The sequence below is a fragment of the Erithacus rubecula genome, assembly GCF_903797595.1.
Source record: "Erithacus rubecula genome assembly, chromosome: 11".
Classification (NCBI taxonomy): Eukaryota; Metazoa; Chordata; class Aves; order Passeriformes; family Muscicapidae; genus Erithacus; species Erithacus rubecula.
The window spans coordinates 760,119-876,562 of record NC_136663.1 but is presented as its reverse complement, the minus strand read 5'-3'; the positions used below and the strand labels follow the sequence as shown (position 1 = coordinate 876,562).

At 48.8% G+C, this 116,444-nt stretch overlaps 3 protein-coding genes across 6 annotated transcripts; 2 read left to right on the top strand and 1 right to left on the bottom strand.

Annotated features, from left to right (window-relative positions):
- Window positions 1–590: 590 nt before the first annotated feature.
- On the top strand, window positions 591–6,256 carry LOC306806684 (protein C3orf33). The gene is made up of 5 exons (XM_079315653.1): window positions 591–720; window positions 810–869; window positions 3,548–3,701; window positions 4,377–4,537; window positions 5,143–6,256. The coding sequence occupies exons 1-5, from the start codon at window positions 625–627 to the stop codon at window positions 5,413–5,415; spliced, it is 744 nt and encodes a 247-aa protein (XP_079171779.1). The 5' UTR covers window positions 591–624; the 3' UTR covers window positions 5,416–6,256.
- Window positions 6,257–8,830: 2,574 nt separating this feature from the next.
- Window positions 8,831–61,831, top strand: PLCH1 (phospholipase C eta 1). Of its 3 annotated transcripts, XM_079315101.1 has the most exons (24): window positions 8,831–8,930; window positions 18,935–19,052; window positions 36,947–37,093; window positions 37,431–37,674; window positions 38,846–38,975; window positions 40,452–40,622; window positions 42,451–42,544; window positions 44,256–44,459; window positions 45,860–45,980; window positions 46,786–46,957; window positions 48,460–48,567; window positions 49,122–49,283; window positions 50,347–50,418; window positions 52,890–52,981; window positions 53,628–53,725; window positions 54,364–54,543; window positions 54,636–54,743; window positions 55,232–55,356; window positions 55,768–55,852; window positions 56,328–56,474; window positions 56,858–56,937; window positions 58,123–58,182; window positions 58,646–59,006; window positions 59,776–61,831. In XM_079315101.1, exons 2-24 carry the CDS (start codon window positions 18,974–18,976, stop codon window positions 61,827–61,829), a joined length of 5,094 nt encoding a protein of 1,697 aa, XP_079171227.1. In that variant the 5' UTR covers window positions 8,831–8,930; window positions 18,935–18,973; the 3' UTR covers window positions 61,830–61,831. The 3 variants fall into 3 exon arrangements, with proteins under 3 accessions (XP_079171227.1, XP_079171226.1, XP_079171225.1); XM_079315100.1 differs by lacking the exon at window positions 58,123–58,182; XM_079315099.1 differs by lacking the exon at window positions 58,123–58,182 and having other exon boundaries at window positions 53,625–53,725.
- A 24,010-nt stretch (window positions 61,832–85,841) lies between these two features.
- MME (membrane metalloendopeptidase) lies at window positions 85,842–116,028 on the bottom strand. Of its 2 annotated transcripts, none has more exons than XM_079314746.1 (23): window positions 116,005–116,028; window positions 110,537–110,706; window positions 108,742–108,777; window positions 105,637–105,798; window positions 104,647–104,727; window positions 103,904–103,999; window positions 103,692–103,810; window positions 102,982–103,047; window positions 100,459–100,593; window positions 99,146–99,247; window positions 97,600–97,736; window positions 97,407–97,500; window positions 96,795–96,923; window positions 96,101–96,199; window positions 95,524–95,604; window positions 95,177–95,280; window positions 94,945–95,003; window positions 93,175–93,294; window positions 92,817–92,950; window positions 91,948–92,013; window positions 89,884–89,979; window positions 89,474–89,550; window positions 85,842–87,122 (listed from the first exon to the last, which is right to left on the bottom strand). In XM_079314746.1, the coding sequence occupies exons 2-23, from the start codon at window positions 110,694–110,696 to the stop codon at window positions 87,023–87,025; spliced, it is 2,253 nt and encodes a 750-aa protein (XP_079170872.1). In that variant the 5' UTR covers window positions 110,697–110,706; window positions 116,005–116,028; the 3' UTR covers window positions 85,842–87,022. The 2 variants fall into 2 exon arrangements, with proteins under 2 accessions (XP_079170872.1, XP_079170873.1); XM_079314747.1 differs by lacking the exon at window positions 116,005–116,028 and adding an exon at window positions 114,143–114,377.
- Between the last annotated feature and the right edge of the window lie 416 nt (window positions 116,029–116,444).

Genomic DNA, 116,444 nt, shown 5'->3' with positions numbered 1-116,444 from the left:
ATGTTGCTGCTGTGCCAACCCCTTAGCAGCCTGCCTGAGAGCACCCATATAATTTCGATCTTGTTTCAAACTCTGTTTGAAACTGATTTTTCTTTTTAACATTGAAAATAAAAACAACAAGAATACCAAACCAAAATTAAAGTATCAAGAAGAAAGGAGCATCCTGAGGATCGGAGGACGTGTGTTAGAGGTTTGAGGAGCTCGATGCAGAGCTGAGCCTGGGGAGGGGGAAGCTGCAGGGAGAGCTCAGAGCCTGGAGAGGGACTGGGACAAGGCACGGAGGGGCGGGACACAGGGAATGGCGAGAGGGCAGCGCTGCCTGGGACAGGGGCAGGAATTGTTCCCTGCGAGGGTGGGCTGGCCCCGGATCCCTGGATCCCTGGCACTGTCCCGGGGGGGCTGCTCGGGCTGGGAGATCAGACTGGGGCCCCGGGCTGTCTCCCGTCGCTCCCGGTGCTCCCGTCGTTTCCCATCGTTTCCCGGTGCTCCCGTTGTCTCCCGTCGTTTCCCATCGTTTCCCGGTGCTCCCGTTGTTTCCCGGTGCTCCCGTCGTTTCCCGTCGTTTCCCATCGTTTCCCGGTGCTCCCGGTGCTCCCGGCCCCGCGGGGGCGCTCGGGCGCGGCCATGCCGGAGCGGGGCGATGGCGGCGGCTCGGAGCGCGCCGCGCTGGCGCTGGCCCGGCTCTCCGAGTGGGCGGACGCGCACCTGGGGCTGCTGCGGGTACCGGGGCCGGGCGGGCAGCGGGGCCGGGCGGGCAGCGGGCCGGGAGGGCCCGGCCGGGCCCGGCTGAGCCCCGTTCTCCTCCGCAGGGCCTGATCGCCGGCACGGCCGTGGCCGGGGTGCTGCTGCTGGCGCGGAGCCTCCGCGTGGTGAGTGCGGGCCGGGCCCGGGATGCGGGGAGCCCGGCACGGAGCGGGGGAACCGGCGACAGCCCGGCACGGCTCTTCGGAACCGGGGAGAGCCCGGTACAGGCCTAGGGAATGCGGAGAGAGCGCGGCACGGGCGCTCAGGACCGGGGAGAGCCCGACACGGCCCCTCAGAACCGGGATCAGCCCGACACGGCCCCTCAGAACCGGGATCAGCCCGGCACGGCCCCTCAGAGCCGGGAGAGCCCGATACGGCCCCTCAGAACCGGGAGAACCCGGCACGGCCCCTCAGAGCCGGGAGAGCCCGATACGGCCCCTCAGAACCGGGAGAACCCGGCACGGCCCCTCAGAACCGGGATCAGCCCGGCACGGCCCCTCAGAACCAGGGAGAACCCGGCACGGCCCCTCAGAGCCGGGATCAGCCCGGCACGGCCCCTCAGAACCAGGGAGAACCCGGCACGGCCCCTCAGAACCGGGATCAGCCCGGCACGGCCCCTCAGAACCAGGGAGAACCCGGCACGGCCCCTCAGAGCCGGGATCAGCCCGACACGGCCCCTCAGAGCCGGGATCAGCCCGGCACGGCCCCTCAGAACCGGGAGAGCCCGACACAGCCCCTCAGAACCAGGGAGAACCCGGCACGACCCCTCAGAGCCGGGATCAGCCCGGCACGACCCCTCAGAGCCGGGATCAGCCCGACACGGCCCCTCAGAACTGGGATCAGCCCGGCACGGCCCCTCAGAACCGGGAGAGCCCGACACGGCCCCTCAGAGCCGGGATCAGCCCGGCACGGCCCCTCAGAACCGGGATCAGCCCGGCACGGTCCCTCAGAGCCGGGAGAGCCCGACACGGCCCCTCACAACCGGGATCAGCTCGGCACGGTCCCTCAGAACCGGGATCAGCCCTGCCCTGCTTTCCCTCACAGCCCGCGGTGGTCAGTGAGTTCAGTGGTCAGTGGGTCAGTGGTAAATGGTCAGTCAATCAGTGGTCAATGGTCAGTGGTCAGTGGGTTCGGTGGTCAGTGGTCAGTCGATCAGTGGTCAGTGGTCCCACTGCTGGAATCGCCTTTCCCCAGGGGCTCAGCCCGGCTGCCTCCGCTCCTGGTGGCTCCAGACAGCCCATTCATCTTGGCATTGTCTTCCCTTTGCCTTAAAACTAAAGATTAGCCAGGCGTGCAAGGTTCACAATGCGATTGCTTAATCATAACGGTCCTGCTGCAGCTACTGATTAACAAGTGAAAAAAACCAGCCAAGTTTGATCCAGGTCTTGAGGGGCCGGGTGTCACTGTCCTGAGGCATTTCCACGGATCCCTTGTTCTCACCTGTTCCCGTTCCCCTGGGAGGGGCAATGGTCCCTCTGCCTGTCCCACCTGCAGCTCGACCACCCTCCCTTGTACAAACACAGCTGAAACAGCCTCTTGCCTCGAGAGTTCTCTCTCCTTCCACACACACAACTGCTCCTGAATGCTTTTAGCATCACCCAAATCTTCCCTCGCTCCCAGGATGGTCAGGTCACGCTGGACTGACACCTCACTGCTCACTGTGCTCCCACAGGGTTCCAGCTGCTTCAAAAACCACAGTCACCTTCATCTTCCCCCTGCACAATTCCAAATGATACAAGAGAACATCTGCGTGGAGTTTTTACTTAAAAATCCTAACAGAAAACTGGAACTACAAATTCTTTTTCTCAGTTTTTTGTTTGGTTGGTTTCGACCCAAGGGTCTGTGCATGCATTATCCTGGCTGGTGGAGCTTGCAGAGCAAATGGATCAGCTTTGAACAACTTCTGTTCCTAAAAACCTCCAGGCTTCCTGCCTGGTCCCAAATTCCCGTGTTCCCAGTGGGAAGCCCTATGGACCGAGGGGAGGTTTGCTGAGTAAATAACACACAGGACACACATCTAGCTGTGATGTTTTGGGGGGTTTATTTACTGTACCTCAGTGCTCAGTGGGTTTCAGAGCTCTGGAGAAGGAGGTCAGTGCTCTGCTATGGCCTCTTACAGTGAGACCCCAGTGTATTAAATTTTGGGGCTCTTAATTCATTGGAGTCTCACGTGTCCTTCTCCCTCACCCCAAACCTATGGCTGCTCCATTCCTGTACCACAGCCCAAGTTTTTGCTGCTGCTCAGCTTGGCTTTCCTGTGTGATCACATAACCATTCCCCTTGGATCCTCCCAGGCTGTAGTATCAAATTTAATCTTCTTGTGATCTCCTCAAAGCTGTTCACCTGCCTTTGTCCCTCTCCTGGTTTTCTCTGGCATCAAAGGCGGGGTTGTTTCTGCTCTCCCTGCTCTGCCTTTGTTTTCAGCCTGTCTCTCCTCTTCCTTTCACCCCCATCCCTGCCCCATTCAGGCTGCTTCTGAAACACTCTTTTCTCGGGGAATCAAGTGAACTTCAATAGGCATTGCTGGGAAAATGGCAGTTTCTGTTCTTTCTCTAAACGTGGTTTTTATGTCCGCACTGACATTGCAAGTCCTGTAAACCAGGGGAAATGATAAATGTGGAGAGGCTGGCACAGCCTCTGCAGCTGATCACTATTAAATATATGTCTATTTTTACTTGCCCATGGTGTTTAATAATAGAGGTGTAATTTCCCAAACTGTTTTAAGAAGTTGGATTTAGTGCAGCTGTAACTGCTCTGTATTTTTTTTCTTAAAATTTTGTCTTTTTCTTCCTTCTATCAATAGACAACAAAGTTTGTAAGTCCTTTGGAAATACCTGTGGAGTTCATAGAAAAGAATGTGAAACTGAGAGGGAAATTACATCACATCACAGAGGAGGGCCTGGAAGTTGAGCACATTCCCATCAGCATTCCTTTCTTCACAGCCATCCAGAGAAAATGTGAGTAATGAGGAAAAGGGTGTGAAGAGCAAGGGCAGAAATGAAATGTGCTGCAAGCTTGAGAGGAAGGGCTGAGGCACATCTCCAGCTCTGCCTTTTGTTCTTTCTGTGCTTTGCAGGTGGGAAACTGGGCAATAAAAGCCATGAGGAGACCCGTGCAGAGTTTGTCAGTGCAGTGTTTGTGTTCATCCTTACAGTTATTGTGATATTTTCCAGCAGCAGAAGTGAGCACTCATTCAGTGCTTCTGCTTGCACAGCTCATTCCTGGCAAAAAGCCTCTGTTGGGATTGTGCTTTTATTTGCAGACACCCATTTTTGAGGACAGTTTTGCTGTCAGGAACAAACTGTCCATCAGGCCTGTGACTCTCACAGTGGCTGTGCAGATACCAGCAGGTGCTGAAGCTCCTGCCCCTTTGCATGGAGGACAGGGACTGAGAGTGGGAGCAGATCTTTTTCTTTGCGTGCAAAATAAACCAAAACTCATTCTGAATTAGGCAATCTAGATTTTGTAGGTTTGTTTTTTTTTTTTCCCTGAAGAAGAGATGAGACCAAATTCCTTTTTGCTTTGAGGAACTAAAAGGAATTTTTAGTCCACAGGAACCAATTCATTACAGCTGAGGGTCTGTGCAAAGCCTGAGCTTCCCCCCAGCAGCAGATTTGTCCCTTTCTTTGCAGGGCAGCCCGAGGGGCTCCTGCTGATCCGCCTGGCCGGGGTGGAGCTGGCTCCAGGTGCCACAGCCTGGCTGCAGAGGGAGCTGCTCCCCAAACAGCCCCTGTGGTTCCAGCTCCTGGCGAGGGACAGCTCGGCCCTGGACTGCCTGGTTCTGCTCCATAAGGTACCACACAAACCTGGCTCTGATCTGCAGTTTTACATGTGGCTCTAGTCACACAGTTATCTCAGTACGTTTAACAAATGTTATTGTTTATGATTTATCCTCCCTGGTGTGAATTTTAAATGTTGCATTTGCAAGTCTGATGGCAGGAGCAGTTTTTCAGAGTGATTCATGGCAGGAATGTGTTTCTCCACCAGTGCCAAAAAGACATGCTGTAGTTCTGATTAGCCTGATGTTTGTTATCCAGTGTTCCCTCACAAATGCCTTGGATCATAGAATCACAGCCTGGTTTGGGTTGGAAGGGACTTAGAGCATCCAGTCCCAGCCCATGGGCAGGGACAGTTTCCACTGTCCCAGGCTGCTCCAAGCCCTGTCCAGCCTGGCCTTGGACACTTCAGGGATCCAGGGACAGCCACAGCTTCCCTGTGCCAGGGCCTCCCCACCCTCACACTGGTTTTGGCTTTTAAATCACCTGGATTCCTCTTCATTCTAACTTCTGCCAAAGTGTAGATACAGCAGTGAGTAAAGCTCACACCTCTGGGGAGCTCACACCAAACCCAATCAGCCCAGTTTCAATGGTGAATATCTGTTTATTGTGCTTTTTACAGGGTGGGTTACTCAGCACGTGCTTGAACGAAGAGCTGTTGAGGCAAGGGCTGGCCAGAGCAGCCCAGATTGAGGGGCTTCCCCACCACTCCCCCCTCTACTGGAAGCTGCACAAAAGGTTCCTCCGGGCTGAGCTGAAGGCTGTGAAGCAGCACAGAGGGATATGGAAGGAGCAGAGCTGCTCTGAAACGCTCCCGGAGCGCAGAGGCAGCAACCAGTTCCTGCAGAGGCTGAAGGAGCTGGTGAGCTCGGTTAGAAGCTCTGCTGAGAGGTGAAGAGCTGGGGAGGGCAGTTCCCTAAGTTGTGTTGTGGTGTCGAGGGTCCCTGTCTCCAACACAGAGCCCACAGTTCATGGGTTACACAGAGTACAAACCCCCAGTTCGTGGTTATTTAGAATATATCCCTTATCACAACCCATGTGGGATTGAAGTTCAGTAGCAGCGTGCAGGCCACCAGTGAAAATGTTCTGGTGCCAGACTTCCCCACAGTGGTGTCCCAAATGAATTTTCCAGTTTCCCACCTGCTGAACTCCCCCCAGCTGTGCTCCAGTGCAGGATTGAGGGGCAGAGCCCTTCACACCTCTGCAATGTGCCATTGCTGCCAAGCCCACACTGGACAGAAACCCCCTGTCAGGCCTTTACAGGGCTCCTGGGATGGGTTTAAACACACCCTTTTTGTTTGAATCCTGTTCTTAGACTACTTCTTGGTGTAATTTGTGGTTTAAAACTCATTCATCTTGAATAATGGGTTGCATTGTTAGTGATATAAAAGGTGATTTGTTATGGCTGATCTTAAAAAGCTGATAAGGTTGTAATAAGTAAAGTTCCTCAGGGGAAGAAAACATCATTTGGTGTATCAAAGAATACAATGCCAGGATTCAAAAAGTTTCAAAGACAACTTCCATCTGAAGAGGAAAAACCTGTGTTGTTTCTTTCTGATGGTTCTGTAAGTGCCTAAAATTAGATGAATATAAAACTTCAACATGAAATTTGACAAAGAAGATCAGACTGTGCTAAGAACTTAAATTCTTGCTTTATTTTTGATACACATCTGAAGTATGTGAATGTATTACTGTTTATGTTGTAAATATTCTCAGAATAAAGATTGAATTTTTTACATTCGTTGTTACATGTTTTGTATATCAAGCCCTTGACCCTTGTTCAACCTCCCACAGTCCCAATATTTATTTAAAGTGCAGTGTTTCACAGATTTTCTTTTCTTTGTGATTGCTTTCCAGTGAAACACTGGGGAGAAGAGTGTGGTACAAAAAAACCTTAATTGAGCACTACTTGTCTGGCAATTAGTTGCTACATCAGCGTTTTCTCTACTGACTTCAGGGCAAAGTTGTGACTCTTAAGATCCTTTAAAAATCCCAGTTTCCTTGGATGAGAATGGATGTTAGTGGTTCTTTTGTTGCTGGTTCTCCCAGGGCGAGGCTGGTGCTGGGGAGCAGTGAGCCGTGGAATACCTGCCGTGTTTTGGAAGCCAGCGTGGGGAGAGGAGGCAGCTCTGGGGCAGCACGGCAGGGCTCTGTGCCTGCTGGAAAACGAGAATCGGAAAGATTCTGGGTTTATACCTAGGACAGCCAAGGGCTGAGCCAGCACCGTGGGTCTGGGACAGTCGGGGTTAGGCTTGGCTGCGGCACCTCCAGAGCAAAACTCAAAGCTGAGTTTTAACCCCAAAGTTCCATTCAAAAATCCACTTCTCGTGGGGGTTTAGAGGTGTTCCTGTTCCTAGGTCTGGGGAGTAGGAGCAGCTTTTCTAAGCTGGGCATCGTTGTACACTTCTGATTTGTTTTCTGTAATAATTAAATATAATTCTGGACTTCGCACTTCTGTTCTGTAGATGAGTCACAGGAGGATTTATCACAAAAATCCACGGTAAGGCTGAGAGAAAAGTCTCAGGAAGCCAAATGCTGCATTTCTAGCAAGCAGAGGTGAGGTGTGGGCGAATGTGAGCCGAGTGTGTTGTTCTCTCACATGGATTTGGGTTGCAGTGACAATTGATTTCTTGAGGGTCAGGTCCTGTAATTGTTTGTTAATGCTGTTTTCCTTATCACGCAGGGCTTATCTTTAAAAAAAAAACCAACCCACCAGCACACCCTCCCCCCTCAGAAGAGCCCAGTTCAGTTCAAAGCTGTGCTTTCCATCTGTGCAGGGCTTGAGAGGCTGCAGATCCTGTCTCTGTGGGAGGCCTGGCTATTGGAAAAGCAGGAGTAGGAGCAGAGACAAAATCCTGCAGCTGGGCTGGGGGAGAAGCAGCATTTCCCCGTTCTATAAAACCCCCATGGCTGTTCTCGGGAGCTCCATACCGCCCTTCACCCGCAGCAGATTTCCAACAGAAAAGGCAGTTCTGTGATTGGGAATAATAAACTTCAGCACTTGTGCCTTTGCCCCTGCAACTTCAGTGTGCCGGGAGCGGTGCAACATCTTCAAAGGACCACAGGGAGGGAGAGTCCCGGCTTCCAAATGGCCCAAGAAAATACCTCCGACCCTGCACAGAGGTTTTACTGCCGGTGTGGCGTGTCGGGCAAACGGCAATAAACACCCCGGGCCTCGGAGCGACCGGCAGCGTGGGCAAGGGGCTCGGTCCCGGCGGGGCTGAAGGGAACCGGGCCGGGGGCTCATTGCTGAGGGGAGCCGGGCCGGGGGCTCAGTCCCGGGGCTCAATCTGAGGGGAGCGGGGCCGGGGGCTCAGTCCCGGAGCTCCGTGCTGAGGGGAGCGGGGCCGGGGCTCAGTCCCGGAGCTCCGTGCTGAGGGGAGCGGGGCCGGGGCTCAGTCCCGGGGCTCCGTGCTGAGGGGAGCGGGGCCGGGGGCTCAGTCCCGGGGCTCCGTGCTGAGGGGAGCGGGGCCGGGGCTCAGTCCCGGAGCTCCGTGCTGAGGGGAGCGGGCAGCGCCGCCCCGCCGCTCACAGCACACACAATGGAGCAATGGAGCAGGTTGAACGGGCGCGGGGCCGCGGCAAGACCAGGGCTGGATCTCGGCTCGGGCCGCCGCAGCCACTCCCGGGCGGACGGGGCGCTGCACTCCGCTCCGGGGGATCCGCTCCGGATTTGAGCAGGGCCCGCGGCGGGGGCGGGCCGCGCCGGGCGGGGCGGGCGGCAGCGCTGGCGTTTGAACGGAGCGGGTTGTGCTCCGCACCGGGCCGGGCCGTGCTGTGTGTGCGGCGGTGCGGTTTGAACGGAGCGGGTTGTGCTCCGGGCTGTGTGTGCGGCGGTGCGGTTTGTTCGGAGCGGGTTGTGCTCCGGGCTGTGTGTCCGGCGGTGCGGTTCGAACGGAGCGGGTTGTGCTCCGCTCTGTGTGTGCGGCGGTGCGGTTTGTTCGGAGCGGGCTGTGCTCCGGGCTGTGTGTCCGGCGGTGCGGTTTGTTCGCAGCGGGTTGTGCTCCGGGCTGTGTGTGCGGCGGTGCGGTTTGAACGGAGCGGGTTGTGCTCCGGGCTGTGTGTGCGGCGGTGCGGTTTGAACGGAGCGGGTTGTGCTCCGGGCTGTGCGTGCGGCGGTGCGGTTTGAACGGAGCAGGTTGTGTTCCGCACCGGGCCGGGCTGTGTGTCCGGCGGTGCGGTTTGTTCGCAGCGGGTTGTGCTCCGGGCTGTGTGTGCGGCGGTGCGGTTCGAACGGAGCGGGCTGTGCTCCGGGCTGTGTGTGCGGCGGTGCGGTTCGAACGGAGCGGGTTGTGCTCCGGGCTGTGTGTGCGGCGGTGCGGTTCGAACAGCAGCGGGCTGTACGGTGGCACCGGCGAGGGACAGCGCTATACCGGAGCGGAGCGGACCGAGCCCAGCCCGGCGGCCCCGGTGAGTGAGAGCGGACGGGACCCCCGTGCGCGGGTGGGACCGTGTCCCCCGAGCTTTCCCGTGCTAGTTTCTCCCGGGGTTTGGAGGTGTGACTTGTTTCGAGCCGGTTCCACAGACGGCTCCTGGCTGTGCGCTCCGGTGCCGCCGCCGTGCCCGTGCTGGACTGAGTCCTCCCTAAAAATACCTTCTTTTTAATTGCCTACTCCATAAACCATTTTTAAAAAAAAATGGAAATACAACGAATTAATCTCCATGCGCTTTTTGTTGTTATTAAGTTACTCTGTGCAATTCTGGGAACTTCAACTCCACCTGACCGAAAAGTGTTTTAGAAGAAGTGTTATTAAATTCCAGGGAGAAAGATATAAGCCTTATCTGATGGAGCAGTCATAGGCTCTTTGTTTAAAGTGTGCTTTAACTCCTGAGTTATAAAACACAATGTTTGCCTGTTTTCAGGGGGCCCTCCTGACTTACTTGTCCTTGGGACTTCTGGCCCACATGTTGCAAAACTTAGGAAAGGAAAGAAAAGTTACGGTATTTGTTCTGAAATGTGCAAGAGTAATTGCAGGCGACAGTGCTGAAGAGAGAGGCAGGGCTCAACCCCGCAGTGAGGCACCTGAGTTAGATAATGTGGGATATGGAAAGAAAATCCAGGTTTTTTGGGAGGTGAGAGGCAGCAGTTAAAAAGTCTTCCCGGTTCTTTGAGCAAGCATCAGCTCCCTAGAATAAGTTTGAAAGTGCTGCTTTTATAAAACCTGTTTTTAACTCTGAATGATGCTCTTTCCCTCCATTTAAAAATGCCCATAGGCTGTTACAGAAAGAAACGTTAAGTTTTATCAGCTGAGTGAGAAATGATCAGTTCACGGGTGCTTGCTGCTTCTGTGCTACCCATTGTCTATAAAAATGGGGATCAGCTGGTGGGTTGGGATCAAGTGGTGCACAACTCATTATTTGAACAATAGGGGCTCGGCTTGGGAGGTTGCCTAGGGAATTGATTTAATGCTGCTGTCCTTTCAGCCGTTGAGGCGGGTGTCCCGCCATCACTTTGATCAAAATCACCGGTATTTGAGAAGAAGAATAAAATTTTCACTCCATAAAAGCAAAGAAGAGGCCATTCGCTGTTAACAGCTCCCAGTTTTGCATGAGCTGATCTGTAATTTAAAACACTGACAAGAAATACCCGCGGCAGTAAAACGGTTTCATGAGCATCAAAATACAGAATGAAAATTAGTCTGTTCACGATTTGGCTTCCTTATTACTGGGAAAGACTTTAAGCTCGGTGTTTCTACTGGCTCTACAAAGTAACCTTTCTATAAATGGAGCAGTTTTCCTTTAATGAAATCTGAACAAGCTGAGTTTTTTTCTAAGGTGTCACCCAAGATCCCATTCAATTTAAATTGATAACGTTGATGGCACAGCCAAGTGGGATAGCGGGTGGTGTGGAGATTTGTTTTGTTTGTCTGCTCTGGGCTTGTTAATAAGTTTAAACGATCCCAATTGTTGAAAAACCAAAAACTCTGAATCAGGAGCACAGGTCTGTTTGCGGGTTTGCTGGGACCGGCTGTGCTGTGTGCAAGGAGGTGAAGCACTCGTGCCTGATTTCCTCGGAGGCTCTTTGGGAAGCTCCTGATGGGTGCTTTAGATGTGCTGGGCTGTGTTGGAGTGAGGGTGCTGCAGAAGCAGATTTGGGGCACGGTGGGAGGCACAGCACGCCCGGAGCAGCCCCGGCTGTGGTTTTGGGCTCCCCGGCTGTGGTTTTGGGCTCCCCGGCTGTGGTTTTGGGCTCCCTGGGCAGGGATTCATTGCTTTGAACCGTGGGTCGCGGCCGTGCCAGGGACAGTCTGGCTCTGCTGCCCAGCCTACAAGCAGAAGGTGCTTCTGGTGGTGCCAGAGAGAGCTGTGTGTTCCTGTGTACTCCTTTGGTTTGTTTTCCTCCTTTCTTGTTTATTTTAGGAAACTGGGATTGTTTGTTAACAAAGGTGTTTCTTGTTCCAGTCCCCATGGTCACGGAGGGCACCGTTGGTACTGCAGAGATCTCAGCTTGCCCTCTGCTCCTTTTTCTGCTCATCTGACACTACAGAGCCATCCTGGGTGGCTGAGAGTGATGTGGGGCACAGCTCTGAGGGCTGGGGGATGCACAATGTGAGGAAGTACCTGGCAGTGCAGGTGGGGGCTCCCAGGGGTCCCCAGGGCAGTGAGGTGGGCAGTGTGGAGCAGGGTAGCAGAAGCCAGGCACAGGGTGCTGAGGATGCCACCTGCCCTGGCGGGGGCTCAAGTCACACTGAAGGATGTAAAACCTCTCCAAGGGCGTTTGGCTGTGTGTGCTACAAGTCTTGGCATGAGGTGCCCATGTGAGTCTCTTCAGGCTGAAGTAACTCAAGGTGACTCCAGGTGGAGGCAGGCTTGGTGCAGTGGTGTGTGCTCTGTTCCAGATGGGATTTATTGCAGCTGACCTGGAGTTCCTGTTGCTCTGCACCCTGAGCATGACCCAGCGTGTGTCTGGGATGCTTTGGGTCACGCCAGGCTGTGCTGAGCCTCAACGAGCTTCTCCTTCTTTGCTTGGTTGTTGTTCCACTCACAGGTGAGGGGAAAAAAAAAAAAAAAAAAAAAAGGAATATTAGCAATTCCCAGCTATGTTAGTTGATGTCCAGCACAGGGAACCTTATGGTGTGAAATGCCCAGTCCCTGGGGGAACCACACACACTGAGCAGTGGCCAGGTACACAAGGTGCAGGTGTCTTGGGCATGGACAATGCCTTGGGCATCCTGCATTGGCACAAGTCCTTTCCAGGTGTCCTGTTTTTATCTCCACAGTTTATCACGTTGTGAGTTGTCTCTGTGCATTTTAGATTTTCATTTACAGGAAGACTCCTGCATTGATTTGCAGTTTGAAATCCTCTGTGCAGCAATCCCAGAGCTGATCTGGATTGGTGAATGGGTGTCCACAGCTGGCAGAGGCAGCAGAAAGGGTGTGCAGGTCTGTGTCAGGAAAACATGGATGGACTGTCAGATTTACCCATCCCCTGTCTGGTGGGGTGAGTGTCACCTGAACAGGGTGTGCAAGGAGCTGCCAGCTGAAGCTGTGCCTACTGAACCTCAGAGGCAGCAGCACGCTGCCCTCCTGCAAATAATTCCTTAAAGAGGAGAAAAATTCCATTTAGGCTTCTGGAGGAAAGGGGAGCAAATGCTAATTCCCTTTCAGGGTCCGTTGCCATGGGGAGTCAGTTCAAATCCTTTCTAATGCCTTCCTCAGCAGCAAGTTGTGCTGACACATGCTTTTCATGCTCCCAGGAGTGGGGAAAGCTGGGAACAAAAGCTGCAGGGGAATGCACGGCCCCAGGAGGAGCAGGGGTGCTCTGGGCTGGCACAGGTACAGGTGTGCCACACCCTGGGGTGGTGCTGTGCAGGGAGCCCAGCCTGCTCCTCCTGCTCCTGAACAGCAAATCCTGGCAACTGCTCCTCTAGCAGGACCCAAACTGATGCAGTCAGGGTTGGACTGAGCCTCTGCTTCATTTAGTGAGTGATGCAAGGTGTGTTTAGTGGAGGAATAGCCAAAATACCAGATTAAACCTGGTAAAAAATTTTAAAAATCTACATTTTCTACAAGTCCTCTATCTAAGAGCCTGAAGTGTGGTATCTGCATCCCAAACTCTGTGACCTTCCCCCTTTGATCAGAGATTTCTGAATTCTGAGTTTGCAGTAGCTCTCAGGGAAATCCACAGGATTCTTTGCTTCTGTCCTGGCTTGTCCCTTCTGACACCTTTGCTGCCAGCATGGTACCAGCACAGCTGTTCTGGCCTCATGGCACATTTGATTAGGGAACTCATCTGTCAGAAAAATAAACCAAGCAAAAATCTCTTTTATTCCTCCAGACCAGTTCCCAGAGAAATAAGAAAAGGATCCCCTACTGGATAGTTCTGTTTTCTGTTGCCAAGCACTGTTGATGTTTTTTCCATGCTGGTAATATTTTTGGTTCAATATTTGCTGTTCAAAAGGGAGTGTAACTTTGAGGGTATTTTTAAAGCTTTTTGTTTTATACAAGATGCTTTAACTCTGCAAAATAGCCATACATTAATGAAGTAGTTAATACCATAAGCAGGTAAAACTTTGTTTTGTAAGTATGAAAATGATATCGATTTGTTGGAAAAATGTATTTTTGTGTCAGCAGTATGGAACTTCCATCTTATGTCCCTTGCCTATTCTGCCTGGCTCCCATATGTGTAACTTTAGCAATGTTTATGCAAGTTATTTTGAGTGAATGTTGATATTTGATGCTGATTAAAGTGGAGATTTGCACAGATGATGTGTGGAACTCTTAGAGCCTGGCTTGTGTGACAATTAAATCTAAATCTGCATGAATTTAGACCAGCTTAAATGCTTAGCAATATTTGGGTGACTGTTAGTGGCTTAGTGGAATAAGAAGCCCAAGACTGCAGATGGGTGAATGCCCCATGGAATATTGTCATATTAAGGTTTCATAATCCCTTCAGATTTGTTTTTTAGGTCTAGCTATGGCTAAGCTTTTCATCCAAGAACTTCTTTGGTTTGTGGATACTGTTTTCAAAAAATCCCGCCCGTGTTGCTCAGACCTGGTCTCAGGAGTTGTTCCACCAGAGTTGTCACTTTGGTTAGAAAGTAGAAACATGGATTGGGAAGTTCCTGTTTGTGGCTACTGATTAACTAGGAGAGAACCTGCAGCGTATTTTGATATGGTCCAGGGAAGGAAGCTGGTGAGGGCAGTGAATTTCCTGGTTGCAGGTTGTGATGTGAACAGAAATGCAAGTGACTCCTCTGCCTCTGGTCAGTGCCTGTTGTTTCTAATCTCGGTGTAACAAAGGGCTGGGCTCATGTCCTGGAGAAGTGTCTGTGCTCTGCAGTGTTTGCCAAGCTGCTGAGTGCTGATGGGAAATGATGTGGAGCAATTCTTTATTGAGCTAAGAAAGTGCAGAGGAACCCTGGGCAGCCCTTGCTCTGCTCCTGAGGAGAGCAAGTGAATCTCGTGTTTATTGTCAAAGTGGAGATAAGGCACTTCACTCCCTCCCTTCTAATGACACTGGAGGTTTGTTGTCAAGCTGAATTGCTTAGTTTTCAATAGCACCTCAGGATTCTCCAGGGGAAGTTCCAAGTGGTATTTATCCTTTGGTGTTTATTTTCTGTTTGCAGTGACTGGGAGGTAGCTGCCCACAGGAGATGGTGTCATCAGAGATGCTGCATGCCCCCACCACAATCCCAGCTGCCACACTAAAGCCCAGCCTTTCTCTCTGGACTCTGTCCCTGCTGCTTAGTGCCAGCCAGATGGTCTGTCCTCCCTCCCATACTGAGATCTCTCAAGCTCATAGAGGACTCTGGCCATACTGGGGCCAATGCAGCATCATTTCCATCACAGCATTACTTCACCACACACCTGGGATGCCCTTTGTGTGACTCTGGGTCGCTCTTCTCGTTTCTTACCTTTTCAAAAATTTATATTATTATTTTGTTACACTTTTCCTTTATGCCAATTGTAGACCCCAGGATATCTGAACTATTTTTCATGCTGAGATTTGTCATTAACAAGCACAAGCTTCCAAAATCAGTAGCCTGCTCAATATTCAGTGTTTTCTGGACTCTCCTTTTATTACCAGGAATATGAACATCATACACCATTTGGAGCTAAGGAAAGGAATCAGTTTTTGATAAGTCATACTTCCCACGTGTGTTCACTGGGTAGATACAAGCTCTGAAACTGCTGAAAGTGGAGCTGTGGTTTTGGCTGAGGGCAGTGCCAGTGTCCTGCAGATTTCCTTTAGGAAGGATCCCTCTCCTGGGACTGTGGTTTTGGCTGAGGGCAGTGCCAGTGTCCTGCAGATTTCCTTTAGGAAGGATCCCTCTCCTGGAGCTGTGGTTTTGGCTGAGGGCAGTGCCAGTGTCCTGCAGATGTCCTTTAGGAAGGATCCCTCTCCTGGGGCTGTGGTTTTGGCTGAGGGCAGTGCCAGTGCCCTGCAGATCTTTAGGAAGGATCCCTCTCCTGGAGCTGTGGTTTTGGCTGAGGGCAGTGCCAGTGTCCTGCAGATCTCCTTTAGGAAGGATCCCTCTCCTGGGGCTGTGGTTTTGGCTGAGGGCAGTGCCAGTGCCCTGCAGATCTTTAGGAAGGATCCCTCTCCTGGAGCTGTGGTTTTGGCTGAGGGCAGTGCCAGTGTCCTGCAGATCTCCTTTAGGAAGGATCCCTCTCCTGGGGCTGTGGTTTTGGCTGAGGGCAGTGCCAGTGCCCTGCAGATCTTTAGGAAGGATCCCTCTCCTGGAGCTGTGGTTTTGGCTGAGGGCAGTGCCAGTGTCCTGCAGATCTCCTTTAGGAAGGATTCCTCTCCTGGGGCTGTGGTTTTGGCTGAGGGCAGTGCCAGTGCCCTGCAGATCTTTAGGAAGGATCCCTCTCCTGGAGCTGTGGTTTTGGCTGAGGGCAGTGCCAGTGTCCTGCAGATCTCCTTTAGGAAGATCCCTGGTGTCTGGTGGAGTCCCTGCTGGTTCCTATGGAGGTGCTGGGGGCACCTGCAGGGCAGGGGCAGGTGAGAAGGGGCAGGATCAGCAGTCTCAGCCCCTGAACTGTGCTGCTCTGAGCTGTCAGCAGGCTCAAACACCTTCCTGGCCCTGTGCTTGTTCCCTCTTCATGCTGGGACCTGCTCAGTGTCCAGGTTAAGCACTGTAGGTAAATATTTGGGTTGTGCTGCTGCTTTCCAGGACAGTTCCATGCTGAGCCTTTCCAGCAGCCCAAGCTGAGGATGTTTCTCTAAGTGTGGCTCAGCCTGTAGCTGCTGGTAGCAGTGCTGTGATTCCCTGGAATGAGGGAATTCCCTGCACAGGGCTTTTCTGTGTGAGAGGGGAATCTGCAGAATGCAGTGAGACATGGGGGGTCAGATGTTCTCCTTGGTGCTGAGCCTCTTGCTGTGAGAAGCATCTCCCAGCCTGGGCAGGGCATCCAGAATGCCTTGCACATTCATTTCCACAGCTTCTAGGGTCAAATCACTTCATAAAGCATGTACAGAATGAAACTTTCCCTGTGAGGAGTTTACCCACTTTGTGATAACAAAGAGGTATTTGTTCATCTCTGTCTGTATCTGCATTGTTCATTCATGCATGGACACGTGAATATGTAAGTTAACTTATTCCTTGCATCAAACTCTGAGCAATATCTGCTTACTTCTATTAATAACAAGCAATACCACTTTACTTCCATTAATAACTTGAGCAGTATCAGTTCTCTTCCATTAATAACTCTCTTGTAAAGTATAACTCTATACAGCTAATCAAAGCTCTTTGGAAAAGTGTCTCTTATGGAACACAGTGCTCAGAGCACTAAAATAAGGCAGCTGACTGGTTTAATGGAAAATAATCAGCAAAACAGCAGATACAGTTCTGTCAAGGTGCTGTGTTTCTGCATAATGGACTCCTTGCTCAACTTCCAGGTTAATACACCTTATCCAGATACAAAGCAGGTGGATTCCTGATGCTGCAGTAGCATCTCAGCTCTCAGGTGGTGAAGCACTGATTGTTTTACCTCTTGGGATGAACGTGGCAGGCTCAGGGCTGAACCTGCAGGAATTTTTGTGAGAATTGTGAAAATGATACCCCAAGCTAAGAAACCTGCAGAGTGAAAAAGTGAGGAGTGTTTTCAACTCTCTCTGAACTGGCTGCTTTATCAAGCTGGTTTTGAACTCAGATTTGCATCTGGTCAGGATTTTGGTAGCTTTTTGCCAAAATAATTTTGTTGTTACAGTCCCAATTAAAGCTAATTATATGCTTATGGGCACTTTTTACTCTAATAGTTTATTCTTGGTGTTTAAAATAAGTGATCCAGGTACAGCCCACATTTCAGTCGTTGGCATAGGCAGAATGTTCTTTTTCTCCTCTATTGAAATGATGCAAATTTGTGTACAGTTAAGTTCCTAAGTGCGTGCTCCTTTGAAATGATGGTATTTGGCCCAAGTGTGGTGTTGGTTGGGATTTTGTTTGCTTTATTTTTTGTATTCTAGGGTAAGGCATGATCTTGGCTGGGCTCTCCTGGAGCCCTGTTAAGCAAATAACTTTGAGGAGTAGCCGAAAAACTGCTGGAGTTTCTTGGGAAGGTTTTCTTGTGGGATGTTTGTGTCAGCTGATGCAACCTTGGGGATCTGCCTTCATCCTGACCGGGATAACCCGGGAGAACCTTTGTTCCTTGGGGCCACCGTGGTGTGGGAGAAGCCTTTGTGCGAGAACAAAGGGGGATTGTATCAGCCGGGCAGGGGCTGGGGGCTCTCTCAGAGGCACTGCAGGGATGGATCCACAGCCACATTGCCCTGGAAATCTCCCTGGGCTCTGTGAGGGAGATAAGATCTGCGTTTATTGTGTGCAAATTCTCGGCGGTGAATATTTGATATGGTTTCCTTAATTAAACCACCACGCCTCTTGTGCTGCTGTAGCCTAAAGGGAAAAGCCTGGCACTAGGCTGGACTGTGGTGTTACTCCTGTGCTTTTAAACAGCTTGTGCCTCACTAATTAATGCTGGGAGAGTGGCCTTAGGGCCACTATAGGGAAAGCTCGTGGGTGGCCAGGGTGACAGTGCAGGAAATGTAGAAGATGGAGGCTGGCAGAGATAGTGGGTGTTGCTGCTTGGCTTCCAAATTTTGGCAAAACACACCTTCAGTGTAAACAACACACGGGCCATGCCCAAAGCACCCCCGGGGAGCCTGGGGATGGTTTAGGATGGAGCAAAGCACCAACACCTGCAGCAGAGCATCCAGACCAGCCCTGCTCCCCTCAGACTGAGGGTGTGACTGGGACCAGCCCGTGGCTCTGAGGCTTGGAACTCAACACAAACACTGACACCATGGCACGAGTTACTGGGAAAGGGGAAAAGTTCTCCGTGTTCTTCTGTTCCCTGGTTAGCTGAGTGCCGTGGCTGCACCCCAGGAAATGATTGTAGCTAAATTGGTCATTAAACATCAGAGGAGTCCCGTTGGCTGGGATTTCAGATTATTTATTGTCCTTTTTGTTTTGAATGAAATGGATCTGTGTCTCTCAGCAGAGCTGCAGGCCAAGCACTCCATGTGCTGCAGTGCTTCATTCGGGGGTGGGTTTGTTACTAAGGCCCCTGGCAGTGGTTTTGTGAGGAGATTTGGGTGGCAGTGTCCTTACATCCTGCTAGAATTGCTCGGATAAAGACAGTCGGAGTTGTTGGTGCCAAGTGTGGGCGAGCAAGCAGCTGGGTTGACCAGAGTGAAGGTGGGAGGGAGATAAAATGGGAGACCAAAGTGGGCTTGAAACAGGAAGGGGTGTCTGGATTGCTGAAACCAGAACCTGAACTCCATAAAATTGCAAAGGGAGAAGGAGGATCCAGTGAAAGGATTTGGTGTCAGGACAGGAGATTAAGAATTCCATGGCTTCAAAGAAGTATGGAATGCTGTGTGTCTGCCTGTCGCCATCAGTGTTAATTTTGGGTGGCTGATGTAACTCTGCTCAGGCTGGAGCTGCCTGTCCATGGGTGATTTCACCCCAGTGCCACGGGCAGTGTCTGCCCAGGGCAAGGGCACAGCGACCCTGCGTCCTCAGAGCTCTGCCCTGGAAACCAGGGGTGATTGCCTTCGAGTCACCTTTCTAATCACCATAACCTTCGCTTGGGCAGGATTTACGGTTTTGTGGTGCTGTCAGACGTGTCTGTAGCCTGTTAAATGTGGGACAGCATCACGGAATGGATGCGATTGATCGTCTCTGCAGGCCCGCGGTGGCTGGGGGGTGACGGTGGCAGAGGTGACACGGGTGTCAATCGCTCCCTGCGGCACCCTGGCAGTCGCTGGCCGGTGCCACCAGTGCAGCTCTGGCTCCGTCCAGGCGGTGTGCCCGGGGAGATGGGCACGTCGGGAGAACCAAGAACTACCTTTGTTGTCACCTTTGTTTGAAATGGGCTGTCTTGCATAAAGGGCTCAAATAACTACAGCGCTTGCAGCAGTTGGGGGCACTTTTTGTAAATTAATTCCCAGTTACCCATTTGCCTTGCAGGGTCCGAGCCGTTGATGGTGAGCGGGCAGCTGCCTCACCATGAGTTACTGGAGTCTGGATAAGAAGAGCTGCCTGCAGTACTGCCGGCACTTCCTAGCGGACAACGGCGCGTTCCACGGTGAGTTGGACTTCATTCTGCATTTGCGCCTCTTGTGTTTCCTGCTCCGGTGACCGCTGACGCTCTGGACCCGCTGCTGCGGGGCCGGGACCCCCGGGAGTGCGGCGGGGGGGAGCTCGGCGGGACCCCCGGGAGTGCGGGGGGAGCTCGGCGGGACCCCCGGGAGTGGGGGGGGGGGGGGGGGCTCGGCGGGACCCCCGGGAGTGCGGGGGGGGGCTCGGCGGGACCCCCGGGAGTGCGGCGGGACTCAGCGGGATGTGTGGGACCCCCGGGAGTGCGGGGGGGTCGGCGCGGCTGCAGCGGTGCCACGATGGGGCGCCAGGGGGCGCTCCGGGACCGCCGCCCCCCGGTACCGGGTCCGACTGATTCTCCAATCCGATCCCCCCCTGGTACCGGGTCCGACCGATCCAACCTGATCCCCACCGGTACCGGCTCCGGCTGATTCTCTGATCACCCCCAGTCCTGTTTCCCACCGATCCTCCCCGGTACTGGGTCTGATTGATTCCCCGATCCGATCCGGTACCACCGATCTGCCCTGGTCCTGTGTCCCGCTGATCCCCTCCTGTTCTGGGTCTGACCGATTCCCCTGGTATTGGGTCCGACTGATCCCCCCCGGTGCTGGGTGTGCCTGATTCCCCGATCCCCTCCTATTCTGGGTGTGCCCGATTCCCGGTCCCCCCCGATCCCCCCGGTGCTGGGTGTGCCCGATTCCCCCGGTATCGGGTCCCCCGATCCCCCCGGTGCTGGGTGTGCCCGATCCCCCCGGTGCTGGGTGTGCCCGATCCCCCCGGTGCTGGGTCCCCCCGGTATCGGGTCCCCCCGATCCCCCCGGTGCTGGGTGTGCCCGATCCCCCCGGTGCTGGGTGTGCCCGATCCCCCCGGTGCCGGGTGTGCCCGATCCCCCCGGTATCGGTCCCCCCGATCCCCCCGGTGCTGGGTGTGCCCGATCCCCCCGGTATCGGGTCCCCCGATCCCCCCGGTGCCGGGTGTGCCCGATCCCCCCGGTGCTGGGTGTGCCCGATCCCCCCGGTATCGGTCCCCCCGATCCCCCCGGTGCTGGGTGTGCCCGATCCCCCCGGTGCTGGGTGTGCCCGATTGCCCCGGTATCGGTCCCCCCATCCCCCCGGTGCTGGCCCCGGGGCAGGCAGAGCTGCTGGGCTGGCTGGAGCCCGAACCCGCAGAGCTGCCCGGGTCACTGCTCCGTGTGCTCCGTGTTCCACGGGCTCGGCTGCAGCAGGTCTCCTCAGCACTGCTGACCCGGCTGTCTGCTGAGGGAGTGGCTTCCTAATGCTGCTCTGAGAGGCCCAGATCTTGTATGCATTATTCCCTCTGAGGTCAGTAATTCAGTAATTAAAACCCGTCACTTTAGGGCAGATTTATGGCACTATTAATAACAGCAGCATGGGATGGCTATGAACTAAAGATAGAAATACTCATCTCATTCAAAGCAAAGGTATTTTTTCCCCTAGTGAACATACAGCTCAATTTTTAGTGTGTTTGTCAGGACTGGAGAGGTTTGTAAAACAAATTGTATCTGTATTTTTTGTCACTGTGCTTATGTCATCATCAATGAAGCTAATGGCTTAGTGAGAGAATTAATCATTTGTCAGTCTGTGAATCTTCCTAATGAAAACCAGTTCACAGACAGCCCTGTTTTTCCCAGTACTGCTTTTTTCCTTGCCCATGAGCACTTCTAGTTCTATTTGGGACACCAGAAGAATGTTAATAACTTTCTGTAAGTAAGTCTGTCAGTGGTGTTGTCACATTAATTCATGTGTATGCTGTACTGGGACTTGTGTCAGAGGGAAGGTGCTGTCATCTCCAGGCAGAACCATTCTGTTCTCAATGAAATGGATTAATTCCTCAGATTGATCAGGACACTCGTGTGGTCCCAGCAGTTCTGGTGGGATCATGTTCCTTCAGAGTTCCCTCTGACCTGGTGGAAGGGATGTGTTCACCTGGGTGCCCCTGAGCACTGTGGCAGTGTTTTGGGAGATGCTGTTCACCCCTGTTCTCCTCAGGCTCTCCTGCCCCAGTGTGGGACTGGAACAGCTACAGGGATGTGTGTTTGCAGCTCTGCTATTCCAGAATAGGGAAAGAAGAATCAGGTCCATGCTCTGTGACCTGAGTGGTGGTTCAACACAGAGCAGCACCACATCTTTATCCTGCTAATGGTGCAAAGGCTGGATAATGATCCATCAGCACAGATCCCAGGAATCCATGAACAGCTATTGAGGGATGAGTCTGTAAAGTGATAATCACCTACAGCCCGAGGCATGATTAGCAGGAATCCTAGACCAGAAAGATTTCATGGCCTAATTTATTTCTCTTTGATTGATGACCAGATAAGATTAATCATTTTTCCCTGACAGAATCCATCAGGGCTTCCCATTTGTCTCCTTCAAGCTAAGCACCACCCTGCAGTGACCCTTCCTTTCCCTCTGGGTGCATGGGGGGCTGTGGCAGAGGTGACAGTCCCACAGCATGCTGTAAGGATGTGTACCTGTCCCAGGTGTTGGTGTGGTGTTCTGGTGCTCCAGAGAGGCTTGTTTAGCTTGGGAGGTCAAAGATTGAGAGGGGATGTGACTGCTGGCTCTGAGTGCATTGCAGAGGGAAGCTCAGGCAGGAAAAGGCTTGTTTGAACTGATGGGGGAAGTTGGCACAAGAGCAAGTTGAAAATTGTCAGTGAGTATATAAAACAGGCCCAGGAAAAACTAAGGGATTGTGAGTGGGAGATTGCTGGAAAAATTTCTCCAAAATTTGTCATTGTATTTGTGCCCTTGCTCTGAAGCTGTAAATGTGATTGGCAGGAATGTTTCACTAATGGGAATAAGGCTGGAGAGCTGTCTGTGTTCCATGCCCAGTGCACTCCAGGTACAAACAGCAGCTCTCCCATTCCTCTCAGGCTCCTCTGCTGGGTTTGGATGGTGCTGAGACACTTGCATGTTGGTGGACAAGAATTACTGATACACAACTGTGGGGCTTTCCACGGGCTCTGATGGGTTGTCTTTAAATAATGACTGAGATTTGTGTGTGTAATGAAGTACTGTGTGCATCCACATTGCCTGAGGCTCTCTCATCATTTCATAATTTTATTAGGAAAAGCTGCTAATGGCTGCATTTGCAGGATATTAAAATTCTTATCTGTTTATGTCTGGAATCTTTGGTTACAGAAGTGGAAGTTGCTGCTGTGCCTTGTACTCTGGGGAGTCTTATCTGCCCAGAAGCAAAAATGTCAGTTTTCTTCAGCAGTAGCAGTGAGATACAGCAGAGTGTGTGCACACAGAGAATAACAGACCAGAGACAGGGGCTGGGGTGAGCTGCTTTAGCAGTTTCTGCAGAACAGAGAAGACAAGCAATTAAAATGTTTGCAATAGCCTTGAGGATTTGATGAACCCACTTTCCTTCCTCTTGCAAGCAGCTCCAAAATACAAAGTACAGTATCCCTCGAGGCTTGGAAGAAGAGATTTTTTTTTTCCAGGGTTTTTAAGCTGTAAATGTGCATCATGTTTTGTTTGTTTGCTGGCAGTAACAATGTAGGAATGGCTGTGCTGTCAGAGCAAACATCCATTTAACTTTACTAGATGGTTGGGGCTGAAAGTACAAGGGAAAAAACCCTAAAGTGTACAGAGCAGCCCTTCCTGTGGCTCCCAGTGCCTCCCAGCCAGCAAGGCAAGTACTTCCCCAGCCAAAACTGCATCTAGGTAATTGCTATTTCTGTTACTGCATCTGATGGTTTTATTTTTTTCCCTGAGATTTTTGGAATTCATTTGTGCTTATGACCATCTGTGGGAATCAACCCCAAAATTGTGGTGGTTGGTGTGACCCCTCGTTGGAGGGAAGCAGGAATTCAGACTCAGGGATGGGGCAGGTTGTGCTGCCCTGTTGTCTCACCTTGGGAGGGAATTGTCTGGAAGGTGTGGGTGGGTCTGAGCCTGGCAGGTGACACGACAGGTTCTCAAGTCATGTTGGCACATCCTGGTGGCTTTGGCTGTCCAGCATCCTCTGGGGAAACCACAGAGAACCTCACTTGCTTCAGTGACCTTGGACTTCCATGCCCAATGAGAACATAACATGCTTTCTGCTCTCAATTTTTCCACAGTCAAATGCACTGTTTTGGTTATTGGAGCACAAGAGTTTTGGGGGAGCCCTCAGAGCTTTGGCAGATTGCTCAAACCCTTCAGGCTGATGTGTGCTGTGCAATGAGCACTGCTGGAGCCTGGTGCAGGGCTGGGGGCACAGCCACAGATGCCAGCTGTGGGCTGCAGGCTTCAGCTGGAATTTCAGAATGATGCTGGGAAAGCAGTGAGTTAGTAGTGCAGGAATTCGTGTTTGGGTTCATATGCTGATTTATGTGGTGAAATAACCACAATTAATTCCTTGAGACAAACAGATGTCAATGGAAATGTGTTTGCAAGAAGAGCATTAAGAATTTGATGTATTAAAGTCCACTTAGATTCAAAAAGAGTTTGAAGGGCCTGAAGAAATTCTTTTTGCTTTGTTCAAGGACTGTGTCTGTCTCTGGATCTGTTCATGAAAGGAGGAGTCTCATGTGGGATCTGTCTCCAGACAAGGTTTCACCTGGTTGTGTTCTCATACCAAGTATTTTTCCCCTTTCATTTTTGTTTTTCTCAGCTTCCCATAGAACCATGTCTTCATTAACAATAAATGAGTTGATAAAAGCTGTAATCTGAAAAAAAAAAAAAAAAGTTTTCCATGCAGCTGTACAAAGTTTTATTCATTGCTGGCTGACTTTTCACAAGGAGATTGTCTCACAGTTCAGATCTAAGATTACACTTGGATGATGATTATGAAGATGTTGTTATCTCCTTATTTCATTATCTGTTCCCTGTAAGAGGTGTTAGTTCTCTAATCAGCTTTTCTTGCTCTTTAGCAGAATTAGGCTTTGTACTGGTTTCCAGCTATTTTGACAGTGATAAAGGAAAACCCAATGAGCTAGAAAATGAACCTTCCTCTGATGCTGTAATTTCCAAAGTGTTAGTTAAATCATATTCTCATTTATTGGAAAATGGATATTTTGCAGCAGAACTTGTCTGTGTCCAGTAATCTGAGCCTTTGAGGTGTGTGCAGGAAACCCAGGTGGGAAGGACAGAGGTTACCTCTCCTGCCAGACCTCAGCCCAGGACTGCAATTCCCTGCAGTGGTGGCTGGAAAGGTCTTGTCTTATGGTGATCATTGATGTCAGTCAACTGCAGATAAAGGAAAGGTTTTTGTGGGGAAGGTTTGTTTGTCAACATCACCTCTGGGACTGTGTGAGCTGTGGCTGTGCAGAGCATTCCCAGCAGGAGCCTGTGACCCCTGGGACAGAGGGAAAAGCCAAGCAAACTGACAGGGCTTGGGATTAAATGCAAAATATGCAAAACTTGGCTTGACACTGAGGAGTTGTCATGGGGATTGATTCTTTTTTTTTAAAGTTGAATAAACCTACAGGTCTTCTTATACCATTTGGCATATGTCAGCTGAATTACATAACATCTTCATTTGTTTGCTATAATGTTCTTCTAACCTATAGAACATGCTTGAATTTCTAAAGGCATGTAGCATTTAAGCACGTCTGGTTTTGAAAGGAAGTTTATTTTGGAGACAAAATAATGAAGAATGTATTGGTGATTGTGTAAGGTTTCTTACAGAGCAGCTGTGGTGTTGAAGGTGCTTTTGTATAGCTCATCTTATAATTAACAGAACAGTAGGGGTGTGAGTAATTTGCATTTACCACATTATCAAGTGCAATCTGATATATCAATAATTAAACTGTACAGCGCTGACAGTTTATTTTTTGCAGTTGAACTGCACATCATTGTAATGTGCACGCACTGCCTAGAGAGGATTCAGAGTGAGATTGCAGCCATGGCCGTGGTGAGCTGAGCTGGGAGCCAGAGCTGCCCCGTGTCCCTTGCTGGTGTGGCAGTGGGTGACACTGCTCAGAGTGGGGCTGGTGCCACCTCCTGCCACCCGAGCCAGCAGAGAGCAGCCAGGGGAGCCTGCTTGGCTCTGGTTTCACATCCCAGGGTGCTGGGCACAGTGCGTGGATGCTCTGCAGTGCTGAGCTCTGTCCTGGGGGCTGTGCAAAGGCTCCTGTTAGCAACAGCTAAGAAATAAAGATTTCTTGGGGTAAAACACGTCAGCTCCACTTGGATCTTGTCTCCCATCCCACTGAAGTTCTGCAGGCATGAGGATCTGTGAGGGGTGGTTCTTTTGAGTTGCTTTTTTTGTTGTTGCTATTTTTTGTTTTCCTCCTCTGTCACGCTGTCTCTCGTGTAACTTTTTCCTGTGCTAGAGAAACTCTGTCTTTCATTGCTGTCACAATGTTTGGGAATACAGCTGGGAATTCCTTTGGCGTGCTAATGTAAATATCACAGTGGAAGAGCCAGCTGAAGAGGGAAAGAATTAGAAAATGCAATAAGTGAAAGGCGTGAAGCATTGTACGTGGAGCTGCCTTCATTCTCGCTGTTCTTTCCAGCCCTTGGGCTCCGTTGTAAGGCAGTGCAGTTTGTCCAAGTCCAGTGTTCCACGGTGCCCATCATTTCGGAGCACGGGATGCATTAAAGGAGCGCAGGGATGCTGCAGCTCCCGGGGACTCGCGGCGCCGCTGGGGATGCACAGCCCGAGCCCAGCTGCGGCTGGGCTGTCCCCGGGGCTGGGGACAGCGGCAGGAGGAGCGGCACCGAGCGGGGACAGGCTGCAGATGCCGGGCTTACTCCGGAGCGGGGCTGGTTTCCCCTCCCGCACCCAGCCTGCGTCACTCGCCGCTCCCGGGCCGAGCTAATCGAGTGTGGTAATCCCTGCCCGTCCGGCCGCTGCTGCCCGCGGGATTTCCCTCTGCTGGAGCTGAGCGCGGGCTCGGAGCTGAGCGCTGAGTGCGGGCTTGGAATTGAGCTCTGAGTGCGGGCTCGGAGCTGAGTGTGGGCACAGGAGCCGAGTGCGGGCTTGGAATTGAGCTCTGAGTGCGGGCTCGGAGCTGAGCGCGGGCTTGGAATTGAGCTCTGAGTGCGGGCTCGGAGCTGAGCGCGGGCTTGGAATTGAGCTCTGAGTGCGGGCTCGGAGCTGAGCGCGGGCTTGGAATTGAGCTCTGAGTGCGGGCTCGGAGCTGAGTGCGGGCTCGGAGCTGAGTGCGGGCTTGGAGCTGAGTGCGGGCTTGGAATTGAGCTCTGAGTGCGGGCTCGGAGCTGAGTGTGGGCACAGGAGCCGAGTGCGGGCTTGGAATTGAGCTCTGAGTGCGGGCTCGGAGCTGAGTGCGGGCTCAGAGCTGGGCGCTGAGTTTGGGCTCGGAGCTGAGTGACGGCTCGGAACTGAGTGCAGAGTGCGGGCACAGGAGCCAAGTGCGGGCTCGGAGCTGAGCTCTGAGTGCGGGCTCAGCTCCGAGTGCAGGTTCAGGGCTCAGCTCCGAGTGCAGGTTCAGGGCTCAGCTCCGAGTGCAGGTTCAGAGCTCAGCCCTGGGCTCGTGCTCATCTCCGAGTGCATGTTTGGAGCTCATCTCTGAGTGCAGGTTCAGAGCTCGGGCTCATCTCTGAGTGCAGGTTCAGAGCTCAGCCCTGAGCTCAGGCTCAGCTCCGAGTGCAGGTTCAGAGCTCGGGCTCATCTCTGAGTGCAGGTTCAGAGCTCAGCCCTGGGCTCGGGAGCGGCGCTGCAGCCACAGCTCAGCTCAGTTCAGCACGGCGCTGCCGCCGCTCCCGCAGCCCCTGGGCAGGGACAGAATTCCTTCTCTCCCCTCTCGTGTGCCGTGGCTCGGCCCCTGGGCAGGGACAGAATTCCTTCTCTCCCCTCTCGTGTGCCGTGGCTCGGCCCCTGGGCAGGGACAGAATTCCTTCTCTCCCCTCTCGTGTGGCTCCCGGGGCTCTGCTCGTCCTGCCCCGCTCTGCTGCCCGGGATTGCTTTCCCAACGTGCTGCGTCTGAAGGCACGGACATCAACGGAGGATTTCCTTCTGCTCCACAATAATGCCTGACTTACGAATTTAATGGCAGACCTTGAAGTATATAAAAATTTAAGTCCAGAAAAAGGTAAGGATGTTTGAGTTTGGGATTGCCATGGGATGAGCTCGTAGTGTGTCTGGAAATGCTTATAGAAAAATCAGGTAACTTAACCCTGGGATGGGTAAGTTGCAGTGTTTGTGTGCATGTTGGTGGTTTAACAACTGTGTGTCTATTCCTGAATGTTTAGTAAGAAAACTTGCTGGGTTTGTATGGACTTGACTTTCAAGTAATTTTCTCTATGAAAACATGTAATTTATATTTGAGATACTCCTCTTTTAATGAAGACAAACCGCACTTCTGTGTTAGCCTAAATTATTACAAATGTGTTTGCCTTGAATAAAAACATTCTTGACCTTTTCATCTGTTGATAATTTTGCTGTGGCTTTCAGCACAGAAGAGTTTGATTTTTTTTTTTTTTTTTTTTTAGTAGCACTTACAAACAGTATAACACATTTGCAAGTGGTATGTAAAATTTGAATGAAAGCACTGGATAAAAGATGTCTTTCCAAGAATTGCAGGAGATGGTACAAAAAAGGAAGACATCTTGAATAACTTTCTTCAGTATCTTCTAGTTTATAACATCTAATTTTGTTCAATTTGAGTCAGTGCTCAATGGAAAGTGGCAATTAGCTTAAGCCTCTAAGTGGATAGATAGTAAATGCTATAGATAGAAGGAGAAATCATGGTGGATTAAAGTTAATTTTTGTATTTTGCTCATCCTTAAGGATGTTGGATTATGTTCTTTTAAAGAAAACACTTAGAAAATACATTTAGCAGAAGAGCTTTCTTGCCAGAATTGTAGAGCTCAGAAGAAATTTTTGTGACAAGATTATCTGTAATTTAAAATCAAACAAGCTAATCTAAAATAAAGCCACCAAAAGCCATGGATCATACTTTGAAATATCATCTTACCCATTATAAGATGTTAGAAAATTTCCGGGCAGTGTTGGGGGTTGATGTGCTTATTTTTTTTTCTTTATATCTGTCATGGTTGATTTTAGTGGATATTTTTTATCTAGTGGAAGTCATTAGGAATAGACACAGCTATTGTATAAAAGCCAGAGCCTGTTTTAGGCAGAAGTGAGTTATTTGGGATGCCCTGCAGGGAGGGCTGCCTGAGCTTGGTGCCAAATGCTGCTGCTCCCCTCCAGGTGCTGGGCACCCTGAGCTCCCCACGGAGCTTTGGTGGCAGAGGGAGGGCAGGTGTCACCCCACCTGCCTTGCAGGTGCAGCAGGTAATGGATATGGCCCCACTGAATAATTCACAGCCCTCCTGGAGGGGCTGGCAGCAGGCCTGCAAGGAAAGCAGCAGGTTCAGGTTCTGAACCTCGTGGGGTCGTGGCCAGGCTCCCCTCTGCAGCAGGGACTGTGGCAGTGCCCTGTTAAATGTCCTTATTGAGCTGCTGGGGGCTCCTGTGCCTGCACATGGCCAGGCACAGAGTAGGCTCTGGAATACTGGTATGTAAAGAATTAACCTGAAACAGCAAACTGCTCTGAGTGGGTATGGATGGCATCAATCTCCTGGGAAGAATTTGGTCATCCACAGGTTTCATTCCAACAGCTGAAATCCCTCTCGGTGTTAAATGCTCTCACAAGAGGTTAGCACATGTCAGCTGTGGCAGTGGGGAGCCTGGAGCTGCTTTGGCACCTCCTGAGGAGGCTGCCCAGTGCCAGACACTGCCCAGTGTCACAGTGGGGCACCAGCAGTGTCACAGTGGGGCACCAGCAGTGTCCTGCCATGCCCTGCTGAGGCTGGGGCTGGGTGCTGGTGGCTCCAGGGGCAGTGTCTGATCCCTCCTGCAGAGGATGTGGCTGGCCAGGTGCTCACTAGGTTATGTGCTTGCTAACTACTCAGTGTTCCTGGGTTTGGTGCTTATGAGTGAAATCTTCTCTTTTTTTTTTCAGTAAATCTACAGAACACTGTCATGGTGATAGGGGGAATGTTGTTGCTGTTTGCTGAAGAACTGTTGTCTTTCCAAAACTCTGGGGTGTAGAATTGTTGAGGTAATTCCTTCAGTGCTTTGCTGGAGATTGAGCTGTCCCAGTGCCACCCTGGGGTCAGTGCTGGCACTTGGGGACACCAGGGGCTGGTGAGCAGAAGGTGCTGACAGAAACCTTCCCAGCTCTGTCCAGCACTGAGCCTGCTGCAAGGGCTGTGTGTGCTGGCTTTTCCTCTTCCTGCTGCTCCCTGTCTCCTTGCATGACTGAAGTGGGAGCTGTGAGGAGCCCCAGGCTGGTTTGCTTTCCCTGGGAGTGCCAGCAAAGCTGGCTGTAGGGCAGGGAGCTGCAGCCTGGGCTGTGGCAGGTTATCAACACCAGCACAGCAGAGAACGGGCTCAGAGGTGTTCCCACGTTACCAACAGAAACATTGATCAGCCTGAAACTCAGAGGCACGAAACAGCATCATTTTCAGTCGTAAAATCACTTCAGTGTTTGAGACTGTCAATTCACTCTTTGCCCACAGGTGACTCACTGTCGGTGACTTGCACCGAGGTAATTTAAAATAGAATAGATAAACATGTTTCTTTAGCAAAATGACTTTTTTTGAGGAGGGTGAATAAATTGGTTCATATCATCTGTTGCACTGCAGTCTCCATTCATTACTTTTAAAGGTTAATTAACTTCACCTTCCATTCTGTTGTGCTTTTTTCCTGTTCTTCAAGTCTGCAGCAGAGCCCCAGGTTGGCTTTGTGAGGCAGCCTGGAGGGGAGCAGTGCTCCCTGCAGACAGTGACAGTGCTGTCACTGGGGCTGTGTGTTTGCTGCCCTGTGCCCTCCCTGCTCCCCTCCCCAGTTTGGTTTGGTGCAGGGCACAGTGCTGTCACTGGGGCTGTGTGTTTGCTGCTCTGTGCCCTCCCTGCTCCCCTCCCCAGTTTGGTTTGGTGCAGGGCACAGTGCTGTCACTGGGGCTGTGTGTTTGCTGCTCTGTGCCCTCCCTGCTCCCCTCCCCTGTTTGGTGCTGGGCAGGGCACAGTGCTGTCACTGGGGCTGTGTGTTTGCTGCTCTGTGCCCTCCCTGCTCCCCTCCCCAGTTTGGTTTGGTGCAGGGCACAGTGCTGTCACTGGGGCTGTGTGTTTGCTGCCCTGTGCCCTCCCTGCTCCCCTCCCCAGTTTGGTTTGGTGCAGGGCACAGTGCTGTCACTGGGGCTGTGTGTTTGCTGCTCTGTGAGCTGACTGACTGGGGCTGGGCACTTCATCCTCCCCACATCTCTGTGTGGGCACAGCAGCAAGATTCAGGAAGGGCCTTTTGGTGGTGGAGATTTTTCTCCTATTTTTTTTGTTGAATTGGTGAAGTTAAGTGGGAGGTGTGACATATAAAGGGCAGTGTGGTGAATGAGAGGCTCTGCCCTAGCTCAGTGAGCTGTGGTGGGAATTGTATCTGCTGTATCATACAACACAGGCAGGCTGAGAACAAGGTCTGGCTCCCTGCTGTATGATGCTTATTTATGTCCTTATTGATTGTTTTAGAGGGCAGATGTGGGATTCTGGCAGAGAGCTCATGGTTTGCTGTTCTCCACCTCTGCAGGGCTCCTGGGTGCTGAGGCAGGAGCAGCCCCTGCCTTGGCCCTGCAGAGAGGGGGGATTGCCCCCCTGAGCTGGGCTCTCCTGGGATTTCCTCTGGGGTTGTGGGCACAGCCCCTGCCCACGGTGCCTGGCCACACAGGGGAGGGGGCTGCTTGTCCTGGGAGCCACCCTGGTCTGGCACAGTGACACCACACCCCTGTGTGCTCATCCTCCCCTCCTCCTTTTCTTCCCACCTCCTGCTTTTCCCACAGCTCTGTAGTGTCATAATCAACTGCTCTGCCCTCCCTGCTGAGGGATCCTCGAGGAAGAAAGAGGATTAGGATGTGCAAACTCGACTGTGTTTGCTTAATAAATCTGTGCTCCTTGTTCACCCCATTGATGTGACAAAGTGCTTTGGCACTTGGCCATGGCTGTGCTGAACCGATTGTGCTTTTCAGTGTTGACAAAGGACTAATTCCATAGTCCTGATGGAAAACTTACAGTCCTCAGCAGCTGTGCTGCAGTGGCACCAGGGCTCTCACAGTGGACAGCTCCAGTGGATCCTTCCTGAAGAAAGGATCAAACCTGGGCTAATTGCTTGGAGATAATGAGTGGAACTTTGCTGAGCTGGCAGAAGGAGGGGTCCTGGGCTAGGGGTGGAGAACATCAATTATTCATGGTGTCCAGCTGGGCCACTGGCCTGGCTGGAGGTTTCTGCACTGCACAGTGCTCTGGGCAGCCTCAGAGAGGGAACAAAGCTTGTCATTAAGGATCCTTCAGGCTCCTTTCAGGTTAGACTGTAGTGCCAAGCTTTTGTTTGGATGCTTCTGGTTCCTTTCTGATCTCTAAGAGCAAAAGAGGAGGGGCCTCAGTCTGGGAAGGAGCTCTGGGTTCTGCAAGAATAAATAAGGGTTGTCAGGGATCAGCTTGAGAAGGTGGAGAGCAGAAACCTTTGACTTGCAATGTGAAAATCAGATGAGCTGTTGGTCATCCTGGCAGCATTGAGCCCACGGTGTCAATAGGGGAGGCTGAAGGAGCAGGTATTGTGAAATACATGTTGCTCAGACATGACTTCTGGGAGCTGCTGCTCCCAAGTTTTTCCATTTGTTTTGGTTTTTTTAATTGAAAGAAAAAAAGACACTGCCAGAGAGCTCTCAGACTTACAAAAAGCTGAAACATGCTGATGGATTTTGGTTGTGCTTGGGGTTCCTCCATTCTGGGTAGTGAATGATTTTGTTCTTAAGCTTCACCCCTTTTTTGTTTGCATATTATTTAGTGTCTTTACAAGCATGAGCTGCTTCCCAGAGTTAGGGATTTCCTTTGATTAGACACCATTCACAGTAGTTAGAGTAGTCTCAACTTGTGTTTGGTTACTTGTTTTGATGCTCTGCATCTCCAGGCTGAGAGGAATTGCCCATGGTGCCCTTTTCAGCCTCTGGTGTCTCTGCTGGTGCTGTGTGGCTTCCTCGAGGGTTTCTTGGGAAGTGCAGAAGTGTGAGAGATCGATTGTCCATCTCATGTCCATGGACTTCCCAGAGATCACCATTAAATGCACTGTAAGAAGCTTAGTGTGAAATTCCCTGAGGCTGGAAGAGCTGCTGCCAGGCAAATTAAACTCTGGCATAAACTCTGAGCTGTGGCATTTAAACCAAGCCCCAATCCTGCCTGGGGCTGTGGAGGGTCCCAGGCTGCACCTGCCCTCTCTGCCCCCCTGGCTGTTATGTAACCCCAGCATCAGCACCCTGATGGCATTAGTGCTGTTCTGTGGGATTTGCATCAGAAGTGCTCTCTGGGGCAGGAAATGGTGTTTAATGGCATTGCTGGAAGGGCAGAGCAGAGCTCAGGGGGAGTGAATGATGCAGGACAGGGCATGAGCAGGGTGCAGGCAGCTGAGAACTTTGGGTGCTGGGTTTGCTTTGGGGTTCTCACAGCTGGGACAGGGGCAGTTCATTGTGTGCTGGGCTCGAGTGCAGTGGGGCTTTTTTGGAAAGGATCTTTCAGATCATGAAGTCCAGGCATCAGTGTCCACCACTGAGCTGGCTGCTCAACAGTCACATCCACTCATTTTTGAAATGTTTCCAGGGACAGTGACCCCATCATGGGGCCCCACAGCCCTTCACAAAGTAAACCCCAAAACACTGACTGCAGGGGAGAAGGGCTGCTGCAGGTATAAAAGTAACTCCTGAATTTTATGGGTTCCTTTTATCTCTTCAAGCTTAATGTTGGCTTAATGCAGTTGATGCCTATAATTTAGAAACCCAGTTTATATCCTCTTTCATAATTATACTTCTCAGTGTTTGGTAATGCTCTTTATACCTTATTTAATCTTTTTGTTTTGTCAGATGGCTGTAACAGTAAGTCCATAAAAGCAAGATGAGACCAGACCTTTTGTCATTTGGTTGCATTTTGAAATATTAATTTCTTAACATATAGGAAAATTAAAAAAAAAACCTGCTTGTGGACAGCAATAAGAAATTTGTTTGGATTTTGATTTAAAAGTATAATGATGGTGTATAATGGTGTAACCTTTTGCTGTAGATTGTTGGCAGTAAAGTTTTGCTGCTAATGCAAAGGTAACAGTGTTTTCTTGAATAACTAAAACTCAAAATAAAGTAGCAAGAATTGGCCAGGATATTTATTTAACCTTAGAGAACACGTTTTATGGGAGAAGATGTTTATTTCACTGCAGAGATGTGCCTGAAAATGATGCTCAGTGTAATGTCTTAATTCCCTAAATAATTTCCTGCTGGTCTGGGCTGCAGGGTCCTGGAGTGCTTGTGGTGAGGCACGGGAGCAGGCAGATGTGCACTCACACTGTGACTTAGTGCTGGCAATTAGATTAAATGAAAGCAGAGGAATCCCAGCTCGGGCTGGTGCTGAGCCATTCCCTGGTTATTAAAGGGGATGGATTAGAGAGGGGATGGATTAGCACTGCTGGGGCTGCTGCAGCCTCACAGGGCAGCTGGGACCCACAGCTCTGCCTCAGACACCCTGGGACACCTGAGGGCTGCAGGACACCCCAGGGCTCCCCAGGACTCCCCAGGACACCCCAGGGCTCCATGGCTCTCCTCCTGGCCTCAGAGGTTTCCCACGTGCTGGGCAGCGTGGCCACCCCAGAGAAGGTGGAGCTGGCACAGATGGGTTTGTATCTGCTTTACTCCCTCTAGGCAGAGGTTTGTGTTAGGACTGGTTCTCATGGCTGAACTAAATCAAAAAATGCTGTTTCAAGTCAGGTCTGTATTGCTTTAAAGGGTTGTTTTGAGTGATAAAAAAGTAGACTGGTCTTTCATTATTAAATCCCATTAAACTCCAGGATGTCTGTTGGGATGATTTTAGACTGTCAAGTTTGCATCTGGAAACAGAAGAGAGTTTAATTTTCAGGGGTTTTTAATTTTAAATTAAGGCTTCAAATGTCATAGAATCATGGAAGGGTTTGGGTTGGAAGGGACCTTAAACACCACCCAGTTCCAATCCCTGCCATGGGCAGGGACACCTTCCTTATACATTGCATAAGAATAATTGTTATTTAAACTTCCCGATTAATTTTCTTTGATCTTGTAACATAAACTACATGGTGCTCTAGTTGAACTTCATTCATTTTCAGACTTGGAGCAAAAATGCACAGCTAGTCCTTGTGTTAGAAGAATGACTTTTAATGGGAGTCTTGCTTCCTCAAAATTTAATCTATGTCTGCATTGAGGAGCTGCTTTCATTTACTCTGTATTCCTGGTTTATCTATAGCATTAGATGTTTTTCTGGAAGCAGCTTCCCAATTCCTTAGTGAAATCTTCCTGAGCTGCTCTTCTGGAGCTTTGTTCTACCCTGCCTGCTCAATACCTTCCCTGATTCAGATGCTAATGTGTGGTGTCTGGCAAGGGACTGGCATTAGCATACTGAGAATAGATTTGAAAAAGACCTTTTTTATTTGCATGCTTATATTTTATAAATAGCCTGGATGGGAGGATGGGGTGTTCTGTAAATGGTTTGCAGAGCTGAAATCCAGTGTGCCCGTGATTGCTGTGGCATTTCCATTACCCCTTCCCTTCTTGAAAGTGGAGCCTTTGTTATTAACACCTACACAGCAGGAATGATGCCATGAACTCTCTTACACCTTTACTGTTCTTTAAATGTTTGGATTCTCATGGTATTTCCTTGGAATTGGGAAAGTGCAAGCAGCAAAGGTGGTGCTCCCTGGGGTATGGACGTGCTGCAGGTGGGGTTTGGGAGGTGGAGGCTGTTGAGATACTGGGCAGGAACTGGGTTTCTTCCACTCTGTGAAAGAATGACTTTTCAAATTTATTCCCTATAACTGAAGTCTGCCTGAAGCATGAATGTGACTGCACCTATAACAATTCCAAATGTGATGTAGAAATGTTTAGGCAATTGAAATGGTGAAGAAGGAGCTGGATTGCCTTTCATGGTTTTTATTTCCCCCACAGTTTTGTTGGCTGCAGTTACCTGACTGTGGCCCATTCTCTGCTTTTCTTATATTGAATAAATGTATTCTTCTCCCTTCTGCCTTTTGCTGGCTGTCCTCAACAGCATCTTAGTGAAACTGGGCTGGGATTTTTTCAATGACAACTGAGCTGGTGCTAATAGAGAGACTTATTTGAGCATTAGTTCTTTTTGTAAGACTTTCACCAGTCACTGCCAGCCTTAGGTGCAAAGAAGCAGATTTTCTGTGTTGAGTAGCTTGTTGCTAAACCTCTTACTGAGCTAAAGCCCTGCTGGAAGTGATCTCTATTAGTGAAATCAAAAGGTGCTTGTGGTGTGTGTGCCAGGCTGATGGAGCAGGGCACCTTTGTGCATCCACACTCACAGGTAGAACCTCATTTCTGTGCTGGGAAAAGTCGTGTTTGTCTTGGTAGGGTTCCTAAAACTCAGTTCCACAGGAAAAGGCTGGGTTTGCTAGGGAAAGGCATTCCTGTGTGGATGTACACAGGGAGTTTTAGAGACTACTTTTGCTTCAATCCATCTTTCTTTCAGCTCTGAGTTTTCCATCCCTTTGCTGTAAATGTTTGTCTTCCTGGTGCTTTGTGCATCTTCAGGTAGATCCATGGTAATGCTGCCCCAGCCAGCATGTGGATATGGTCTGACATCTCCTTCTGGCTTGATTTATGGCACATTTGTGATTTATCTTAAAGCCCCTCCAAACTCACCTTCATTCAGTGTATGTGCTGATCCAGGGGCTGCTGTTATTTAGGGACATAGTAAAGGAACATTTATTGCACTCAGGTGATGCTTTCAGAAGAGTTTGGTTCTGTTCAGCTCAACCTCAGTCCCCTCATTCCTCCAAGAAAGAGAAGTGAGGAAAAAGCCTCCTTCTGATGGGGTTTATTCCATGTGGGGTTGCCTTGCCAGCTCCTGGTGAGTGAAGGAACCAGAGGAGGTTATTCCAGTGCCAAGGGCTGCTCATCCCTGCTTTGCCCAATGTTTAGATGCTGCTCTGACTGCCTGTGAGTGTGTCAGGGCTGTTGGGAGCAGGGAGAATAAATAAATGCCAGCTCTGGCAGAGCAGTGTGAGCGTGGGTTAGTCTTTGCTGTGACACTGAAGAGCACTGGAGAGGGAAGTGCTGGAGAGAGGAAGGGTGATAAGAAATAAAGACAGACCCAGAGAGTTTATTTGGGAGCCAGCCAGAGTGTAAACAAATCACCCAGGGAGATGAATTTGGAGTGATACCAAGTGAGGAGAGCCTGTGAATGGATAAAACCAGAAGGTAATTTGAGAACATGATATATACTGAGATCAAGAGGAAATGTTATCTTGATCCTTGTCTTTGGAAGGCTGCAGGGGGGAGGATGTGAGATGAAATGGAAGAAATGGGTTTATTTTAGTCAAAACACAGAGGAGGAAAAAAAGCCTTATCATCCAGATGGGATGGGTGGATAAAAGGAAATCATCCCAATGTGTGTTCAAAGGTTGGTGGCAGCATGGGGAGGGTGTGAATGTGTCTGTGTCATTCTGTGAGCAGCTCTGCCAGTGCCACAGCACAAGGGACAAACTCCAGGGCTACTGAGCCCAGAGGACTGCAGGGTTTGAATGAGGATCTCACCAGTCCAAACACATGAAGTGCTGGGGTTTAAAATTACAGCCCTGTGTGTAGTAATAGAAAAAAAATGTAAATAAGATGAGCATGAAACAGCTATAAAATGTTTCCCTTCAACACAGATGAAAGTTTTCATTGCCTTTGTGGTGAGGGTGTTCAGCCAGATGAGCTGCTCCATTTTCCTGTGTGGAGGTGGCAGTGAAGGAGGGACAGTCTCCCAGCACTGCCCACTTGCTGTCCTTGGAGGCTCAGCTCAGAGCTGGTGTGTGCCTGGCAGTGCTGGGGGGCCATCACTCGTGTCATTAGTGCAGGAGGGGGCCTTCAGCTGAACTGATTGTGCTCTGCCTCACAGTTGAAAGATGCATGAGTGTGATGCAGTCTGGGACTCAGATGGTGAAGCTGAAGAGTGGAAGCAAAGGGCTGGTCCGGCTCTTCTACCTGGACGAGCACAGGAGCTGCATCCGCTGGAGGCCCTCCCGGAAGAGCGAGAAGGCAAAAAGTAAACTCCTCATCTTTCTGCTAATTTCTGGGCAGTTCAGTATTGGGATGTGAATTGCAGAGCTCCAAGGGCTCCTGGGCTGATGGGAGACAGTTGGTGTCTGTCTCCTCCCTTTGTGTGGCCTCAGCCCTGTGATGTTCTGGGGAGCACTCGGAGCCGCCAGGGCAGCTGGCACAGCCATGGCAAGGGAAGCTTCAGTGCAACAGGGCTTTGGGATGTGAAGGTGTAGCATTAATAAAGTTTAACTCCTCTGGGCCTGAGTAACTGAGAAGTGTGAGAAGCTGGAGGAGGCTGGCTGGCTGTCCCAGCGTGCCCTTTGGCTTCCCTTTGCCCCCAGTTGTCATCGACTCCATTTACAAAGTCAGCGAGGGCCGGCAGTCGGAGATCTTCCACCGGCACGCCGAGGGCAGCTTTGACCCCAGCTGCTGCTTCACCATTTACCATGGCAGCCACCTGGAGAGCCTGGACCTGATCACCTCCAACCCCGAGGAGGCTCGCACCTGGGTGACGGGGCTGAAGTACCTGCTGGCCGGGATCAGCGACGAGGACTCGCTGGCCAAGCGCCAGAGGACGCACGAGCAGTATCCTTTGGGGAGCCAGCCTTCCTCCTGCTTCACTCCCTGCCTGGGGCTCACCCACTTCAGCACAGGGTGTCCTTTCCCCTCCTTTGAAGGGACCAAACCCTTCCACTGCTGCAGGGGAAACCTGAGCAATGGGTTTGACACGGACACTTATGTGTGCACAAACCACGGGACTGGATCAAACTGCATGGCACTCAGGGGATAGGCTTGCATTTTGTTAATGAGTTCCTTTTTTAAGGGGCAGACCAGTTCTCTCAATAGCTCAGTAACTCCTGGCTATCTCTGTTGCTCTTGTGTAAGTCAGATGTCTGTGTCCTTCCCAGCCTCCATTGTTTGTCAGGGGCACAAATCCTTAAAGCTCCTTAAGCATTTGTTGTAGCCCAGTTGCCAAAGTGAACCTCATGTCCCCTGAATATTTTCTTCATGTGCCTTCTCACAGCAGTGATGACTAGAATTTTATATACAAAGAGCACTCCTTCCCCAGAAACCAAACCCCAAGGCCATCTTAATTAAAGTTGTAAGCTGTCTGTTCTCCTGCCTCATGGAAATCTCCAGTGGTACTTCTGGAGCACAGACATATTTCAGGTATTTTTAATTTATATCTCCCGTGTTTGATCCTGATCCACAGCAGGCACGGGTCCATTGGGGCTGTATTGCATGCTCTGTTGCACCTGTCTTCAGCTTGCCATATTTAACCATGATTTTTCTGAGCTGCTCTTGTCTGCTGTACCTTCTCTCCTGGTGAAACATCACTGCAAGTCCTGTTTGTTTTATCCAGTGTGGCAGCTGGGAGACTGCACATAGAATGGCCCTGTCCCACTCCCAGCTACTGCCAGAACTTAGCAGGAGGTGCTGAGGGATATTTGTGCAAGGAGAGGGGGAAAGGTGCTGGTTGGGAAGGGAAGTTCAGGTGGAATGAAGGGACAGATGGAAGAACATCCCAGAGTAAGCCCAGCAGTATTTGAAAACTTTAGGGCACGTTCTCAGAGGGGGAACCAGCACCAGAAACAGAGTGCAGAGGGGCTGGGGTTGTGCACTGGGCTGTGAATAATTGCCATAAACCAGTTCTGCTTCTAAGCATTTGACTGAGCTGCAGAAAGGGCAGGGGTGAACAGGATCCTTTGGGATGCCCTCGAGGAGGTGCCTGTGGCTGTCCTTGACACGCTGGCAGCTGGGTGAAGCAGACCTTCCAGGAGGCTGACAAGAACGGGGACGGGCTGCTGAGCATCGAGGAGATCCAGCAGCTGCTGCACAAGCTGAACGTCAGCCTGCCCCGCAGGAAGGTCCGCCAGATGTTCCAGGTGTGTGCTGGGCACTCAGGGCAGGGACTGAGACCCGGAGCCTCGCAGCCTTGTCAAAGTCTCACCCTCTGTAGCCAAAGAGGAACATTGTTTAAATGCGAGATGTTACCAGTGTTACTCTTTGTGCTGGTTTCGCTCTGTGAGCTGAGCTGTTCAGTGAATTCAATTGTGAACTGAATTGTTCAATGCTGCCGTTGATGGACAATGAAGTTACTCTGTTGCTACTGAAATATTTTTTTCATTTCCTTCATGGAAAATTATTGAATAGAAACTGGCTTTATGCAAGTAATTAGGTTTTCTTTAACAGCTTCCTCAATATTTAGCCACTCGGATTTGATTGATTTAGAACCAATTTTTTACTCCTGTTGTCTGAAAACAGTTCAAATTTTCTACCAGTCCTTGTGTTTACTGTAGGAAAGGAAAGATAAGCCAAGGACATAATGGAGAGCAAAAAAAGTCATCTTCACTTTTCTAAACCAGTACCAGCTCAAAGCTGGTTTGCTGTAAAACATGGGAAAGCTGAAGAATCTTCTATGGTCAAAAGTGCTTTGTTTGTCTGGCATAAAATCCCCACTGGAGATCATCTTTGGAGTCTGGAGTTACTCCCAAAGACCTGGAAACTGGTGGGGTGGTGCTGCAGAGACTAATTTGGCTTGTACTTGTTCCCACAGGTTATAAATATCATTTAAGGTATGTAATAGATATAACATGATTTAAAATCCCATGCAACACCATTTAGCTGAGAATTCTTCTCCTCTCAGCTGCCTTGCTGTGATAGTAGCTTGCAGTTGTTTTTTGCATGGAGACCCACACAGTGCCTGCCAGCATTCTCCAGAATATATTCTTTGTTTTGAAAATCCAAAGCAATCCTCTTAGGCAGATGTTCACAGGAAAAAGCTTGTATTAGTGTGTGCTAAGTACTGCTTTCTTCTCTTCCTACCTCTGAGGAGAAACAGCAAATCAAGACTGGAGATGCTGGTGGATGTTTTGGTGAGGAGTCTCAGTGCTGCTGCAGAGCTGTCCCTTCTGCAGAGTGCTGCAGATTAAAAAATGTGCATTGAAGACTCTGATGCTGTCCTGAATGTTTTAAGATATCAGACTGTTGTTGAGGAAGCCTTGGGTAATACTGTTATGCCTCTTGCTGTGTTTTGATCCAGGATAACTGCAGGGCATACAGGAGGGCAAGAGATCAGAATAAAACCAGGGTGAGACTCTTTCTGGGGGAGATAAATTTGAAATTAAAGAAGGAAATTCGAGTTTCATAGAGAATCTCTGGCTTTAGTTTTGTAACTGTTTTCACCAAAACCCCCAGAAATGATGATATCATTTTGCAGTTATTTTAGCTGTTAGAATTTGTGTCTGAACACTGTTGCAGACTAGAATTTACTGTTTCTGTTGGTACACGAGTCCTGCTCTGTTTTATTCCCTGCTTTCTCCTGTGCTGAGCCTGTTTAGCTGAGTGCTGTTACCCCTCAGGAGGCAGACACAGATGAGAACCAAGGAACCCTGAACTTTGAAGAATTCTCAGTGTTTTACAAGATGATGTCCTTGCGTCGGGATCTCTACCTGCTGCTCCTGAGCTACAGTGACAAGAAGGATCATCTCACAGTTGAGGAGCTGGCCCAGTTTCTGAGGGTGGAGCAGAAGGTATGGCAATATCTGCAGCATGGCCATGTACTTGCATTCAAGTGTAGGAAAGGATTTTACAGAAAATATCAGCTTGGGATGGAGGGCAAAGACAGATGTGACAGATACTGCTTTTTGAAATGCTTCTAGAAAGAGTTTGAGCTGCTTGGGATGATTTTTGAAGTGATTTTTGAGGGATAGTGGTGTGAGAAGGTGCTCAGGGACCTGGAGCAGGGAGAGGAACGTGGCAGAGGTGGGGGAGCTGCCTTTGGGTGTGCACAGGGACATTATGGAGCTGCTGATCAGCAGGAACCTGGAGCTGACTGTCAGCTCTGGCATTCTGCATCCTCCTTGTGCTCTGTGTGCCCTCCTGAGAGCACTGTGTGGGCAGAGCTGGCTGGGGAGCTGCTCCATCATAAACCAGGAAAAGAGTGGAACAGGAGCTCCTGGAGGTGAGCATGGGCAGCTTGGAGGCACCTTGCCCTCCTGTGCCCCTTCCCAGTGTTGGGAGGTCAGGGAGATCCCTCTGAATGTTCCCAGTGCCCCATCCTTGGGCAGGGCAGCACTGCCCCAAAAGCTGATCCTGCTCCCAGCCAGGAGGCAGATTCCCAGTGCCCTCACCCAAACAGCATTTTGCTTTTGCTGTTGTCTGGATGCTTGGAAATCTGTGGACAGTCTGTTCTGCTCCATCTGCTACTCATTTGGCAAGATGTGAAATATTCTGCAGCCTGAGGACAGAACAAAAGAGGGTTGGGGTTTTTGTTAGCTTGTTAAACTGGCTTGTTTTCTGGGAGAACTCTCTGTTTAGGAGAACACCCCATATTATTTTTAGTGAAGTACTTTAAAGTACAACAAAAAAATTAGTGGCCAAAGTCATCACTTCTCAAGCTACAATTAAAAAACCAGAAATGAATGGACTTTTCCCGAGCAGATGCAGCTTTGGACTAGATCAGATATTTCCATTCCTAGAGCACATGAGAACCCCACACTGGGCCAGCAAGGAGCCATGGGGGATAATGGAAAAGTTAATCTGAGCCAGCCTGTACCAGAACAGGGCATGCTCTGAGCAGTGTTTGCAATCAAACACCAATCTGAGCAGGGATAATCAGTTGTTTTTCTCTACTGAATTGTTCTTTTTTCTATTACCCTGTGTAATTCCTGCATCTAGGCTGGTGGTTTAGCTGGGACAGTACAAACAGTGAGCAGGATGATGGCACAAGTGAGGTGCCAGAGGTCTGAGTGTCACTTCTGTCTTCCTGTGGTGCTGCTAGTGGAGAAATGAATTGTAGAGAAGTAAAAGGATAACAAGGACTGGGTGGATTTCAAGGCAGTGAGGAAAGATGAGATGAGTGATGGGAGCTACTTCTTTCCTTTAGTTGTGCAGGAAATATGTGTCTGCTTGTAAGTGCCCCACAAATCAGTTAGAACCTCAGCTATGGGCTAGCTGAAGCTCTTGACAAAATTCCTATTTGTTTCAGAAAAGCTGCTGTTTTTCATTTCAGAATTTAATTATTTCTCTCCTAGCCTGTGTATTATAGTGAACTCCCTTGGAAGTAATGAAATCATAGGAGTGGAAAAGGCATGAAAATGAAATCCAAGCCTGCCAAATCTTTTTGCATGTCTAAGAAGATTATATTAAAGAATATAATGTCATAGTTCTCATTTCAGCAGTATTGCCCAGTACAACTATTAAAGCTGCTAAACAGCTAATTTTAATTTTGAGACTAAAATGACATAGGTTTTAATTGATGGCTACCTCTCTCTCCTATTTGTCTCCTCCAAGTTAGGTAGATTTTCACACGCTGGTGACATTTAAATTAAATGTACCTCCACTGTTGTTTTTGTGCAGATGAATAATGTGACACCAGAATATTGCCTGGACATCATACAGAAGTTTGAAGTGTCAGAAGAAAACAAGAAGCAAAATGTTCTTGGTATAGAAGGTAAAAGTTTTGATTTCAGATAGAGTTTTGTCTTGCTGTGATGGTGTTTTGGTGAGGCTTTTGCCCTGGATCAGCAGTGGGGAGCGTGGGTGTGTTTGTGAGCCAGGGGGGAGATGTAGATGTGAGTAGGTGTGCTGAGCCATCCCATGCATGCCTGGGGCTGTGGGCATTTATTGCCCACTCTGTGTTTGCAAGATAAACACAAACTGTCCTGTCCCAGGCAGTTTATCTGGAGCCTGCTCCCCGTGGGGTAGTGAAAGTCAAGTGTTGGTTGTGCCTTGGCTCTGGAGATCTGGGATCCTGCACAATCCTTTCATTTATACCTCTGTGAAATAAAGTGTGGGTAGCTGCATTGTCCTTGGGTTTTAATACCTGATTCCCCTTGTTTGTGAAAGCAGTTGTAAATTGTATGTTTGTTCAGAATCCAACCTGGTATCAAATCAGCCCCAGAGCAGGGATGGAATAGATTAAATGCCATGGTGTGTTCCTCTGCCCAGAAGGAGCTTCCTTGGAGCAGTATAATGTTGATTTTGGGGAGGAGGGAAATAGGAATCCTCCTCCACGTGGTATTTAAATCCTCCTGAAGGGCATGGCCTCCCTTCAACAAGCTTCTGCTGTGACCCAGGGCTCTGCACTCAAACCAAAACAAGGGAAGTAAAACAAACAAGCTGTGACACTTCAACAGCATTTCTGCTCCCCTTAACCTGCTGCTGCAGCTGCTTTTATCTCTGAGCTGCTTTCAGGGCTGCACTGTCCTTTGCAAATATTTAACATGTTTCATCCTTAAAGGAGATATTTTAAAAACTTTCTCTGTTCAGTGCTGCTCTCATTTAGAGGGTTATAAATCAAGTGCCATCTTCTTGAATAAACTTAGAGACAAAAGCAAACTGAGGATGGCTGGGTCAGTGACTTGGCTGTGATCCCCAGCTCTGCTTTGGGTGGCTGCTGCCTGCTCTGCCCCATCCCTGCTCAGGGCTCTGCATTCCATTTTAAAATTTTAAACCTGCCTTGCTTTTACTCCTAATCCTGTCTCACAGCAACAGCAACAAAACAATTCAAATTAACAAATCTAAACTGTTACACTAATTAGTGTTTCTGCTCAGTTTCAAACTAAAACAAAAATATCATTTAATAAAAAATATAAACAATTAATAAAAGTAGTGAGATAGGATCCATTAAAAGGAGTAAAAACAAGGCTTGTATAAATTTAAAATAGATTTAAAATAAATTTCAAATTAAATAATAGCAAAAAGTTTATATTATAATCATAGTAAAATATCTAGAAATAATTAATGAAATTAGTGTAAAATTTTGCTTTTCTGTTCTAATATAGTAAAATAAGAATTGTAATAAAATTTAATAAATTCGTATAATAATATATAAACATACAATTTATTTAATAATAGTAATTATTATATTATTATACTTTTTATTATGATTATTATTATTTTAGGGCAAAAAGTAAATTGTACTAGTTTTACATTCATTAGCATTAAAAAAAAAAAAGAAAGAAAAAAAAAAAAAAAGGAAAAACCAATAAAACCATCCACAGGAGTTTTCTCCTTAAGGAGTTCCAGCAAGGAGCTCTGTTCAAAAAAGACATTTGGTTCTGAGCTGGAGTCCATGGCCACTGTCAGTGCTTAGGTTTGGGAGGTGCTCAGGGCCTCTCCTGGCTGTGCATGTCCCCAACATGTCCCCGATGTGTCCCCAGGCTTCACCAGCTTCATGCGCAGCCCTGCCTGCGAGGTGTCCAACCCCCTGCACCGCCACGTGCACCAGGACATGCAGCAGCCGCTGTGCCACTATTTCATCGCCTCGTCCCACAACACGTACCTGAGCGGGGACCAGCTGCTCTCGCAGTCCCGCGCAGACATGTACGCACGCGTGCTGCAGGCCGGCTGCCGCTGCGTGGAGGGTGCGTCAGGGATGGGGGGATGTCAGGGGCTGGGGGGATGTGAGGGGCTGGGGGGGACTGCACTGGTCTGGGGGGGCTGGGGGGGGGCCTAGGGGGGACTGCACTGGGCTGTGAGGGGCCATGAGGGGGGCTGTGCGGGGCCATGAGGGGCTGGGGGGGGCCTAGGGGGAGCTGCACTGGGCTGTGAGGGGTTGTTGGGAGGGGCCGTGAGGGGCTGTGGGTGGCTGCACAGAGCTGCACTGGAGCTGCACTGGGCTGTGAGGGGCTGTGAGGAGTTGTTGGGGGTTGTGAGGGGCCATGAGGGGCTCTGGGTGGCTGCATGGAGCTGCACTGGGCTGTGAGGGGCCATGAGGGGCTGCATGGGGCTGTGAGGGGCTGGGGGGGCTGTGAGGGGCTGGGGGGCCTGTGAGGAGCTGTGAGGTGCTGCACTGGGCTGTGAGGGTCTGGGGGGCCTGTGAGGGGCTGTGAGGTGCTGCACTGGGCTGTGAGGGGCTGTGAGGTGCTGCACTGGGCTGTGAGGGTCTGGGGGGCCTGTGAGGGGCTGTGAGGGGCTGCACGGGGCTGGGGGGGCTGTGAGGGGCCATGAGGGGCTGTGAGGGGCCATGAGGGGCTGGGGGGGCTGTGAGGGGCTGGGGGGCCTGTGAGGGGCTGTGAGGGGCTGCACGGGGCTGTGAGGGGCTGCACTGGGGCTGCACTGGAGCTGCACGGGGCTGCAGCAGTGTAAGCTGCCTGGGGAGGCTCCAAGGAGGCTCAGTGCTCCAGTGCAGCAGCTGCAGCCCTCCCAGAGAGAGGGTCCCACACGGGGCTGCCCTCTAAGGCAGCTCTCACCACTGCATGAACCTCAGCAAGCTGACCACAAAACCAAACCTCAGGGCAGCTGACCAGAATAAGGAGAGATGTGCCAACCTAAGGAGCATCTTTGCAGGAGGGTTGAGATCAGCAAATCACCTCCCATTCAAGGGACATCCCTGCAGGGCAGGCCCCTCACACACTGGAGCTGCACAAGGGCAGGAACACTCTCCCAGCAGCCATGCTGGGCTGGCTCAGGCACTGCAGCACTTTGTGACCACCCCAAAGTGGATTTTTGTGTTGGGAATGATCCCCTCGAGGCATCAGAGAATCACAGAAAGGCTGGGGTTGGAATGGGTTCTAAATATCATCCAATTAATACAAGGGAAGGAAAGAGTGGTAGGATGCAGAATTGTCATCTGACCTAGGAAAAGTCTGTCCTGTTAGTGTGAGCTCAGCTGGCAGGTGGGAGCAGATGCAGTGAGAGGTGCCAGAGGGGAGTGAGCCCTGTTGGCCCCTGCAGGGCTGAGCAGTGAGCTCTGCTGGCAGCAGGAGCACAGGGATGATGAGACTGGGGGCATCTCAATGTGGGGCTTCTCTGCTCTTCACAGTGGACTGCTGGGATGGCCCAGATGGGGAGCCAGTGGTGCACCATGGCTACACCCTGACCTCCAAAATCCTCTTCCGGGATGTGGCAGAAACCATCAATAAATATGCCTTCATCAAAAACGAGTGAGTGTGGAGCCAGCTTTGAAAAACTCCTGTTTTCTGTGGTTAACCCCACACTGCAAAACCATCAAGCCCAGGAAGTGCAGAGATTCCTTCAAACTCATCAGGGTTGATTCTGTTCCCCTGTTTATTGCCCTTGTTGTGTTCATTGTTCAGCAGCACCAGCTTTTGCCATCAGCTGAGGGACAGAGTTCTGCCTAAGTTGAACCTTCTGTGTTCTTAAACTCAGTAAGGCTTTGGGCAGTCTGACACTGCTGATTGTCTTCAACAGAACTTCCCACTCACATCCACAGGGAAATTCTCCTGAAAAATCAATACTGTGATGTTCTCTTACTGCTGAAAATACTTTATTTCAGCAGAAAAATTGAAAAGCTGTCATGTGTAGAGTGAGGAAATACTGAGGTGTGGGATAGTGTTCTGAATCTGTTTCATTTGCCATGGTGCTTCATAACAGTTTATTATGAAAACTGTGGACTTTACCATATATATATTTGCAAAGAACAGTCTCAAATGATGAGTGGGTGTAGAGATTTTTGAGTAGTTTAAGGAAAATAAAAGGAAAATGCTTCCTTTTCTTTATTTAAAAAGAAAAAGCACCCAAGAATAGATGTGTAGGAAAAAAACCAACCAAGCCCAAAAGTTTGGTGTTATTGATGAGAAATTTCAAGGTAATACTTTCAAAACTAAAGAAGCTGGTTTTCAAGAGTTTAGAAAACAGTGGGGCAAATTTGTGGAAGAACTCAGCTGTTCCTTTGATGGGTGGGGTGGTAAGAGTGCAGCTGTGACAGTGTCTGGGCTTTGTTTCCAGGTTTCCAGTGATCCTGTCCATTGAAAACCACTGCAGCATTCAACAGCAAAAGAAGATTGCCCAGTACCTGAAGGAGATATTTGGTGACAAACTGGACTTGTCATCTGTGAACATTGAAGATCCCAGACAGCTTCCCAGCCCTCAGGATCTAAAAGGGAAAATCCTAGTGAAGGTAACTTGCTGCTGGGCATGTTCAGAATGCAACAAAAGTCAGCCTGTGATATTTATTGTAGATTTTCTTTGAAGGACCAGTTCATATCCCTTCAGCATCTAAACATTTTCTGACAGCCCTTCCTTGCACCAAGTACTTTGGAGTGATAGAAAAGTGAGGATTCCCTGCCTTTCCCCTCACCCAGCTCACAGGATGGAACTCTGTTCATGGTTCATCTGTGTTTATGGGAGAAGAGCAGCTCAGGAGCAGCTGGAGGAGGCCCTGGGGTTGGTGCTCTGTGCAGGATTAATTGTGTGAGCCTCTCACTCCAAACAGATTTGCTGTGAAAGGAATTCCAAAGGCCAGCATGGATAGAACAGGCAGGAAGCACAAGGCAGGCCTTTGGGAGGATGATTAATGGAGTTCTGCCCTGTTGGATTGTCTAATTTACCTGGACACGGGGGGGGCAATTATTTCTGTGTGGAGTCTCAGGATACTCTGGCTTTCCCTCTGTCCTTGGTATCAGGCTGGCTGCAGGGGTTCCCAGTTTGTCTGATGTTAGTTTGAACATGCTGCAGTGCACAGTGCAGAGCTGACCCTCAATTAGGAGCCCTTGGAGTGCTCAGCTGTGATTTTGCATTTCACTGCATCAGTTTTCTGGGGTGGCTGCTGGTTAATGAGCTGTGCAAACAGAACCTGGGGCTGGTGTTTGAGGGATCCACAGGAAATCATGTGGAACCTCTCTCCTGGGAGAATCCCATGGCCCTGCACTACAGGCAGCAGGGGCTGGCTGCTCTGGGTTCTTACCTGGGTTCTGAGCTGGCTTTTCAGCACATCTGAGGTTGTAATTTCAGTGTGATCCTCCAGCTCTCACTGCTGCAGCCCTGTGGGTGCAGACTGCTGTGGAGCTGAGCTGTTTGCAGAATGAGAAATTCTATCTTGAGCATCACAGGATCCCTGCACAAAGCCCTGTCTCCCATCTCCTGCTCAGTTTAGGCAGCTCTATTGGAAAAGATAAAATCAGATTTAAGAATCAGTCCCTTGTTGAGAAGCAAGCCAGACTCTCATCTTCTTGCTATTGTTTTGTGCTCTTTTTTTTTTATTTATTTTATTTTATTTTATTTTTTTTTGAAAGGCAGTATTGATTCACTAGCCAAACCATTTCAGATAATGGCATAATTTTCATCCTGTAGTGTATCTAAAGAGTCATTCTAATAACACTCAGGGATTTAAGTCAGTGTAAAGGTACCAGCATGGAGTGAATTTGACCCAGCCATGAGCAGCAGCATTATTATTTTCAAAATATAGCTAAAAACCAATCCTCTGCATTTCTGCAGAAATGTGAGTGTCATTCCTGTCTGCCACTGATGAAGCAGGTAGGCTGAGAACATTTCTGTGCACAGAAGCCATATCACAGAGGTTTAGGAGGGGATTCATTTAGGAGCAGATGGTAAAGCAAGAGGAGCAGACTGGGTACACTAACACTGACCACATTTATTGAGGCTGTTTTTTCCTCATTTTAGGGCAAGAAGTTGCCCTACAGCCTTGGAGAAGATGCTGAGGAAGGAGAAGTTTCAGAAGAGGACAGTGCTGATGAAATTGAGGATGACTGCAAGTTAAAGCCCTGCTTTGTATGTGCACACAGTCAGTTCCCAGAGTGTGACAGCTCTGCATTTCTTACATGCACACTCCATGTCCTACTTACAGTTGTTAGCAGAGTTTTCCATTCCTAAGTTTTTAATTCCTGTGTCAGGTTCATGCTGTTCTATAGGGTTCATTTTTATTTTAAGTGCCTTATGTAAGAGATTGGTTTGAGTGTATAGTCTGGATGACTGTTAACAGGAATTGCTTCCTTTTTTAACTGTTTGGAGCAGGAATCTAATGCTTAGGGTGTCTGTAAGTGCATTAGCTGGGGATTCATGCTCTTCTGAAAGAGAAGGTGGGGCTTGTGACAGCTGTGAGGCAGAGAGAGCCCATGGGCAGCTCCTGGGGGATCTGTGGGGGGACTGTGAGCTGAGCTGGGAGGACTGGGGGGAAAAGGAGAAGGGAAATGGCAGTGAAAGCCACGGGCAGAAAGGCAGGATTATGCAAGGAGCCTTTTTCTGCAGAGGGAAGGAAATGGGAGCACTGTGTGAGGGGGGATGGACATGAGCACTACTTGAACTGGGTGTCCTGGGTCTTTCAGAGCAATGGTGCAACACAGCACCAGGTGGAATCTTTCATTCGAACAAAACTGGAATCTCTGCTGAAAGAATCCCAAATCAGGGACAAAGAGGATCCTGACAGCTTCACTGTGAGAGCCCTGCTGAAGGCAACCCACCAGAGCTTCAGTGTGAACCTCAGGCAGGTATGTGGGCTCTCCCTTCCCTGCCCAGTGCACTGTGTCTCACTCTGAATCACATGAGAGAGCCAAGAACTGAGGAGCTGGATGCAAATTCCAGGGACATTAAAAACAGAGTGAATTTTGTGGTGCCAGTGTCACAGAGCTCTTTTCTGGGAGTTACTGTGTAATTGATGGACCAGAAAGGGATCAGTTGGGGTGTTTTCCTGTTTTTTTTACTGGTAATTTATTTTCCTTCATTGCTGATCTGCCTTTGATTTTTCCCAAATAATTACTATTAAAAGGAGTAAAAATCTGCTAAAAATTCTTTCTACATGTTGCAGAGACTTCCAGCCTGAGCTCTGAGCAAATCTCTGAACACAGCTTATTGATTTTGCTGGGCCCCCAGTGCCCTCATCATCATGAAAGCCCAAAGTGACTCCAGCTCAGCACTGAGCAGGGAATAGCTGGAGTTCACTGAAATACTCACCCAGCTGAAATGCTGGGGGAATATTCTTCAGTTTTGTTTTGCTCTTCAGAAGATGAAGGGCTGTGTGTTCCTGACAGAAGGAGCGAGATGCTGCCAGCAGTTATCCAGCTGATGTCTGGGGGCATGGCTGGGAATGAGGAACTCAGCCTGCAGGCTGCCTATGAAAAGTGCACATTTATTTGCTGGGAGATTCTTTTTCCTCTCCCCTTTTCCTTTGTGGCTGCTTTCAAGAACACTCAGATGTCTTGGTTTGTTGTTTCTTGCCTGGTTTTGCTAGACTGCTTTTTCTGCATGGTTTGTTGTTGTCTTGAGTGCTAATGTTAATATTTTTCTTTACAGTTAGAGGATTCTAAACTATCAAGTGTACAAAGAAATTAGAAAAGTCCTGTAATGAGATTTTGGATTTCAATTTGTTCACAGATCAGACTTTAACTCACATTGTCTCAGTTGCAATAATTTTACTTTCCTAATAAAGAATCAGGGTGGCATACAAGGACTTCTATGAGGTTGAAATGCTGCCTTTTGGAGACTCTAGCAGACTCTTTAAAGACATTTCTGAAGGGATTCAGTTACACTTTTTATTGCACTTTTTCTGCACAGAACCTGGACACAAAAGAAGGTGGAAAAAAGTCTCACGGTCGATCATTAATGGGCAACTTTGGCAAACACAAGGTGAGTGAAATAAATGAGAGCTGAGGTTGCTGTTGTAGGACTGGCAATGTTTTACTGCTCCAGACAAGTGTGGTGGGCATGGGGACAGTGAGGAGGGAGCCTGTGTGATTGCACTTGGTGTCTTAATTCTGTTTAGAAGACTGAGAACCTTTGAGATGAACAAAACCTTCTCATGTGGCTAAAATATCATTTTTACTCATCCTGAGGAATTGCTGATTTTCTGATCAAACTTGCAGCAGCAGAAGAGCAGCATAAATAAATGTCTGGGCATATCTTGTTTGCCACAGAGCTGACAGTGCCTGGTTCATTCAGGGCCCAGTTTTGTCTCACTCTGTGCAGGGCTGTGCTGGGACTGTCCCTGCTCCCAGGGGCTGAATCTGGGCTCCTGCTCTGTGCAGATCTGCTCTTCCTCATCTCCTCCTGCTTTTCATGTCCTGGTTGTGTTTGTGCAGCTGCTGGGTTGGATTCTCTGCTCTGCTGCTCCTCAGTGGTGTCTCCACTGGCCCAGGCAGGAGCTGAGAGCTCTCATTTCACAGCTGGGCATGGAGCAGCCCCCACAAGGGACAGTGCCCACGTTTCCTCCCATCCCCATCCTGACAAAAGTGCTCCTGTCATCTGCCTCCCCTGTTGCCACACTCCAGGGGCTCTGAGCCTTGGATTTCCAGCCTCCAAGAGCTGCTGCAGCTGCCAGCTCCCTTCCTGCTGAGCCCTGGGAGCTGCAGGGGTGGCTGGGCACAGAGGCAGCTCCACAGCCCTGTCCCTGTGCCACCAGCAGCCCCCTGCCCCAGCCTGCCTCACTCTGCCCTCTCCATGGGGAGGGCTGCACTCAGCTTTGGGACTGATAATCTGAGCAGTTTTGTATGATTAAGAGGCATTTTAAAGAACTTAATCAGCCACCAGCCCATCTGCCCTGAAACCAGCTAGGAGCCATCAAAAACTCCCTAAGCAGATTCATATTTACACTTCAGCTCCAAGCTTACCTCATTGGAAGTGTTCATGTTTCCTTCAGCACCTCCAGCTCAGTGCAGGTTCCCCCCTCATCCCTGAGAGTGGCTCTGCCCTTGGCACCCTGTGCTTGCTGCTGGCCACACAAGCCTGGGAATGTCACAGGCAAACGTCAGCCACTGCAATCTGCTGCTTATGCTGAGGGCTGGAAAGTCTGTCAATAATTTAATTACTTCAGCTAGTTATCCTAATGGATGTAGCAGGTTGGAAAGCCCATTCATTTAATCTCTGCTGAAAAAAATAAGGGTATATATAGATTTTAAAAATTTTTTTTACATAGTGATTATATTGTAGACTGAGGCAACACAGACATCCTGTAACTGCCCCCTGGTGCCTTTCCAGCTGCAGGGTTGCCTGGGAAGTCTGGTTACTATTGATATTTTTGCAGATTCAGAAACCAACCCAACAATATTGACACATGACATTTTCAGCCAGCTCTTGTACCAAATGAATAAACTCTTTAAAAACTACCAGGGGAGGTACAAAGACACTAAAACTGGCAGCTCCTGAAAGTTAACTGCATGGAGCATGCTCAGTGCAGAGTGAACCATGCAAATGATTTCCAATATACCTCATGTCAGCACCAAACACAGAAATTATGTCCAGTACAGTGCATGACAGGAGGAAAGAAATCTCTGCTCAGTGAGCCATGTGCAAAAGGATAAGGAGCTCTCAGTTACATTAATTACCTCTTGATGGGAAGGGAATTAAATAACTCTCACCTGAAGCTGTGTTTAGCATTACAAAAGATGTAGCATTGTAATTGGAAACTGTTAAATCACAGGTGCCTATGAAAAAAGGAGATTTTGAGGTTTTAATCTTTTTTTTGTCATAGCTGTTTTCTTTGTAGTGTAATGATTTAGAATCACTTGAGTATTTGTATGTGGCTCAAAATGGAGCAGGAAGATGATGTTTGAACATTTTGCCCAGACTCTCTTCACACATTCACTTATGAATATGTTTAATTTTCTAAACTGGGGGGAAGCACAAGTGGGCAGAAGCAGTGCACTGTATATTTATACCCTGCTGTGTGATGCTGCTTGTTAGATCTGACACAATCCTCTGGGATTTCAGCAGGAGCAGTGCCCTGCAGCCAGGGGAGCAGTGTTGGCCTCTGGTGCTGGGCAGGTGCAGAGCACAGAGTGGCCTGTGCTGGACATACCCATGGCAGAAATAATACCCTGAGGGCTGGCTGGGCTGGCAGCACACAGAAATAACACTGAGGGCTGGCCAGCACACAGAAATAATGCCCTGAGACAGCCAGGCTGACAGCACACAGCTGCTCACAGCCACAGCTGGAATCCCTGCCATGGGGTGCAGTGTGCTCTGTGCTCTTTCCTTCCCCACAGCAGGGAATCTCTGCTGGGCCAGCCCCAGGGGTCCCTTCTGTCCCTGCAGACCCAGCTGCCCCTGCTGCCCAGCACGGGGGGTCTGGAGCCCCCTGACTGACCCTGCTCTCCCCACAGAGAGCTGCAAAGGCAGCCAAAGCCCCCAGCGCCTCGGACGACGAGGAGAGCCAGCAGCACCCTCCTGCCAAGGAGCTGGGGCAGCCCCACAGGTGAGCTGCAGCCCCTCAGGTAAAGGCAGGGCTGCTCAGTGCCACCAGTGCCACTGTGCTGGGTGTCCCTGTCACGTCTGTCACACCTGACACCTGTGGCTTTGCTGTGAGCTCCTGTTTTGGCTGTGTCACCTGTCACAGGCTGCAAGCAGCAATTACCCTGCAACTGCAGAGAAGTGTGACAGCTCCACTGCTCATGGGATGCCAGGCTCTATTTCACCTGCTGCAAACAGTGCTCAGAGCACTCTGTGCAGGGTAAAGGTGCATCACAGCCAGGCAACTTTATTGCATCTGAGAATGGAAAAAAAAGCAATCAAAGAAGTGCCACTGAGAATGTGTCTGCTGTCAGTGAAATGCACCGTGGTTTTGTCTAGAATAGCCATGGTACAGCTATTTCATTATGTTTTAAATGAAAATTGTGTTTGTGTGGATGGGCTGTGGATGTAGGGAGGAGCAGTCATCACAGAACCTTCTCCAAGGAGGTTTGCCACCCAAGGTTCCCTGCTCACAATTCTTCATTTCCTTGTTATTGAAAAGAACAGCAAGTGGGATTGGAAAGAACAGCAGGGGGGGTTGGAAAGAGCAGCAAGGGGGGTTGGAATGCACCTTCAGCCCTGCAAGTGGCCCTGGTTTGCTGTGCCTGCAGGCTCGCCCGCCGCAGGAAGACGGTGAAGCTGTGCCGGGCCCTGTCTGACCTGGTGGTGTACACCAACTCTGTGGCTGCCCAGGACCTCGTGGATGATGGTATGGGGCTGGCATGGGGCTGGCATGTCCCTTGTCACTGGTGAGAGAATGGGGCTGAGTGTGCTGTGAGTGTGGCAAAGGGCTGGCATGTCCCTTGTCACTCATGAGAGAATGGGGCTGAGTGTGCTGTGAGTGTGGCACAGGGCTGGCATGTCCCTTGTCACTGGTGAGAGAATGGGGCTGAGTGTGCTGTGAGTGTGGCACAGGGCTGGCATGTCCCTTGTCACTGGTGAGAGAATGGGGCTGAGTGTGCTGTGAGTGTGGCACAGGGCTGGCATGTCCCTTGTCACTGGTGAGAGAATGGGGCTGAGTGTGCTGTGAGTGTGGCACAGGGCTGGCATGTCCCTTGTCACTGGTGAGAGAATGGGGCTGAGTGTGCTGTGAGTGTGGCACGGGGCTGGCATGTCCCTTGTCACTGGTGAGAGAATGGGGCTGAGTGTGCTGTGAGTGTGGCACGGGGCTGGCATGTCCCTTGTCACTGGTGAGAGAATGGGGCTGAGTGTGCTGTGAGTGTGGCACAGGGCTGGCATGTCCCTTGTCACTGGTGAGAGAATGGGGCTGAGTGTGCTGTGAGTGTGGCACGGGGCAAAGCCTGGGACTGTTTGTCACCTGTCTGTTGGCTGTACCCTGGCACACAGGCTCCACAGGGAATGTGCTGTCCTTCAGTGAGAACAGAGCCCACCAGGCAGTGCAGCAGAAGGCTGAGCAGTTCATGCTTTACAACCAGAGGCAGCTGACCAGGGTCTATCCCTCAGCCTACCGGATCGACTCCAGCAACTTCAACCCTGTTCCCTACTGGAATGTGGGCTGCCAGCTAGGTAGGAGCTGCATGAAACACCTCCTTCCCTTCTGGTGTGGGTGTGCCAAGAAATGTTATCTTTATTAATGACACCTGGCTTCTCTCTTTCAGTGGCCCTGAACTACCAGTCTGAGGGACGTGTGATGCAGTTAAATGAAGCAAAATTCAGGGTAAATGGCAACTGTGGTTATGTGCTGAAACCTCAGCAGATGTGCAAAGGTAAGGTTCCAGGGTAGTTATCACTGTACCTGCCAGGCCTCTCACAGTGTCCTTCACAGTGAAGGCACAGGGAAGGAAAGTGCAAACAAATAAAGAATCTTTCATATTTCCATGCACTCACAGCTCCTAGACTTGCACCACTGTGGTGCAATCTCTTACTGATATATGTATATTTTGAGGTTTTTGCCTTATTTGCATGTGTATAAAAAATAAAAGGGTCCTAGGATGACCAGCTGCAGGAAAGTAGAACAAGCTTTACACTGGCCCAGAGGCAAGTATCCAGGGCTCAGTCCAGCTCTGCCTTGGAATCACATCAACAAGGGCTGCTCCACTCAGAAAAGGCTGTAAGAAAGAGGAGAAATTTAAAATTACTGAGCAGCTCCAAACTCAGTTTCTCATTTCTGACTGAATTAGTCTGTCTGTGTCTTGAGGGTGATGATTATTCTGTGTATCTTTTTCCTTACACTCTGATTCTTTCCATCTTTCAGGCACATTCAACCCCTACTCCTCTGATCCACTTCCTGCCAGTCCTAAGAAGCAGCTGATTCTGAAGATCATCAGTGGGCAGCAGCTGCCCAAGCCCCCAGACTCAATGCTGGGGGACAGAGGAGAGGTGAGATGCTCTTCCAGGGGAGCTCCTGCAGTGTGTGACTCAAACCTTCTCCTTATTCAGATACACCAGTACATTTCAGATATTGTCAAGCTTTTGGTCACTAAATACTACCCTTCCCCCAGCCTGTACTTGTGATGTGTAAGAACTGATTTGTTTTGTATTTTAAAGGGTGACTTTTATGAAAATTAGTCACAGCTGTCCATAGCTCTTGATGCAAACCATACATCAACATGGATTTCATGGAGCCAATTCCCATGATAGTGCTGCTTGAAAATTCATGTCAATCAAAGGGGTTTGAATTCTCATATGAATTTAAATCAACTCTCTCCATTATTTTTTTTAAATTCACCTTCATTTGTAGGCTTGCTCTTAAAATACTGTGTTTTAAAATACTGTGTTTTTGAAAAACAGATAATAGATCCCTTTGTTGAGGTGGAGATTATTGGGTTACCTGTTGACTGCTGTAAGGATCAGACCAGGGTGGTGGATGACAATGGTAAGATAATCTAAGTGATTTCTTCTTCTTAGAGTAAAATATTAAATAATTATAAATGAATCAGTGTCTGTTATTGCTTTCTAAATTGCAAAGTGTTTTATCTGATGAAATCAAATGATTGTATTTTAACAAATTATTTCTGCTTCCCAGACAGAATTTCTGGTGTGGAGACAAGTTCGAGGTGAAGGGCAGGAGTTCCCCACATTGTCTTTTAACAGAATTGTTCTTTACTGTCCTTTACCCAGCAATTCCAAATCTGTCTGTCTCTATATCTGTATCCATCTCAGTGCTTGCCTGGGTATCCCTGCCAGCTCCCATGCAGACCCATTTTGTTTTACAGCAGTCCTAGAGGCAGGTCTGTCACATGTAATGACTGGCATGATGGCACTGTCACTGCTGCTTGTGTCCTGTGCCTCTTGGCAACTGAGGCAAGCACTGGCTTTGTCTCCCCAAGGCTGTCCTGTTTGTGCTGCAGGGTTTAATCCTGTCTGGGAGGAGACCCTCACCTTCACCATCCACATGCCTGAGATGGCCCTGGTGCGTTTCCTGGTCTGGGACCACGACCCCATTGGCAGGGACTTTGTGGGGCAGAGAACTGTGGCCTTCAGCAGCCTCGTGCCTGGTGAGTGCCTGCTCTGCTGGGATGGGAGTCCACCTCACACCCAAGGAGGCATGAGGTGATAGATGTTAAAAATGTGTATGACTTCATGTGGGCCTTGGACAGCTCTTCTGTTCTCTTAGGGTGCTTTATGCACCATTCCTCACAGGAGTTTGCTTCTCTGTGCTTTAGGAAATTACTGCTGGTGTGTTTTTTATAACTCGGGTGCAATTTGTACTGGGGTCAGAAAACCTGTGAGGACACCAGAGAAGTTTGCTAAAGGCACCAGGTGGCTTCCTGTGCACACATCACTTTTACAGACAGTCATTGCTAGCTGGGCATAAAATGCAGACTGCTGGTTCTTGGTGGTGCTTTGTGGGGAAATATTTCTGTTTCTGTTTCCCCAGGCTATCGCCACGTCTATTTAGAAGGACTGACAGAAGCTTCCATCTTTGTTCATATAATCATTAATGAGACCTATGGAAAGGTAGGTACAGCTGGAAATTTACATCCTCTTTCTGAATTTAAATGTACCCCAGAACCTGCCAGGATTTGTGTTGGAATGCCCCGGAGGCTCAGGGTCTGGGGGAGGTTTCCTTGCAGGAGATCAGCAAGGAAACTCCACCATACCATGACTCACCTCTTGCTGTGCACACACTTGCAGATATTCTCATTGTTAGCACCTAACAATTATCTTGTCGAGGTACATTTCTTCAGTGTGCTAAACTGATCTTATTTTGGAAGTAGATCTTCAGAACTATGGCTGCACCAAAACATTGTATTTGACAATCTATTCTTAGCAGCTAATTGATTTTGCCTTTGTGCAAGTGTGCCAATTTTAGAATGTTTTTAAAGTGAAAGTGAAAACACAATGCTTTTCCTGTGTTTTCAGCTGCCTTCCTTAGCTGTGTCCATGTGGAGATAAGCAGCACCAAGAAATTAAGGCCATGTTCAGCATGATGCTAAAGTAAAATAGCACCTTTGCAGTGATTTCAGAAATGAAGATAAACACAAAAACCTTAGCTTTGTGAGGTTTGAGGTTGCAGAGGACACTCAGCCCTCACTCTTTGTGCCTTCTGAGAGGATGCAGACAATGTTCTCACAAACCCAAAGTTGTGCAGCACCCACAGAAAGCTCAGGGGAACAGAGAGAGAACAGCAGAGAGAAGGGCCCAGGGCTGAGATTTGCACTTGTCCAGATCCTCCCAGCTCCACTTGCTTTCTCCTCGCTGATCCCAGCAGATCACAGGATGGGATCAGTGTATGTGCACATCTGGGCACATCTGTGAAATCACATCCCTTGGGGATGGTTTGCAGGGACCTGTCTGGCTGATGCCCTTGTAAAAACAGATATGCTCAAGAAAACCAGCAGAGTGTAACTCCAAGGGGAGGCAAGAGGAGCAGGATTCAGTCCCTGTCCCTGGGTGTGCTCACCTGCTGCTGCTCTGAATGAATGGTGGGGCTGCACTGCTGTTTCTCACAGGCTGGGTTTGCATCCCTGAGAGAGGAGAACTGCTCACTTCCTGGGGGACGTGTGTTAAATCAAGAAATAGTTTTAAATGGTTTCCTGTGGAGTGGTTCTATTCACAGCTGATGTACTGATACCTTATTTGCTTGTGTGGCAGTCTTGAAAGCATTAGCCAAATGGATTTGCATTTCTTTTTGCCTTTCAGTGGAGCCCTTTAATCCTCAATCCCAGTTACACAATAATGCACTTTCTAGGAGCCACAAAGGTAGAGCTCATGAGCATGCACTTTGCACTTGCTGGGCAGACTTTCCAGTGGTTCCCAATCGCATGATCTGCAACTGCCAAACTGGAACCATTCTCCATGCAGGCTCTGAAACATCTGAATATTGCTTTGATGCAGCCCATGCATAGAAAACTCCACGTTAATGTGCAGCTGTCACTGCTGAGCATTTCCTAGAGCCCTGTCAGCTCCCATTAGGAGGCTGAGCAAAGTCTCTGGTAACTGTGGCAGGCTGCCATCCTAATGAGGAGAGAGGCAGGCATGCATGAATCCGTGGAGAGCTGTGCTGGGAGCTCCTTGCTCACGGTAGCTGTGCGTGGCGTGGTGTGAATTTTCGCTTTGCTGCCTTCTGAACTTTGTGTTGATGGCTCCTAAGCGCCCTGAGAGCTGCTCCCTGGCCCGGGGGCAGCGTGGGCTCAGGCCAGGCTGTGTGTTGCTGTCCCTGCAGAGCAAGCAGCTGATGGGGCTCCGAGGGCTGTTCTCCAAGGCGCCCAAGGCGGGCAGCGCCGAGCCCGGCGCGCAGCACGCGCGCAAACGCTCCATCGGCGAGCGCATCCTGCGGCGCACGGCCAGCGCCCCCGCCAAGGGCAGGAAGAAGAGCAAGATGGGCTTCCTGGAGGCTGCTGACATCAGGGACAGCGCCTCGGAGCCAGCCGGCCTGAGCGACAGGCAGGCCGTGCTGCGGCGCCCCAGGCGCACCCTGCAGGCGCGCCCTGCCTCCATGCCCGTGGACAGGTTCCTGATGGTAGGACTGCCCTGCCCCGCACAGGACACCGCCCAGGAGGCCAAGGAAGAGGAGAGCACATCTGGTAAGATGCTTCCAGAATCGCTTTTGGTGAATGGTCAGGGCTCCCCTTGCTTCTTCCGAGAGTACCTGATTTCTAACAAGCATTACAAGAGGTATCTGTTATGCCAAGTTTACTTCTATGGTCCCTGCTTCATTAAATCTCCAAGAGTGAGTCACAGAGCTCAGATTTGGCATAGAAAGACAAGAGGATTGGTGGAAAAAACATCCAATACGTGTTTTTTGGGGAATTCAAACCCTTGCCCCTGTGAATGCTGCTTGCTGGTAGAAGATCCGAATGAAATCCTTGTACTGTAACACTTGGCAGTAACCACATGTATAAAGCAGTCTGGAGTCCATCTACTCGATGCTTTGGACTCAGCTTGAGCATGCATCTTGTTTTCAAGTGTTGTGTGTTTTAACAGAGCTGTTTTGTTCTGTCTTTATTGCCACGCTTCTTTATAGTACAAATGTGACTAGGAACACAGCTGAAGGTAATGCCACGTGCAAGCTATGATGTGGTACCTCATTAACATTACTTACAACAAATATTACATCACCTGCTTGATGTAATAGACATCCCAAGGAAATTTCAATGAAGTGCCTGCAGTTGTATTTTTCCATTTATTCATGTCACTCAGATAATTTGTACTAAACCTGCCCAACCCCATGGTTAAGTTCTGTCACAACTGTACCTAGTTTTGCGTTCTCCATTTTTCTGTCAAAGACAAAATAGCTGTTGATAGACAGGGCAGAGTCTTGCGTGCCACTAATATGTTTCTCATTTAATTTAGCCAACAGTGATGACAATACAAATGAGAAGGAAACAAGCTTGAAAGAATTGGTTTTTCCACGTTCCGAGCAAAAGGCAAATGCTTCAAATTCAGCATCTCAGTTCAAGAAGGAGAATGACCAGAGGGATTCTACAGTTGACTCTTTAGTACCACATCCACAGGAGCAACCTGAACATTTGGTTTTTGCAAATGGTGTAGCTCAAGCAAACCACCTTGTGGACTACCAGGAGAATAATCTTTCTGATGGAACTATCCCCCTCATGCAAGACTCTGACTCTGAACTTCCCACAGAAAAATCACACCACAAAACCTGTGCAAACAGTAAAAAGGAAGATGACACAAAAGGATCTAAGGAAGGCAAAATCAGTGTCATGGGGACTTCTCTTTCTCAGAAAGTACAAGCAGAGAATCACAAATACGACACGAAGAAAAGCACTGCAGCACCTCTTTCCCCTTCTCCTGCCGTGTGCTCTGAGGGCCCTGACTGTCACTCCACAGGGGCCCTGCAGGACAGTGACATTTCTCACCTCATTGATGAAGTGTCTCTCTCGACTGAGGGTGAGCTGGACAGCGCTGTGTCCGCTCTCATCGGGCAGCTCGATGGCACAGATGACCAAACTGCCCTTGCCCCTGTCTCCAGCCCCCCTGGCAGCAGCAGCCACACCCCCAGGCTGGGGGCTGCACTCCCACAGCTGTTTGCTGCAGACCTGAGCAGCCCCTGCAGGCACAACTTCACTCCCACAAAATCCAACAAATGCCCTTTAATCTCCACTCCGGACACAGCCGTGCTCTCCAGCCTGGAGGATGCAGAGTGTTCCACGTGCACAATTATCCACGAGGCACCTGCAGCTTCTGAATGCAAGAACCACAGAGAACTGGTCTGCAAGAATAGATTAAATAGTCTGCAAAGTAATTTGCCTGGCTCTTCTTGTTCTTCATCCCTCTCTTTGCTAAATGCAAATCCCAAAAGGAATTGTGCTACAAAATCTGGACCAAGCTGGGAAGCTCCCGAGTCTGCCAGTTCTTTGGGTTCCAACAGCCTCATCTTTGAGGAGGCGCTGGGCCCAGGGGAGCACTGGGACAGCAGCAGCCTGCTGGAGGTGGATGGGGACTGCCAGGAGCTCCTGGTGACCACCTGTGAGTACAGACAGGAGGACTTGGGCCAGCTGGCTTCTCCTCAGAGCCTGAGGCAGCAGCAGGAGCCTGGGCACGCTGGGGACAGGACCTCGGGGAGCAGCTGCACTGCTGCGCCCTGCACTGCTGCCCAGCACTGCTCCCCGAGCTGCAGGGCTGCAGGGGGGCAGCTCCCTGTGCCCGTGTGTGACAGTGCCAGGGGTCTGTGGCAGCAGCAGCAGCTCCCTGTGCCCGTGTGTGACAGTGCCAGGGGTCTGTGGCAGCAGCAGCAGCTCCCTGTGCCCGTGTGTGACAGTGCCAGGGGTCTGTGGCAGCAGCACTCGGAGCAGCACAGGGCTGCAGTCTGTGCCCCCCTGCTCCCGTTCCCCCCACACCCGGCCATCCAGCACAGCAGCCCCTGCAAGTCCAAGAGCCTGGGAGACCTGACCTCGGAGGACATTTCCTGCAACTTCGAGAGTAAGTATCAGTACATCAGCAGGAGCTTCATGTCGTCGGGCCTGAGGGACAGGGCGGCGCAGGGCGCGAGGCCGCACTCGCCGGACGCGCTGACGGAGCAGCTGCGGCGGCTGCTGTCCCTGGAGCAGGAGGAGAGCGGCGAGCCGCAGGCGGAGCAGGGCTGCCCGCGGGCCCTGCTGAGGAAGCTGTCCTCCCGCAGCCAGAGCCGCGTGCGCAACATCGCCAGCCGCGCCCGGGAGCGGCAGGAGGCGGCGGGCGGGCCGGCGCCGGCGCTGCGCAGCAAGGCCGGGGCGCGCGGCCCCAACCGGCACTCCACCGGCTCCTGCATCGGCCGCTACCTGCAGGGCTGCGCCGGGGAGCGCCGCGGGGCGCCCGAGGGCTGCTCCGCCCTGCAGCTGGGCTGGGGGGAGCCGCCGCCCGCAGCCCCCGAGCAGCCCGAGATCTATTTCCTGCTGCGGCTCTGAGTCCCGGCCCGCCCGGCGCCGGCACCGAGCATTGCCCGGCGCAGCCCTGGCTCGGGCTGGGTTTGAGGGGCTGTGCCGCACCCCGCGGGCGTTTGCAGCCTTCTCTCTTATTGCTGCACTCCAGAGCTCACACTGCACCCACGGCAGCCCTGCTTGCCTTGTGTCTTGTGCTCCTGCTTGGAAAAACACTCTGGTGATCACTTCTGGCCTTCTGTGAGGGTTCTCCAAAGCACTCTGGTGTCTGGAATGCTGGACTGGGGCTCCTTCTGCCCAGCAGGCAGCGACCCTTCATTGGCATCACTTTGTTGTGGATTGTTACTATGAATTTTACATGTTTTCATGTATGAACTGTGAATCTACAGCAAATGCTTTGTAGAATTAGGGTTAGTCCAGATTTGTGAGTCCTGTGTAGATTTGTCTTCTGCCCTCTCTACAAAGTATGTCAACAGTTGTCTTCCTTTTTGGTTACTGTGATTTGGGACTGAGTGGAACGTGGGAGTAATTCTGCTTTGAGGAATGAAAACACTTCTTTTCTGCTTATTTCGTTATGTATTTTTGCTGTTGGTTGTGTGAATAGCTTTGGTACAGCAGATCCATTTTCTGTATATTTGTAATTTTATTGCTGTATTGTCGACAGTGGAATATTCAAACTGACATGGTAGAGTGACTGTTTTGGCTGTTCACCTTTTTCTATGAAGGCTGAAAGTGAATCGTGTGAAGGAATCTCAGACACCTAAAGTTTCCCTGTAGGGAACATCATAGCTTTATTTTGGTTGGAAGATACTCTTTGCCTTTGCTGTAAGTTTTTCTGATATGTCAAAGACGTACCTTTTACCTCTTTCTTTTGTAATGCAGAGTATTATTATTCTTGAAAACATCATTAAAATAGATTTTTAAGCACTTGGTTACATGTTCTCTGACAAAGGTATTTATCCAGATAGATTGGTGCTGAGTCCAGCAGCAGTTAGTGACTGCACACATCAGTCTCCACAGGAGATGCAAGGAGGGAAGAATCTTCATTTCACAGGGTGGCTCTTGGCTGGAGGTGACAGCTGAGCTCTGGGCTCCCTGCTGGCTCAGGAGCCACATCTGAGTCTGTCTGACTGTTCCACTCAGGCTCCAACACAGGAGAGGGGCTGTGTTATCACTTGGGAGAGAAGATAGATTTTCTAAACAAAAAGCATTTTCCCATGGAGGAACAGAACCAAACACTGGTTGAATCCCTTAAGCTTTGGAGCTGGATTTCTGTCTCACAGCCAGGATGCAGTTTGGGAGGTGTGACTGAGGTGTAGCAACAGTGCCTGTTGAGGAAGCAAATGAGATCTCCACTGCAGGAGGTGAAAAAACTTGCTTTAATTGGAATGAATTTAGAAAAATTGTATGGTGCTTGCAGGAGGTCAGGATAGATTATTGCAGCAGTGTTTTATCACATAATCTCTTACACTCTTCTCTTAATTTTAGATGTTAATCCAGATGGGGACAGTTCTTTGTGTGACAGTGACATTTGGCTAATGGAGCAGGGCAGGGTTTCTGTAGTGCAGCTGAAGCCAAATACACATCAGCCAGTTTATACAGAAAATATATATAATATTTCTTCAGTTTTTAGTTTAAATGAACAAGCTTCATTTTCTCTCATGGAGTGGAATCCACACAAATGTGCCTGTGCCCATGCAGCTGCTCCTGTGGGGATGTCCCTGCCATGGAGTGTCCTGGGATTCCTGAGCCACACTGCCCATCCTCCCTGCCCAGCTGATGTGCTGCTACTGGTGAGTGCTGGTGACAGCAGCCCCAAGCTGCTCTGGGACACTGGGTCAGAAATGTTGGTGTCACTGTGATTGGGGTCCCAGAAAATCCAACATGTTCAGTGCAGAAACTCCAAACTCTGTGGGAATGGGACACTGGGAAAGCTGCAAATGCCTCCTGCTCCAGCTGTGTGCCCTGGATCATGAGCTGACAGGACACTGAGGTAGGAACTCAGCACTTCCAGAGCTCAGCCTTTAAACTGGGAACATCTGGTGTGTGGATCCCAAGCAGCATTACACAGAGCCAGGGGCTTTAGACATATGGGTGGGACAGACAGCAATCTGCACTTCAGACATCTAGAAGGCCATTCAATTCATTCAACTCTCCCAAAGTTAATTAAACTGTCTGAACCAGGCTGCAGCTTGTTGGAAATCCATCTAGTGAAGACTTCTGCTGCAGAATCTGGACCAAGGCAGAATAAACAATCACTTTAGCCTAGAAAAGGCTGGTGGCTCACATCCTGGGTGAGCAGGCTTAAATTGCTTTGCTAATTCATGAAAGAAGGCATAAATTAAACTGTTCAAGAATCTGCAGAGAACAGATGGGTTTGGAATATTACTTTTGAGAAATCATATATTTTCAAATCCAAAGCCATAAAGAATTTGCAGTTCCATTTAAATGATTGTTTACTGGAATGTCAACTGCCCCTGCTTTAAACAGTTGTACAGAATGTTTCAGGTGCTAGGGAGCCATTCCACATCCCCCACTCCTGGCACAAGGAGCCCCTGTTCTGACACTTTGCTAGGAGGGCTTTCTCCTGAGTTTCCCATTCACGTCTTATATAAGATTAAGGTATGTAAGAATAAAAGATTTCGTGAAAGAACAGCCACATTTTCACCCAGGAGCATGTTGGGTCAATTTTGTTCTTTGGACTGATGCTGATTTGGATTTGTTTTGATAAGATTTTAATGCTGTTCCTTGTTGCAGCAGGGAAAATCATGTGCAGGACCCTCAGTCACACAGGAGACAGTGGCACAGTGTTTACACTGATTACAGATCTGCTTAGACATGCAGGAGGAGAAATAAATTGAATTTCTACCAGAGATTATCTTTTAAAGTCTTGTGTTGGTTGAGACAGAAAGAAATTAAAATAAACAGTGCCTGCTGGCCTAGTTGAGGTGAAATTGTGTGTGTAGAAGCAGCTGGTGCAGGGCTTTGTCAGTCCTAGCTTTGGGAATGCTGGGGGTTAATGGGCACAGCCTTGTCCCTGCCCTGTCACTGCTGCAGCCCCTGCAGGGTTTGGAGGCTGCAGCTGCAGCTGAGCAGCTCTGCAGCCTCCCTGCAGCTGGAGCCACCTGGGTGTGCTGCTCTGGTTCTGTGTGTGTGCAGTGAAAACACAGGGAAGGAGGCTGAAAAGGGAGTTTGAGCTTCTGAACAGCCCAAATTTCACTGATTGCCTGGCTGGACACTTGCAAATAAAGATAAATCCCATTCCTCCTGGTGGGTGCATTTAAAAGAAACATGAACTTCATGTCAGACTTCATCATGACACAGAAATAGTTCCTTTCTGTTCAAACCACTTTTCCAAAGGCCTCTATTCTCTGCTGTAATCCCAGCACAGGGGGTGCAGCTGTGCACACAGTGACACCAGGGCTGGGAACTGCTGTGTGACAGCCCAAAGCTGGGGCAGGGTGGGACAGTGAATCCCTGGAGCTCTCCCTGTTCTAAGGCATTGATGGGCTGGGTAACTGAAGCACAGCTGGGGAGGCTGCAGGCCACCACAGCAGGCAGACACTATTGATGGGATCCCATTTCAAGGAGTAATAGACTTAAGGAAGCACATTCTTAAGGAAAACAGATGTCTGGAAGCAGATGATTAATTTGTGCTGGGTTTTCAAGCACTCATTTAACTTACAAGCTCTTTAAAGTGGATTCTTTAATTTAGTGCTTCACATCTTGAACATTTATAGTCAAAATCTTATTTCAGTTAAAGATGTGTTTGTCTAAAGTGATACTTTTAAATTCAGTGGAGTTCTGCAAATGAACACTGCTCAGAGAACAGAACATGGAGAGTTGCAGAGTGCTGCAAGTCATGTTAATTTGACTTTCTTATTTCCAGGGCTGGTAATATTTTTTTTTTTCAGTGACATGAAAATTCAGCTGCATCCAAGAGGATCCTCTTGCAGTGCAGAGTTCAGCAGGATGAGGGAACACAAGTGAGTCTAAATGTGGGTGCATTTCCCCAGATGTGTGCTGGAGTGGGGTCTGTTTCTTGTCTGCTTGTCCACACTTGGCCCATCTAAGGCTGTTTCAAAGCACCAGAGGTGGAAATTTGGTTTAAAGCACGTGCCAGGCTTCTTGTACTGCTTCATATCTGATTTACAGACAGAGGTGATGCTGAGTAAGCAAGATGGTAATTAATGTACTTGTATTTATTTTGTTTTGGGACTATGCTGTTAAATATTTAGAATATGCCTGGCCTTTTTAAAGGGTGAGAGTGCATGTGCTGCTTTAATTAATTTAAATAACAGTAGTGACATGGGCCTGAGCCTCATTTTTCTGCTATGGCTTAAACCCCTGGAAGGATTTGGCATCTGGAGGAGCTGCTCGTGGCTCTGGCTGTGTGCACAGGGTGTGAGACTGCTCTTAATTGGGTGCTCATTAGCTCTCTGAAGCTAATTGAGAGTTGGAGCTGCAGTGTGGAGCTGTAGGAACACTGGGGCCATGCAGCCCTGGTTGCAGTGGGATCCTTCCCCACCCAAACTGAGAGAGAAAACTGCAGAGGATTTCATCTTTTGGCATTTCCTGAAGCCAACATGTGCTTTCATGACAGAAGCCAAGATTTAGCAATCAGTGCAGTTTTTAATTGGGAAGATAAATCCTCAGCAGCTCCTCTGGCCCCTCTGCAGGCACAGAGCTGAGCCAGCCTTGCAGCAGGACTGAGGGAAAAGGGCTGATCCACATGTCCAGGAACTGTCCCTTTGATTTCCTTGCAGAAAAACTCTTGTTTTGACTCAAAGGAGGTGTTTGTCCAGCCAGTAACTCAGGCTCCTCCATCAGCAGGCCCTGCTCTGCTGCAGGTCTGTGCTGGGGATGGTGCAGAGATTCAGTCCAGAGCCAGAGGAGATGCTTCCTCTCTCTGGGATGGTTTTGGCAGCAGCTCCTGCTGCACATGATGGAGATGCTGAAAGCTGAGCAGCAGGAATTCACACAGCAGGGACCTGTGTGCTGTGATGGGAAGCTTTAAACACAGTAACTCCATGTGTTTTGTGTGAGGTATGTAACAGTCTAAATTAGACCAGAATTTGGAGTTGTTGGTCATACATCCCATAGTTTCCATATTTTACCAAGTGAAATGTGGGCAGTTAGCAGTCCTGTGGTGCTGATCCAGCAAAGCCTTCCCAGGCTCCACAGGCCAGAGGCTGCAGTTGCTGAATGTATTTCTGTTCATTTTTTACTGAAATGGTTTTAGAGTTAGTCAAACCATTACTGATTGATTGCTGAGAGCTGGAATGTGATATCCAGATTTCCACCAGCTGTTCTCTTGCCCAGCAACTTTCCTTCAACTTCTTAGATGGAACAGGATAAACAATAATGGAATGTTATTAGGGATAGATATTTGTCCCTTGGAGCTTCTCTAGCATTTGTTAGTTTTTTGCATTCCATTTCCATTTCTTCCAAGAAAGATACTCCAACTACACCAGCAATGATCTTTTTTTTCTTATATAGTTACCTTTTTAGAGGCCTTCCTTCCATGGCTTTTCTCAGCCATGCTCTGATCCTGTCCCTATCACTTTGTGGTGATTCAAGCTGTGGAAAACACTTCTTCTGTGCAGGCTGCAACAAATCCTGTTTGTGGGGCCAGACAGACAGAATTTCAACCCCCTCCACACCAGAACAAACCCTGGCTGCTCTCAGATGGTCAATTATCTTAATTGAGTTCTCACTATTTATTAACAGCTCTTTAATTCATCTTTCACTTTTACTTTCAGATTTCTCCCCAATATTCCCCATGTGTGAGACGAGGTGATTTCCATGCACAGGCTGTGCACTGAGCAGATGGATCTGACAGCAATGCCATATTCTCCCACCAAAATTGACAGGATAATAAGTGGAGATCTTGTTAAACTTGGCTGTGTTACCATCAGTGCTTGTTTGCTAATATTTCACAGCAAGGCAGACTGGCTGACAGGGCTTTGCTGAATGCATTGGCAGCAACCTTTTCTTAAGCTTAAAGAAATAAAGAAGAAAAAGGGACCAGAGATGGCCAGAGACCTTGCCAAGACCAATCCATAATATGATGGGTAAGCTCAGGGGCTGAGGGGGCCCAGGGCTGCCCATCTGACATGGATCTGACGCTCCTGCCAAAGGCTTTTCCATCCAGGCAGCTCCTGAGCTGCCCAGAATTGCACACAGAGCTTTGTTTGGCAAAAGCTGGGAATCTCTGCAGATCATTGTCCATTCAGCAGCTGCAGCCTCTCTGCTGGATTCTGGGCCTGGCACACCTGGGATGGAACAGGGATGGAACAGGGATGGAACAGGGATGGAACAGGGATGGAACAGGGATGGCAGCAGAGTGGGGAAGGATTTGACAGAAACCCCTTGGGTTTGACTTGGCCCCCTGGGGCACACAAACACCTGCCTGAAGCTGGGCACAAGAACTAAAGAGCTGCCAGCCAGACACTCGTTAAAGTTTAATTAATCACTCAGACACTGAGGGTGGCTCAGCTCTGGGACTGCACACCTGGGTTCTGTCACTGTCCCAGGGACCCTGAGTGTCTGCAGAGCAGATTTGTCCCAGCTGTGGTGCCACCCTGCTGCCTTGTGCTTGTGTGTTATTGCTGCCAGTGCCTGAGTAACTGGCAGCTCCTGCAGGCTGAAATGGATCCTTGGGTCTCCAGGGGACAGGCTGAACCTCAGTGTGTTTAATAAACCTATTTGGAGATACTTAGGGGTGCCAGGCTTGTAAGAATGAAGTCATATTGAAGAAGTTGCATATTCTCTGGGGTCACAATTTGTCTGGAATTTTTCTCCTCCATTTCTCCTGTGTGGTTTCCCCTTTCCTTTTTTTCCTTTTTTTTTTTTTTTTTTTTTTTTTTTTTTTTGCTATTTCGTGCTACAGGCAAAAAAATGGTTTTATTTGTTGTCACTGGGCTGCCCTTGTGGCCTCTCCATGTGTCCTCCCTGGCATATGTCACTTTTCACTGCTGAATGTCACTTCTCACTGGTGAGTTTATTATGTTGTCAAGACTCACTACACCTGTTGACCAGCAGAGGTAGTAGGAAAACAAAGATCATCTACAGAAGCAGTCAGCATCTTTAGGAGCCAGAGATGAGTGAGTTCTTGGTGGCACATGTCAAGTCAGTGTCCCTCCACCCTGGGGAACTGATCTCTTGCTCATCCTCACCCAGGTGTGGGCAGGAGGGGCAGGGTGTGGAATCATGCTCCACTGGGCTGTCACTGCAGGGCATCCTGAGCAGGGTGGGAGCATTTAAGGTAACATTTGATGATTATTTTTCAATTCCTCTGTAGCCATGGAGACCAGGAGCTTCCTAAAGCAAAGCAGGAGCTCTCGAGGTGCAGCTGAACTCAGACATTGCTGCCTCTTCTGGCCCCTTGTCAAATCCTTTTGCTTTCAGGGAACTGGGACAGAGGATCAGAGTGGCACATGAGGAATATTACACTTCAAATTAAAGTTCACTGGGATAAACGTGCATTTGAAAACAAAAGGTAACCAAAGCTGCTCTCCCACAGCCCCTGGACATGGATATATGCCAAGAAGATGAGCAGGTACTGCAGATCTCTTCCTTCTCTAGAAAACAAAAAATAGAAGACCTGTACCTGGAAATGACAGAAATTTAGGAGGTGGAAGAATACAATGGAAAATATCTCATTATTCATATATGTTTGAATCTGTGAACTGTGGATAGGGATAGAAAAGTTCTGTCACCTGGCTTCCCATGATTATTTGTCCCTACTGTGGCAGGATTGCCTTGTGCCAGGTCCAGCTTGAGGGCAGGAGCTCTGATGGATCCATGTGGTGAAGCCTGACTTTGTTCAGCATTCCTGCATCTTCAGCTAATTATTTTGCTAAATGTACACATGATCCTTAGTTTTGTGAGATGATCCACGTTGTTGTCACCCTTAGCTCCTTACACTGGAGTTCAGACAGCAGAATTTATTTCCTCAGCATTTGCTTTATTGCATTGCAGTGTGTTTAATCTTGGGAAATGGCAGCAGAGAAGAGTGTTTGGAGTTTTATTTCTGTGTTTCACAGTAGGAGCTCAGTTTCACTGCTGTCTGTGTCTGAGGCCCCTCAGGAGCTGGAGTCAGTGATTTCAGTGTCCAGGGCACATCCCTGAGGGGCTGAGCTGCCCTGGGCCAGTCCCAGCAGGAGCTCTCACCTCCAGCAGCCCTGCCTTCCCCCATGGAGAGAATAAACTGAGGAGGGAGCATTTCCTGGCTGTGGAGCAGATAGTTCTGTGAAACAGCAATAAAGCCATCCCTTAGGGACAGCCCATGGGTTCCTGCTCCTTGTCCTTGGCTCCCCCTGTCCAGCAGCTGCCTGACCCAGGCTGGGGATGGAGCTCCCTTCCCTGTGCCACCAGGAAATGGGATTCTGCAGCAAAGTGTCTTCTACTGCACCACACATCCCAGAAGTGTCCAAGCCTGGCTGCTGTGTGCCAGGATTGTTTACAGCTCCTGTGGTGGCAGCAATCAGAGCCAGCAGGAGGGAGAAGGGATCAAGCCCTGGGGCAGGTTAGACAGTGGGGATCAGGGAGGAATTCCCTGCTCTCCTTGGGGGAAGAACAAGCGCAGCACAAAGCTCAAGGTTCAGACTGAAATCACCTCCCAACCTCCAAGGTGCCAACACCCCACAGCAGCATCACAAACCTGCTGCACAGTGAGTACAACACTCTCAAAGACCACTCTTGGCCTTTGTCCTGTGCCTGGCAAGTGTCCTGCCAGCCCAGGACAGGGGGTTTGTGACACCAGCTGCTCCCCAGGCAGCCCCATAGCCTCATGTGGAAACAATTCCCAGCTCATTTTGGGCAGCAGCAGCTGAGCAGTGCTGGGCCCTTCCCTCACTGTCAGGGCTCTGATCACTGACAGTGCCCAGCTCCAGCTCTGTATTCTACTGTCTATTTTTAGCTGATTTATTTGTCATTTGTGTCTGTACTACACTTACTGCTGCAAGACCCCTGCAGTGCATTTCCCAGTGCAGTGCCCACCCTGTTCCACTGCACCTTGCCCCCCAGGCACTCCAGAAGCATGAAGTTAGGCACATATAATATTTTATATGTTATATATTGGTATATAGGAGTCACTAAGATCACAGCTTTGGTCTCTGTGCTCTGCCCTAGATCTGACACTGGAATGATGACACAGAAAACCTACACAACTGAGATATTTCAAAGTATTATCCTCTAGCCCCCCCCCCCCCCCCCCCCCCCCAGAGTAGTCAATATGCTTTAAAATGTCAATAAATTAACTTTGTCATACTAAAATTAAAAGTTCTGGATGGTTCTCTGCTGGTTGGGCAATAATACTGACAGAAGGAGCTGGTTCTGGAGCTCTTCACTGGCTCTAACAAACATTACAGAAGAGCCTGGGCCTCAAACCACAACTATTTCTATCCCTCTGACAAATTATTGATTTCCTTGCTGTCCTGGCAGTGAGGAAGAGCTCTCCCTGCCCAGCCAGGTGTACCCAGCATTATCTCTCAACACAATGCAGCTCCCAGACACAGGGCAGCCACTGATCCCATCACTCACACAGCCTCATCTTCACATGCTGCACCTGGAAATGCATTTGAAAATTTAGCGTGAGACAATATTAACAAATTCCCAGTATTGCACTTATCCCTTATTTAAAAGGCTTAAGATATATCCCTTTCTCCTTGTATAAACCAATTCAAGTTATATAATGTATGTGGATTTACTTTGCCCCAGTTCCAGCTGGCAATATATTGCTAAGCCAAGGCTGTACAATTGCAATTTGGCAGAAAACAGGTCAGGGTTTTATTACACATCAAAACTCTCAAACTGTTCTGAATGTTCCAAATTAAAAAGGCAAATAGAAAATAATCCTTGTGTCAGAATGATCCTATTCCATTACCTTGCTCATAAATTTCTACTGGGGGTACTTTTCCACATCTGTAAGTGCAGTTTGCTGTGACACACCCTGGGACAGAGCAAGGGTGGCAGGGCATGGCTGAAGGGGGGACCCCTGCCCCCTGCCCAGAGCCCACAGGGAAAGGAGCAGGAAGGCAAAGAAGGGTGGGGGAAACACCTTACAGGGGGTGGGATGAAGGTTTGGTGACCCAGGCACAGCAGGGACACTGGGCAGTGACACACACCATGGCAGGGACACTGGGCAGTGACACAGGCACAGCAGGGACACTGGGCAGTGACACACCATGGAGGGACACTGGGCAGTGACACACACCATGGCAGGGACACTGGGCTGTGACACACACCATGGCAGGGACACTGGGCTGTGACACAGGCACAGCAGGGACACTGGGCTGTGACACACACCATGGAGGGACACTGGGTGTGACACACACCATGGAGGGACACTGGGCAGTGACACAGGCACAGCAGGGACACTGGGCTGTGACACACCATGGCAAGTGACACTGGGTGTGACACACACCATGGCAGGGACACTGGGTGTGACACACACCATGGCAGGGACACTGGGCAGTGACACAGGCACAGCAATGACACTGGGTGTGACCCAGGCACACTTTTGGCTCCCCAAGCTCATGAACAACGAGCTCATCTCTGGAGCAAAGATCTCCCTGCCCAGAAGCTGAGGGACAGTGGTGCCTTTGCAGGGCCATGTCCCCTGCCCCAAAGCATGTGCCATGTCACCCTGCTGTCCCTGCAGCTCCCAGGAAATCCATGATCTGCAGCCCTGGCACCCTGCTCAGTGCCTGGGAGCTGTGCTGTGCTGCTGCCTTGGGCAGATCCCTTTGCCTTGTGTCACCCCACTGCCCAGCCACCTCCTGGCCTGCCTTAATCCTCTCAGCATTATATTTTTAGCATAATTACAGCTGTTCATTAATTTGCTGCTAACAGATGATTCTGAGTTACCAGAGGAGATACCAGAACTACAAAGAGTCTCTTTGACTCTCCACTGCCAATTTTAACAAATATTAAGGAGTCTCTAATAAGTCATGTTAGTGCTGAAATTAATCTGCATACTGGCTCCTCTGGGAAAAATATCTTTGTAACAATATAGATCTTGAACTAATTACAGATCTTAAATTACAGGACTGTCTTCCACCAAACACAACATCCCAACAAAAGCAAGTCCCCACAAAAGCTCCTACTTGCTCTGAACTCTGCTTACTCCACCCTTTTACCTCTGTGGTGTCACACTGTGTGCCTCAATTTCAGGAACAGCAGCTGCTCCAGGAAAACAAATCACAGATCACTTCCTTCCTTATTAAATCTCCTTCCCAACAGTCTGCTGCATTTTTAAACAGCTGTTGCTGAATGATTTGTTATTGATACAACCTGAGCCTCAGGCTGCTCCCCTGCCACACCTGCACATTGATTTTTTTAAGGAGAAAAACAGGATTTTTTTCCCCCCCCTCAATACATTGCAAAGCTGATCATCTAATCTTAAATATTAATAAAAGCATATAAATCCTGGAATGCAGTGGCTGAGAGCAGTGCAGTGTGTTATGGATGGCACCAGGGGTGGTACATGGGTTTTGGGAAGGAGGGGACACAGGGCAGGGACAGGACAGGGACACAGAGCATCCCAAGGTAATTCCAGGTTCTGCCATGGCTCCTTGGCTCCAGAGAAAAGCATTCACACCCCCCTCTGCCATCAAAATGCTTGACAGAGTAAGGGGTGGCTCAAGCCTGTCTAAACACTTGTCATTTATTAACTTATGTTTTATGGCACCAGCTCTACTGCTGCAAGGAATTAGTCATTTATTTAGTTCTGACATTTCCTCTTCTGTCATTAAATTCAGTCTTCTGTATAATACAGAGCAAAGAAAACAATTCCCCCATAGCTACTCAAACTTTATGTATAACAATTCTCTGAACAAGATGATGACTGTGTGGGCTGAAATCTCACAGAACTGCAGTGGGACTCAGGATTGTTTCCAGATAACTTTAAAAATCCTATTAAAATGCATCTATATCCATTATTCGTGTCTCCTGACGTGCAACAACTCATTACACCACAAATCAATGAATTTTCATTGCCACAAATGCATTTTCCCAACACATCTTTGCTCCCAGGGCTTGATCCCTTCTCCCTCCTGCTGGCTCTGATTGCTGCCACCACAGGAGCTGTAAACAATCCTGGCACACAGCAGCCAGGCTTGGACACTTCTGGGATGTGTGGTGCAGTAGAAGACACTTTGCTGCAGAATCCCATTTCCTGATGGCACAGGGAAGGGTGCTCCATCCCCAGCCTGGGTCAGGCAGCTGCTGGACAGGGGGAGCCAAGGACAAGGAGCAGGAACCCATGGGCTGTCCCTAAGGGATGGCTTTATTGCTGTTTCACAGAACTATCTGCTCCACAGCCAGGAAATGCTCCCTCCTCAGTTTATTCTCTCCATGGGGGAAGGCAGGGCTGCTGGAGGTGAGAGCTCCTGCTGGGACTGGCCCAGGGCAGCTCAGCCCCTCAGGGATGTGCCCTGTCCCCCCAGTTCCTGTGTCCTTTCCCATTTCCTGTGTACTTTCCCCAGTTCCTGGTGTCCTTTCCCAGCTCCTGGTGTCCTTTCCCAATTCCTGGTGTCCTTTCCCAGTTCCTGGTGTCCTTTCCCCAGTTCCTGGTGTCCTTTCCCAATTCCTGGTGTCCTTTCCCAATTCCTGGTGTCCTTTCCCCAGTTCCTGGTGTCCTTTCCCAGCTCCTGGTGTCCTTTCCCCAGTTCCTGTGTCCTTTCCCAATTCCTGGTGTCCTTTCCCCAGTTCCTGTGTACTTTCCCCAGTTCCTGTGTCCTTTCCCAGCTCCTGGTGTCCTTTCCCAATTCCTGGTGTCCTTTCCCAATTCCTGGTGTCCTTTCCCAGTTCCTGGTGTCCTTTCCCAATTCCTGGTGTCCTTTCCCAGTTCCTGTGTCCTTTCCCAATTCCTGGTGTCCTTTCCCAGTTCCTGTGTCCTTTCCCAGTTCCTGGTGTCCTTTCCCCAATTCCTGGTGTCCTTTCCCAGTTCCTGTGTCCTTTCCCAGCCCTGCTGCTGCAGAGTTGCTGGAAGGACAAGGTGCCACCTTGTGCCAGCTCCTGACTCCTGGGAGAAGCCATAGAAGGGGTGACCTAAAGGTTCCCTTAAGCTGTGTGAGGGACACTGAAATGTAATTTTGGGATCAATTTAAACTCACCTGAGCTCATTTGAGAAGGACAGAGCCATGGCACTGAGCCCTGCAGTGACCTGCACACCTGTCCTGTGTCACCTGAGGGTGAGCTCACCTGGCAGTGTCACTGAATCCCTCCAGGAGCTGCACAAACAGAGGTCAAGGACATGGGCAGTGCATTACAGACCCTTCATTTCATACCTGTGCACCATCAGGAATTGTATGCTAATGTACCAGTACAGAAAGACTTGACTCTGAATATTAATTGTCTCCATTTGAATGTCACTTAATGCATCCAGAATTTAAGGTCAATGTCATTACCTTTGCTACTAATTTAATTAGCATTCATTTAGAAGAATACATCCTTTGGCATTTGACAGCACTCAAACTTTGTGTTGCTTATTCAGAAATAACTCCCAAGGGAAAAAAGTCACTTAGGGAATGTCTGAAAAATCCCAAACTATTTGGAAATTAAATTGTTGGTTTACTTTCCTCCCATGTGCCTGCTCGTATAAAAATCAGCCTTGGGCTTTTAGAATCCTCAATTTGCATGAAGGAATGTATCAGATAATAATAATAATAATAATAGTAATATTCACAGAATATATTTGTATCAGTTACCAGCAGCATCAGTTTCTCTGGAGAGAAGTATGTGATTTTTGTGGTTTTTTTGTTTTTTTTTTTTTAAATATTCTAAATGATTGCTGCTGGTTGATGATGAGAAGTGTTTGTGTAACACTTGGAATATTTTGACTTCAGTATTTTTGGGGATCTTTGTAGCCTGGAAAACTCGATGGCAGTTCACAGCACCTGCTGAAGTACCAAAGGCTGTGCTCAGGTAAAAATCCATGAAAAATTCTGACACACCTTTAGATGAAGATCTTGCTGTCTGCTGATAAGAGATCCAGCAGAGATTATCCCATGCTCAGGAAGTGGTTTTCCTCCATTTTTGCTTTAAACCCAAACTTCAAGATAACTGATCAAAAGACTATTTTTGGAGATTATAGCTCTATAAAAACCTTCAAAACTATCTTTTTTCCCTCAGCCTTCAGGCTTTTCTGCCTGTCCCTTTACTGGCAGCATGATTGTAAAGCTCTTAAGCCCTTACAAAAGATACCATGCTCTTGATGAGGTTTAAAGATAGCTTATTTCTGATGAATTTGAATGAGCCCAGAATAAACTGACTCTGAGGAAAACCTTTTACTGAGCTAAGAATTTCTGCATTTTTGCAGCAATTAACTTAATAGTAGAGTAATTAAAGTGGTAAGTTTCTGCATACAGGGAAGGGCTTAGAAAAGGAACCTTTTGAAGGAGGATTTTATAAACCCATTATTCTTCAAAATATAACCCCAATTTGGGGAAATTTCACTCGTGACTTCTTTTGTCATTTGAAGAGCGTTGCAGAACTCGCTTATTTTTGGGGAAAGACAGGTGAGTTCAGACATTGTAAAACAAGGGAAGGGGGTGAGAGGTGGGGTAACAAAATCTGGATCCTGGAAATGTTTTCTAGGGCAGGGCTGTTGCAGGAGGAGCTCCCTCGTGGTAATTTTAAATAATTTCCTCTGGCTCTGAGGTATCATTGAGAGCTGCCTCTGTTTTCTATCTGCAGGTTCTCTATCCCAAGAGGAGGGGTTTGCATCTAGAAATCCAAGACAAAATAACATTCTCCTATGCAAACACTATGTAATGTAATTAACTCTAGAAATACTTCATTATTTTTCATTTTTTTAACCATTCAAAAGACTTTTCCCACACTGGGGCAGTGGCACTGCAGGCAGGGATTGCCATCTGCTGGCAATCTGCTGCACTCACTGGTTCCTGTCATCTTCCTCCTAAAACTATGCTCTTCTTACAATATTATTTTAATTTGTGCATGAAATTGTTCATTTTTATTGCTCTCGAGAATTTTATTTCTGGTCAGATAAAACTTGGTAATATCTTCCTGGATTTTCAAGGCTTGCAGAGCCTTTTTTGAATTACCTGATTTGCTGTGGTAAATTTAAAAGTGCATTTTCCCCAGCACAGGGGGTAAATTTAAAAAGGAATATATAAGCTGTAGGAAAAGCAAGGACTGATGCAGGGATGGCACAGCTCATGGAGATCTCTGCACCTCAAATTCACCTGGTTTTCAGGGTATCTCAGCTGAGTGATGCTTCTCTCTGCCAGTGGAAATGGTGTGTAGACCCAGAGCCCTGGGAAGCAGCATGTGGAATTAATTATTTAGCAGCTTAATACATGGATTTTTTTTCAGGTCTTTGGTTTGCATAGTAATCAAATAAATCAGCTTTTGTTTTCATGGTAAACGTGAGTAGAAGTAATGTCTAGCAATTTGTAAGGGAGCTTTCAAATCTAAGATTGGTGTGACTAATAAAATGCATTTCATTAGACAAATTTTCCACACATAAACCTATTTTGTGAATGCAATAATCTGATATTCTCATATGTTAGTCTGCAGATCACAAGAGAGTATGAGAAAGTCATAAAATAATTCAAGGCATAGAAACCTGGCTTTTGATTTGCTAGTAAATCAGGGTTTTTCCTTAAAGGAAAAAGATCAATTGAAAGAAATATGATTTAAAAATGAATAGCAGCATTACAAAGCTATAAAGATTTGATTTCTTGGAGCATTCCCTTTGTGAAGATGAGTTGGTCTGTCCTTGTAATCTCCTCTAAAGCAGTGTAGGCTGCAGTTATTTATAGGGATCACATAGAATTTGTAAAACAAAGGGTTTCTTTGCCAGCCTCCTGCATGTGGGTGCAGATTCCCAGAGGTTGCAAGTGCAGTTACAAAGACAGAAATGTGACATTCCAGAATTCCATCTCTGGCAGCTGAGGCAGTGATGAAGATTGGGATGTGCTCTAAACAAATTGGCTATTTTAACATTAAAAATGGACAAATTGCTTTGCAAGGTGGGGGAGGTCAGTGAGGTTCTGACAATTCCTCCCCAAACACCAGGCACTAAAGGACTTTTCCCCTTAAAATGCTTCTCTCACAGAAACCCTTGGTGCCTTACTCTGTTCCTCCTCCTAATTTTGGCCCTAATTCCCTTGGCCCTGTAGCCATTCAAAGCACTTGAGGTGATTCTCAGCTTTGAGCAGCTCATGGGAGTGAAATCCTTTGGCTGCCCTGTGGCCACTCCGAGCACCTCAGTGAGCTGCAGGATGGAAAGAAATCTCCTTTCTGAGCCCAGCTGCCCATCCCAGTGCAGCTCTGGATCTTGAGTATCTGTGTCCCAGACAGAGAGGGGAAAAAGCAAACCAAGATCACAGAATTGGGAACAAGGAGAAAGGAGGGAACTGTTCTGTGTGTTGTTCTGCAGCAGAGCAGTGGATGTGATTTGCCACAGATCATTCTGAATATTTTCTTAAGCCTTGTGTCATCTCCTTGTTTTTATATTTTGAAACTGTCCCTCTGCTTTTCTTTTGGCTGTTGGACTGAGGTCTGTTGTAGAATTGATGTCTGCAGTTCATTGCTCAGTTCCTAACAGAAGATGTGCTATTTAAAAGAGTGTCTGTATTGTTACTCTGCTCTTTGCTGCAGTTGCAGCTCTGCCTGAGCCCAGCACTGGTGTGAGCAGCAGTGGCAACTGGGCCTGGAAGGATCCCAACCCCTGAAGGTTAGATGGTCTGGTCAGGAATACATGATTCCTGCTGGAAATTATTTCCACGAGATCAGATGGACAGATATAATTAGCAGAACCAAGCCAGATAGGATTCTTACAGGAACAGCTGTGCAGTCTACAAAGGTATTGTATCAGAGTTTGTTTTTTTTTTCAATAGATATTTTACACAGAATCATATTTCTTTTCACAACAAATTGGATCTTATCCCAAATAGATCTGCTTTATAGCAAAGCCAGACAAAGAAGGTAAAGCTCATGGTTTATTATCCTGTCTCAAAATATTGTGATAGGCTGAATTGTGCTTGGCATAATAAAGTGTTACAGCCCTGAGTTTTATTGGGGATTGCTCCCACTTTGGAGAAGCAGCAATGAAATAAATCCGCTTCCTCAGGGGTGCCTGGGGAAGGGCTGTCCCTCCCAGCTGTGTCCTAGGCTGATGTTGGACAAATTCCTGCTCTGCCCTGAGCAGGGATCCCTGCAGAGCTGAGAACTACAGGGACCCCTGCTCAGGAATCCTGGAAGGAGTTTGGGTCAGGAATCCTGGAAGGAGTTTGGGTCAGGGATCCTGGAAGGAGTTTGGGTCAGGGATCCTGGAAGGAGTTTGGGTCAGGAATCCTGGAAGGAGTTTGGGTCAGGAATCCTGGAAGGAGTTTGGGTCAGGAATCCTGGAAGGAGTTTGGGTCAGGAATCCTGGAAGGAGTTTGGGTCAGGAATCCTGGAAGGAGTTTGGCTCAGGGATCCTGGAAGGAGTTTGGGTCAGGAATCCTGGAAGGAGTTTGGGTCAGGGATCCTGGAAGGAGTTTGGCTCAGGGATCCTGGAAGGAGTTTGGCTCAGGGATCCTGGAAGGAGTTTGGGTCAGGGATCCTGGAAGGAGTTTGGCTCAGGGATCCTGGAAGGAGTTTGGGTCAGGACTCTGCAGAGGAGAGGGCTGGGGGAGGGTGGGGGACAGACACACCAGATTTCCATCGTGCTGGAGATGCAGGGGAGCCGTGAGTGTTATCTGCATTTGCCATGGGGGCTTCATGGCCATGGACAGACCATCAAGCAGGTTTCACCTTGTGCCTCCCTCTTCAATAACCTGACCCTGCTTGGTCAGAGTGCTCTGAGTCAGAGGTGCAGGGAGGAACAGGCAGAGCTAACCCTGATCCCCTGAATTCCTGCCTTTTGAGACAATTGAGTGCTCACAGCCAGCCCCTGGCACCAGGAGCCAGGCAGCTGCAGCACATTCCAAATATTGCTCTATTTAAAGATCCCAGGGCTCCCAGAGCAGCTGCAGAGGCAAAGCCCAGCCTGCCATTAAACTTGCAGAGGGGCAATGGCAGAACCAGGTAAGAGGCACAATTAAATGTGAATGTACTGATAGACTGGAATTAATAGATCTGACAGCACAGTGGGAATATCCTCAGCTACCTCTGTTCTTGTCTGATACACTATGTGTATTTTATTTTCAGTTAGAAAGTGTAATCACTTTAAAAGCTAATTCTATTAACAGCTTGGGTTCCTCCTGTATTTTTGAATCCTACCAGTTTTGTTTTCTTTATTTTTTGTAGTTGTCATTCCAAGTTAGCTGACACAATAGGACAGTGTGTAAGATGAGTGTTTAACAGCATTTTTGTTATACTGTGTGTAGCTGAGCTCCAAGTCTAGTGCCAAGTGAAAAGAGTAAATTAGATTTTTACCCCACAAAGCTCAACTGGCAGAGCAAAATGAAATTTTAATAATGACCTTTCCATTGTAAGCACGCTTCACTCTCTCTGAGGAGAAAAGGCAGTTTGTAAAAATATATTTTATATCTATTGTAATTTTTTATTTATTTCACTTAAATTTACAACTGTAGTTGTGCTGTGTGCAGTTACTCAGGTAACACTAGTAAAGGGAAGATTTTAACATATCTTCATAACTACCTTCAAAGTTTTTAAAGACTCTTCTCCTGGTTTTTTGCACCAGTGACTCTGGTACTAAGGAGAGTGAGCTGCTGCTGAGGTACAGAAGGGTCCTGAACACTCTCTGAGTTTTCATTGACTGCCCCAGAAATTACCCTGATACTGGTTTGAACTGGAGCTCCAGAACAAAGCTCCCAGTCAGCAGCATCAGCAGAGCTCTGGCAAACCCCTCTGTGCCCCAGCAGGACCCAGCCTGGGTTTGTTTGTGATGAAACCTTCAGAGAAATGGCAAGGGCAGGGAAACACCCCAGCAGCTCCACCTGACACTGCCAAAGCAGCAAAATTCTAAATGAAACAGGTGAGGAGTGCCCTGGGGCAGTTTCAGGACAGGATTTCTTTGCTGTGTGGTTCTCTCTGTGTTGAATATTTTCATGGCAGCACATCAGGTCTGTCCCTCTGGCACACACATTGCAGTGCCATGCTGAGACAGGTTTGCTGTGCAGAGCTTTAGAAGAACCATGTGGCAATCCTTAAATTATTGAGCATCCCTCTGGGTGTGCCTGCTTGATCTGAGCTGTGCAAGGTGTTGTGAATAGTTTTACATAATTTATTAATCCCTTCAAAACCCTCTAGTTCTATTATCTGTGTAAAGATGTGCTGTAAGGGGTTGTAATGCATTGGTAAGTAATAGGATCTCAAAGGTTGGTATTCTGCCTTCTGGCAAGAGTGTGCAGTTTGTAGGGAACTGAGAGGAGTCTTTAAAATTCTGATTTTTTATGGAGATGTATTTGCCAGTCCTGCTTTTTGTGTGCTCCACAGAGAGCCTTGGCCTGCCCTGGGCCCCTCTGAGCCTGTCCTAGACCTGCTGGGCAGCCTGACCCATGGCTCAGCCACCCTGGGACATGCCCACATGGGGCTGGGGTCCCATTGGGGCTGGGGTCCCACATGGGGCTGGGGTCCCACATTGGGGCTGGGGTCCCACATTGGGGCTGGGGTCCCACATGGGGCTGGGGTCCCACATTGGGGCTGGGGTCCCACATTGGGGCTGGGGTCCCACATGGGGCTGGGGTCCCACATGGGGCTGGGGTCCCACATTGGGGCTGGGGTCCCCCCTGGGTCTGGGGTCCCACACTCGGGTCTGGGGTCCCACACTCGGGTGTGGGTCCCCGCCGGGCGGGCTCTGCCCCGCGCTGTCCCTCAGGCTGTGTGTGGCAGCCCCGCTGTCGCTGTCGCTGTCCCGCCTGCTGGTCCCCGCGCTGCTGGCGCTCGGCTGGATCCTGGGCTGTGCCCTCGTGGTGTACATTGTCTTCTGCTGAGCAGCCACGCCTGGTGAGTGCTGCTGTCACACGGCACGGTGACACACAGCAGGGTCACACAGCAGGGTCACACACTGCCCTGCAGTGATGGCAGTGTCACACAGCAATGTCACACAGCAGTGTCACACACCAGCCTGCAGTGATGGCAGTGTCACACAGCACAGTCACACACAGCAGTGTCACACAGCAGTGTCACACAGCAGTGTCACACAGCAGTGTCACACACCCCCCTGCAGTGATGCTGTCACACAGCAGCCTCCCCTCCCCTCCCCTCCCCTCCCCTCCCCTCCCCTCCCCTCCCCTCCCCTCCCCTCCCCTCCCCTCCCCTCCCCTCCCCGGCACTGCCACCCTTGTAAATGGAATTTTCTGTCTCTTACAGGTCAGAAGAACCTACAATGATGTTGATGAGAAGAATACAGAAACTCAATTTAGATTTCTAATGAGTAAAATATGTATAAAATGAGTTGTTTTTAATATCAACGATGTAAATGTTGTGCACAATTTTTATCCATTGGGAAGAATCACCAAACCAATTTCCCTGTTCTCAGATTATTTGCAATTGAGGGAGTGGTTTTCAGAATCTTGTGGTAGGTCAGATTGCTGCTGAAAGCCTGCTTGCTGAACAGCAAACTTAAAATAGCTCCTAGCAGCTAAAGAACTTCAAACTTGCTAGAAACAGGCAAGGGTTAATTTCTCATGGGGCCTGGGCAAGTATTTTTAGCCTTATTATGGGGAACATCTCTTGGACTCTATTGTTATGAAACAGAAACTTTGTGTGTCCTTCAAAAAGAAAACCCCAGGCTTGTTCAGGCTGGAGTTGAGAGCTGAGTGTGTCTGAATCTCAGGCTCACCAGGGGCCCTCAGTGTTTTCTGCTGGGGGTTTGCCTTCTTAATTATAATTGGAGATAATTATATTGCCCCAGTCAATAATAAGCCATGTGAACTTCCAGTGACTTTGCCATTTAAATCACAGCTCAGGTCACTGCATTTTCACTGACAGCTTTGGGCTGTTGAGCATGAAGATTTTTCTAGTGAAGAAGTGCAGTTCTGAGAAGATGGAATCATTAATAATTCAACCCCCAGTTAAAGCAGAGAATTGATTGTGAGAGGAATGTCTGGAAGATCCCAGCAAGATGTGTTTAAGGGAATGTGAAAAAACTCTTAATGATCCCTGATGGGGTTAAATAGAGAAAGAAACTATTTTTTGACTCCTGCTCAATTATACAATCTGTATAATTTTGAGAATGTGAGGAAGGCACATCAGTCAGACATCCTGTCTCCATCTGTGGGCACTGTCTGCTGAGTTTTAGGAATGGAAACACAAATAGATTTTGTCCTAGTGCAGCCACGAACATTCCTGGGTCACTCAGCAGCCAGCAGTGTCACTGAAGTGTGACATTCCATTGGGAATTGTGCTACCAGGGTTTCCTCACCTGTGAACCAGCTGAGGGCAGGGGGATGCAGTCCCATCAGGTGTCCTGAAGGAGATGGCCAAAGCCTGCTGGCTGTGAGCACCTGGGCACACTCAGGGAGTCCCTGCAGGGGAACATCCCTCCCTGCAGGTGAGCCCACCCCGAGCACACACCTCAGGTCTCACCTTCCATCCATTCCGGGTGTCTGAGCCCACCCAGACTGATCCAGACTCTGTTTTTACAACTCCAGGCACAGAGGGAAACAGCTCTGAAAGGTCCCACTGGCCCAAACTGCTCTTTGGGTGTCTCACAACGCTGGAAATCGAATGTTTCCAATTAAAATGTTACAGAGATAAAATGTAAACACCACAATCTGGTTTAGCTTTACCTGATTTTTGAGATCTGATTTGGCAGAGCAAACCAAAATAACTTTCTAGGCTGGCGTCAATATCGTGGAGCTGACTTGCTGTATACAAAGCAGAAGTTTCTGCCAGTTTTATGGGGTAATAAAGAGAGGATTATTCCAAGAAAATATGCATCCCCCACGCTGTTGGAAGATCACTGAGCACTCTGCAGAGTGACCTTTTGTAACCACCTTCAGACAGCCCACTCGTGCTGCAGCTGTGCAGCGTGAACCTCTCCCTACATGTGGGGGTGAAAGGTTTGGGATTTTTCATTCCTGAAAAAGAAAACCAGTGTTTGACAGGTTCCTTTCTCCCAGAGAGATGCTGGTGATTGAGGGGAAAAGGCCATGCACATTTAGATGTTTTACAAAAAAGGTGCTGCACTATTAAAACGAGGTGGTAACTTCAGTGCCACCACAATACTGTCCCCCAATGATGCCAGGCTTGTCCCACAGCCTCTGCCTGGCTTTCCCCTTTCCCCATTTCTCCTGATTTCCTGCAGTAAATCGAGCAGACAGGAGTGTCTGTCCCGTCCTGGATGCTGCAAGTGGCATCCTGGAAATTTCCAGGCTCATGTTTGCATTCTTTCAATGCTTGTGATCCCATTTAAGGGTGTTGGTGTACACAGAGCATGGGTGGAGCAGAGCAGAGCCGTGGGGACAACACCTGTGTGTGACCCAGAGTTTGGGGTGGACAGGGACAACACCTGTGTGTGAGCCAGAGTTTGGGTTAGACAGGGACAACACCTGTGTGTGAGCCAGAGTTTGGGGTGGACAGGGACACCTGTGTGTGAGCCAGAGTTTGGGTTAGACAGGGACAACACCTGTGTGTGAGCCAGAGTTTGGGTTAGACAGGGACAACACCTGTGTGTGACCCAGAGTTTGGGTTAGGCAGGGACAACACCTGTGTGTGACCCAGAGTTTGGGTTAGACAGGGACAACACCTGTGTGTGACCCAGAGTTTGGGTTAGGCAGGGACAACACCTGTCTGTGACCCAGAGTTTGGGTTAGGGATAACACCTGTGTGTGAGCCAGAGTTTGGGGTGACATTCCCAGCCCCACAGTGGCCCCGGGGCTCTGTCTCTGCTGTCTCTCCTGCTCAGAGGTTGGCCCCAGCCCAGGGATGCCCTGCCCTGCTCCTGGCTGCCAGCCCTGCCGCGCTGGCACACCTGGGCTCACCTGGGCTCACCTGGGCTCACCTGTGCCGTGACCCTGCTGCCGGTGGCAGCGCCGAGGGAGCAGCGGGCGGGCCCCGGTCCCGGTGCCGGTCCCGGTTCCGGTCCCGGTGCCGGAGGGGCGGGGGGCGCCAGGCGCGCTCCGCTGGGGGGCGCTGTCCGACCTGCCCCCGCCCTCAGAGCCCGGTGCGAGCCCCGACCCCGAATTTGGGGGGACATGGAGCCCTCAGTGCGAGCCCCGACCCCGAATTTGGGGGGACATGGAGCCCTCGGTGCGAGCCCCGACCCCGAATTTGGGGGGACATGGAGCCCCCGGTGCGAGCCCCGACCCCGAATTTGGGGGGACATGGAGCCCTCGGTGCGAGCCCCGACCCCGAATTTGGGGGGACATGGAGCCCTCGGTGCGAGCCCCGACCCCGAATTTGGGGGGACATGGAGCCTGGGAACCCCCCGATGTGAAGCCCTGGATCTGGGGGCACCTGGAGCTCCGGAGCCCCTCATTGTGAGCGCTGGATTGGGGACACCTGGAGCCCCGCATCGCCCAGCTCAGGTAGGACCCCGGGCGGGGTTGGTGGCGGGTGGGGACACCTGAGGAGCCCAGGGACACCCGTGTGCCCCCCTGGGACACCTGAGCCCCCCAGGTACACCCGTGTGCCCCCCGGGGACACCTGAGGAGCCCAGGGATACCCGTGTGCCCCCCTGGGACACACCTGAGCCCCCCGGGACACACCTGAGCCCCCCGGGGACACACCTGAGCCCCCCGGGACACACCTGAGCCGCGGGGCACAGCGCAGGTGAGGTGATGCCTTGGCTCTCCAGCCCCGAGGCTTTTCTTGGTGTCATTGCTTGTGCACAGCTATGCAGAATGTTGGTTTTTGTGTGAAATGTTGGTTTCTGTGTGAAATGTTGGTTTCTGTGTGAAACGTTGGTTTCTGTGTGAAAACAGGAGCTCTGGGTTTCCTCTCTCCATGAGAGGCTCGCTCTTGTGCAAGCCCAGTCCTGGAATTGTGAGGGATTTGTTTGTTGTTTTCTGTGTTTTCTGAGCTGTGGGGCTCAGGGGCAAGCACGGACATTTATTTGCTGAGAATTTTTGTTTGTATTTTCATTGATTCCCATGAAGAACATGCACTGCCTTTGGCTCATAATTTCAGTTTATTATCAAAATGTTTTGATCAGATGACAAACTCAGAAAGCTAAAAGAACATAGGTTTTTAAATAGACCTATAGTAGCAGTCATCTGAGGTATCTGGTGCTTGGTTTGGAATTGTCTTTGCTTTGATAAACAAAGCAGTAAGTTCCTTTGCAATCTGCATGAGAATGTTTAATACACATCATTGCAGATTTAAAGCCTTTTACCCTCCTACTTAAAGCTCCTTGAGACCCTTGCAATGAGCTGTGCAGCTTTCCTGCTGTGAGGACTGCCATTGATCAGAACATGCACAATTAGGTGCAGGATCTGACAGAGTGAGCCTGGAAACTCCAATGTTCGTGCCCTCCACTGAGAACTCTGTTTTGTAGGCTTTGTCTTATTGCCTGATACCATGCTTTAGTCCAATTTCCCAGTTCTATGCAGCCACTGATAAAATACGTTACAATACTTCAAGTCAAAAGTGTAGCTCAAGATTTAAATATAAAAACTATGATTTGTACATTACTAGAAACTTTAAAAAAGAGCAACTTTAGAGAAAGCAAGAAAAAGCTTAGAAAATGGTGAAAGGGTCACAATCTTACAGATCTCTGATCACAATCTTACAGATTATAGGTACAGAAATTAATAAATTACCTATGATTTCAGTTGGGCTGGAAAGCTGTAAATTAACTGTTGTGAATAGGGACGTAGGTAATACACGCTGGAGTAATTAGTGAGAAGTTACTGAAGTACAGCAGGTCTTTGGACTCCTCTTGTATAAATGGTTTCAAGTAAAAATGGAAACATTTGGTAGAAGAGATTTGCCAACAGCAGAGGGTACAAAGTCTGACACTGGGATACAAACTGTGGTGTCTGGGTTGTGTTGTGATGGTTAAAATGTGAGTTACTGACAATCTGCCCTCACCCACCGCGGGGACATCCTGTTACACTCTGCTGGTTACAAATGAACCCCAAACCCCACAGGGGCAGGTGTGACTCCAGGTGAGCTGTGGCTGCTCTGCCAGGTGAGTCAGGCTCCCAGCACTGCCTCAGTCCTCCTCAGAGCTCTGCTGGGTGATGATTGGGGGTTTGCATGTTTACCAAGATTCCAGCCCTGTCCCTAGCACCTTCCCCTCCTTCCTTCCCCAAATCAGGTTTTTCCCGAGGTGTGAGCTCTGCAGTCCGTCACCACACCCGGCACTTCTTGGCAGGATCCATCGTGTCTCTGGTGGTGCATGAAAAGGCTTCTGAAAACTCCGGGGAGTTCTGCAGGGATCCCAGGACCCTTCAAAACAAAGGCACACGCTGTCACTGCGCCGTCCTTGGCTGGAAACAAACACCAGCCCTGTCTGTAACTCGTCTGGTTGCGTCCCTGCCTGGGGTGGGGAACGCCCTGGCTCTTGCTTCAGGTCACCTCAAGGGCTGCCCGAGTTTTCTTCTTCACTTGGTCGTGCCCCTATTGCAAGCCCAAAGCCACAGGACTGTCCCTCCCTCAAGGCTGGCTCTCACAAGCCAGTCCTTTCACCTCAAGCAGGTTTCTTGCTTGTCAGGAGATTGCACCAGGATTTTCTCAGCTATGTTTTGCTGACAAGTTTCTTGGTGAAGGGAAAATAAGACCCTGAGGTCAAGGGCTGTGTGGTAACTCATCAGTGAATGTTCATTTGCATTTTTACACCAACCAAGTTTTAACTGAGATCATGCTGCTCCTCTGGGCGTTCTGCACAGATTTTCCAGTGAATGAGTTTCCTGGCAAAAAGATTCATACAAACAGTGGCTTTCAACTCAACATGGGAAGTGAGGATGAGGCCAGCCCAGCTAAGGCTGATTTTATGTGTGTAATTGTGAACATGTGTGAACAGACCTGCCAAAAGTCACTTGTTCCTTCAGCACGGGGAATACAGCAGCACATACCTATGCAGGGACACAGGTAAAATACAGGTACTGATGGACATTGATTGAGGGCCAGAAATTCTTTAAAGAACTGCTTCTTTGAGTAATTCATGATGATTCTGAGAGTTTGTTCCTCATTAGAAGCAGGGTGTGCCCACAGAAAGTGAGGGGAAGTTCAGCAGTGACACCTGCAACTCTTCCACTCTTCTGCAAGGCCAAAAGTGACTCCCTGCTCTTGGGAGCATGGCAACAGGACATGGCTCAGAAAAAGGGTTATCCAAAAACTCAGGCATTTTGGTGATCTAGCTGTGCTTCACTGCTCCAATGAACTGGAACTGCTAAAATGGAATGTTCTGCAATTAACAATTTTTATGAGGAGCTGCCTGTCCTACTTGTAAAGAGAAACAGCCCACAGTCAGTGTAAAATAATAATTGAAAAAGGCACCTTGGGAGTCTTTGTGACACTTATGTCGTGTGTTATTAGGTGTTAATTTTGTGGGTATGTCTCATGAAATGTTTTCTATTTTGGAGCTCTTAGGGGGCCTCGTCCTGACAATGACTGCCCACTCTAAGAATGCAGTCTGGTTTCTTATGAGCATTTGTATCATTTCATATAAAGTTTATAGCCTGTCCTGCCGAGGTACAGGCAGCACAGCAGGATAGGATGTGTCCAGGGGACACACAAACACAGCTTGTTCCACTGAGATGCTCAACTTGAAAGGTCTTGTGCCTCATCCAAATCAGATGTGCTGAGGCTCTGAAGAGCCTCTGTAGCCTCATTAGCACTGGGAGCAGACAGGAATGCCTGCAGGAGCTGGGGCACCACTGCCCCTGGGAGAGATCCCAGATAGCACAACCCACCCCCAGTGGGAGCAGCAACAACAGGGGAGAGCAGTCACTGCTTTCTCTGCATGTTTGAGTGTGTGGGATGAACAAGGTTTGGTGCAAAGCCAATTGAAAGGAAGATACTGGAATTAATGTAGTGGATTGTATCAGCAGAGAACTTGCAGTTGTGGACATGGAGCCTGCAGGTCACTCAGATGCTCTGGTGGCTGCACTATCACTGATCTCATGGCATTGCACCAAACAGGTTTATTGGAGCCCATTGCTACCCTGCTGATGAATAGGCTGCTCTGACTTCAGATAGCAAGAAAAGATCCTAGTGTGGCTCAAAGGCTTGCACCCTGAGCATTGAATTGAGCCCAGCTGACCTTGGGAAGGCTGGCTGAGCACACCAGACACAAAATGCACATCTGCTCTTGTACCACAGCACGTGGGTTGGTTAGGGCAAGGGGCAGTGATCTCCCACTGAGTCCACCTGTGACTTCAGTGGAGACAGAAGTTAATCTGCTGGTGTGTGAGAACCCTGTCAGGAGTTATTGCAGGTTCCAGACAGCCACTGGGCTCTGCAGTAACAGGCACACAGGGCAGCAGGTGATGGTGTGTCTGTCCTGTGCTGGAGACTGCCCAAAGCTGCTCCACAGCTGGACACAATTAGGTTGGATCTCCTCAAGGATGAGACAGTGATCCCACCTCCCTCCTTTGCCCATGGGGCTGCCTGGGAAGGGCTTTGGAAGGGACAGGGACAGGGACAGGGACAGTGACAGCCCAGCCCATCTGTCCCCTCTGAGCAGCCCCAGTGTGCTGTGTGTGTGTTAAACCCCTGGGAAGGGCAGGCTCACTCCAATTCCAGCACACAAATGCTCCTGCAGAGGTGTCACACCTCAGGATTGCTGCTCTGCTGACCTGAATTTGCCTGGGCTGTGCACGTCTGTCTTGATGGAGTTCACTGCATATTCTGGTCTGTACGTTCCACACCACACCTGCACAGGTAACACAGAAAAGATCATTAGCCCAAGATTTTACAGGAACAGACCTGCTGTCATTTAACTGTGAAACACCCAGTGTTCATGAGGACAAATTCCACATTAGAACATAGAGAAAAAGGGGTGTATTTTGTTAAAGATACCAAGCTTACAAGTGGCTGAATGAATTTCTTTAGGGGAGATAAAAATCACCTAACAATGCCTTATTTTCACTGCTTTCACAGCTCTGCTGGCTCTTAGTTAGCCCACGGGAGCCAGCCTGCTCTGACTTGCTGTTAAACTGGAATGTCAAGAGGTTTTCAAAGCCCTCAGGCAAGAAGTAAAGGATACCTGTGCAAAGTTCAGGAAAAACAGCTGTTTGTGGTTCATGTCGAGACCAGGAAGAAGCTTTTCTTTTCCATGTTTTTTCACAAAGTTTTCATAAGCCTGTAGAATGAAGTGAATAGAAATGTTATCACTTCCAGCCTTTTTCCAGACAAAATGAAATGATGACAAGGAGGAACATGGATTCTTTGATGTAATTAATTGTTGCCTGCCTTGGCCATCCACCCCACACGTTCCACCTTGAAGCAGAAGCCAACAGGGCCATTTCTTAGTGCTGTGCTATCAATTATCTAATGCTGCATTATGAAAAAGAGACTTCTTCCACTGTGGGTTTTTTGGGGTTTGGTTTTTTAAAGTGAATTGCAGAAGACTTGAAAACCTTGCCCTAGTAAAACCAGCTGCTTTCATGTTTTGTATGGAGAGGTGTCAGTGTCTCATCCCTGAAGGAAGATGCTGGAGCAATGCTGTGCCTGAAGTCAGTGCCAAAGCAAAGGAGTCACCTGGCCAAGCCCAGCTGAGCAGGGAGCAGACAGCAAAGGCTCTGCAGGTTTTTCTGGGGGTGGCAGCTCAGAGAGAGCCACAGCACTGCAGAACAGGCAAGTGTCACTCTGGGATGTGTAAACAGGAGTGGCCCACATGAAATACATGAAGTAATCCTTGTCCTTCCCTTGGTGCTGGCCAGGGCTCAGCTGGAGAGCTCTGTCCAGTTTTGGGCACTGCCCTTCAAGAAAGATGTGGACAACTGGACAGAGGCCAGGAGAAAGCAGCAAGAATGAGCAGAGGTCTGACAAACATGACCTATGAGGAAAGATCGGAAGAATTGGGTTTGTTTAGTCTAAAGGAGAGGAGTCTGGGCCTTGAAGCAAGTCTTCAAATATGTGAAAGGTCACAGGAGAGAAAGGAGCAGATTGTTGTGCTTGCAGTGCTGGAGGCAGAGCTGTGGCCCTGGGAGTGCCAGGGGGAGGCAGCAGGAATGTCCTGGGAGCTGGAGAGATGACAAGGGCTGGATTCTACCTGCATGCAGAAGGGCTGGAAAACTGACCTCTCAAGATTCCTGTTCATGTTATGCCATAATAATTTTTAATACTTCTGATCTAATTTTTCTGGCTACTCCCATTCCTTTCAGAAAGCATATCCCCTTTCATGGCTTTGTACTTTGCCCAAATATTCCAGTAACTGAAGATCAGACTAATCTAATAAGCCTGATGCCTCTTTTAGGCTTCCAAATCATTCCTTAAACTCTCATTAGTAATTGTCTTTGCTCTCAAACATGTCCATTTCCAGTGAGAACTTGGAGCAGCATGAGTTGGCCCACTCATCCCAGAGGCTCTTTGAGCAGTGGCAGCACTCATTGCCAAATGTTGAATATTTTGCCACAGAAAAGGTGTCCAGGGAAGGAGAAGGAGGATCACATTGTTGAGGCTTGCAGCCATCAGGTTTGTGAATGACAAGAAAAGCTGATGGAGAGGCTGAGCTGTTCTCTTCCAGACCATGCTGACAAAAGAACCTGTGTCTGACTGTCACCCTCAGTGACAAGCCAGGGAGTGCAGCAGCTGTGTGGGGAACAGAAGGAAAGCAAAGCCAAAAAAATCCATCTCCCATGGAAGGCTTAGTGCAGGGAGTGCAGTCTGAGTTTGGGATACCACACACCTGCACGAGATGGAAAGCAAAGTTTGTTTATGGGTCAGAAGAAATCATTCTGCCCCTCTTTCCTGGCCTGAAAAAAACTGGGAATCAACAGCCAGAGCCAGACAGCTGCTGGGATCAGCACTTTCTTCAGGTCATGGTCCAAGTGTGAGCCAGTGGATGTTTCCATTCCACACATTCCTTATTCACAAAGCAAAAAGAAAAAAAAAAAGAGAAAGAGGTCCCAAGGAACAGGTAATGCTCCTGACATGATTAACAGGGTGAAATACCACAGCTGGCCAGCAGCTTCACCAGCCCTTGGTGGCACAGGAGGGCTGCTCCTGGCCCTAGCACAGAAACTGTGTTCCTTCTTCCAAGGCTCTGAAAATGATTTTCTTAATCTCTGACAGTTTCAGCAAAAGTAGAAAAATGGATACTTCTCACCTTGTATGCTTGTCTCACACCCCCGTTATCAGCAATGTTTTCTCCCAGTGTGTTGATTCCACTCAGCTGTAAAATAGAAAGGAAATGTGTTGGTTTATGAAAAAAAAACTAATCCAGGACCTGTAACACCAAACTTTGTGCATTTTCCAGTTTCTAAAGGCAAGAATTACCTTAAAATATGAAGGTTTAGCAGAAGATTATTTTAAAACCTCTGAAAAGTCCTTATGTCTCTTGTCTCAAAATCCATGTTTTGAGATACTATTGTATATCTAATCCTCTTCCTTCACCTCCAGGCATCTTTCTAGGCTCTGTATCTCTTACCCAGATTTTCTGCTATTTAGTCATTACTCATTTATTCTTCCTCTTTTTTTCTTGTCTTTAATCCACAGTTTCTTACCCCAGTTCCATTTAGAAGAAGTGGACAGAATCTGCAGTCTGTAGACAAGTTAAAATTCAAACTCCAAATTGCTGACATCAGCAGACATCAGCAAATAATGGGAAATCCTTAATTCTCTTAAAAAAACCCACATATTTTAACCTTTAGTCCAACATTGATTTATGACAGCCAAAGCTGCAAAATGTAGAATCATCCTTTGATTGAATTTAACGTGTGAATAAAAGGGCAGAAAAACACATTGACATTTTATTCTCTATTTTTACTGGCCTCTCTCTGAGTTCCCACACTTCAACACATGTTTTGGGAAAACCTCAGGGCTGGGAGTTTTATCTCCTCTCTATCCTGTGTGATGGAATATATTGTCAGGCTGTAAAAAGCCAGCCAGTGGAATTGAGAGAAGCAATTCCTTGTGCCTTCCTGAGCAGTTCTGTCTCATCAAAGCAGAATGGGGAGCTCCAGGAACTGCACCTACGTTCTGTCCACCTGCCAGGTCCCACGAGAAGTTCCCATACTGGTACACCATGCACTGGGACAGCTCCTTGAAATTCCTTGCTGATTCTTCAGTCCACCAGTCCACCAGGTCTCCATTCTCATTAAAATTCCTGCCTGTAACAGGATGTTAAATAGAATTATCAATGTCAGAAAAGAGGGTTTGGTGCAGCGAGGAAGGGAAGGAGTTTGGGTTGTGCTGTTGGGAGAAGGATGCTGCAATGGCTCAGAAATGCAGGTTTGATCCCACACAGGGCATTGCTCTCCTGTGGGTGCCCTGGGAGGCTCAGCCCTGCAGCAGGAGCAGCCCAGGGCTGGTGCCAGTCCCACATCAGCCTCACCATTGTCATCAAAGCCGTGGGTGATCTCGTGCCCGATGACCATCCCAATGCCACCGTAGTTCAGAGACCTGGGCTGGGAGGCACTGAAGAAAGGGGGCTGCAGGATTCCTGCAGGGAACACTGCAAACAAAGCCACAGCACAGTTAGGGCCCTGCCTCCTCATCCTGCAGGTGCAGTGGGGCCAGACCTCCATGGGCTCCCACCAAAACCAGCCTGTCCCTCAGCTCTGCCAGCAGCAGCTGGTGGGAACTCTGTGGGACAGGAGGAGCAGAGCAGCAGGACCCTTCCCCTCCTCAGACACTTCCAAAATCACGAGCAGCTCTTGCTTTGTTACTGTTTTGCTCTGCAGGAAAAAGCAGCTTGTTCCAATTTACATCACTTAGCATTCACAGACTTCTGTCTCATCCTTAAACAAACCTCACGACATTGTGAGAAGTGGGAGGGTGTCCCCCAAGAAGAATAAATTATTTGATCATTCCATCACAAATCAATCTTAGAGACAGGAATTTATTCTTCCCTTGAAAATGCAAGTAACTCCCACTAGAATCAATAAAAAATAGGCCAAGCTGTCAATAAAAGAACTGGAACAAAGCAGCTCCTTTTACCCAGTTCTCTGCTCATTTTTCTAGGCTTCTACAAAACAATTCATTTAAAAAGAAACCATGTTGCAATTCAGATCTTTTTATAAATTAAGAGCAATAAAATACTATAAAATATTCAGTTCCACTTAGTATCTCGTGAAGGCTTTTCCTGTCTCCCTGCTGCTGGGGCAATGTAAAGTATTAATTCTCCCTGGGAAGGAGGTGGATGTAACTCTACACTGCTTAAACAGACAGAAGGAATTGGGTGACAGTTCTCACACAGCAAAAAAAAAAGAAGATTGATGCTTCTTGCATTTCAGTATAAATGTTCAGATCTAGGGCTTTCTTTAAGGACAAGAAAGAACCATGGGAAAGCCAGAAAATAATGGACAGGTTAGAAGTAAGCCAGTTGTGCCATGCAGGTCACACCACACCCAGATGGAGTAACAGAGCTCCAGATTCCCTGTTCATCATGCACAGAACTGCTCTTCAGAGGGGTTTTTAAAGTCTAGTTCTGAGCTAATTCAGACATCACTCTAAAGATCAGACTGCTTTAATTATCCTGTGCATGCCATAGTTACAGGATGAGGTAAGAATTTATGACTCACATCAACTGCCACTCACCAGTTTCAGTCTTCCACATCATGATTCCTTTCCTACAAATTTCTGAACAAAGCCATTCTAAACAAAGCCTTCTGGAGGTTTTTGTGTTAACTGCTCAGTCAAGAGCTAAATGCTCACATCAAGAAATGATCTCATTTCATTTCTGTGCACAGCCCTTCAGGACAAGGTTTTTCCATTTTTTAGACTTGTTTTCAGGAGCTGCAGGTGGATCAGAGTACCTGTCTGATGGCCTAGAAAGGACTCTGAGTCTGTGATTAAATTTGAACAGTGTCTGCAGAATGGATGTGACAGAAATATCGAGAAGCAAAATTCGTGTTGTGAAATGTTTTGTGACTGTGAAGGGAGCTGGGATGGTTCACAAGATGGGAAACCTTGGGGCCTCCATGTGGGTCTGATCTTTAGCCAGAATGCACAGGGATTTTTGGATGGTTTTGGGTGGGCTGACATTAGGAATCTTTATACTCAAACTTGTAATATCAAGATCGTTTCATTTCCTGATTTTAAAAGTACATACAACATATATAAAAATAGGTAATTTGGGCATCAATTAATTGGTAAACCTTACCTATCTGATTCCTGCTTGCTGAGTAAAAAGCATTGACAACAGCAGCTCCACTTATCCACCTGGTAACACCAGAAGAACAAATGTTAGTGTTTCAATTGTTAATGGCAAGTTAATGATTGCTGGAATGAGCCTAGAAACTGTGTAACAGAATCACAGAATATTTGAAGTTGCAAGGCACCTTCTCCTGTGCACACTGGATAAAAGACTAGACATAGAATTATTGAATACTTACTCCTCTTTGTCCACCTTTTCTCTGAGCTTTTTCAACCTTTTCTTCTGGGTAAATACTAAATTTTGAATAATGTTTTCAAAGTATTCATCTTCTTTGTAGTTCAACTAGAAAGAAAGGGAGAAGAGGAGTTAGTGGTGGTGATTTGGGATAAAAGACATGGATCAGGAAAATCTAATCTAAAGCATGGTGAGCCAAGCAAGACATTTCTGAGGGTGTATTTTGATCTACAATTAGACCTTGGTTTGCAGAGTGGGGCTGTGCTGTGCTCAGCTGGCCAGGGAAAGCAGGTGCAGATCTCCTTCTCTGAAGACCCTTTTCTAACTCCCCTGCCTGTTGTGCAAACTTACCTCCTGGTACTCACTGTTGAGCTTGTTGTCATCTGTCACGATCTCATCGGGGTAACCAATCCTCTCTCTAATTTTTCTTGCCTAGGGACAAGAAAATTTGATATCCATAGCAAACCCAGCCATCTTTTTAAATAATAAATTATATAAGAAAGGCAATATGGAAGGCACTGCAGAAACCACAGGGTGTTAATTACATATAGGTTTTGTTTACATTTTTTATTCATTGAAAGCACAAGTTTATTACGGCTTTTATCCTGTTCCTGATAGCTGGTCAAATCACCAGAAATCATTCCTTCTCATTTTCAGTATAGTTTTCCTGTAGATATTCATTCTCTAGCTCCTTAATCACTGATTAAGACCTGAAAGGTCTTAGTCTTGTGTACAGATTATTTCTATTTTGTGTGCCTATCTCCAGAGACCCCTTCCTGTGGAATCCTAAGCTGCTGTGCCTATATAAGCACAAGTGTAAATGTGTTTGTATTATAGTGATAGGAGTTACTGCTTATTTTTTGTCAGGACAATCAAAATACTGATTCTTATAGAACTACACATCATCAATATTTCAGACAGAACTTACTTTTTGTTCTGCTCTCTTTTTGGTCTCTGCATCCATCCAGGAAAGTTCATCTAAGTTTTTTATAAAAACGTCACGTATATCTGCAATCATTTCTTCAACCTGGAAGAAACATCAGAATGTTACAAACCCACAGAGTAAGATGGTGGGAAATGCAGTTCAGTCATTCAGGTCACCAAAACCTGATGGACATTGTCCTGCTGATGGAACTGTGTTTGTGCATCTGATGGAATTGTGTTTATGCCAACCCCAAAAATGATTGTTTCCCACAGGATTGCAGTGGTGATTGCAGCCAGCTAAGGCTTCACTCAGGTGCATCTCCAGGACCTTTCTGTGTGGCTGAAGGCAAACAGAAGTGGCCAATTGTCCCTGTGCCAGGGGTGCAGGATGAGAGCTGCTGTCAGCCCTGAAGCTGCTGCTGGGACGGGAGCCTTGGCTCTGCCCAGCCTGCCCATGCTCCTGCCCCAGAGCTGCCTCTGTCCCTCCAGCCGTGCACCTGCAATCCTCACACTCCACACTCCACCTAAAACTCCCATTCTAAACCTCTGTACAACCCCTATCACCCCTCCAGTAACACCTCAAACAACAACCGCGCTTCGAGTACGGCGCGATGGGAACTGCCACGGGAGCGTGCCAGGGAGCCCAGGGTGGGGATGGAGGGACACTGGGGGGCACTGAGGGGGGACAGGGGCTTTACCACGTGCTTGCTGTCCCCAGCAAAGGCCTCCTGCACGTAGAGCCGGCCCACGGCGCTCTCCATGTTGCCGTTGACGTAGTTGGCGCAGCGGCGCCACGCCGCCGCCTCGGCCGTGGTGCCGTACAGAGCCTGGGGGGACACACAGGGCTCAGCCCACCCTGCTGGCCCCTGCACCCTGCAGCACTGCAGAGCTCACACTGCAGCACCTTCTGCCCTGCCGACACAGAGCTGCCACCTGCAGCTGCTGAAACTGCTCTGCAGCCCCCCGAAAGCACCGAGCCGCCAGCAGGAGAGAATGACTGGAACCAAGACTAATGTTTGCCTTGGAATGTATTCCTTTGGATGATGAAGGGTTCCTAACTAGGCAGTCAGGATTGTAATCCTTGCAAATAAATGGGATTAATTTAGATTCGTAAAAACAAGGGACCAAGTACCAGAGCAGTGCTCTCAAATCCCATAAATTATAGTTACACTCCACAGCAAACACGTCTGGCTTTTGTGTGCAAAATCCAAAATGCATTAAATATTTATATGCTACACCTACATCAAAAAGTTATCTTTTGTGGCTCACCAAAGCATCATGGAAAGGTAGGGAGAGGTGAATTTGTGCACCTTACGGAAAGCATTCCTCGTGTCCTTGTAGTCCCTGCTGAGGCTGTTGACAAGATCCATCACAAATCTCCAGGTCATGTAATTCTGCAGGTCTCTGTTGGACAAAACAATAATAAGCAGTGGTGATGTTTTGAGGCTTTTTAAGTTTTTCTGGAAAGAAAATGCAAATGCCAAGAATACTTAACACACCTACCTGGGAGAGTATTTCACGAGAATAGACTTGAGCTTGAGAAGGTAGTCAGGGTCATAAACAATGACATGTTCTGTGTTGTCAATGTTGATTTGGACAGTTGACATGATAGCATTGATGAATTCTGACCAGTCGAACATCTGGAAAATCAATATGCATTACGACATGGCTCTATCATAAATACTTTAAATAGGTTTGCATGACACAAACGCTCTGCCTTTAATTTCCCTAATATTTGCACTGCTTATGAATGGGGTCATTGTAATAATAACTGGCCTGAGATCATTTATAGCTCCAAAAATGTTATTAACATAGGGGGTATTTGGCAGAAAGAGTAGAGAAATTGCTTTGATTTCAAACTAACACAATTTTTTGTTAATTTTTAAAGTCCCTGTTCTGCCTATTACTGTAAAAAAGTGCTGGTGATTTTTCCCTGCCTGCATCTTTGAAAAGGTTTGTCGGGAGAGGTAATGTCTTCCATCAGACAAATGGAAGTAGCTGAGGAGAACAGATCAGCTTTCAGGAACAGTCACTGCAGCTCTGAGAGAGGAGCAGCAAACTTCAGCCTAATCCTGGGAACAATTGCTGTTCTATCCTTAGACATTACAACACTACCATCTCCCATCAAGTGTCTTTTGAGCATTTTGGAATTAATTAAAATTAGTGCTGATCTGCAGCACCCCCCAGGAACTAATAATAACCAGGGCAATGCCATTGCATGACAGGAGTTGTTGTTTTCTGACAGGGTAACCAACTGCACCTGGGGGAGATGGTGAATTATGAAACCAATTAAACCAGGCAGGAGGGAACTGTCAGAGAATGAAAGTCAATAAAATTGCAGGGAATATGAAAAAGTGCCAGGAATAACAGTGTTTCATTGCACCTTACTGGCCTCAGAAACCTCAATAAAAGTCATGGGAATAAGAACTACCCATGTGGAGTATGACATGATGTTCCTGAGGAGACAGAGCTGTGCTAGCAAAGCTTGTGCTGGTTTTCACTGGTTAAAGGCTGCCCTGCACAAACAGCACCTGGCTCAGGTGAGAGCAGGGCTGGCAGTGGGAGGGATGTGCACAATTGTCCCATTCCATGGGCCTGGGCTCCTCTCTGCCTGCCTGGGGAGCAATATTTACAGAGCAGTGCTGGGCAAACTGGGCTTTTGTTCTGAACCTGCAGCTCTGGATAAACAGAGTGGGGCTGAGGACCCACTAAACATCCCTGAACCAGCTGGTGGCTGCAGGCTGGACTTCTGTCCTGGGCCCTGAACCCAGGGGACAAGGGACAGGATCACAGAGTCACAGAGGGGTTTGGGCTCTTCAAGACCATCTAATTCCAAGCCCTGCCATGGGCAGAGACACCTTCCACTGGATACAGGATATGCACACACTTCAGGGTCATCAGAAGAGCAGGTAAGACTGTGCACATGGGATGCTGTTCAATTGCAAATATGCCAAGTCTTTAACAGAAAAAAAAAACAAACCCCAGGCTTCATTGTTTAATCCCATCAGTGACAAAGGAGAGGTTAAATACCAGGTCATTGATCACTCACCTTGTTGTTGATTTCCAGTGAGAAGTTGCTTTGGAGTTGTGCCAAGGTCATTTTGTTGTACAGCAGAAGTGGATCATTTCTGTCTTCAGCTTTGGTTGTTGCCTGCCAGAGATAATCAGGAGAATTGCTGAGTGCATTGAGTCAGTTGGTTCTGGTCAGGGTGCTCTGTCTGTCTGTCTGTGGTGCTGCTGGGGGGGCACAGCCCCCAGCTCCCACAGCTCTGGGCACTTCAACATCTGCACCCACAGCAGCAGATTTTGCCCTTTTAAAGTGCTTTGAAAAATCAGTTATGCCAAGCCTCCTTTTATCCTTCTCTTCCTCTTTCCTATTCTATTGTGCATTCAGTGGCTTTCTCTGTGTTTTTTAACAAATCCCAAGAGCACAATGCCAGCTCTCTTCAGTCACATTCAGGCTGATGCTGAGCTGTGGATGGAAGGTTAAAACCCCAGGCAGTGGCAGCTGCTGGGACATTGCAGGTGTGGGCTCCTTTCACACTCCTCTTTAAAACCTTTCTTCAATTAATTCCTTTTTGGTAATAATTGCCCATCTCTGATCCAAGCCCAGAGGTGTGCTTCTCATGAAAATGAAGAAAACCAAAATCAGATGGTTTTAGTTTTGTATAAATAGTTTTCCCAAGCGTATGGCCTTACTATCAGTGTAACTTCAAAAACAGCTGTAAAATGTGTGTTCAGCCTGTTTCATGGTGATCCTCAGCTCCTGCTGCAATGGTTAATAATAATTAGCCATGGTTTGCTCATGAATGCCTTTGGTCTTCTCCATGCACATACAAACTCTCCCTATTTCTCCAAAGTCAAATTTATGATATTATTTTTCCTCTGCCCTTTTCTTTTAAGGGAGAACAGTGTTTGGTTAAAAATGCCCCTGGAACAATCAGCATTGTGGAGCAGCCTGTGCAGCACAAACATGACTTTGTGTTCACAGCAGGCCAAGGGCTGGGGATCTGCTGCTCTGGGAACCAAACAGCCCAAGGGGAAACAGGACAAAGGGAGGAGCATCTCCCAAAACCCACTCCAAACCACAGTCACCAAACCCCCAGTGTGTCTCCCTGCTCTTGCAGGGTTTCTGTGAACAGATCAGGACAGAAAGTTTTGTTGTCTGGAAAACAGCTGCCTCAATATTTCCCTTTCTCCTGCCAGGGCACAGCTGCTCTGCTGTCTGCTCCTCCAGGTGGAACAGGCTGCCCCTGCCCTGCTCCCACAGCAGCACCAGCAAGGAAGTTAACACTCAGCTCTCTTAGGTGCTAGGGAAAAACTCAGCTATTTAAAGGATAGTTTGAAGATGTTTTTTCTTACGTTGGCAATCTCTTTCTCCAGCTCCATTACTCTTCTCATTTGTGCAGAAATATCACTCTCATTGACAGAGATATTTCTTTCTTGTAGGATTAGTTCAGCTACAGAAATCATGAAATCAACATAGGCAGAACATGCCTGCAGGAAAAAAAACAGGAGCAGTTTAAAGACAAAACTCTTCAAAGTAGAGCACACCCTGATTATCTTCAATATTTCCATTTTTATGAACTACAGTTCTTCATCCCTTATTTAAACATGGAGCAGTGCTGGCTCACTGCAGACTGTTCAAAGCTGAGCACTCCCAAGGACTGCACTCTTTGCATTATTTACAATGAGACATTTGCATGCCCATATTTAAACCATCACCCGTGTTTTTTCCAGCTCACTTTAATTACAACTTCCAAAAATACCATTTCCAAAGAGCTGTGTTCCCAGGAGCACAAAACAAGGGAATTGGCTTTGTGGGAAAAGCACTCCCAGCAGCAGAACCTCCTCCAGTGCACCTTGGAACAGCCAGAACTCACGTGGTGTGTCATTAGTGACAGTGACAGATCAGTGTGTTTACACCCTCATTATTAGGGAACTCTTCAATCTTAAATTTTATATTAGTTATATAAAATAAATTAAAATTATATTATTTCTATATATTATTTATGTTTATATTTATTAATTTTTATATATTTCATATATATAATATATATTAATATATATTCATATATAATGTTAAATTTCATATATATAATATTAATACATAATGTTAAATTTAATATATATGAAATTTAACATTAAAGAGCTCACTATGGTAAGAATGTAAATACAGCAGCAAATTCTCTGAAATCTCACACTGCCAAATATCTTAAGGTGTAATTATATTTTATGGAACCTCAGTTTTGTTGTAATTCCATTATTACTTGTAATGCTAATTCCTCCTTGGTAAGTCACACTCATTTTTCTATCAACAGAAATGCTGTTTTCAATATTCCTTTTCAATGCAAATAAAAAGCATGCATACTTTTGGTTCAGCTATCAAATAATAAATCTGGTTTATGCAATGTGATCTACCAAACCAGTGATTAAACCTAGGATTAATAAGGTTTGCATGTCACAGCAGCCCAATGGGCAGAACTCCCAGTGCCAGCTACAAGCAAGAGAAATCACTTGAGAAAGGGAGAATCCCTGACAGCTACAAGTCACAAAGACAGTGCATAGCACTGTAAAAAACCATGAAATTCCATGAGCTCAAACCAGTGAGTTAACAGAGATTTTTAGGTACCAATCAGTGACTTTATTCTTCTCCTAAGTGCAGCTCTTAAGTCAGGTAACAAAGAACTAAGTCAGCAAATTTCATCTGGACTGGATAAACAGTCTCAGCAATTTCAGTGGAAACTTGAGACATCAGGATCACTCCTGCATGAGCAGAGCCATCATCTTACAAGAGAAAAAGATTTTAAAATCATCTTATTGCCAGGTTCCCCCTGCAGCTGCGGGTGGGAGTCCTGCTGCAGGCAGAGGTGATGTTTGCTGGAGTGGAAAAACAGCAGGAGCCAGAGCCAAGGGCTGAGGGAGCAGCTCTGCCTGGAGAGGGACACTGGGACACTGGAACCTGCCCACTGTGACAAAGCTTTTCAGCAAAGCTTCCTCCTCTGCCTTCCAGCAGTGCAGAGCTGATGCTCAGGTAGGTCAGAGGACAGGAACTGTGTCTCAGTGCTGCAGCCAACACAGGGCAGGAGCAGCCTGAGCAATGTGAGTCAGCTCCTAAAGGCCATCTCACATGGGGCTGAGCAGTTCAGATGGCAATGGTTGTCCTAATGAGCATGTGATCTGTAATTAAATGTAATCACTATTAACTGTTGGCACATCAGCAAAATACCTACAAAGCCCAAATGGCCTGGACATTTTCTCATTGCTTCTGCATTTAATTACACAGAAGGAATGTGGTTAATTAAAGGTCACTGTGGCAGCAGTTTCAGCTCCATGACTTGGGCACAGACACCCATCAGCTCTCAAGGACTTAGAGCACATCCAAGATTAGCAACAGGGATAGAGTGTCAGTGTAACAGCCTAATGAGAGCACAGCAGCAATGTAAACAGGAATTAAAGGAGGCCATAGCAGGTTTCAGGTATCTGAGCCATTTCTGTGCTGTCACATCCTTTTGCTGCTGTGTTGATGTAGGGGAGTCTGATCTTTTCAGATCTTTCATGCAGCAAAGCGTGTCTTTGGCTCTGAATGTTCTTTCTTTCTTTCCCATCCTGTTCCTGCAGAAGCAGTTCACCTGCAGCATTGGCCACCTGCTGTTGGTCACAGCTCAGGGGTGGCCTCCTTTCTGCACTGGCAGAACAGGGCTGACCATGACCCCTGTGTTCTGACACTCAGAGGACAGCTCTTGCTCCAGCTGGGAAGCCTGGCAGAGGCTCTATAGCACAGCTAAATTGTCTCCTGTCCATGTCCTTCCAAGAGGCCCTGGGAAGCCAGAGCAGCCCTGGAAGCAGAGCTGGGGCAGGGGCTGCCACAGTCAGAGCCCTCACCTCTTGGTAAGCTCCAGAGCACTCGTAGTAGTCCCGGGAGGGCAGGCCCAGCCCCGGCTGGTCGATCTGAAATGCAAATAAAAACTGACAGCTGCTTCAGGGGCAATGGCAGAGCATCCTGCTCTTCTTTGGGTACCTACACCTGCTGCTGCTTCACTGCCCAAACCACCTCCTGGCCACGAGGGCCTTCCTTCTCATCCTCATCCCACCTGGAGCTATTTTCATTCTCCTTAAACTTTTTGGTTTTCTTTTCAATCTTTTTCCCCTGTTGCTGAACACTGCAACTGGTAGCCAGTGTGAAAACAGAGCCCAGAGACAAGCAGGGCAGCTCCTGCATCTCTGAAATGCTGCACAGGAGATGCTCAGAGCTCCATCCACCCATGAGAGGAGACACTGGCCCTGTGCTCCTCTCACAGCCCCCAGACCTCCCCTGCCTTCTCTGGATGCTCAGGTTTCAGAGATGACCCTTCTGTCTCTGTCACTCCCTTCTCACTGGCAGAACAGTGTGAGTGCTCAGAGCAAAGCTGTCAGCTTGGAGAGCAGACAGGCAGCTGTGAAACCCAGAGCTTCAGCTGCAAACTACATTAATTCACAAATTCATCTACAAGCACTCAGGTCAAATTCAGATCACTGATCTTTCTCCTTGTTAACATTTATGTCTGTGCCTCAGTTTTATGCTCAGCAAGGCCAGGGCACCCAGGCAGACTTACGTGAATGATATGTGCTGAGGAATTTTTATCATCTGTGCCAACAAAAAAGTTAATAAGGACCTTTTTTCCATATCTGGAGTTGAGCTGTGCAATAGCTGTCTCAGCTGTCCAAGAAGCACCTAAGCAAATGAAAGGTATAGTCAGTCTCTATTTTTGGTAAGCAATAAATTAAATATTTTAACTAAAAAAGAAATAAGCACAGGTTATCTTACCATAGGTAGCATCCCAGTCAGTTGTTGCTACAGGCCACTCAGACACATTTGGCAATAAACTAATTAGAGGCCTTCCACCTCTGCTATCAATGGCAGCTTTTGGAAAAAATAAAATAAGTTACCATGACATTTTAAACCCCAAAAATGTTATATATTTTGATATATATTATAATGAGTTCAGAACATTGAAGCTGAGAATTGTTTCCCCCATCACCACAGCATCAGTTTGCTCTGATGTATGGCTGTGCTTTAACATTTCATGTAAAAATGTTCCAGTCACAAACAGCATATGCACATCCTTGAGACCATGACATTGAAGCAGACTTATTTTTTTCTCCTTGCAGATAGCTTGAAATAATAGTTTTGAAAATTATTTATACTATTACAGAAACCATAAAAATATGATGTAGGAAGCGCTGTTCTTTGTTCTAGTGGCAGAGCCTGGTGTGCCAGGTAGCTCTCACCTCATCCCTGGTGATTTCTGCAGAAAAAGTTAACTCCCATTTAACTGAAAGGATTTGAGTTTATATATCTGCAGCAAATTAGTCACTGAAGAGTTACCTAAAATACCTAAGGTAGTAAAACAGGAGTACAATACCAATTTTAGTGCTGATGTTCTGACTGGACTCTATAGAATAAATCCATTTTAGTTTTCACAAAGGATATGTGAGAAATGCTGCCCAGGTCAGGGCACAGGTGTGGCTGCTGAGAAATCCTGTGTGCAGTGAGCAGGGGACACTCACTCTCATTTATGCAGGACCTGTAGAGAGTCTTTGCCTTCTGCACTGCTGGGATGTCGCTGGTGCTGGGGGTGTCGAGCACATCTGGAACACACAGACAGAGTGATGGTCACTGCTGCCCTGTCCTGGCAGGGCGGGGCAGGGCGGGGCAGGGCAGGGCGGGGCAGGGCGGGGCAGGGCAGGGTGGGGCGGGGCAGGGCGGGGCAGGGCAGGGCAGGGCAGGGCGGGGTGGGGCGGGGCAGGACGGGGCAGGGCAGGGCGGGGCAGGGCAGGGCAGGGCGGGGTGGGGCAGGGCGGGGCAGGGCTGGGCGGGGCAGGGCGGGGCAGGGCAGGGCAGGGCGGGGCAGCTCCATGCCCAGCTCCAGGGAGGCTTTGCCTGCCAGCAGCTGAGGGGAAATCCCTGCACAGGGGAATGGCTGCAGCCTGGCCAGTCTGTGGAACCCAGGGCAGAGATGCTCTGTAGGTCCCCCTGTGTGAAGGACAATGGCTCTCACTCCTCAGGGACAGGTCTAAGCAACCATGCCATTGTGTAAACCCAGGAGATAGGCAAAGTTAGAAAAAAAGGTTATTTGGCCTGGAGAGAGTGGGCTGGAGAGTGTTACATGAGTACAGACTGACATCTTGGACTCTGTTATTATCACCTGGAAAAAGGGATGGTGAGCAATTGGATACTGTTGATGTGACAGAGAGAAAAATGGTTTGCTTGCTGTTTGGGCTTTCTGGTGGAACACAGCCAGGCAGCACATGAGCTGGCAGAGAGCAGCTGCTGTGGGCACAGACAGACCTTCCTCTCCTCCTCCTCCTCCTCTGCCAGCCCTGCCCCAGGGGCAGGCACTGCAGCACACCCCCAGAGCCCTCTGCAAGCACACAGCTCGGGACAGGCTTCAAAACCCTGAGATACCTGCTAGTGCTGCCAGCTTTGCTAGAAAACCACAACTTCTCAGGACAACAAGGCAAAGAAGAACCTTTACTTAGCACCCAAACTCCACTGACCTTTCAGAACCACTTCCAGCTGGTCTCTGAGAATGTCAAAGTTGCTGTAACGGGAGCTGGTCTCGGGGATGACGTTCCTCCTGAGCCACCCCCCGCAGGCAAACTGGTAGAAGTCCTGGCAGGGCTGGGCACTGGGGTCCATGTTCTCCAGGATCCGTGCAGCTGTGGGGCACAGACACTCACCAACTCACCAGCACACTGCTCCTCTCTCAGCAGGGAGCTCATAAACAGCTTTAGTTTAGAATGGGCTCCAGCTTCTTCAATGTTCTAGACCAAACAAAGTTCTCCTCGGTGAACGAGGAGTTGCTGTTCCATTGCTGACCACACTTCTGTGCTTTCCAGTTGGTTGTGTTTACTGGTGCTAAACTGACAGATGTGCCTTCTCCCTGTCAGTGGTCACTCCTAAATAAATCTAGGATGTTTCATTTACCCTTCACTTACCTTTCTTTGTACTGAAACATGCTGAAAAGGGACATTAAAAACACAAGACACAGACCAAGACTACTGTAATGTAGTTTTGGTAATTAAGTATGATTTAGCCTTAACTGAATCCTGGCTATTTCAATAAAATACTGACTTTGTTGGACTATTTCAGCTCTTGTCAGGAAAGGTTTTTCCATTAATGCCTTCTGGAAGCTACACTAATTTTTAGACCTGCTCCACATTTTACTCTAGAGCTGATACTGCCTCTTGCTATCCTTGGACCCTCTGAGTGGCTTGTCCAAGACTGGCCAGTCACTGAGCAGTTGTGACAGGGATCTCAGTGAAATCCAGTTTCTTGGTGATTGCTTCCCAGCTGCTGTGCATAAACCCTCTGGGCTTTTCCCTACACCTGTTCCTATTCCACCCAGGCTGCTCCTAGCACCAGTGTGCCAAACAGAGCCTCTCACAGAAAGGAGAGATCTTAGGAGTCAGGCAGGAGCTAAGGATACCTCTGAATTTCCCAGGATACTGAATATTCTTCCCATTTTTCCGACATTATTTTTAGTAAATTATGAGGCTTGTGATTTCATGTGTTCATTCCTCCACATGGGCAAGTCAAATATTTATAGTTACTTTTCCAGTTCTTTCAATACTTTCCATATCTCTTGTGCTGGTGGAAATTGAGAGATAGTCTGTGGTGTTTGTGTAGATTTGCCTGCCCCAGTTTTTCTGTTTAGGAGTGTTACATTCTAGGCCAACATCTGATGGCTTTACAATGTTCCAGTGCCTGCAAGATGGAAATAGCCACAGACAGGTGCATTTTCAACCTCAGACTGCTTCAGCAGCATAAAACCCACCGTGGAAATAGATGCAAAGGCACCAGGCTGATGGTTTTCCTTGTGAAGTCAGTGGCTTCAGGGTGACTTCTATTTGAAGGGACACAGGTTCATGCCAACAGCCAGAGACTGGAAATTCAGTCGGGATTTTACACAGTGTGACACTTGCTGCACTGTGCTGGTTTCTGTCATTTTTGCTGCTTCAGCTAGGGGAAGGGGAGTTTTGAATGCTGCAGTTTATTCCTGTTCATCTGTTTGGTGTCAAAGAGGCATCACTGTCCCTGGGATGAGCCTGGCACGTGTCAGGCCAGCAGCACAGACACTCCCAGCCAGGAGTGGACACCCAGCTGGGTCATGCACAGCCCTGCCAGACACTGACAGTGCCACAGGAACATCTGACACCAGCAGAGAATGACCCTTGTCCACTGATGCCACTTTGGGAAAAACCTCACAAGAGCCAGGAGAAATCCACGACTTGCTTCAGTCTGAGGAATCGTTAAGAGAGTCATATCAAACCTGGTCTGAGCTGTGCAGCTGGAGTCAGCAGCTGGGCAATGCTCTGTGCCACACAGAAATCATCATCTCTCATGACTCTGCTCCAAGGTCCAGCCCAGCCAAAAGCAGCTGTCAGCTTTTATCAGAACTTAAATGCTGCAAAAGTACCAGCAAGAGCTCTGCTCTGGGTCTTGCAGTTAGGGCTGCATGTGAAGTACATAAATTAAGTATGACCATGCAGAATATTGTCCTCAAGAGTGTTATTTGAGCCCCAAGATACAATAATAACCAAGATATATAATAACCATTCATTATTTGGGCTGATACCACGGATATATTATAACCAAGGGAATATGATTATGTTATGAATGTTTTATTTTATCTCTAATCCAGGTGAATTTATACCTGTACAAATACAGATAATACAGAGTGTACTCTTCATTAGTGCTCAGAGTTGCTGTGACAAACCAGTGTTTGGCTTTGTTCCTACTGTCACTTGTTTACTCAGTTCCTACCTGCCATCAAGAATGTGGAGCTGCATATCAATTACTTGTAATGATTAATTTTATTGTCATACTCCTGATTATCAGTTGTTGCTTTAATAGCTTACAAATAAAGTAACATAAGCTGGCAAAGCAATCAGTGACCTGGGGAGGATCCAGGAGCAAAACAATGTGCTTACCTAGGTATGAAACAGAGATCAAAATCCCCTGTTCCAGCAGGCTGAGCTCAGGGGGGTTATAGAGTGTGTCAGCTTCTCCAAAAATGCTCCAAAGCACAAATTGAATTCTGTCTCCCTGTGTGCACTGCAGGGCTCTCACAGATCCAAGGTGACAGTGCCATGCACCTACTGCTATTTTATCCTGGGTAAAATCACATTTTTTCTTTATTTGTTCATTACTTATTTAACTATTTTTCTGGTCGTTTATTGGCAGCTCTTCTCTCAAATGAACAACCAAATCTGTATCTTCACTTTATCCCTTTGCAGTGGTTAAATGCTGTTAAAGCATTTAACAGAAGCATAAAAGAGCAAAATTGTTCTGATTAATTGATTTCAGCACTTCTTGCTGCATTGTGCCTCATCTCCCCAAATTTCTCCTGCTTTAACAGCTTTAACAGCTCCATGTGTTACTGAAGGATGGAGCAACTTGTCAGACTGGAAATCCAGAATCTTTTGGACATGGGGGATATAACATGGACAATATCACAGCACCAGAGTTTACTTTTGCAGAACTATGCTAAGAAAATCATGTGGGGTAACAGACCCACACTCCCACGTGCCACACTTGTAGGAATTTTGTCCAATTAGTAATTTTGTCAGTTAGTTTAAAACAGGCATTTTCATTCTTACCTGATTTGATACAGTCTGGTGTCTTGCAAACCCCATCTAAAAGAGAATGCAATCATATTCTTAATTCTGTACTCAGTGTCAATATCATAAAATCTACTGTAAATATTTCCACTGGCAGTCAATTTAATTGCATTGTACAGTAAGATAATGTGAATGGACACCTTACACTCAGGAAGGGAATATTTATAGGCTCAGGCTCTAAAAATAATCATCATCTTCAACCCTTTAGGGTCATTCAGTGCTAGTCACTCATCATGTGCAATTTTTGTAGTCATCAGAGGAAAATGTCCTCTCAACTGGAGGTGGGCAAAACACTATTTTTATAACAAAGAAGCAATTTAGAAAAAAAATAGCTGGAGGACTGGAGAGAATTGCAAAGCCAGTTTGAATTTAGCAATACTTTACAATGACAAAAGGATTTTCAAGGAATTATATGAAAATTCTGAGACATTCACTCTTAAGACTGCTGAACAAAATACAGGATCCAGGAACATGAGCATATTTCCTTTTGAGACTTTGGAAATAAAACTTTTTTTTTCCCCATAATGGCATTTTTCCATCCCATAACTACACTTCAATAGAAAGCCTTCAAAGAACTACACTTCAATAAAAAGCCTAAACAAAACTACTAAGTACTTCAAAATTAAACAAAGCACTTCATTCCCAATATAATGAAAAAATTCTAGTTTGACCCTAGATGGAAATTTTAGCTTCTCTGTACTATATTTTCCAAAAATTATCAGGGTACTTCCCCCTGGATTAAATTATTTTGCTCTGGCTGCTGTAGCACAAAACCTCTCAGGATGACTACACTCACTGAGAGTCCTTGCTGCACAGCCTGAAAAAGGAAAAAACAGGATTTTCATACATCTACAGGAACACAAAGCAAGCCCTGGAGTTTGCTTTTCTTCAGCCATGTTGTAATTTGTTGGGATTTTTGCTTACTGAAGCATTAATTACAAACAGAAGTGTTCCTAAGTCAGAGCAAGCAGATGGTTTGTGTTTACCACAACTTCTCGTGAACAAATGAATTTACCAAGTCCCAGTTGGAAAGGCACAGTTTGTGAGCTTTTCCAGCAACAAGGTGTGTGGATGCATCTTTACATTTCAGCCAGCACCCCAAACCCCTCAGTCAGCACTCCAAACCCCTCAGTCAGCACCCAAACCCTTCACCACCACCCTAAACCCTTCAGCAAACACCCCAAACCCTTCACCAGCACCCTAAACCCTTCAGCAAACACCCTAAACCCTTCACTAGCACCCTAAACCCTTCACCACCACCCTAAACCCTTCACCACCACCCTAAACCCTTTACCAGCACCCTAAACCATTCAGCAAACACCCTAAACCATTCACCAGCACCCTAAACCCTTCACCAGCACCCCAAACCCTTCACCACCACCCTAAACCCTTCACCACCACCCTAAACCCTTCACCACCACCCTACACCCTTCACCACCACCCTAAACCATTCAGCAAATACCCTAAACCATTCACCAGCACCCTAAACCCTTCCCCAGCACCCTAAACCCTTCACTACCACCCTAAACCATTCACCAGCACCCTAAACCCTTCACCACCACCCTAAACCCTTTACCAGCACCCTAAACCCTTCAGCCAACACCCCAAACCCCTCAGCCAGCACCCCAGCCCTCCCCATCCCCTGCTCTCCCATCCCCTGCTCACCCCATCCCCTATTCACCCCATCCCCTGCTCTCCCATCCCCTGCTCTCCCATCCCCTATTCACCCCATCCCCTGCTCTCCCATCCCCTATTCACCCCATCCCCTGCTCACCATCGTACGTGGCGTACAGGGCAATCATGGTGATGGCCACGATGGTCAGCAGCACCACCACCACAGCCAGCCCCACTTCCAGGCCACTCCATCCCAGTTTCTTCTTTGGTTTTGGAGTATTCATTTCAGTTATATCCATCTGGCTTTCTGACTTGCCCATAACCCAGGGTCTGGAAGGGAAAAGGGAATATTCACTGAGCACTCACCCCGAGCCACAGCTTGAGACGAGCTCCTCAACTGCACAGGAGCAAAGGTGTGTTCTAGGTGAGTTCTCCAATTATTTGTAATATTCCTGGGCTGTCAGTGAGGGCATGAAGGATCCTGCCCCTGCCAGGCCATGCACACACACACACACACACACACACACACACACATACCATGCACTTTGTGTCATGGATGGAGAGCAGAAGAGTGGAGATCCTTCACGTGGAGGAGTTTCCTTCACCCTACTCAGAAAAGGAAGGCCAGCAACCCAAAACCTATTTTTAAAATGTACCCGTGAGGTTTAATCTTGTGTGAAGGTACAGGAGTTCACAAGCAGTAAAAAGCAAGTCTCTTTGCTTGAATAAAAATTAACTTAACCTGCCAATTACTTATCTAATGGCAAAGGTCAAAATATGCCATTGTGCTTCGCTGTCATTTCTAAAATATTATGTAAGCAGTTCTTGACTACAGCTTTACAGCTGGCTCTAAAAATAGAAAAAAAAAAATCAGGCTCTGCTGGGAGCCTGTCAAACTCCCACTGAAGACAGTGAGTCTTCACAGCAATTTTTAAAGAGCTGGGAGCAGCCTGTCTGTGGAGGTTAGAGCACTGGGAGCAGGAGTCACGCAACACTGCTGGCAGCAGCTCACACTCACTCTGCAGCCCTGCAGAGCTCTGGGATCCTCTTTCTGCTGCTCCTCACAGGTACCTGGGCCACCTTTGCCCTGCTGGTGGCAGCTCTGTGCTCCCCTTCACCTGCTCCTACTTATCCCGGGTGAGACTTCCCTCCAGCAACTCAGATTCCAAACCCTCCTCACACCGCAATGTGTCTCTCAGTATTTCACAATGAAAATCCCTGCCGGCATTTCCTGGGGCTCTTTACATCTTTACAGGCAGTACACACCCTCTCCATTCAATGGGAAAGAATACAAGAATGTCACTGGATAAATGATGGGACACTACATTCAGGAGACCCCCCACACAAAGGTCAGCCCTCCTTACACTCTCTCCCTCTCCCTGTAAGTCAGTTGGGGACCCTTCTTTGGCTCTGCATCCAGTCAGGTCTAGGAATTGGCACTCCATGATTTTAAACTGGCTTAGCTGTAGCACTGACTTGTGCTCATCCCAACTCAAACTCTCCTCAAACTGCTGCAGTCTCTCAGATCTCCTTCAGATCTTCTTCTACTGAACCTTTTCTGCCTGATTCTCATTAGTTTCCAATAACTCTTCCATTCTCTGATGTCCACCTCCCCTAGAATGTGGCTGCACAAACATGTCCCTAAAGTGTATGTTTAATGATGAACTAAAGATGTCCAATAACCCAGCACTACAGACATAAGTAAAGAGAGTTTTTGTGTTCCAAGGGTTTGCCAGCACCTGTCTCGGTGGCGCCCTGGACATTCTCACACTGTTCCTCTGCATAAACAAGAGGACACTATTTCTGCATGTCCCATCTGCCCTTCAGTCACCAGTCCTGCACATCAAGCTGTAGGTGAGTGGAAGTGCCAGAAATGCAGCTCTTCCATGGCTCAGGAGGCTGGAATCCCGAGCTCTGCCCAGCCTCTGTTTTCTGTACCTACAGTAGTTGCATCACAACTCCTTTCACGTGCCTCATGAGCTGCTGTTTTTCTCTGCAGAACAGGATATTTGGTCAGTGAGCCAGTCCTGAGGCACAGGACTGAAATGTGCAAAGGAGTGAGAAATCTGCCCGGCATTATTGGTAATAAAAAAGCAAATTAACCATTATCCTCTTCTCAATCCCAGTCATATTAAGCAGCAAAAAAACGTTATTTATATGGACTAAATACTGCCGAGTGTCCAGAATCCTCTGAGTACTTGGAGGCTCATTGAAGCAATGATGCTTATCTCCTGACTCTGGTGGTGACTCTGAGCACTGAAAACACAGTTCCGTAGAGCAGCAGGAAACACTGCACCTTTCATGTGCAAATATGTTCTTTGCAGTCATCTAAGTTCTTCCAAGCGAGCTAATCTTTCTGTTCCTGCAGGAGGGCTCCTCGTGTCTAAAGGCATCTGACTAATTTTTACTTCTAGTTATTCAGAGACTTGAGCCCATCTGCATTTACGACCACTAGGTAGAAGCTGCTTTATGTGCTACTGCAAGCACAGCGAAACTGTAGGGATTATTTAAGCAGATATAAGTCTCGGTATTGTGGTTTTCTTACACTCCTCCTGGTGCTTATGTGATCCCCTTGCTCTGCCTGATGAAGTTCAGACATCGCAGAGAGATGAAGATGCTTAGCCTGATCCCGATCTAGATGGCACAGGGACTTAATGAATGCATCGGCTTTTGGTTTTGGGATGGGTTTGTTAAAATCGGTTTGTACTTGGTTCCAAGCGTCGCTTCCACAGAAAATGTAGCACGTCACGGGAATACTTTACCATTTTTTCCTTAACTAACTTGTGCCGCCTGTCCCGTGCCGGCCTGGCAGCTCCGGGCAGCGCCGGGCAGCCTGCGGGGGCTGCACATCCCCGGAGCCGGGCACATTCCGGGCACATTCCCGGAGCCGGGCACATCCCCTGGAGCCGGGCACAACCCCTGGAGCCGGGCACAGCCCCGGAGCCGGGCACAGCCCCGGAGCCGGGCACATTCCGGGCACATCCCCTGGAGCCGGGCACAGCCCCTGGAGCCGGGCACAGCCCCGGAGCCGGGCACATCCCCGGAGCCGGGCACATTCCGGGCACATTCCCGGAGCCGGGCACAGCCCCGGAGCCGGGCACAACCCCTGGAGCCGGGCACAACCCCCGGAGCCGGGCACAACCCCTGGAGCCGGGCACAACCCCTGGAGCCGGGCACAACCCCTGGAGCCGGGCACATCCCCGGAGCCGGGCACATCCCCTGGAGCCGGGCACAGCCCCGGAGCCGGGCACATTCCCTGAACGCGACACATCCCTTTGAACCCGGCACATCCCCAGAGCCCGGCACATTCCCGGAGTCAGAAACATCCCCTTGGAACCGGGCACAGCCCCAGAGCCCGGTACATCCCCCGAGTCAGGAACATCTAAACCCGGCACATCCCCTGGAGCCGGGCACATCCCCGGGAGCCCGACAGAGACCCCGGGCTGGACACGTTCCCCGGAGCCGGGCACATCCCCGGAGCCGGGCACATTCCCCGGAGCCGGGCACATTCCCCGGGGCCGGGCACATTCCCCGGAGCCGGGCACATTCCCCGGAGCCCTCCGAGCGCGGCTCCGGCCCCCGGGGAGGCGCCTTGGGCCGGGCCGGGCCGCCCTGGGCGGGGAGGGCGCTGGGCTCTGCCGCCGCCCGGTCGGTCCCCGGCCCCGGGGGTGCGCCGGTCGCAGCCCCAGCGCTCCCGGCTGGCAGCTCCCGGCGTGCGGAGCCCCGTCCGTCCCGCCCCGCTCCCGCAGCCCCGTCCCGCACTCACCCGCTGCTGCTCGCAGGGCTCCGGCCGCGGGGCCGCCTCGCACATCCCCGGGCGGCGCCGGGCGGAGGCGGCGGCGGCGGCGGCGCCCCGAGCCGGCGGGTCCGCGCCCGCGGGGCCCGGGGGGAGGCGGCGCCGGCCGGGGCCGGGGCCGGGGCCGGGGCCGGGGCCGGGGCCGGGGCTGGGGCTGGGGCTGGGGCTGGGCTCAGGCTGGCGGGGCCGTGCCGGGCAGCCCCCGGCGGGGCGGCGGCGGGGCCGCGGGGCGCCCGCACGGCCGGGACATCGGAGCCCGGGGCGCTGCCGCTGCCCGCGCCCGCCGCCGATCAAAGCCGCCCTTGTCCGCCGGACGAGCAGTTCTCCGGCTGACCTGAAGGCTTCTTCCTCTTCGTGATCATAAAAATGGGATGGGGCAGGAAACAAACAAACTAGCCCCCCCCCCCCCCCCCCGCCCCGTGCACCTCGCCAAACCTCCCCCGGCTCCGGGCAGCGGCGGGGCCGGGCGGGGCGGGGAGCGAGCGCCGTGCCCGATGGAGCGGACCCGGCACCCGGCACCCCACACCCCGCACACTGCACCCTGCACACTGCACACTGCATCCCTGCATCCCTCACCCCGCACCCCGCACCCTGCACCCCGCACACTGCACACTGCACCCCGCACCCTGCACCCCGCACCCCGCACCCCTGCCCATCCCCCGAGCCCGCTGCTTGTGGCTCGGGGCGATGCGGGAGCAGCAGGGGCAGGATGCGCGGGGAAGGAAGGTTAGCGGCTGCATGTCTGCGGCTCCGTGCCTGCTTCATGCACACTCATCGCCTTTGTCAAATTAACGCAGTCACAGACGCTCCGCAAGATCTTACATCCCCAGTCACCCAGCGATTTCTCCTCGGGAGGAGATAGCTGAGACTTCTTGCACGGAGAGGTAGCTCTGAGCTCGGTCAAAAAATTTCCCAGCCAAGTAGCAAAAGATACTTGTTTCATTCTTACGAAGTTTCATTTTAATTAAGTTTCATTTTTACTAAGAGACTGACAAGCATCAATAGCAGCAGTAGAGTTGCAGTCATTCCTCACTCAAACCACACTGCTTTCTGCTGCGTTCCTTTAGAGCTTTATTACCTCGGAGGCAGACATGGCAGGAATTTCTGAAATCTTTTATTACCCGCTCCACACACTAAAATGTCTGCGGCTTGAGAGGGATAACTTCCTCCTACCAACAAAGGTGGAAACTGAATCCCCACTTCTTTATGGAACTGCCCAGTGAGTTGCAATGAAGACGGGAATATGAGCATTAGCTGCATAAATGAAGCACTTTTGCAAAATGAACCTCCGAAGGAGGAGGTTTTATTCTCCAAAAAACCATAGAAGTGTCAAAAATAGGCAAGAAAAAAATTCAAAGTGTCTAGAGAACAAAAATACTGCATTTTCTTACAGAGAGGAGTGGGGGAAATGCTGGTTATGTCCTTTCCAGGATCAGTATTCAAATTATAATAAATATCTCACTTTCACCCTTTCCTGGAGTAATTCTTACAAAGTTCCAGTCCAATTCCTGGGACCAGCCATGTGCTCCTGCAGGTCACTCCTGTCGTTACCTGATGCCTTAAACAATAGCGAATTTCACCAGGCAGTGTAAGAACGGATGATTAAAAATACATGTGATTTTGTAACCCATTGCACAGCCTTCACTGCAACAAAGCTTGGGGAGCACAGAGTGATGTGTGAACAGACCGAGCTAAAACGGCAAAAAAAAGGACTGGTTTCACAAATTGTAGGTGAACGAAACAGAGTAGAAATGCCTAACTCACCACAGAGAGAGAGAAAAGGAAGAAACTCGTCTGGCGGTGTGTAAATAGCCCAAAGAGGACGAACGTACCTGACAGGCAGTGAGAGAGTTTCCACTCTGCAGAACCTCGTGGTGGAAAGAGGGAGCAGACCCTGGTGACACAGGCTGAGAGGTGTGATCTGTGAGTCAAGCACCGAGATTCCTGTTTGGGCCTTTCCTGGGGAAAACTGCCAGCAAGTCAATCTGCTCCTAGAGAATAATGTTATCAATGCTGCTGTGGGCAGCCAGAGAAGAGAGGTCTGCAGTGGCAGACAGCAGTGAGGTGGGGTCTCTTCTTCTCCCAGATAACAAGTGATAGGACAATACGAAATGGCCTCAGGTTCTGCCAGGAGAGGTTTTGTTTGGATATTAGAGAGAATTTCTTCCCAGAAAGGGTTTTCCAGCCCTGGCACAGCTGCCCAGGGCAGTGGTGGAGTCCCAGTCCCTGGAGGGATTTAAAAGTTGGGGACATGGTCACTGGTGGCCTTGGC

What these genes read in the sequence shown, in the direction of transcription:
- LOC306806684 (XM_079315653.1), top strand. Translation starts at nt 625, where the DNA reads ATGCCGGAGCGGGGCGATGGCGGCGGCTCGGAGCGCGCCGCGCTGGCG. An exon ending in CGCACCTGGGGCTGCTGCGG is followed by an intron (nt 721 to 809) that starts GTACCGGGGCCG and finishes TCTCCTCCGCAG; the next exon opens with GGCCTGATCGCCGGCACGGC. An exon ending in CACAGCCATCCAGAGAAAAT is followed by an intron (nt 3,702 to 4,376) that starts GTGAGTAATGAG and finishes CTTTCTTTGCAG; the next exon opens with GGCAGCCCGAGGGGCTCCTG.
- PLCH1 (XM_079315101.1), top strand. Translation starts at nt 18,974, where the DNA reads ATGAGTTACTGGAGTCTGGATAAGAAGAGCTGCCTGCAGTACTGCCGG. An exon ending in GAAGAGCGAGAAGGCAAAAA is followed by an intron (nt 37,094 to 37,430) that starts GTAAACTCCTCA and finishes CTTTGCCCCCAG; the next exon opens with TTGTCATCGACTCCATTTAC. An exon ending in TCAGTGTGAACCTCAGGCAG is followed by an intron (nt 49,284 to 50,346) that starts GTATGTGGGCTC and finishes TTTTCTGCACAG; the next exon opens with AACCTGGACACAAAAGAAGG.
- MME (XM_079314746.1), bottom strand. Translation starts at nt 110,696, where the DNA reads ATGGGCAAGTCAGAAAGCCAGATGGATATAACTGAAATGAATACTCCA. An exon ending in CCTCAGCACATATCATTCAC is followed by an intron (nt 103,048 to 103,691) that starts GTAAGTCTGCCT and finishes TTTGCATTTCAG; the next exon opens with ATCGACCAGCCGGGGCTGGG. An exon ending in ACCTGGCAGGTGGACAGAAC is followed by an intron (nt 92,014 to 92,816) that starts GTAGGTGCAGTT and finishes TCTATTTTACAG; the next exon opens with CTGAGTGGAATCAACACACT.